Source organism: Poecilia reticulata, chromosome 10 (genome assembly GCF_904066995.2).
Source record: "Poecilia reticulata chromosome 10, P_reticulata-male-v2, whole genome shotgun sequence".
NCBI classification, from domain to species: domain Eukaryota; kingdom Metazoa; phylum Chordata; class Actinopteri; order Cyprinodontiformes; family Poeciliidae; genus Poecilia; species Poecilia reticulata.
Genome location: NC_088839.1, coordinates 1,052,977 through 1,164,705, shown reverse-complemented (window position 1 = coordinate 1,164,705; position 111,729 = coordinate 1,052,977). Strand labels below are relative to the sequence as shown.

At 40.8% G+C, this 111,729-nt stretch overlaps 5 protein-coding genes across 14 annotated transcripts; 1 reads left to right on the top strand and 4 right to left on the bottom strand.

The window, feature by feature from the left end:
- Nucleotides 1–1,895: 1,895 nt before the first annotated feature.
- Nucleotides 1,896–13,738, bottom strand: igbp1 (immunoglobulin (CD79A) binding protein 1). Its single transcript, XM_008419879.3, has 3 exons — nucleotides 13,228–13,738; nucleotides 11,428–11,763; nucleotides 1,896–5,702 (listed from the first exon to the last, which is right to left on the bottom strand). The coding sequence occupies exons 1-3, from the start codon at nucleotides 13,696–13,698 to the stop codon at nucleotides 5,433–5,435; spliced, it is 1,077 nt and encodes a 358-aa protein (XP_008418101.2). The 5' UTR covers nucleotides 13,699–13,738; the 3' UTR covers nucleotides 1,896–5,432.
- Nucleotides 13,739–20,271: 6,533 nt separating this feature from the next.
- On the top strand, nucleotides 20,272–39,678 carry abhd18 (abhydrolase domain containing 18). 2 transcript variants are annotated; one of them, XM_081611876.1, is made up of 14 exons: nucleotides 20,272–20,430; nucleotides 23,127–23,235; nucleotides 24,995–25,079; nucleotides 25,161–25,261; nucleotides 27,124–27,199; nucleotides 28,598–28,684; nucleotides 29,285–29,310; nucleotides 29,456–29,594; nucleotides 30,850–30,939; nucleotides 31,902–32,003; nucleotides 32,228–32,400; nucleotides 32,763–32,896; nucleotides 34,383–34,545; nucleotides 36,770–39,678. In XM_081611876.1, exons 2-14 carry the CDS (start codon nucleotides 23,144–23,146, stop codon nucleotides 36,825–36,827), a joined length of 1,326 nt encoding a protein of 441 aa, XP_081468002.1. In that variant the 5' UTR covers nucleotides 20,272–20,430; nucleotides 23,127–23,143; the 3' UTR covers nucleotides 36,828–39,678. The 2 variants fall into 2 exon arrangements, with proteins under 2 accessions (XP_081468002.1, XP_081468003.1); XM_081611877.1 differs by having other exon boundaries at nucleotides 20,272–20,500.
- A 370-nt stretch (nucleotides 39,679–40,048) lies between these two features.
- On the bottom strand, nucleotides 40,049–68,020 carry LOC108166651 (coiled-coil domain-containing protein 142-like). Of its 4 annotated transcripts, XM_081611659.1 has the most exons (12): nucleotides 67,706–68,020; nucleotides 66,203–66,289; nucleotides 64,863–64,946; nucleotides 64,548–64,736; nucleotides 61,746–61,912; nucleotides 60,485–60,637; nucleotides 52,507–52,621; nucleotides 51,818–51,995; nucleotides 50,917–51,027; nucleotides 47,041–47,141; nucleotides 46,782–46,941; nucleotides 44,861–45,572 (listed from the first exon to the last, which is right to left on the bottom strand). In XM_081611659.1, exons 4-12 carry the CDS (start codon nucleotides 64,621–64,623, stop codon nucleotides 45,395–45,397), a joined length of 1,239 nt encoding a protein of 412 aa, XP_081467785.1. In that variant the 5' UTR covers nucleotides 64,624–64,736; nucleotides 64,863–64,946; nucleotides 66,203–66,289; nucleotides 67,706–68,020; the 3' UTR covers nucleotides 44,861–45,394. The 4 variants fall into 4 exon arrangements, with proteins under 4 accessions (XP_081467786.1, XP_081467785.1, XP_081467784.1 ...); XM_081611660.1 differs by lacking the exons at nucleotides 44,861–45,572; nucleotides 64,863–64,946 and adding an exon at nucleotides 40,049–41,198 and having other exon boundaries at nucleotides 67,706–68,017; XM_081611658.1 differs by lacking the exon at nucleotides 64,863–64,946.
- An 8,892-nt stretch (nucleotides 68,021–76,912) lies between these two features.
- immt (inner membrane protein, mitochondrial (mitofilin)) lies at nucleotides 76,913–99,491 on the bottom strand. Of its 5 annotated transcripts, none has more exons than XM_081611621.1 (14): nucleotides 99,306–99,491; nucleotides 97,859–97,923; nucleotides 97,165–97,354; nucleotides 95,649–95,772; nucleotides 93,117–93,212; nucleotides 90,589–90,753; nucleotides 90,115–90,248; nucleotides 83,625–83,728; nucleotides 83,283–83,418; nucleotides 81,514–81,643; nucleotides 81,135–81,358; nucleotides 80,925–81,056; nucleotides 78,451–78,580; nucleotides 76,913–77,814 (listed from the first exon to the last, which is right to left on the bottom strand). In XM_081611621.1, exons 1-14 carry the CDS (start codon nucleotides 99,345–99,347, stop codon nucleotides 77,207–77,209), a joined length of 2,280 nt encoding a protein of 759 aa, XP_081467747.1. In that variant the 5' UTR covers nucleotides 99,348–99,491; the 3' UTR covers nucleotides 76,913–77,206. The 5 variants fall into 5 exon arrangements, with proteins under 5 accessions (XP_081467747.1, XP_081467745.1, XP_081467748.1 ...); XM_081611619.1 differs by having other exon boundaries at nucleotides 97,859–97,926; nucleotides 99,306–99,490; XM_081611622.1 differs by having other exon boundaries at nucleotides 90,589–90,708; nucleotides 97,859–97,926; nucleotides 99,306–99,490.
- A 317-nt stretch (nucleotides 99,492–99,808) lies between these two features.
- Nucleotides 99,809–107,859, bottom strand: LOC145553085 (histone RNA hairpin-binding protein-like). Of its 2 annotated transcripts, none has more exons than XM_081611625.1 (8): nucleotides 107,661–107,859; nucleotides 106,852–106,965; nucleotides 106,487–106,600; nucleotides 106,325–106,390; nucleotides 104,758–104,880; nucleotides 104,487–104,645; nucleotides 103,057–103,165; nucleotides 99,809–100,336 (listed from the first exon to the last, which is right to left on the bottom strand). In XM_081611625.1, exons 1-8 carry the CDS (start codon nucleotides 107,717–107,719, stop codon nucleotides 100,274–100,276), a joined length of 807 nt encoding a protein of 268 aa, XP_081467751.1. In that variant the 5' UTR covers nucleotides 107,720–107,859; the 3' UTR covers nucleotides 99,809–100,273. The 2 variants fall into 2 exon arrangements, with proteins under 2 accessions (XP_081467751.1, XP_081467750.1); XM_081611624.1 differs by having other exon boundaries at nucleotides 106,325–106,396; nucleotides 107,661–107,858.
- Nucleotides 107,860–111,729: the final 3,870 nt, after the last annotated feature.

The window sequence follows — 111,729 nt, the reverse complement described above, 5'->3', positions numbered from 1 at the left end:
GCAGGCGTTGCCACAAAATTCCGTGACAAAGTACAGACTGCAAATGGAGGACAAGAGTTTTGGATATTTCATTGTATTTTACATCAGGAGGCGTTATGTTGTAAAACACTGCAAATGGACCATGTTATGAGTGTGGTTGTGAAAACTGTCAATTTCATCAGAGCGCGCCGCTAAATCACCGTCAGTTTGACACATTTCTCAGTGATAATGACATTCATGCTGGCCTACCATACCACACTGACGTGCGATGGTTAAGCAGAGGTGCAGTACTTAAGCGCTTCTTTGAGCTACGAGGGAAATTGGACAGTTCATGGAGAAGAAGGGATGCCCAGTAAAGGAACTTAAATGCAAGGAATGGGTGCAGGATCTTGCGTTCATGGTTGATATTACACAACACTTGAATACACTTAACACTAAATTGCAGGGCCGTAACAGAGTTGTCACTCAATATTACGACAGAATAAGTGCGTTCAAGATGAAACTGTCACTGTGGGAGACGCAGCTATCCAACGGTGACACCGCGCATTTCTCTTGTCTCACAGCTGTGCGTCCGAAGGCACCGGACCGTCCCGATAATGATTTGGATAAATATAAAGATAACATAACAGATTTACTGCGAGAGTTTGAGCAGAGGTTTCAGGTATTCGGTGAACTTCAGAACAAATTTGGCTTTTTCGCTTGCCATTTACCGCGAAGCCTTCTGATATGCCAGCTGACATTCAGCTCGAGCTTATTGACTTGCAATGCGATTCCGCTATGAAGGATAAATTTAGGACAGTGGGATTGGATACGTTTTATCAATATCTCGTGCCAGGTTACCCCAAATTAACAGCCATGGCTGCAAAGGTTCTATCCATGTTTGGGACTACTTATCTTTGTGAACAGGTGTTTTCGGTAATGAATAATAATAAAACAAAGCAGCGCTCAAAGTTAACAAATAAACACTTGAATGACATTGTTAAATGTGCTGCTACTCAGGATTTGACACCTAATGTCGATGCACTTGTGAAGGCAAAAGATGCCAAGTTTCAGGAGCCAGCAGCAGCAAGTAGACTGCAGGAGTGCATTGAGAGAGAGAAAAAAGTGGGATGACACGATTTTGTTTGCACTTGTGAATGCAGATAATTAAAAATAAGATTCATCTGGTTTCATATTAAAGACAATTGATATTGTGCAGTATGTTCTCAGCTTCAGTAGGCCCAGCCTAGTAGTTTGATCTGGCGTAGCCTAATCTTATTGCCCATGCACTGCACTTTTTTTTATTTATTTCAAAGCAGTATGACAATTAAGGCGAAAATATTTTGTTCATAGCTCCCACTTGAGTTTGTTAATGTGGTGAGTTGGTTCAGGTGTAAAACTGCATTCAATCAACTGTTAAAATAAACCAGTTGTTAACACATTCATACCCAAACATGAAAATATTTTTTTTCCCCTGTTTGTTGAATAAATGTGTTGTGCTCAGAAAAGATCCCTTGTCATCTATAATTATGATATGTAGGGTAGGCCACAAATGTAGGCTGAATGATAAAGCATAGTACTGAAAAACAAAGCTAAATATTTGGAGGTGACATTCTTTTACTGATCCGGCCCACCTGAGAACAGAAAGTCTGGATCCGGCCCCAGAGCCAAACTGAGTTTGACATCCCTGCTCTAAACAGTCGAGACAGAGGTGTTTTTGGTTTCACCATAATTTACCTACTTTTTCCTGCTATTCCAAGTATTGATTGTCTCTTAGTCTCCGGACAATTGACCTTACCACAGGGTCCGCCTTTCATTGGCTAATACCCATTTGACGTCACAGCGCAGCTACCACATGCCTGACCATCTCACTAACTCATGCTAATGTACATCGTGTATTACGGAGTGAAGCTTCTTCAAACAAAACGGAGGCTGTATGTCTTTTACTGAACCTTTCTGTTCAGTTCTTTATTGAAGAGAGAAAACGGCGACAGCTGTTCGTAACCAAGACAACCAAAATATCAACAAAGCAAGATAGTGACGAAACAGAACCAGATACTTAAGCATTCTTCAAAATAAAAGACTTCTTCTATTCAAATAAATCATGTCTTGCACTTAAATATATTTCACTTCATCCTTGTAATTATATACAATCATGTTCAATTCAATTAATAATAATCATGTAATCTATGCTTAACATTGTGGACTAGCAGACCTGCATTAAGTTTTTGCGTCAGGACTCGATAAAGAATGGTTCTCCACTGTCAGTGGGGTTTCTGTACAGGTGATGTCAGGTATCCTGATCGTGTTTGTGGAACTAAAATTCACAGATTTCCAAAATCTGAAACGGAAAGCCTTGCTTGAATCAAAGCTTGTGCACGACTGCATTAGCAGCTCAACCGTCGTAGGATCAATAAGAACAAAGTGTCTGCTGGGGTAAGTATTATTGCTTTGCTTTCTTTGTGTTTAGTGAATGAAAAAAATAAAGTCAATAATAAATACATCCATTATGAAAACCTTTTAGCCAAGTACAGCATAATGGAAGTACCGATACAACTTCTACATCCTGAAGCCTGTCTGTTACAGCCTTACGTTAGCTGAACAGATCAATAGGCAATGTGTACCATATCTGACATACATTAAAGATTTTATTTCACCTGAAAAGGCTTTTTACTAAACTGTAATCGTGTTAGCCATGCTAGCTTTTACTAAACTGTAATGTTAGCCATGCTAGCACCGAGTACCGTGTATCAGGCCTAGGCACATTCAAACCCTCTAAACCATGAATGCCCGACTTACCCAGCCTTGCAAGAACAACAGGCATCAGTGATCTTGTCCACGGCTATATTTATGCTGAGGGTGTGAGGATCTGCTCTTTTCCTCATTGACCGGTAGCATTTAGCTGCAACTCGCACAATGTTGGAGGCATCGCGTGGCTCAAACACCTTGCTGTCATCCAAAAAAGATGATATGAACTTGTTGGTTCCGCTGTCCATTGTCGTGGCTGATATTTTGTGAAAATCCGGCAGAAATGTTGCATCTTTTCGGGCCTGCTACTGCCTCTAGTGGTGTGGGGGTGGTAACACAATATAATTACATTACTAAATCAGAATACCGCAAAGTCTTATTCATTTTTCATTATCTTAGGAATGTAGAGCTAATTAAATGATCTAAAAAAGACCTTAAAGTGGTTCCAGTTTCTCTCTATGGTCAACCTTTTGAAACTGTGGCAAATATTAAATATCTTGGGTCGTTCCTGGACAGTCAGCTCCACTTTGCTGAAAACACTGACTATAAAGAAAATGGATGGATGGACAGACGGATGGACGGACAACCCGCTGTAGTTTTCTGTTTGTAAACATGACGGTAGGAGTTTTGGACACATAGCACTGACACAGATAGACTTAGCTATCTATCCGTGCTGTGGTAGGAAAATCTGATAAGCTAGCACTGATAGTCAGAACAGGTGGCCTCAAGGACCGACTTTGGACACCCCTGCAGTTGGCTATTCTGTTTGAGGTTTTCATTCTTTCAAGTCACTTCAGAGCGTTATGATCCACTTCTAGGACAAACCGTATTTGTCGCCGTCGAGCTAGCACAGTAAAGCTGCTCGAACCAGCTCTTCGTTTAAAGAGTCTGAAGCTTTTGAGCCTGATGGCCTGGTCCCAAGCAGGTCAACTAGAAGTCTTTTTAAGCTAGTGTTGAGGAGAATACGTCAGCCTCTAACTGCTTAGCATCTGAACGTCAAACTTCAGCTTCAGCTTGTGGCCCAATCAGACTGAATAGCCTGCAGCAACCTAACCTCCCAGTCACACCTGTTAACGATGCCACCTGAAAGGTTTCTAAGTACATCTTAGTGATTTTATTTTTTAATGAACTCATTTGTGTTCAACATCAGCAAGAATAAATTGGTACCGATATGTCTAAGGTCATCATTTTATTGGCAGAAATGTTCTATAATCTGAATTATGCTGTCAATCGTAGCCTAAATATCTTTTTTCATTCCTTTTTTTTTTTTTACCTCAGAATGTGTCATTTAGTGAAGGTGGTTTCCTCCCACGCCGTCATGTTTATATGTGGTTGCCATAGGCTACGTAATGGTAGCCCAGGATGAAAAACTCAAAATCTGCATTCTAAAGTTTATGCAAGTGTACATTTCTACTATTGATTAACATTTTTATAACTAACTAGGCATGAGTAATACCGTAAAAATCCAAAACACCATCCCCCCATATGAAAGCCAAGAGTGCCCCCTTTAAGATGATACCAAACACTATATTATATACCTTTGACAAATGCTCATATCATGAGCCTAAACCAGACATACATCAATCTCAAAAAACAGAATTTGTCTAAAGGGGTTAACTTAATGAGCTATGACTCGGCTACCATTTGGAAGGGCTATCATACCAAAAATGTTATTCTAGAGACATGCATCTTTTTAAAAAAAATATGGATAGACTGTGCAATCCTGAAATGGACCAAAATGTGAAATTTTGGCCTCTGGCCCACGGACTATAAAGGTGCAAAACATAGCATACAAGGTAGACCTATCAATCTTTGACCAACATGGGCTGATGGGAAGATCTGGACTGATGGTTTGTGGCCTGCATTCACTGTGCTGCACCCTCTGCTCTGGGGCAAACACCTTCCCCCAGTTTATTATGAGCCTGGCAGCCACCATGCTTTCCTAGTCCTCCCCCAACTCCCCACCTCCGCCAGGCCCGTTGCTTGTTTTAGTTAGAAAAATGATTAATAATAATAATAATAATCACAATAATTATAAAAACTTTAAGAAAGACGCTTGCAATTTAGATGACAAGCGTCTTTGTTGCTATGAGCGTTTCACTGGCGGAGCAAATTTATTCCTAAAAGACAAGTTTATAGTTTATGCATTTAAAGCCGAGAGAGCGGACCAATCACAGCTCTGACTTGCCTCGCTGCAGATACTTGATCTTTTAAGTTTACCTCTTAACTCAAACTGGACACAGGCTGACCTGCATTGATATTTACATCAACCTCCTGTGTGGTTCGTTGCGTTCTGAGATGTTCAGGTCTGGTGACATCACACGGATCAGTTTATCAGTTTTAGGCAAGAACAAGAACCTTTATATTACAAATGCATTATGGTGCAGATACGTGCATCCTTTGGCTAACATAGGATTTTTGTATCTTGTAATTATACAAGATACAAAATAAGGAAAAGCTTAGTTGTACAACCATCATGTAGCTTTAAAACCATGGCATTAATGAAATATTTTCACAGCGCTTCTTTGAAAGAAGAAAACAGAGAGGATGTTTAAACTATTCGTCCTGATTCAGTTTCTTCAAACAGCTCTTTCTACAGAAGATAAATCAAAGAACATAAGGGCCATTCCAAATTTTGAGACATTCTTATATTTAAATTTTAAGGAGGAACATCCACTTTGTTGTTTACATTACAAACATGAAATTAAGAGTGCATTAAGAAAGGGTTAGCCCATGTTCTGGCGGTTTCCATATCCTCGGCGGTGATCATCTTTCCACTCATCCCAGTTTCTGGCTTTTAACAAAGAATCTTCATCATCATTCTCAGCCTTTTTCTCTTTTTCTTCATCTCTCGCCTGCACATCAGTGTTGTCCTCCACAGTAACTTTGCTCGGCATGCCCTGATCAGGCAGGACTCCATGTTTTCTGTGTTGCTCATACCAGTCATCCACCGTCATGGTGGGGAGGCTAGGATACCCAGCGCCGAGTACTTGAGCCTGTGGACAAGAGAAATGAAATCCATCGCACAGTGACTTAGCATATTTTGAAAATGACAACCTGTACTGCAGCTGATCACTGAGTGAGCCTGTCTGAATTAACCAGTGTCATTTTCCTTTCATCCGTCTAGCAGCATGTACAGTGAACAGACCTAGCTGAAACTGTTAAAGACACATTCAAGGTTCTTTTAAATGGTAGAAAAATATTTCCTGGGGTCAAACTGTGAATCTGTATTTGGTTTCCAATTTGCTAGTGAATAATTTAAAGTGTTGACTCAACAAAAAAGCTCTTCTAGAAAAAACGTGTGATTTGTGTGACATAACTGGAGGTGAACGGAGTCCAACGGCTGTGATGTGATTGCTGAGCTCAAGGAGGTTTTGTTTGCTTATATGTGGTTAAAACTTGTCTATGTGCAGCTGCTAAGGCTGCAATTGGTCTGGACATGGTGAGCTGAGGAAAAAATGATCAGCCTTGGGTGAGATTCATCCGGCTGGGAAGGTAAGATTTCGCCAATCACAGTATGTAAACCAACATGGCTATCTGCAGTGCGCACTGCTGCGAGGAGGCTTAAAACAAAAGGGACCCAAATGAATATTAGATGGGACAAAAAAGACATGAAAACATTGGGCTGAAATCCACTGCAGTAGCACCATAACACAGCAGAGGCAGTGAAGGAAAAGAACAATGCTTCATATATATACATATATATATTCTTGCCGAGTCCTTATCAGTTCTTTAAGTTCATCCATGTTGTCAGCTAACAATCTCACGTTCCCCGATGGACGGTAAAGATAGTTTAAATTTCCTCCTTTCTCTCTCTCCTCTGCATCCACGACACCTTCTTTTCAACTCCTCCGGGATTTATGGCTTCAACTGTGGTATTATTTCAGCTTTTCCAATGTTGACGTTTTGAAGCAAATGACTGGACCCTAACCCAACCACATGGAGATGACATCAGTGCCATCACTGAATATACGACTGACTATTAACCCTTTGCGACGTAAATTAATCATTCGAGGCGCCACGTCAGATGTCAGAAGTGTGGGACTGGAGTGTTAAACACAACGACTGAAATTGTTTTCCTAAGTAGTTTTTGCCAGTTTATTCATGGCTTCTATTTGTTCGAGTCAAGCTCATTTGTCTGTGAACGCAACACGCCTGATTGGGGCTTATAGACGGATGTATTTACAAAAGTTAGAAATAACTAGCTTAGAAAATGACCCATACTCATCAGGAGTTTGATCAACTCCTGATGAGTTGATCAAACTGCCAACTTTGCCTGAATCCAGAACACGATTTATATCTGTATGTTATAAACAGTGTTTCCCTTTACACCAGAGCAGCCTTAAAAACATATAAAAGACGAGATGCTAACCAATCTTTATCCATAAATGTTAGGTTTTGTGGGTTCACTCTGTGAGGCTGCGGGCCCACGATTGGTTCCCTGCCCGCATTTAGACACCTCAAAGGGTATGCACTCTCACACGAGATCAAGAACCACCTTGAGCAACAGGGACCATCTTTGGTTGGTGTTTGGCAGGGGTGTCAAACTCCAGTCCTCGAGGGCCGGTGTCCTGCAACTTTTAGAAGTGCCTCTGCTGCACCACACCTGAATAGAATAATTAGGTCATTAGCAAGGCTCTGGAGAACTGATCTACACAAAGAGGATGTAATTAAGTCATTTCATTCCAGTGTTTTGTACCTGTGGCACATCTAAACACTGCAGGACAGAAACACTTGAGGACTGGAGTTTGACACCCCTGGTGTATGGTGTATGCGGTGTGCTCCAAGGCGCCACCTCTTGATTTGTATGTGCTGAGTGTGCTGCATAGAATATGACTAGCATACTCCAGTGGGTGCAGTTGCTTCGTCTGAGCTGGGCCCAGATGGAGCTTGTGGTGTTCTGTTATGTTGGTGTTCATAATCATAGGAGGAGGAAATTTGGAAGTGTTAGTAACAGGAGGGGGGGAGGAGGGGGGGGGTTGCGTGTGTGGATGAGAAGGTTAGGGTTATGTCAGAAAAGGGGTATGGTTAGGTTAAGAGTTAAGAAATGGTTTAAGAATATGGGAGAGGGGGGGTGATAGTGGGGGGGGGAAAGAAATAGGGGGGTTGAGAATGTTAGGGTTAGGCAAGGAGGACGGTGTGGTTAAGAGTTGAGGATTGGTGAAGGGTTAGAATAGGGGATGGGGAGGAGAAGGGGAGAGAAAAGAGGGGGGGGTTGTTTTGAGAGAAAATTGTTGGGTTTAGGTTAATAGTTTGGGTTTCGTTAAGAGTTGGCAGGGGGAGAGGGAGGGAGTAGAAACATGGGGGGGTTGGTTCTAATTGGTTCTCAGTAAAGGTTTTAAGTTCTATCCTGGTTTACGGTTTTACTGGTTGGGGTTCTGTCTGTTAGGCTACATCAGAGGTTCCCAAACTGTGGGGCGCGCGCCCAAGGGCGGGCGTCGTGCCATTGCAGGGGGGGTGCGGGAAGCCGTATGGATGAAAAAAAAACAAAAAACAAAACATGAACACTGTATGCGCTGGGTTTTTGCCTTAGAATGGCCAACTCTGTTATTCCTCAGTCAGTTTGATACAGTAGGGGCTTCCACACTTCCCATATCTGTGTCCTCTGTCACTTTTATCAGCAGTTAAAACTGCTTCATCCGTTGTTAACATGTGGTAACCCGTTTTTCCGAGCCGCCTCTCAACGCAACATGAGCGCTACAACGCTAGCTTTACACCAGTGCAGCAGTGAAGGAGAGCTGCTGCTGCTGTGTGGAGCTACGCAGGTTTGTGTTAGAATCTTGGCAGCAAACCAGCAAAACGCAAAGAACTTCACAGTTTTTCCCCAAAACTAAACGACTGTTGAGTAAAGCTGCTGGATGAAGGTAAAGTTTAGCTAAAAGATGACTAGCTAATATCAATACAGCACCTTAAGCTTAACAAGTAGCCTGTAGGCTACCGATGTTGTCTATATTCAGCTACGTACATTCATTTTGCTCCCAAAAAGGTCGATCAAAGAACAAAAATGTTCTTTGATTTCTCCATCTAACACAATTCAGCCTGATCTGCTCTGTGAGAAACTCCGAAGACACAGGTGGAGGCCTCAACAATCAACTGGATCCATGACTAGGTCTGTCGGAATAGGCAATAAATCAATTAATTGCATGATAACTGAAAATAGTCAACATTTTAATTTATCGGCTTTATCGTTTCTTCCTGCCTTTTTCTCTATTGGTGACACTGGATGAAAAAAGTCTCAACTTCGGTGCTTTCCACTGACCCTCCCTTCCTCATTTCCTTAGCGTAAGGGAGGAGTGAACTGGATCAGGTAGTGGGATGTGACCATCTTTATCTAAATCTAATGATTATTGAGGGGCGATATTATATACAGACTTCATAATCTGTACTCTTTTGGTTGAATGTAGTTTATTTCCCACTTTGGTTTTATGTTGCGTTTTTGTTAATGGAGACTGAGAGTCCATTTTATTTTTGTTTTTGGTTGTTTTGTTTATTTGACCAGTTCCAGTCTTTAGTGTTCTTTAGAAAATAAAGTATTTATTTTTGACAGGATGTGTTCGCATTATTATGTCATTATATCAGTTTAAAATGGTCTTCAAACAACATTATTGTTTATTGCAATAATTTTGGAGACAATTAATTTGTTATCGTGACAAACAGACCACAGTTTGAGAGACTGAAGGAGAACACGGGAACACCACAGGGGACTGTTCTCTCACCATTCCTTTTCACTCTCTACACTTCAAACTTCCAGCACAAGTCTGACTTCCGTCATCTACAGAAATGCTCAGATGACTCTGCAGTTGTCAGTTGTATTAGAAATGGCCAAGAACCCGAGTATAGAAATCTGATGGACCGCTTTGTCTCGTGGTGTGGAAACAATGATCTCATCTTAAATGTGAACAAGACAAAGGAGATGATTGTTGATTTGAGGAGGAACAGGGTTAGATTGAACCCTATTTCCATCATGGGAGAAGAGGTGGAGGTGGTTGAGGAATACAAATACCTCAGTGTTCACCTTGTCAGCAGACTGGACTGGAGGCACAACAGTGAAGCCGTTTAAAGAAGGGACAGAGCAGACTGGACTCCTTGAGGAAGCCAAGATCCTCCAAGATTTTCACCAAGATGTTGCATATCTGCCATCAGTCTGTTGTTGAGAGGGTCATCTCCTCTGCCGTCCTCCATCAGGGCAGCAGCATCAGAGCCAGGGACATAAAAAGGCTCAACAAACTGATGAAACAGGCTGGTTCTGTTTGGGGGATGACTGTGGAACCTCTGGAGATGATTATGCAAATAAGGATTCTTCATAGAATCAAGAAAATTATGGACAACCCTGACCATCCTCTTCACGAGACTATCTTGGGAATCCAGAGGATCTTCAATCAGAGGCTTCTTCAGATTCAGTGCAGTACAGACTGCTGCAGGACATTTTTCCTGCCAACAGCTTTCTCCATCTTCAATAACTCTTAGAAGAATCTAAATTAATGAGTTACAACATTACATTTCCCTTTGGGATTTATAAAGTATTTTTGAATTAAATTTGAATTTAATCAGCTGCTCCCAGTTGTAAATCACCCTTTTGCTATGGTTATGCATCATAACAAAAATATGAAAAATATTGGGAAAAAAAAAAGTTAAAAAACACAATGTCCAAAACAAGAAGGAACAGCTGTCAAAGATGAGCTTTTTTCCTCCAAAAAGGCAGGAATGAATGTTTGAAAAGGGGTTAGACCACAAGTGTCAAACTCCAGTCCTCAAGTGTTTCTGTCCTGCAGTGTTTAGATGTGCCACAGGTACAAAACGCTGGAATGAAATGACTTAATTACATCCTCTTTGTGTAGATCAGTTCTCCAGAGCCTTGCTAATGACCTAATTATTCTATTCAGGTGTGGTGCAGCAGAGGCACATCTAAACGTTGCAGGTCATCGGCCCTCCAGGACTGGAGTTTGACACCCCTGGGTTAGACAAACTGGACATACTGGAATTCGCACAAAGATAAACATCTAAGGTGTAAAGTTTATCTTTACACCTTAGATGGGCAACAACACCAGTTTAGACGTTGAGCTACTTGCTAAAAACTGAGGTTTGTAACATTAAAACATGCTGTATCGATGTTAGCTCTTCTCTCTAGTGTCTGTTAGCTTCTTAATGGTTGTCAATTTGGAACAAACTTCCAGAAAACTGTAAAACAGCTGAAACACTGGGTGCCTTTAAATCTCAACTTAAAACCCACCTGTTTAGATTTGCTTATGGATAAATTAGGATTAGAGTGTGGGGTTTTGATGTCTTTGATGTTTTTCTATTTATTAATGTTTTTTTATTTCTCTCTCATTTTCTTTGTTTAATCTTTTCCAAAATCTCTTTCTCTTTACCGTCACATGTCGTTTTTATTTGAATTATGTAAAGCATTTGAAATGCCTTGCTGCTGAAATGTGCTATACAAATAAAATTTGATTGATTGATTGATTGATTGATTGATTGATTGATTGATTGATTGATTGATTGATTAGGGGCGGAGCAGAGTAGGCTTGGAGGAGGAGGTACTGGTACCTTTTACTTTGACCATTAATGCAATGAGAATGTGAATTTCAGACCCGTTACGAAACAAAGGCTTCAACATGTGTTTAAGTGAAAGATGCACTTTAAGAATGCCGACTTTTCATAAAGTTCACATGAACTGACTTACAAACCAGTTCATCTGTTGCCATCACCACACAAACTCACCTGTAAAGCATTTCTAGTGAGGATGAAGGGTTTCATGGGATTTCTGGGTGGCTGAGCTGGGTGGTTAGCAGGACTCTGCTTCAGAACATCCATGTTTTTAAGTATCTCCACCTCCTGGTCAATGGCCTCCATCTCCTCCAGACAAACAGTGATCCATCTCTGGACATTCAGAAGGTAAAATTCTCTGCTGACCTCGTCATCGGCCTGTCCACTCTCCATTACTTTGTGAACATCTGACAGTCTAGTCTCCAGTTCCTTTCTCTGTCGATACCGTTCAATCTTCGCTTGTCTCTTTGCTGCCATGGCAACCAAATTTGATGGACCTGCAGAAAAAGACTGAGATCACAGGCACATAAGTAAATCAAAGTCCATGAATTTATGTCCAACAGTATCAAGCAACAGGTCAGTTGACAAATAAACTGGATAATATGCTGGTAGTTTAGTTATATTTCCACAGCTGCAGTCTTGAAATAAAGCAGGGTCCTCAATTTCTGACACCGAGACGAGAACCACAGAAACACAAGCACCATAGAAAAAGATGGCATTTTTTGCCCTTATTTGCAAATTCCATGAAGCTGCTGCCCCCGCGACCCGACCCCCGGATAAGCGGAAGAAAATGGATGGATGGATGTCAGACAATTCTTTCATCAGTGAAATCTTCAGAGCCTTGTCCACTGCAACTTCCAAGCTTAGATAATAATTTCCCGGTACTTTGTGGTAGGTTGTATTGTGGTTGGTTGAAGTCAAAGTCAAACCTTTGGGACACATTTCTTGGGATATCTAGTCCAAAAATCACACTACACATGATCAAACCTACACAAAAGCCACAGTACAACCTGGAGACCATAACATCTGGGCTCAGTTCTGTCCACATAAGTGGAAAAATGATCAGTTCTAAATAGCAGTCAGAGTCCAGATCTCAATCTGTAGAAGGCGTACAAAAAGATCAGCCACGGTTTCCCCCAGTGGCGGCCACCCTGGTCTAATTGGACTCTTCCCCTTATTCTGATAATAACATCAGCACCACTAACAGCGTTTGGATTTAGTGAAATCTGGGAGAGGAGGGTGATCAGTCAATTACAATAGTAGTTTACTAAGATGTATGAACACATACATCTTTATGCATGTGTGAATAAACAGCTAAAACTCAAAGATTAAGCTGACAGCATCAGTTTTGTTGCTATGGTAACGAAATATCTAACTATGAAGGTTGTTCCTTAAACTTTTAAAAAGTAAACTTGCCAGCTGCTTAAAATCTTAAATTTAGATGTTAAACCATTTAAAATATTTTAATTTATGTATGCTGAAACCATGAAATAAAACTGACCAGCACTATGTTCTTAGTTCATTTATGTCCTAAATGTGATCAGCATTAACTGGTGTTTTTAGATCCACTAACCAATTACTTCATTTGGATTTAACAGAAGTGCAAATAATTGATATTTATTTTAATTTAATTTCTTTTTATTTGTGGGGAAACTGTCACCTCATTATCTAAAACGCATATTTTCAGGAACATTTGATAATTAATAATAATGTTGATTTCACAGCCTTCTGTCTGCTTCAATACGGGTTTATGTGCGAATCTGCAACTAAAAGAACTAAATTACATTCGCGTACAAAAGGTGATGTGTAAAATTAAAGGTCGAAAACTATGTTAAATTTAAATCTCATTTTTATATCAAAACCTTGCGTTTTGAGAAATAAACTTCTCAAAACCATACCTCGAAGATTTTTGCGAATGTTAGCATTTATATTATGAGTAGTACACATGTATATAAAGCTCAGGGTAGTTTTTACCTTGGCTTTGGAAAATACGCCCTCCGACGTTTCCTCTGAAGCTCCGCTTTCATTTGAAGACTTCGGCAGCTCAAACTGGGAGATGTTGTAGCCATGACACGTCTTTAAGAAATCCAGGAAGTAAACCCGAGCTGCCTGCACCGTCTCCAGCCGCCTGTGCTGGCCGCTCTGCTTCATGTGAAGGGCCCCCAGCAGGGCGGGCAGCAGCAGGTACTTCAGGTCCGCAGTGGCGACTTCTTCCACCTCTTCGTTACGGCTGAACAGGTCGAGCTGAGCGACCATCCTGGACGCGTCTTCCAACATGTTAATGCCGCGTTTAATGCGATGCACGGTGTTGGGGCCAAACGGTTCGTTTGAACTGTCCAGTTCCTCAAGTATCTTCCAACCACGCTCCAGTAAGTCAGACAGTCTTAATTGTTCAGTGTCTGAGGCGGATGACTGTTCAGCCGCAACGGCCATACTGTCAGCCATCTTTTTCTTCTTGTTCTTGTTCTTGTTCTTCTTGTTTTTTATGGCAGTTGGCAAGCAACGTTTAGATGTGCATTACTGCCATCTACTGGAATGGAGTGTGGATCGGGATGCCAAATACATGACGCTTTAAAATCCATGTCTATGTTTGGTTTTCTTGGGGTTAGGGTGAGTGGAAGAGCGAGAGAGTGTTTGTATATTTTCTACCTTTGGCTATTTTTCTACTGTTTTTCACTGTATGTTTATGTTTGCTTAGTTGTGATTTTTTTTGTTAGTTTGTCACGTTTTAAGAAATGTTTGTTAGTTCGGGTGTGGACGTCAGGTGCTGGGGCTTTCTCTACGCTGACACGGAAGAATGGCATCAAGGTGGCAGCTGGCTCTCCGTGCAGCGTGGAGGAGGTTTTGTTTGTTGAAAAAGTTGCCAGAGTCTGACATTTCTGTGAATGCCTTGTATTTTATGAAGGACCAAAACTTAGGTAATAAGAAATAAAAGCATAAATATATATTTGGTTTTTCCTTGTTCTTACACACGAGTTTCCGTCAAGAAATGTATATATTTTCTTTTTTAATTACCCTAAACATGCGTTTTTGTTAAGAAAAGTAGATATTTTGTTTGGTCTTTTCCTTATACAAACCCTCCTTTTGTCATTGAATCCTGTATCGTTATGTTAATGAGGAGAGCTGCCTTCTATGTCCAGCTCTTCTACTATTGGCCAATATCCATCCATCCATCCATCCATCCATCCATCCATCCATCCATCCATCCATCAATTTTCTGCCGCTTATCCGGGGTCGGGTCGCGGGGGCAGCAGCTTCAGAAGGGAGGCCTAGACTTCCTTTTCCCCAGCCACTTCTTCCAGCTCCTCCGGTCCGAGAGACAGTCCCTCCAGCGTGTCCTGGGTCTTCCCCTCCTCCCAGTGGGACGTGCCCGGAACACCTCACCAGGGAGGCGTCCAGGAGGCATCCTGACTAGATGCCCGAGCCTCAACTGGCTCCTCTCGACGTGGAGGAGCAGCGGCTCTACTCTGAGTCCCTCCCGGATGACCGAGCTTCTCTCTCTAAGGGAGAGCCCAGCCACCCTGCGGAGGAAACCCATTTTGGCCGCTTGTACCCGTGATCTCGTTCTTTCGGTCATGACCCAAAGCTCATGACCATAGATGAGGGTGGGAACGTAGATGGACCGGTAAATTGAGAGCTTCACTTTTTAGCTCAGCTCTCTCTTCGCCACGACGGACCAGTACAGCGCCCGCTTCACAGCAGATGCTAATCCTTCTTCCCTCATTCGTGAACAAGATCCCCAGATACTTAAACTCCTCCACTTGAGGCAGGACGACCCCCCTGACCCGGAGAAGGCACTCTACCCTTTTCCGGCTCAAGACCATGGCCTCAGATTTGGAGGCACTGAGCCTCATCCCGGCTGCTTCACACTCGGCAGCGAACTGCTCCAGCGAGAGCTGCAGATCACGATCTGATGAAGCCAACAGGACCACATCATCCGCAAAAAGCAGAGATGCGATCCTAAGGCAACCAAAACGGATCCACTCAACACCTCGGCTGGTCAGAAATTCTGTCCATGAAAGTAATGAACAGAATCGGTGGCAAAGGGCAGCCTTGGCGGAGTCCAACTCTTACCGGAAACGAGCCCGACTTACTGCCGGCAATGTGGACCAGACTCTGACACCGGTCATACAGGGACCTGACAACCCGTATCAAAGGGCCCGGTAGCCCATACTCGCGGAGAATCCCCCACAAGGCCCCCGTGGGGACACGGTCGAACGCCTTCTCCAAGTCCACAAAACACATGTAGACTGGTTGGGCGAACTCCCATGCACCCTCCAGGACCCTGCTGAGGGTGTAGAGCTGGTCCAGTGTTCCACGACCAGGACGAAACCCACTCTGCTCTTCCTGAATCCGAGGTTCGACTATCCGACGGACCCTCCTCTCCAGGACCCCTGAATAGACCTTACTAGGGAGGCTTAAGATTGTGACCCCTCTGTAATTGGAGCACACTCTCCGGTCCCCCTTTTTAAACAGGGGGACCATCACCCCAGCCTGCCAATCCAGGGGAACTGCCCCCGATGTCCATGCGATATTGCAGAGTCGCGTGGGCCAACACAACCCTACAACATCCAGAGCCTTAAGGAACTCCGGGCGGATCTCATCCACCCCCGGGGCCCTGCCACCGAAGAACTTTTTGACCACCTTGGCGACCTTGTCTCCAGAGATTGGACTGACACAGTCCAATCTCCTCCCACACCCAAGTTTTTGCCTCAGCGACCACCCGAGCCGCATGCCGCTTCGCCTGCCGGTACCCATCAGCTGTTTCTGGAGTCTCACAGGCCAAAAAGGCCCGATAGGACTCCTTCTTCAGCTTGACAGCATCCCTCACTGAAGGTGTCCACCAACGGGTTCGAGGGTTGCCGCCGCGACAGGCACCAACAACCTAACCTTGCAGCCGCAGCTCCGGAACGTGTTCAAAGTTCTGCCGGAGATGGGAGTTAAAGCTCCGTCTCACAGGGGACTCCGCCAGACGTTCCCAGCAGACCCTCACTACACGTTTGGGCCTGCCAGGTCTGACCGGCTTCCTCCCCCACCACCGGAGCCAACTCACCACCAGGTAGTGGTCAGTGAACAGCTCCGCACCTCTCTTCACCCGAGTGTCCAAGACATACAGCCACAGATCCGATGAAACAATGACAAAATTGATCATCAAACTGCGGCCTAGGGTGTCCTGGTGCCAAGTGCACATATGGACACCCTTATGCTTGAACATGGTGTTGGTGATGGACAATCCGTGACGAGCACAGAAGTCCAACAACAGAACACCACTCGAGTTCAGATCGGGGGGGCCGTTCCTCCCAACCATGCCTCTCCAGGTCTCACTGTCATTGCCCACGTGAGCGTTGAAGTCTCCCAGTAAAACAAGGGAGTTCCCAGGAGGGGCACTCTCCAGTACCCCCTCTAAGGACTCCAAGAAGGGTGGGTAATCTGAACTGCTGTTCGGCCCGTAAGTACAGACAACAGTCGGAACCCGTCCCCCCACCCGTAGGCGGAGGGAGGCTACCCTCTCGTTCACCGGGGTGAACCCCAACGTGCAGGTGCCGAAATAGAGGGCAACAAGTATGCCCACTCCTGCCCGGCGCCTCTCTCCGTGTGAAACTCCAGAGTGGAAGTACGTCCAGCCCCTCTCAAGGAGACTGGTTCCAGAACCAGAGCCATGTGTTGAGGTGAGGCCAACTATTTCTAGCCAGAACCTCTCAGCCTCGCACACTAGCTCCGGTTCCTTCCCCACCAGAGAGGTGACGTTCCACGTCCCAAGAGCTTCTGCAGCCGAGGATCAGACCGCCAGGGTTCCCTCCCTCGGCTGCCGCCTGTAACACACTGCACCCGACCCCTTTGGCCCCTCTGACAGGTGGCGAACCCATTGGAAAGGGGACCCACGTCTCCTCTTTGGGTTGAGCCCAGCCGGGCTCCGTGGGTAAAAGCCCGGCCACCAGGCGCTCGTCATCATGTCCCACCTCCAGGCCTGGCTCCAGAGTGGGGCCCCGGTGACCCGCGTCCGGGCGAGAGAAAACCAAGTCCAATGTTATTACTCATCATAGGGGTCTTCAGGCTGCGCTTCGTCTGGTTCCTCACCTAGGACCTGTCTGCCTTGGGTGACCCTACCAGGGGCATAAAGCCCCAGACAGCATAGCTCCTAGGATCATTGGGACAGTCAAACCCCTCCACCACGATAAGGTGGCAGCCCAAGGAGGGGTATTGGCCAATAGAGCTTTGGAACCAACGTCACTGCGTCAGACGTTGTGGGGCGTTTAGGTGCAGTCGCTCGGTGCCATCTTTACAGGTCACACAGATCAAAAAAAAATTTTATCCCCGTGGTTTTATTGTGTTACTGACTGCAGTGAATTTATTTTCGAGTTGGATATTGGAAGATCCAATATCCGCCGAGCAAGCAGCGGTTAGCTCAAGGTTTATCCTATTTATGAACGCTAATTTCGGCCAGCCGTTCTCTAGCTCCCTCCTCAGCGCTCGGAGGTTCACTTCAACTAGGGACCATCAACAAATCTCTGAACCAAACATTCCTGTTAAACAAATGTTAATAAATGCCTTGCCTTGTGACCAACTGATACAAAAAAGTGGTAATTCATGCGTGGTAATTACTTGAGACACACTAACCTCAATTAAAAGATCAAGTCATATTCAATATTTTCAATAATTTTAATATTAAATAATGTTTTCTTCAATAGCTTTCATATTGTGGGCCACATTGACTAGAAATCAGTGTGTAATTGTTGTACTAAACTGTATATATGAGGCACATGCATTTTTATTCCATTTTAACTAATTTTTTGTATTTTTTTTTACCAATTTTTTTAGTTTAAATTTAGTATTTCTCTTCAGTAGCTTCTAGGTTATGTGACCTATTGAGTCAAAATCAGTGATGGCTCCAGATGTTTAAAATTAACATATTTAACTACTTTCAGTTACTATCTCATTGAAAAACTGTAAGGTAATTAAAATAATAATACACATAGTGTATTATTTAACTTTAATTTATGTACAGCATGTTGTAATATTCCTGGCTAGAATAGAATAGAGTATAATTTATTGTTTGTCACTGTACATATGTACAATGAGATTAGATTTTGGCTTCTAATTACGTCTTCTATGTTTCCCTATTGTAACTAAGGAAATATTTCATCCTGTGTTCAAATCTAAGACATGATTGTTATGGAGTGAAAGCTTCTTCAATCTCCACGGAGGCTCAGATATTTTTTGCTGAACATGTGTGTTCAGTTTTTATTGAGGAGAAAACCTCGACAGCTGATAATGGCAATAGCTGTTCGTAACCTAGCAACTGAAATTAACATTAGGCAAAACAGAACTAGGTCCTGTTAGCAATCTTCAAAATAAAATACTTCCTCTCTCCAAATAAATCATGCCTCACACTTAAATATGTTCACTTCACCTTTTGTAATTATATACAATCATGTTAAATTATGTAAATTATGCTTAACATACAATTGTAAATAAGTCACTAATAACATCACTTAACAACATATAAGTGTAAAGAAGTCATAACAATGAGTTATTGTCACTGTACATATGTTCCCTAACCCTCTTCCTTCATGTTCCTTTCAAAATTCATCATCATTCTGACACTGAATCCTTCCCATTTCAATCTTTCCCTCATTTTCTTCTTTATGATGCATTTCTCTTCTGTTCAACTTACTTTAACATCTATCTAAAATGTGTTTTGAAGTTTCCTTTGCAACTGTATATGCCATTTCTTTTCCTACACCAACATTAGCTGGTATCCATACAAATATAACAATAAATGTTTGTTTTATTTCTATCAAGATGTCTGGTCTTCTTTCTGAACAACTGTTTTTAAGTAAAGATGAGCTGGAGTCTGAATACCCTATGAACTGCTCTCACCTAGCCAATCTTATAAGACTATTCAGATAAAAAAACAGAAGAAAAAAGAAGTGGCCAGGAGCACATTATAACATTTTCCATTAGCCTCTTGAAATTGCCCTTAGGTGTGTGTATTTGCCCGGTTGGTTGTCCTGTGCTTCTGCTGCATATGACAACCTGTCCAGGCCGAACCTTGCCTTGCAAATAAATCCCCCCATGGCCCTGCATGGACAAGACGGTGTAGATAATGGATGGATGACTGCATCCAACAATGCAGTTTGATTGCATTGTTTGATAATGACAGCAGTTGGAATGTATTTACTTGACTTGAAATCTGTCTGTGAGACTGAATTGTCTTTTTTTTTGTAAAGTGCCATGAGATGGTAAATGGCCTGTATAGAGCTTTGTCTAGTCCAGATGACCCCAAAACGCTTCACACTACATTCACTCATTCACTTATGCAAGTAGTGTTTAAGTAGTAAGCTGCTGGATTGTCTAACAGGTGAGGCAACCAGCAGGCAAGGGGGGGAGTGTCCACCAAAAGGAAACCACAACAGAGATGGACAGAGTGGGTCTCCTACCTCCGTTATCACTAATTCACAGTTATTGCATATAAATAAACTGAACTGAATTGGATTAAAAGTAATTTGAAATGATAGTAGAATCAACTTTGTACAATTCATGGCCAATCAACATGTGCACTATTAACATTACAGTGGTAGAAAATACAATTATCAGTTTTAAAATGACGGACAAAACGACTTGGTTTCTGTTTGGTGTGACCGCTGACTGAACAGAAAAGGCCTCAGGCTTATCTAAGCCTGTCAGTTAGAAGCAGGCTCGCCTGCACACAATCACCATGGTAATGTAGGTGTCACCTCTTTTGTGAAACCGAATTGAGGCTTAATTAAACCAAGATGTCCGGAAAATCCGGACTTAATCCGCTATCCTGGTTTTGTGAAAAAGCCCTAATGTGTGAGTTTAAGGGAAGCTCAAACTGCAAACCAGGACAGTGGTTTGATTTCATAGTTTTGAAAGAAAAGGAAAGAATACAAAATAAAGCCAAAGAAAGTTAAACAAAAGAAAAGAAAAAGAATCACAATCTAGATGCTTTTTTTCTGTTTCATACTCCAGTCCAGTTGGTGGCGGCCGCGGTCTTATTTGTCGATTACCGACAATCAAAAGAAAAACGAAAATCCATTTGGACGGAGCTTGAATTTACTCGGTTGTCTTCCTTCCACCCAGAGCTTCAGCCGCAGAGTTTTCTTAAAAACCTTAAAAACAGCCTAACCTTCCACACCGTCAGAATGCTGTGAGGTAGGATGACCGTCCTCTGCTCACCATTTGACTATAATGGATCCTGCAGGCTTCCGTCATGCTTCTAACAGTGAGCTGAACTTTGACCAGCTTTCTAACAAGTGTTTTATTATTTGTCATTGGCACAAGAGGGGCAGTGTGTGTGTGTGTGTGTGTGTGTGTGTGTGTGTGTGTGTGTGTGTGTGTGTGTGTGTGTGTGTGTGTGTGATAAGCCACACGAGTGTCAGGTTTTCTATATGTGTCGTTGCGTGCTCGCTGACCTTCATTACCATATCTGCATTGTGATCTCCATTTCTCCGATTGTTCTGGTTTTCTTGTCTCGTCTCGTCTCTGGACCATACTGTCACAGCGCTGTCCTAAAATCCTTTTCTACTGTGTTGTTATCTGGAGCTAGAGTTAAAGATTTGTTGAGGGCTGCTTCACAAAAATGTATGAAAGAAAAAGGTGTTATGCCGAGAAATGCATGCCTACTCAGAATTGCAGGTCCTTTCGCGGGAACGCGCATCACTCTAAACTCTTGCATATTGATGAGAAAACAGACTAAAATATGACCGAAGAGGCAACTTTTAAAGATATTCATAACATTATCATGTTAACCACGCAAGTCCTAAAATGGTGGGTTTTATGTCGCAGATGAATTGAAATAAATACGGTTTTGACACCTTTATTGAGACATATGAGTCGAACTTTTTACAATCAGTGTCTGATGAATATGTTCTCCTTCATGGTTTGCAATCAGGTCTTGGGCCCCATGACAAAAAATGAAATTGGGTCCCCTCCTGCTCACCTGCTGTTATAATTCTTGAGTCTATTTGACCCATCAAAAGTGCCACAATTTTAAAGGCTTGCAACTGCCTTTCTTTTTTTGGTTCAATACTGATACTAGCACAATATTTACTGCTAATGAATTTTACATGCAACAGTCTGCATACACTATGCAAATAGGTTGCTTACATTTTTTTATTACTGAAATGTCTCTCCCCACCAGCAAAATTGCAAACCATACATGAAGCAATCCAGACTTCTCAAAAAATGCCACATAGTTGCATTTTCTTCAAGCTGCAGGATAGAACTTTAATAAAAAATATGTTTTCTCCATATTTGTTAAAGCTGTTACCATGTCATGATAGTTTGCTATGAGACAGATAATTGTGAAAAGATCAATCTCCTCCACCTCCTCCCTGAGATGCTATTGCTAGCTAAAGAACCAGGAGGAGGGTCTTAACGCTGTCAATCAACCTCATTTGCTTACTGCTAAATATGCTAATGGCAGAGAAACAACTTGTAATTTCAGATAACCGTTTAGCTGCCTAACTAGACTTAGTCTTCACACAGGCTGTGCTAAGCTCCAGCATAGCACAGCCTGTTGGCTCATCCTCTCACAGAGTGAGAGGATGAGCAGCCATATGAGATTCTGATTTGCAGCGCTAAAACCCGCCTACTGCTTCTGATTGGTTGGTTGTTTCTAGAGAGCACTGGGAGAGGGCAGAGGACTTTTCTTCTCACATGATCTCTCATACCATACAGTCACAACATATTGACAGTTGTAACAGATCTGTAAAAAAAATAAAAAAATTAAAACAAGACGGACAAAATAGTGATGGCGAACCAACCGGACATTGTGGTGGTGGATAAACAACAGAGGAAAGCCGTTGTGGTGGATGTAGCAATACCAAGTGACTACAACATCAGGAAAAAGGAGCATGAGAAATTGGAGAAATACCAGGGCCTCAGGGAGGAACTGGAAAAGACCTGGAAGGTGAAGACCACAGTGGTGCCTGTGGTCATCGGGGCCCTCGGGGCAGTCACCCCCAAACTGGAGCAGTGGCTCAAACAGATCCCAGGAACAACATCAGACATCTCAGTCCAGAAATATGCAGTTCTAGGCACAGCCAAGATACTGGAGGAGAACCGTCAAGTTCCCAGGCCTCTGGTAGAGAGAGAGAGGACTGGCCCGGGGTCTTTCTGCATGGAGTTTGCATGTTCTCCCTGTGCGTGTGTGGGTTCTCTCCGGGTACTCCGGCTTCCTCTCACAGACTGTCAGGTTAATTGGTCTCTCTAAATTCTCCCTACGTGTGTGTGGGCATGGTTGTGTGACCTGTCCAGGGTGAACCCTGCCTCTCGCCCAGAATGTTAACTTGAGACGGGCACCAGTCTCCAGTTAACCCTCCCAACCACACCCCAACCATATATTGCTTTTGTTGTGTAATTGCAAAAAGGGCAGAGAGGAAAAATCCACATAGACTCTGGAATGATGCTAACTAGCTTGTCACTGAACACAGTATTGCTCACCATTCTCACTGGGACATGCATTTCTCTGCATAACATCTGTTGTGGACACTGTATCACACAAGTGAATGAAGCAGACAATTAGCACATTCCCATTGCTGTCTGTCTTCATATTGCCAATATACTTGTTTAGTTCCTTTTTTTTTTTTTTTTTACATATGTTGACATTCCACAGACTGTTTGCTATATTTAATAATCGGCCATGTCTCTGGTTTATGGCCGACCAGAGACATATTTAGTCTCTGGTCGGCCATAAATAAAATGTTGAACATTTGTCCTGAACTTGCACACAACCCCCCTCTGTTTCTCACTTTTGCACCATTTTTGACTTCAATTTGTAGTAATTTGTGTACCATAAAGTTCTGGTTGATCTACTTTGTGAAGACGGCTCCTGTCCCTCTGTGTAGATGCCCAGGTCTAGTCCATGGGTTTGAGTCGGCTGGATGTATTTTACAGAAGGCTTCTCCTCACCAAACTTTTCATTGGGGGATGGGGGAAGCCCGAAGACCTTAAAAGGTAACAAAATCTTAAATAAACCTAGAAGTTTCTTTACTAGTTGTCTGTTGTATGTCGGAGCTTACATTCTTAGAATAATCCAAAACTCCAAAAATAACTTAGGTTGAATATTCCAATCCACTTATTATTACAGTATGTTAAAAGTGAATGTCTATTTCAGGCTCTTCATCATACAGTTATATAATCCAAAAGAGAAAAAGCCATGCTTCTTTTCCTTCCACCTGAGACGGATACCTGGCTACCTGCATGAAACATGACTGTGACACAACACCAACTAATGAGAATTAAAATGAAAAGGATGATTTTTCTTCCTTGATAGGCGAGTGGATCAGAAAGGGAGTGAGCTGAAATGCAGAAGGTTTGAATTTATGGATTGATTTATGTGTACAATTTGTAAGCATTATTAAGTTAAAAGCTGAGTGTGGATATTTCCAGAGGAGAAGTGAGGAGAAACGTTAGAACTGAGATACTGGTGAATTCCCAGTGAGTTGGATCTGGTGGCAGACGAGGACTGCAAGGCAGCAGGGGGGACTAGAGCCCTAGTAGGCTCTTTATCATTTTTAGCTTGCGGTATTAAGAACAATTATGGATGGCCCAAGCAGCTTCTTGCGACTCGGGTTGCAGACTCAGAACCTGATGGATGACTGTCTCCCTGCCTCCTGACCAGCCCTGGCTCCAGACAAGTTTAACAGGGGGGGCATTGGCTCATTTGGGGGTTGGGGGGTCAAAATCAATCTACGCAGCAATAATAATATTACTCAAGTAAAAGAAAAAGCTACTACTGAGCCCTCTAGGGACATGGGGGAAAAATGTTCTTTTGCTTTCCCTCGCAATATGTTTTGCGTTCACTTGCAATATACTTACTTCATTATTTGCTGGTCTATTTTGTAGTCACGGATGTCCATTTAACATTTCAAATATATAAATATTTAAAGAGCTTAAGTGTGCGGCAAACTAATGGTGGTAGAGGACCACACTGGGTTAACTTGGGGATTCTATTATGTCCAAATCGTGTTTCTATCACCTCCAGGCCACTTCTTTGTTCTGTCACAATTATCGATCTATTTCATTTTGATTATCATGCTTCAAACTTTACAAGGACTGCGACACAGACTGACCAGGCCAAACAATGCACAAGTGCCAACGATCAACGGTACAACAAGGTCAACAGAAACTACTCAACTTGGTTGGTTGGTTTGGGGAAAAAAACTGCAAAGTTATTTGTGTTTTGCTAGTTTGCTGCCATGATTCCAACAACACCTGAGCAGCTCTGCACAGCATTAGCAGGTCTCTGTCACTGCTGCACAGGTTGTAATCCCAGCGCGAGCGTCTAAGCGCTCATGTTGCGTTTAAAGGCCACTCAGAAAAACACGGTACGAATTGTTAACAACAAAATTAAACAATTTTAACTGCTGAAGCAAGTGAAAGAACACAGATATGGGAAGTGCGGAAGCCCCTACTGAATCAAATCGATGTAGGAATACCAGAGAGTCGACCACTCTGAGGTAAAAACGACAAACATCTTCCAGTCCAGGGGGGGTCCGGCCCACAGCGGGCGAGCAATGCCCGCCCATGCCGCCAGACCTGCTCCTGACCCCCCGTCTCGGTACCAGGACCGCTCTCACCTTTTAGAAGAAGTGGTTGATCTTTGATAAGCAGACAATATTATTGAATGGATATTTATGACCTCCATTATTCCTCCCAACACTAAATATACACAGATTTCAAACATTCATTCTTTGTTTTTTGTGTTTTGCAGAATCTTTGAGTTTCGAAAGATCATTGGAGACAGAGAGAAGTGCAGGACTCTTGTGCCTGTGGACTATCCTGTTTACGTAAACAAGGTTTGTTGTAGATTTTTATTAAAAAATATTTGGTACTAAGTTTTTGTGTTCTCAGCATCTTTTCTTCTGCATTTTGCCTAGACAGAGGAGCTCACTGACTGCCACATCCATGATGGTTTCTTCATTTCTCCACTGGAGCATTTGGTGCCAGGCATCCTGCCACAAGAGGCCGTCAAAGCCAGGTACCCAACATGGCGGTGTGGTGATGCTTTCAATCTGGGATGGAAACATTTGCATCTAGTATAAAAAGAACTTTGAGTTTTTAGATAATCTCAAACCATTTTTAATTCATATTTACAAAATATCAATTAAATAAGTCGTGGTTTAATTTTGTTACGATTTTTTAGTTTAAATATAATACCATATAATCGTAGAAGAATAAAGTTTGTCCTCCAGCAGCCTAACACAGCAGAATATCTTCACAGATAACCTAAACCCTTAGGATGAGAGAAGTGGAGCCATACAGAGGCAGCATTCTTCCCCACTACACACAACTGGGTAGCTGAATTTAGATTTTTGCTGAGAAACACAGGAGTTGTTGTCTGGTTGCCACAATGTCAAACTAGTGAACTATAGCTGTATCATTTCACTAAATGGTGAAACTGCCTCACTAGCATGCAGTGAAGTTTTATAAAGCTTTGCTATGAAGTTCATATTGGAGCCAGAGGTGCTGAAGGAGAACGACATCTAAAAGTTACAGAACTCATCATTGACATCAATGCTTTAGTCTAAGAAACATTACCTTGTGTTTAAATATGAGCTTTACCAAAAAGGAAAGTTTTAAGCCTAGACCTAAAGTAGATGTGGGGTTTACCTCACAGACTATGCTGGTTCCACAGGAGAGGAGCCTGATAAAGGATCTGCCTCCCATTCTAGTGTTAGAATCTCTAGAAACCAGCAGTGAAGTCAGTCTGAGAGCAAAGTTCTCTGTTAGGAACTTTGCTCTCAGACTGCAGTGTTGAAGAACGTATTCAAACTTTCTGCTTAAGTTAAAACTAGTACACTAACATTTTTACTTGTGTAAAAGTAAGTACCTTCTTTTAAAAATACATTAAAGTATTGAAAGTAAAAGTACTTGTTGAATATATTCCTCAGGTTCTAGAAAGGCCTAGAACCTGAGTGAAGTTGACCCCCCACTTTCTTCAAAAAGTGGAGTCAAAATTAGTGTCAAACATTTGTGATCAACATAGCACAAACGTTTCACACTTATTTTGTTTGATTTTGTAAAAGTGGGGATGCTGGTTGACCTTTTGACCTTTAAACTTTCATTAATATATTCAAAGCCAAAGCAGCACAAGCTGCACAAATGTAGTCGAGTTGATTGACACCAATTTTGTTTGATCTGAAGAATGAGCGGCGGCTGATGGACCCCTTTCATGACTTCTGGAAACATTTCTTAATATCTTTAAAATGATAGTGGTTCCAGTGATCATTCTGAGATCAGTGGAACCAATGAAGCTCCAGCTTCATTGGAATTAACCGGTGGGAACCTCTTTGAACACAGTCGTGTCGACATCTGGCCCTTTTTGCTAATTATTTTCACTCCTTGGTCTGAAATCTTGCGAAGACATTTGGTCCGTTTCTAATGTAATGATGTTCTTTTGACTTCTGGAGTTTGGTCCAAACTGCTCACTGGAAAGTACAACTGGACAAACGGTTTATCCAGACATGTTTTCCAACAACTATTTGAAGAGCATCATAAACGTAGAATAAACTCTAGAGCTACAGGAATGCTGCGCTTCTGTAGCTTGTCATACACATTGTCATATGATGATGATTAATAATGACTTATGGAATGTAATATATAAGAATGAGACTGAGAAATATTCTTGGAAAATACTTCTAGATGTACATGCATCTAGAAGTTATTAAAGAAAGTATTAAACTTTTCTCCATGCTGTAGCAGATTATTTTCGTCTAATGTAATGTTTTAAACTAGAAAACAATAAACAAGAAAAATCTATTTTGTCACTTTAACTCTTATTTTAGCTTACATATAACAATGTGTTTTTCTAATGTGTAAGCAGTGTGTGTGTTGTTTCAGGTTCCAATTTATTGTACCAAAGAGGTGGCAGAGGAACAGACCAGTATGTATTCAGTTAGCTGGGACTGGAGATCATGTAAGCTCTCTGCATTTTCATCTCCATATTATTAAATGTCTGAGTTTTCTTGTTTCAGGTCATAAAACAAAATCATTTGATATTCACTGGGTTTCATAATTATACAGATTCAGTTCAGTTTAGTTCACAGCAAATGTTGTTTCAAGGCACTTTACCAAAAATACGTTCCAACTGATCCTAGTTGTCAAACAATGCAGTATCTCTATGTAGCGTCTAAGGCTGGGGTGTCAAACTCCAGTCCTCTGCTGTCCTGCAACTTTTAGAAGTGCCTCTGCTGCACCACACCTGAATAGAATAATTAGGTCATTAGCAAGGCTCTGGAGAACTGAGGAGGTAATTAAGCCATTTGATTCAGGTGTTTTGTACCTGTGGCACATCTAAAAACTGCAGGACAGCGGCCCTTCAGGACTGGAGTTTGACACCCCTGGTCTAAGGAAACCCAGTACGTTGCATCAAGTCACTGACTTGTAGCAATCAGCCCTCCTGGACCAGCAGGGGGCAACAATCACTTGTTTTGTGTCGTTAACTTTACCTCATTGCATGTTGCAGTGTGTCATCATTTTAGCACATTTATAACAAACTCTAGCAAAAATTATGAAACAATTATTATTCTGGAAAAATGAGAGCCTGTAGATTTACATCAAGATTGGAGTCACATATTAAACCCTTGAGTATTTAGTCAGAAACCCTGGTAGCAGTTTTTTGGACAACTTGGAACCACTGTATGGAGGTTTTGCTGAGACTTGCTTAAAATTAATTTCAATAATCCAAACATGATGAAACACAAGCATGCATCATTATTTCCAGCTATGGATGTGACACAATGGATCTTAATTTGACAATATTTCTCAGATGACAGAAAAAGGAATGAACCAGAGGCTTAGCATGTCTGTCCAAAGTTAAACTAAAGTTCCTAACATGGGAGCAGTCAAAGCACCGAGAGGCTCATGTGTCTGGATGATGTTGTTCTTTTAATTTGAAGCATTCCAAAGAAAACAATACTTGGAAGAATAAAATTACTTGGAACTAAATTAAAGAGTTTAAATATAATTTATGTATGCATACGTGTGTGTGTGTGTGTGTGTGCGCAGTCGGCTTTGGGTGGCGCAGTGGTAAGGCGTGTGTACAGAAGCCTCAGTTAGCGAATCAGTTGTTGCGGGTTAGAGTCCCGACCCATTACTGACCTTTGGCGCATGGGTAACCCTAACCCTCTCCCTCTTTCGTAAACCGCCATCTTGTCAGTTCATTATCAAATTAAAGGCACTAGAGCCAAAAATATCCTATAAAAAAACAGTGCAGTCAGCTTTGCAGCAGTAATCTTTCTCACACGTCTCCAGTGACAGTCCAAGCAGAACTACACATCAGATGAGATTTTCTCATTCTGTTCTATGTTTGTAGTTTTTTTGGCGTCGTCGGACCTTGATGGCCAGGCCCATGGTCAAGGAGGCAGGAATGGCTTCTCTGCTTCTGGAAAATCCATATTATATCCTTTATATGTCTTTGAGCCTAAACAGGCATTGTGTCCATATACACAAGTAAATACATTTATTTAAGTTTTTCTTTGTTAAACTGCTTTAGTAGTGTATATATGTATATATATATATCCAATGCTCATGTTAGATGATTGAACTACTCTTATTGTTTGATACTCATGAGCCAGTTTTGGTTGTGTAGAGAAGTTTTACCCTCTAACAAGCTGAAGGTATTTGGTTGGAAAAACTGTCCCTAATTTATTCAACTTCGTACCTAATAAACCAAAAGTAATTATTTACCTGAAGATCACGAAAACATTCTCAGCTTATTATTATTTGTGCATAAATTCTTTCATTTGTAAAGAATAAACTTTATTTCAACAAAACTTTGTGTTTAATTGCCCTTGCATTGTATTTTTAAGCTTGTTTACTTTATACTTTGCTTGAAAGAATGAATGAGCTCTTGTTCTTGTTCAGTCTTCTTGCTTTATTTTGATTTGATAACAAGCCATTTCTCTCCCAGCTCAGGTTGTTCCTGGAGGACCAGGATGAAGAACTGATGCAGTTTGGAGTAACATGCAATCTTTTATGTTCCTTGACCAACAGATCACATGGCTATCGCAAACCCAAAGATCAACTGTGAGTGAACTCTCCTAACATGTGGTGGCTTGTTTTGTAGAAGCAGATAATAATCTGAGATTTCCCAACATGGCAGTAGCACATGAGATGGTATTTGACAGCTGTAAGACCTGCCGGTTAACATCAAGTTATTTTTATATCTCAGGAGGTCGTGTCTAAAGAATGTGTCGGACCTGTTTGTGATGGGAGGGGCTTTGATCTTGGAGTCAACTGTGCTGCTGCGCTGGCTGGAGAGAGAAGGATACTGGCCCTTAGGAATGACTGGCATCTCTATGGGAGGATATGTGAGTAGATGGAATATGCTCACACACCTCAGCCTGGCCCTCAGTAACCTGCCAACTGCTAATGTGTTCCTTATTTCACCTGAAAGATGTTCTTCTGGAGAAACTGTTTGTGGCAAACGCTAGGAAAACATGTGAATTATAGTCATTTAGCAGGTGTGGACATAAGAAAACGGCAACATCCTTTTGTCCTGTGTCTTAACATGTTAAAATAAGTTTCAATGTTGGTATTTCTATGTCAAAAGCAATATTTGAGAAGACGAGACCATCTATGTCGTCAATAGGTGTATCTCTTGATCACGTGGTGATGCTAGTGAGCGGGTGATGGGGGAAGTCTACTTTTGCTGTTTAATAAAACGTTTTTATGACTGCACACAGCTGCAGCTGAAAAGGCTGTAGGATGCGACTGCTTCTGCTCTGCCTTTTGGATTTTCTGTCTTTTTGTTTTTACATTTGTAAGATTTTTTGGGGGGGTTTCACTGTTTTAACCTGCGGATCCGTTTTTATGCTGCTTTTGGAGATGGTTGTTTGTTATCCACTGATGTTCTGCCTTGGATTTTGGAAGATATCGGATAAAAATAATTGATAAACAGATTGTGTTGGGTACCTGTGGACATTAACACACAGAAACAAAGTTTTTCTGTCCATTTCCTGCCTTGATCTGCAGTGCTGATAATTCCAAGATGCCATTGAACATCGATGTTTACGTATGTTCCTTGAATGTGCCTCTTTGAATCCGTCTACTGCTTTGTTTTGCTGTGGCGCGTTTGGCACTGAGTGTGAGACAAGCTGGGTTATTACAAGATAAATAAAACCTTTTTTGCACAAAAACAACTCCAGACGTCTTCTGTACCTGATCCCAGCAACATGTTCACTGTGTTTTCGATGCTCAGCAGGAGGTCAACTTGTTGCTGATTTCCACAGTGAACTTCATTTTGTCCTCATCTTACATGTACAAATTTGGGATTTAGTTTCGGAACTGATGGAGTAATTGCTCTGTTTCCAATCAGTCAGCCAGTCAGTAAAGCTTGAAGCTCCATGGACAGACATGTTTGATAAAATGATGCCAGCCAGTTTCCTCACATTATGTCCTAGGGAGTTTTTTTCCCACTCTAATCGCCCAGAAAGTCATCTTTCACCATCTTTCCATAAAGTTACTAAGATCTTTTTGAATAATGAAAATAAAAGAAGGCTATGTTATGATGCGATGCTTTCTATGTACCTATCATTTGTGTCATGGACCCTGTTTTGTGTCTAGATGGCATCTCTGGCAGTGACTAACTGGCCCAAACCAATTCCTCTGGTTCCCTGTCTGTCGTGGTCCACGGCCTCCAGTGTGTTCACCACGGTGAGGCATTGTTTCTAAAATCCTGCAGATAAACGGGACAAAAGCAAGGAAATACACATCTGGTTGATTATTTGTTACAATATTCTATAAATCTTTTGCCCCTAGAAAGCATCTTTCACATTCATAAGGAAAATGCATTTATGAGTTGAGTATTTGTGTTACGCTCATAAAAACCTTCCAAAATACAATTTTTCCAGTACCAAAAGGCTTTGGGTGGAGGCAAAGCAATGCTTGTAATCATTGGGGATGTTGAGATGAGTCTCTGCTACATATCTGCACTCGATGGAGTCAAACTGACCTCCACAGTTTGGGATTTATTAGACTTCCTCCAATCCAGACCCAACTCTATTGAAAATTGTGCAAATTTTTCAAGTTGCAGAAATGCAATTGTTTAATTTGAGTGGCTTTGTGTATTTTTTTATTTTATTATTATTTTTTTATGTATGTATAATGTAATTATATGGTATAATTGAGTGTTTTTAACTGAATGCTGCCATTCTTAACCAACTCTCTGCCAGATCTTTTGGTCTTAGTGGGACAAACCTAGTAAAAATAAAAATGATTATTATTATTATTATTGTTTATTAGTGCCAGAGTGACTGAAATTTTAAACTTTTCTTGATTGAAGAAAATATTGTCATCCCTCAGCAGTTTGTGAAAAACTTCTAATGTCCATTGCTGAAAAATCTAAATGGCATCAAATCAAAATTTTGGCTCAAATTTCGGAAAAAACACAGACCAGGTTTAATTCCATGGCTACGAGTTTCCTATTCACTATATGGCTGTACAGTGTCGCCCGCGATGGTCAGATACAAAAATCAAATGACATAAAGAAAAGCTCTGGAAGATGGTTAGAACTTGTGCTTTAATGGATGGTTGAAGTCCTGCCAAGTAGAGTTTCTGTTTTCTTTCAGTTGTTCCATCAAACTAAGCGTGAGCTGCTGTCATGTCTGTGAGTCCAGGGTGTCCTCAGCAGAGCAGTGAACTGGGCCGAGCTGGAGAAGCAGTACGCAGTTAATTCAGTGTATGAGACGGAGATCATCAAGCTGCTGGAGTACTGTGGGGTAAACTTCTCATCGTTCCTTCAGCATCACTGAATTACTGCAAAACAATTCCATTTATTCACAACCTTCATGGATTGAATAGTAATAGTCTCATAATTCCATAAGGTTTATGAAATTTGAATTTAAAAAGAATCTGTTAATTAGTGAGGTGAGCAAATACAAATATACATACCTCAACCACAGCACAAGTCTTATGCTTATCGTTTCCTCTTTATGCCTGTCAGGCTGATTCTTTTAAGATGGGAGCAGAACTGCAGAGGAATCTGGACCCTTTAGGGAATCTGCTGGACCTGGCAGGAGCTCTGCCAATCCAAGATGGTCGTTTCGTTAAAGTGGAGCCGCAGTCTGAAGTCGGCTCATCACTATTCAGCAGCAGCAGCAGCAGAACTGTTACCGGGTAATTGTTGTTTGAGACCATAGTACATCTGTTTAGTCAATAATAACAGTTCAGTGAATGAAGCCAGCAGATAAATGTTACATTTCCTAAAATAATCCTTATAGTTAAATAAAAGACTTTTTTTTCAGACAGGAAGCCAAAATCCTCCGTTCATCTAAAACAAGATGTAGAAACACAGGATAAAGAAATGAACCTGCCAGTTTACTGATCCACATAAAAATACCCTCATACTCACAGCTGTCCACTTCTCAAGAACTTAATGCATGTCACCATTTTGAACTAATCCTTATTATTCAGTTTAAAATCATTACTTCTTCTTACAAAGTGTTGGCACCTAGATTTGGTTCCTCTTTGTGTTTCAGAACCATCACTGCTCACAGTTTGGGCCATAAGAAGATGAACTCCCACAAATGCTGTCGGCCGTCGCTGCACACAGAGTCAATCAGCTTCATGAAAGGAGTGATGGATGAATGCACACACATGGCCAACTTTTCTGGTAAGTTGTTCTGCCTGAGTGCTCAGTTCCTCCCTGCCAGGTGTCTGGAAAACGATCCTCTCCATGATGAAAGGTTTTTCATCTTACACTCCTTTTTCCATGTCGGTGCCTCAAGACAAGCCAGGTGTCCTGGGTTTGACATTTTTTGCAAGTTCAAGTAAAATTTCATGTTGCAATTTGCAACTAGCACTTTGGACTCAGGAATATTGGCAAATTTAGAAACATCTAGGACTGATGATGAACACCTAGTTCATACATATGTTACATCAAGGCTGAACTACTTACTGTCAGGAAGTCCACAAAATAAAAGCCTCTGATCCAAAATGCTGCAGCAAGAGTTTGAATCAAAATGAAAAAGAGATCATATTTCTCCCAATTTAGCTTCTCACTCTGCTGCATTCTTCTACTAGTCTGCAATTTAGCATTATCTCCTATTTTTTGTGATTTTAACTATATTTTAAATCTTTTTTTTATTATTGTTGTACAAAATTGTGAATACTCAAAACCAGAAAATCAAACATCAGAGGACGGGTTATACATTGCTGCACCAAACTGAGGCACATATTTGTACTGAAACAATTCAAGGGTTGACATGTGGAGTAAAAATCTCTCAGAAACTAAACTTTTTCTTTCTTGGTGCATTTGAATGAATATTTATTTTCCCCACGTTTTAAATGTCCCAGCGTGTGTGTGTGTGTGTGTGTGTGTGTGTGTGTGTGTGTGTGTGTGTGTGTGTGTGTGTGTGTGTGTGTGTGTGTGCGTGCGTGCGCGTGTGTGCGTGTGTGTGTGTGTGTGTGTGTGTGTGTGTGTGTGTGTGTGTGTGTGTGTGTGTGTGTGTGTTCTGTTTCCAACCTCACAAAATGGTGCCATTAAAATCACTACACAAATCATTTTGTCCTGTCGGTCAGCAGCTGACCTCACACCAAATGGCCTCATTAGTTGTGGCTAAAGGAGGGTCAATAGAGGGAAACATCTCTGAACACTCGAGTTTAGATAAATACAATCTATGAATTAGATCTACGTGTAGATCTAATTCATACAGAATAAGAATAAACATGTTTGGTTTATTATGTGTAAAAATCAGTCCTCGTCCTCCTGCCAAGTATTTTTACTTGAAGTGTTTCATCTGACCAGACCTGTGTTTGAATCCGTCCCTCCAGGACAGATTCATCTGATCACTGACTCAGTTTAATCTGCTGGCTTTCATTTTATAGAAAACATTTTAACCAGTTTGAATAAGAAACGGAACTTGACATTTTTAATAACTTGGATCAACCGACCTCTGAATTAATAACATTTTCTTGTTGCGTGCCTCGAGAGAATATTTGATTGAATTGACTTTATTAAGTCTTGCCTGTAAATAAACAAAAGCTACAACTTTATCCTGGCAACTTGCCATGAAAATCATGTAACTGAATATGTTTTTGTAAAAGATCTTTAAATACCAACAATGTAAAGTAAAAAACCGTTTTTCTGACTCTTCCAGTACCCGTAGACACTGGTCTCATAATTGTGGTGCAGGCCAGAGAGGACGCCTACATCCCTCGGACAGGAGTCCTGAGCCTTCAGGAGATTTGGCCTGGATGTGAAATCAGATATCTGAATGGAGGACACATCAGCGCGTACCTGTTCAAACAGAACTTCTTTAGGTAAGCTAAAGACGTTTTGACAGAATTCCTCAGAAACCAGTATTATGGTCAAGACCACCTGCTACATGACATAATCAAATGTGAGGCACCATCCAAACCTCAAACTGATGTGAAAGATCCACATTAAAATGAAAAACTCCCGGATATTAAACACTGAAATGAATCTAACCCCATCAATTCAAACTTTTCTTTGTTTTGCTTCGTTTCCACCTCTGTGCAAAAATCTGCAGTTTGGATGTGGTGCAATAAACTGTGATAGAAACCAATAGAAATACAGGTAAGGAAAGCTGTTTCCATGGAAACAGATTTAAATACCAAATTATTCTGCTCCCACCAGTCACCTACAAACTGAAACAACTACTGTAGTAGTGATGAGACTTATGGTGATTTGATGCAGAGCAAACCCTGAACCTAAAGTGATTTTTGAAAACACGTTTGTGAGAACATGCCGTTTTGTTCCATGGCATCAAATGGCAGTTTTCTAGTTTTTGTGGTTGAACTTCACACAATAGTTGAATCATTTCAACTTTTTTGAAAAAGTTTAACACATGATGTGTTGTGAAAAAAACACATCATGTTCTTGCAGATAAAAATATGGATGTATCCTTATAAAAGATAACATTTCAAGATATCAATGTAAAATATATATATGTGAGTGGATTGATAACATTTTTTTTCCATTTGTAATATAGAAACAAAATAAAAGGAAAATGTGACAGGACAAAAAGTGGACTTGAGTTACTTTGGCAGAGACAAAATTGATCTCATGCATCATTAAATATAACAATTAAGGCAAAACAATAACGGTAAAAAAAACACTCAACTGTGAACATTAACTTAGGAGCAACAAGCAAGAAGAGTGAAGCACATCATCATCATCATCATCATCCTCATCCTGCAGATGAACAGAGCAGTGAGCATCTCTGATGTTCTATTTCATTTATTCATTGCAGATTCCATATTTTCAATTAAAAAGAATAATAACTTCTGCAATGTGTGCAAAACTTTACAAAATAAAGTTTTGCACGGCTCTCACTGAGACTTGAGTCCTGCCATTGATGAAGAGTTGTTCAAAGAATCGGACCGTTTGTGAATCATTGAAACAGGCAGCAGCTCTGAGCCAACAGGTCAGTGACAGAGCAGAGGTTTGGTTGTGACCATCACAGGATGGAGATGTTGTGTGAACCAGGTGCTGATGTGTCAGACTGAGTTCTGAGTGAAGGACTTGGGCAAAACTCCAGTTAACTGTGGTGAGAAGCTTGTGAAAGGATTTCTTAGATGTTTGACCCAAATCATATATTTTATACTCTTAAAGTTTTAGTGCCTCCAGGACACGGAGCTGAACAAGGTGAGCCAGCATGTAGTTACTACACTCCTCAGAAACCTGATGTACAGAAACTGCTGGGCAGTATTATGCAAAATTGACTTTTTTCAGCTTTACATCATGTCATAATGTTATCCCCAAAAATATACCTGGAGTGTTGCTTTCATGCAAGTTTGAGAAATTCTTCAAACAAGTATTTTTGTATCTAGTGCAAAACACTTGATTTCAGCGTCAGCAGCAGTTAGCAAACACCTGGTGGCTCAAACGTCTTGACATCTGCTAAGAAAACCTTCATGTCTGAGAAGCAGCTCTTTATACCAGCTGCTTCTCAGAGCATCTGGTAAAATAAAGTTTAAGTGGTCAGTAGAGGAGTCATGTGATAAAAACCTGAAGACGGAATTTCAGAAAGAGCAGAACTTTCCTAACGGGACAGAGGCCCAGTTTCAAGGCATTAAGTTACAATGTCACATTTCTTTTATGTCATATTTGATATATATAGCATTTTATAACAGCTGAATTAACATAGGGTGAGGGTTACTGTAACCCCACAAAATGGTATCATGTGCCTCGAAAATACTGTACATGATAATTCCCCTTTAATGACTGAAAGCAACTTTTATTGCAACTTTCCACAAATGTAGAGGTTATTTTATTATTTAATGTCCCTTTGGGATTAATAAAGAATTTTTGAATTTCATTAATCTGCCATGATTGTCATTTGTTTTGAATATGCATTTTTACATTTATTTTTTTACTGTTTTACATTGCAAAGACCTGGTTTCCTCAACAGAGTTTTGGCTTTTATGTATTTTTTCACTTAATGTAATTTTCTTTCATCCTTGGTTTTAGGCATCATTATGTCAGCCAAATACTTAGATGATGTTTCTCTTTTTCCTCCAGACAGGCCATTTATGATGCATTTAACAGGTTTTGCCTGAAGTATCCAAGCTCCCAGTAGCTGTGGGAGGCTGAGGCCCCGTTAACGCTGGGTCAGGCGCCACAGCCTGAAGAAAGGACAAGAGCTTCATGGACAGCAGCAACGATCAGAAACGCGTCGAATCTTTAGTTCATCTAGCAGTGGCAGCTTCTGGTTTGCCTCCTCCTGATTTTCCTGACTTGCCTGGCGTGTGTCTCTGGAAAACTAAAACTAATGTGGATGACTGAAGATTTGTGACTAAGGACAGACTTAGACTTTATTTTGATAGGACCCTGTAGGAATCATGGAACATTGGAGGTGATCTCCTGTTTTTATTATTCTGACATCTCTGGACTTGGAAATCTCTGGATTTCACAAGTAGGCAAATCTACAATAAGCTACAGAAATCATGAATGTGGGAGCATAATTACGGAAACTAAGTATTCATTTAAAGCTGTAAAAAATATCAGCCTGAGAATTTCTTGCTGTATTTGGAACACTATGCAAATTTCATAAATTAAAATGTAGTTTTGTGAATATTTTAATGACTTTTTGTATCTTCTTTTCTTAAATGAGTCTGAATGCTGTTGACTTGTGTGTTCTTTGTTGTGTCGATGGTTCAGTCTTTGACCAGCTAGACCTGATTTAAACTAATGTTTTTTAAAATGCAGCTGTCATGTCAGCAATCATTGTGTATCTGTAGGGTGGGTCCAAATCTGCAAGACGCTGTTTAAATTTTATAAGAGAACATAGATCAATTTTTATATGTTTGTTACCATGATGTAAATATTGTCTCCTTAACAACTGATACTCATTTAATTTGGGGACATTTTAAATTTGGAGACAGTTTTGGTGATTTCTGATGACTATGCACCATTTAGAACTGGAGTATCTGACCCAGTTATTCAGTGGGCCAACATTAAAGACTTGAAGAGAGTCAGCCTTGAAAACGTGCCTACTATATTTTTTATACTATATTTTTCATTTCCATGTGAAAATGAGCAAAACTTTACTGTAAACTCCTGTGACATCAAATAAGTCAATCAATAATTTGCGTCTTACCCTCACTAGCCTTCTGAGTAAAATGTCTATGTAGTAATTTTTTCTAAACTAACAATAATGATAATCCATCCATCCATTGTCTAATTGTTACTCTACTTTATTCTTTAGATTTTTTTTAACTACTTTCCTTGAAACAGTTTTGCTCTATGTAGATTCTTCCATTTTGACCTTGAAACCCTAGAAGACATTCAAATTGAGAAGTACTTTATTGATCCAAAGAGAAATTAAATATTGTAAAGCATTTAATTGAAGAGTCATCATGTTGCTTTGAATGTTGACAATAAAATACTTTATAACTTCACTGCATGATCTTAATGTATGGAAGCTGGTTTCTGCCACTAATTAAAATAATAATTATCTTTTATGGAGATGACTATCTCCATCAGGCATTGCATTTTCTAACATAACGTTAAGATAAAAGTACATTATAATGAGATACTATCATTAAAATATAAAATATACCACTATATATACAAATGTATTCTATTTCATAATTATGTTTTAATCATGACTGGAATCCAAAAAGATTTCTAAAGAAAAAAGCCTCCACACCATAATTGATATAGGAAATGGCTCCACTTGCAAATAAGGTGTGGGACTGACGTCTGGTCTGTCCAACACCTTGGTCTGCTGGTTCTTCTCCATACATTTTAACTGAGTTTATAAAATGTATAAATAAAATGTATTTTATTATCAACCCTCCAGAGGCAAATTGTATGTTTATGATGTAAATAAGTACTTGTTTTTAATATTGTGTGATTTCAACTGCATTTGTCTAATTATATTCAAAAAATAGTTAATTTATGTTGTGAACGTTAGGTTAAAATTCATCAGTAAAGTATTTTACAAATAATTTGGCTTGACTTGATTGCAATAATACCTTTAACAATCATTTCTCTAACCCTCTTAACTCTGCAATGGTCTGTTAAGGCCTTTGTGTCAAACGTAGAACAGAGGGCCATATGGGTCCTTTTTAAACTGATAATTCTATTTTCTAACATAATGTTATAATAATAGTACTTGACTGAATATGAATTCATGGTATTTTAATGCAGGGTGATTAAAAAAAAGGACCAAAGCAGATAAGAAAATTGAATAATGGACAAGACTTAATGGTTTCTGAACAGATGAGGCTTCAGGCCTAAGACTGGTGGTTAGCCTGGCAGGCTAGCTTCACAGAATTACCGCTTTTGTAAAGTTGAATGAAGGTTTAATTACGCCAGGATATCTGGAAGATCCCATCTTAGTCTGGTATTCTGGTTTTGTGGAACAGCCCTTTGGACTTTGTTGTCATTAACCCTCTCTGGTCTTCCAAATGGACAATAACCCTAAGAATACTGTCAGTCTGTGTCCAGACTTTAACTTCCTGGCTGATGTCTTTAGATGTTGCTTCAGTATTTCTACATAAGGTTCTTTCCTTATGATATGTAGCAGTTTCTCGTGCAGCAAAACACTCCCACAGCATGATGCTGCCACCCCTATTCTTCAGTTAGGATTGTACAAGCAACAGGACATAACACTGTTATGAAAACTTTGTACTTTGGCTTATTTTCTGAAAAAGGGAACTCAGGAGAAATCAGGGTATTTTGAGGGTTATTTTCATTTTAGAAAGGTCGGAGGATGTAGAACCTAACAGTGTGAGACTTGCATCTTTTTTGTGTATGTTGATGTTGAAATGGGAAGTTCTGTAAAAGGAAGTATGAACTGCATATGTAACGAGCTCTGCAGGATATACTGATTATAAACTGACTATAAGGATGTCAGTTTGTCTGAGAATCTTCAACGGCCTTTTTGTTGGACTTTGAATAAAAGATCCTGAAAGACAAATGAACCTTTCTTGGGTTGATTTATAGTGTTTTCACTTTTTAATGGAGAACTTCCATAACAACTGGCACTTCCAAGAGTCCAAGGACTGTAAGGGTGGGGTTCTAAACTTGTCCAAAAAGTAGTACATAGAAAATATGTTTCAGAAGTCACACCTGTCTACTGATGGAGAATGTTTACAGAACCAGTGGGTTGTAGAGGCTGCTAACTGCACCGCTAACACATGCCATTAATCTACATGTGCCATGTGGACCGGTGCACTGATTACATGGCAAAATAATCCTGCAGAAAACTAAATACAGATTGAAGATAATGAGGAGCTTTTTAAGAGATGAAAGCAGTAACTACATTTCCAAAGTTCAGAAAACACAGCAAGAGACTTTATACACAAAATAGTTTATTTCAGAAATTCCAATTTCCAGCAGACCATTTGTAAACAATATTTATTAAAAGGCAGAAATAAAAAAAGACATTACTCAAGTCTCCCACTGTACATGTCTTAGAAATCCATCGGCAGATACTGCTGAGACCTGCATCTTCTCACTAAACAATTATGTTACCAAATAGCCCTTGAAGTTAGCACATTTCAACAGTTCAATTGATGTTCAAATTTCCACACACAGAGCCAATAACTAACACAGAGCTGGAATGATCAAAGTTACCCAAGAGCCAAAACAAGATGGCTGCCAATTCTTTCTGAGAACAGGAGATCTGCCACCCTTCAACTTGTAGATGCATCCTGGCTCCAAAACACCTGAATCAAATTAACTGCTCGTTAGCCTGATGGCTGCTGGTGTAGCAACTCAGTTCAGGTGTGTTGGAGCAGAAATACGTCTACAAGTGCAAAGCAGCTCCAGCGTGTGCTTGAGGCCATGAGCGGAAGACAGAACAGAACCAACAGAACCACATCGGCAAAGAAAACAGCCCCCAGCAGAAATAGACACCAGAAACAAGAGTCAGTCCATCAGCTGCATTAAAGCTACTGCCACGTCTATTCTCATCTCCAGAGGAGTTCTGACTTTGTCTCCAATTTTTAGCAACTTTTTAAGCTAGATAACAGTTGTATAAGTGAGGAGTCCCACAAGATTAGTTCTTAACATTTTTTCCTCCCCAATCAAATGTCAGAGCTTTCCTTTCAAATCCCAGTTACTCAGATGGCAGCGTGAGTAACGGGACTCCATCTGCTGGAGCGAGAGCTTCAAACTAACTCCAGTAAAACCACTTACTGGTTGGGCTTACTGAGCTACATCAGATTGAAAGCTACTGTCACCAAACACATGCAGTTAGTGTGAGAATAGAAAATCTATTTACAAATACATTTTCGATGATATAAATAGGTGAACACTTTGTAAATATTGAGCAAAGAGAAACCAAACCATGGTTTTTCTGCCGGTCTGTAGAGCCAGACTAAGTTCTGTTCAGGGCTCCATCTTGGACAGACACTGTAGTCCAGGCAGTCGCCAGCGACGAGTACTGCTGTGGACCCGGAGGTCCAACCACTCCTGGTGGGTCGCACCCAACACCGTACTGGAAGCACAGAAGAAGATTACACCTCCAGCAACCATTCAAGTAGGATGAGTACAGTGGCACATGGCCTTTCTTTACACTGTGCTTTATCCAGTCCAGAGAACCTTGCATGCTGGTGGTAAGGTACCCAGTGGGTTAGGACAATCATTCTGTCTTTACCCAAGGACAGAATGATTGAGATGGACAGATTGGGGTTTCAAACTAGCAACCCACTGGTTACAGTATGAACTCTTACCTGAACCACTGTCACCAAATAGTATTGCTTTTTCTACACACAACAAAGGTGTGTTGAAACACACCACAGAATATAATGCCTCAAAAGGTATTCAGCCCTTTGGATGCTTTGCCATTTTATGCCTTTTCCAGATCAAGCATGATCAAAAAAATGTAACTTTTTTGACAAAAAATAACTAAAAATAAGAAAAATGTAATGTCAGAGTGAGAACTAATTTTAACAAAATAACGACAAAATATATGTAACAATGATTATGTCAATATTCATTTTAGTAGATGCTCCTTTGGCTGCCGTCCCCGTTCCAGGTAAACAGACTGAACCGAACACTTTATAGTTTTTGCAATGCTAATCTGCTGCTCCTGGTTGAAAGCCTCCTTGTTGCTGAGGGTAACCATTATACATAAGTGTTATTGTATCAGCACAAACCCATCCGCTGACTTATACATTTCTGATCGCTTGAGTGTTCTTCAGCCTTCATGCTGTAATGGCAGGAAATCTGCCTGCCATTGTGACAACAACCAGATGTCTTTATATCATCACTGGAGACGCACTCAAATTCAGATTAAAATTCAAAAATACTTTATTGATCCCAAAGGGAAATTAGTGTTGTTGTAACTCATTAATTCAAATTCTTCAGAGTTATTGTAGTTAGTGATGGCTGTTGGTACAAAAGAGCTTTTGTAGCAGTCTGTATCATAGTGAATTTAAAGAAGCCTCTGACTGAAGACACAGTCGTCCCCAGAACAGAACCAGCCTTCTTCATCAGATTGTTGAGCCTTTTTAGGTCCCTGGTTCTGATGCTGCGGCCCCAACAAATGACGGTAGAAGAAATGACTCTCTCAACAGACTTAGACTTATAGACCTTAAAGGATCTTGGCTTCCTAAAGGAGTACAGTCTGCTCTGTCCTTCTTACAGACGGCTTCACTGTTGCATCTCCAGTCCAGTCTGTTGACCCAACAAACTTCTGAGGTATTTATATTCCTCAACCACCTCCACTTCTCCCATAATGGAAATAGGGTTGGATCTAATCCTGTTTCACTTGAAATCAACAAGTGAAACCTTTGTTTTGTCTGTACTCAGCCTCTTGTCCATCTCTGATACACCGAACAACTGCAAAGTCATCCAAGTATTTCTGTAGATGACAGGAGTCGGACGAATGTTACAGGAATCTGAAGTGTAGAGTGGAAAGGAGTGGTGAGAGTACAGTCCCTTGTGGCACTTATGTTGATGACCATCTGGTTAGATCAGGGGCGTGGTACAGGGGGGGGGGAGTGATGACACTTCTAGGGGCCCTGACCAACAGGGGGCCCTCCACTATAGAAAAACTCTATAAGAAAAACGTTATAGAAATAGTTTCTATAAAAACTTTATTTTTTGTAATTGACAGGGCCCCGAGTAATTGACTCGGGGCCCTGTCAATTACAAAATGAATCATATTGTATTTTCATAGATTGTTTTTAGCAGTAAAAAATTAATGTTCCCACTCCCAGATCAAAAAACACACATCCATATTTGCCCTGAATGTGCGTTAAATGGTTCGTTCCTGCTTGGACCTGACGTCAGTGGAAGACACGAACGATTGTGGCAGTTACTATGATGCTAAGAAAAGTTATAAAATCAGGTTTTCAAAAAAAAAAAAGAGAGAGGGAGGGAGAGAGAAAAAGGCAAGAGTGTTAATTTATAACCCAGTTTTTCTCCAAGAGAGGTGGGTAGACTGTGTGAGATTATCAACCATTTAGCATAGTTAGCTTAGCTACAAAACTACTGTTTGCCTCCTTTTCACTAGCATTTAATGAATTAAGGAAACAAATTACTAACATATTCATATATTTAACTTGTCCCTTGTACTTTTTACCACTTAACAGATGAGTCAGTCAGCAGCAGCTCTAACCCACGTCCCTCCTGACCAGTCCTCTCCTGAGTGGAGTTAAAGCTGCAGTATGTCACTTTTATATAAATATTTTTTTCACATATTTTTTAAAACTGTCATTATGTTGTGACATTATGGTATGAGAGGTAATCTGTGAAAAATCTATTTCCTCTACTTTCTCCCAGTGCTAGAAACAACCAGTCAGTGGCAGGAGAGTTTTAGTGCTGTTAATCACCATCTCATGTGGTGCTGCTCATCCTTCCTCCCTCTTGTTTTGTTCTATGATGCAGCTAGCATAGCACAGAGCTGTGCAGATTCAAACTGTGAATGCTCAGTCTAGTTAGCATAGCTACCAATGATGGCAGATAAACAGTTTCTTGTAATGATGAGTTGTTTCTCCACCATTAGCACATTTAGCAGTGAGTGAATGAGGATGATTGACAGCACTAAGACCCTCCTCCTGGTTCTGATTGGTTGTTTTGGTCAGAACGGTGCATTACTTTAACCAGTAATAGTAATTCAGGAAGGAGGTGGAGGAGATTGATTGTTTCCAGATTATCTGTCTCATAACAAACTGCTATGACATCGTGACAACTTTAACAAATATGGAGAAAACATATTTTATTAAAGTTATGTACTGCAGCTTGAATAAAATGCAACTACATAAGTTTTTAGAAGTCTGGATTGCTTTATGTGTAGCTGCATGTTGCTTTTGACTGTTGCTTGTGGGGAGACATTTCAGTATCTAAAACTACGAAAAAATGTAAGCAGCCTACTTGTATACTGGATGTGGACAGTTGGATGTTAAATTCATGAGCAGTAAATATTGTGCTAATTATCAGTATTGAACCAAAGAAAGCAAGGCAGATGCAGCCTTTAAAATTGTGATGCTTTTTATGGATCAAATAGACTCAAAAAATTGTAACAGCAGCTGCACGAGGGGCCCAAACTAATTTTTTGTCAGGGGGCCCAAGATTCCTGGCGGCGCCCCTGTGTTAGATATACAGTTTTTCAGTCTCACAAACTGGTCTGTGGGTGAGGTAGTCATAGATACAGGTGATTGTTGAGGCCTCCATCTGCGTCTTCTTGAGTTTCTCACAGAGCAGATCTGGCTGAATTGTGTTAAATGCACTCATGAAATCAAAGAACATGATCCTCACAGTGCTGCCTGCTTTGTCCAGATGACATTGGGTTTGTTGAAGCAGATGCATGAAGGCATCTTCAACTTCAACTCCCAATTCTACAGCAATAAGCAAACTGCATTGGGTCCAGATATGCGTTTGTCTGCTTACTCGGGTTGGCCAGAAGGAGTGTCTTCCAGAACCTTCATGATGTGGAAGGATCTGGAACCAGACAGGATGTCTTCCACAACAGTGGAATCTTCTCTTGGGTCAGGCAAATTGTCATGAATATTTGTCTAAAAACTCAAAATCTAAAAATCAAAAAACTTAAAGGTGATCAAAGCAAAAAGCTTTGATCACCTTTAATCAAAGCCACTTGATGCACCATGAGTTTCTGACTTATGCAGTTCCAAAAAGTCAAACAAAAGCCAAAAATGCAGTTCTTTCTTTGTTTATTCCATGTTACAGGTTTCACAGGATTCTGCTGCTTCTCTTGCTCTAATTATCTCACCTGTTCACTGACTGAGTGGCTGACAGCTTGACTGATAGACCGAATGGGTGAAGTGACTGACAGTCACCCAGTCTACCCAGCTAGTCAAAGTAACTTTTAGACTGGTAAAAAAAAACATGTGACCACCTACATGCATAATGAGCTACCTAAAGCTTATGTATTTATACTGTGAAAGACTCATGTCCCAAACTAAAATTAATTAACCAATTAAGTGAATTACTAGAGAAAAAACTTATTCTAAATAACTAAAATTAAACCAAAATTCAAATTATAAATCAATCAGAAAATAGGCAAATAAAAATAAACTAAATAATCTATATTCTAAGATTTAATTGAAAATAAAGAACTAGGCTCTACAGAATCCCACAGAAATGTTCTGCGCGTGACTTCAGGACTCAGGGGGCTGAAACCATCTGGACCTGCAGCTTTGTTCTGGTTCAGTCTCTCCAGCTGCCTCTTCACCTGATGTCTAGATACAGAAAAGTGGGAGGAGGAGGCAAAGGGAGCAGCAGCATCTCCTGACTTGCTTGAAGACAACTTGTGGAAGTAGAGGAGTCCATGACTGAGGTGGAAGATGAAACATCTGAGGTTTGACAGGAAAGCTGTGGGTCACAGGCAGGTGGGATGTTTGTATGACTGGGGACAGGAGAAGATGATAATGAACTTGTTCATGAACTGAACATGTTGAAGAATGTGTTCATCTCATTTGCTCTGTCCAGGCTCTCATCGATCAGATCCTCCTCCTTTTGCTTGAAGCCTATAATCTTCTTCATTCCCAACCAAACATCTCTGACATTCAGTGATCCAGGGTGTGTTTTTCGGGAAGCATCTCACTGTTCTGGTTGGGATGGTGCTGTCCACACACTCAGTCATGGCACTGATGTCATCTCCATGTGGCTGGCAGAGAGTAGAGAGTCCACAAGGCACTCAGGTGATCTCTGTTCCCCTCACTGTGAGACTACTGGCCTGAATTGACTGACCTCTGTTACATTAGGTCAGTCCCTTTAGAGGGGGTGAATATACCATACCAACTTTATTTATAAAGCACTTTAAAACAACCACAGCTGATACAAAGTGCTGTACAGTAAAACACAACATAACAATAAAAAAGAAAAAAAAACTCTTACAGTTTAAAAACAAAAACATACAATTTAAAACTAGATCCCACTGGTGTTGAAAGCCAAGTAAAATAAATAGGTTTTAAGACAAACTTTAAAAGTGGACAGTGGAGGGGCCTCTCTGACCTGCAAAGGCAAGTCGTTCCATAATTTAGGGCCCATGACAGAGAAGCCCTGTCCCCTCTGAGTTTCCTTCTGGATCTCGGTACCTCCAAGAGCAGCTGATCTGAGTGACCGATACGGTACGTAGGGGTGAAGAAGCTCAGAGAGGTCAGCCGGGACAAGATTATGCAGTGATTTAAAAACAAACATAAGAATTTTAAAATGAATCCTAAAATATACAGGCAGCCAGTGAAGTGAGGCCAGGTCAGGGGTCACATGCTCCCTCTTTCCAGTTCCTGTCAAAAGTCGTGCAGCAGCATCTGAACCAGCTGCAGACGTGAGAGCAGCGACTGACTGACTCCCAGGTAAATTGAGTTACAGTAATCCAGTGATTGCATATTTATGCAATCATTTATTTTATCATAAATACCTTACTTAAATGTTTATTTTGTAGAAATAAATGTTCACTTTGACACTAAAAGGTTTTTTGCTTGCTCATTGTCGATTTGTAAAAGCAATAAAAATGGTAAAGCGTCCAGAGGTGTGAATACTTTTTCTAGGCAGGGTATGTTTTTAATGTGTTTTTAATGTAAAGAACATTTCCTCTACATTCCAACTAACTGACCTTAAAGCCAGGTAAGGCTCTGCAGGGCGAGACGTGTCCACTGGAGAGTGGACGACCTGATCAGACTGAGTCAGCTCTTCACCTTCCACTAAGCCCAGGTTGGTTATGTTACTACCCACAGCAGCAGTATCCAAGCTGTCTCTGCTGCCTTTAACCGGACCTGGGGGGTGTGTGTGGGGGGTGTGTGTCAGGGGGAAACTTGACATAGACACAACTGCAAAGCAAAGAGGTTTACAGGACTGAAAGGTGGGGAACTTACAGCAGCATGTGAACGACTCCCAGGCTGGGCGCTGCAGGTACGGCTTGGCCTGTGGCTGCTGCAGCAAACAAAGGAGCGCCGAGTCTACCTGCTGAAAAACACTTCACACACAGGCAACAGTCCAGTCAATATCAAGTGTTGCAGAAAATATTTTCAGTGGCTATAATTTTCCAGTTTCCATTTTTCTATCAAGTTGTTGTTGTTCTCTATCGCGTCCTGCCACTGGTCTGACCCTGGTGGTGCTGCTGGGTTCTGTAACATCCATCGTTTCTTCTTTTCTTAGCAGCTTCATCTGACGAGACGTTTGTTTTCAATCTTTCTGACTGGAAATGTCAGCTCAGCGTCTCAAACGCTGCAGATAGTCACACAAACTGAACTGGGTTTTTTCCTGTTAATAAGAATAAAATAAATACTACTTTAACCGCACAAAAAACTATTTAATGTTTACTGAACATAAAATCTTTATAAAGGATATTTAAAGACTTGAATGACTGTGACAATCAGACTGATGTAATTTGTCTGACAGAAACCTGGCAGCGGCAGGAAGATTATGTTGGTGTACATAACTCAATAAAATTATTTTTATTATGCAAATGCCAACCCCCTAAAATATCCATAATATATTGGCTAAGGAGTAGGATCCATCTTTGAACCAAATTTATTCATTTAGTGCTTGAGCACCTGCCCCTTTTGCTCCTTGCCCCCAAATACCCTTTTGGTCCAATTGTTTTTGTTTTTTTTATTTCCTAAGCTCTCTTCTGACACATAACATGTACTAAAATTATAATTTTTTTTTTGTTGTGGTTTTTTTGTACAACATAATAAGCCCCCCGGTCACCTTGTTACCTTTGACCTTTTGCCCGTGACGCATGACCCAGATGCCTCTCTCAAAGTGAGATAAAGCGGCTAACTGGAGCTCAACGTAGCGAACGTTCCAGATTACAGAACAGTTTTTGGTGAATAAATAAAAACGTTTTTGGTGAATAAAGTGGAGACTTGCTGCTTGTCAGATGACGGAAAACGTTGAAGTATCGTTTCTGCTTCAGCTCGGAGTCGCGGTTTAAGCAGAGAGGTAATGAAATACAACAGACACTGACAGGCCTCTGCGTCTGCCTTTCTCTGAAGAACTACTGAGGGGAGAAGACAGACTGGTGAGGAGAAACTGTTCTTATCTATCGATTCACTATTTTTATCAGACAGACATTTAGGCTGTTGTTGTTGTGCTATAAGCTAGCTGATAGCTAACGACTTTGCTAGCAAAGCTAGATAACTTAAAGCTTCTTCTCTGTATCGTTAATGATATCAGTCATTCTTCAGTATCGCTAATCCAAATCCGATCATCTCCATAATGGATATATGTCAGATCTTCTAATTTCCTTTGCTGCATAATGTACATTTCATTTATTCTGGCGTTAGGTAAATGTATCTTGAAGGACAATAACACTTAAATAAAAGTCCAACAAGGATATTCATTTAGAATTAAAAATAACTCACCCTGAATTACCATGATAGATATAATGAATGTAATAAAAGTGACATTAATGAAGGGGAAAAAACTCAACCCAGACTTTAAGTTTAGTTTCTGGTTCACAGAGTATGAAGTGTTGAGGAAAAATGATTACTTTTAGTGTTTAATACAGTTTAAATTTTTTTTAAACAAATTTCTTAGTTTTGAACAAGTTTCTGTTAGTGATTTGAAACGAAATTATTGATGGGTAAGTATTAAAATAATGGAAAAGTTAAAATAGACATCTGCTCGGACCCCTGGGGTCTTATCAATCAATCAAACTTTATTTGTATAGCACATTTCAGCAGCAAGGCATTTCAAAGTGATTTACATAATTAAAATAAAAACAGCATGTGACACTGAATAAACAGTGAGAAAGAGATTTAAAAAAAGAAAGAGAAATAAAATGAAATTCAAAAGTAAAGATAAAAACATTAAAAACTTTTTGCTCCTGTCTTTATAATTAAAGACAAGAGGTCATAAAATTAACATATGCAGGAAGGTGGAGGACAGTATCATTTGAATCACTGTGAGAAACAAGAATTTACCCAGTTCACGAGATCAGAACCCTTCTGTGAACATCTGGGATCATGTAAAATGTTTTAAACCACTAACATTTAATTTGTAAGACATTTTTCTTAGTTATTAATAACATGCTTTGACTGAAAATTGTATTATCTAGTTTTAGAACCATTAATTTAGTTGATGATGAATGTATTTGAAATTGTATTATTGTAACTATATCAGAATCAAATGGAAATTGTGTGTTATGAAAATGTTTTGTTTAGCATTAGAAAATTGCTTAGGCATATGGTGAATGATTGTCTTCATTTTATTTGAACATTATATTAGGTTAGAAAAAGGAATTTTACTCTATTCTATTCTGTTGATTGTATGTATTACTTTTTGGTTTATTGCAGGAGATCTTTGAATTTTGCTGAGTGCAGAAGAACTAATTGAGTTCCTGGAAGATAAAACTTTTTCTTGAATTCAATACAGGATTAAAGGGTTAGTTCCCGAGAATCTATCTGCGGGAAGAGAAAGCGGAAGGGATGTTAGAATTTCACAGCTCCCTGTCAAACGACCTTCCTCTGTTTCTCTTTGCCCAGATGGCTGCAGAACCGCAGGAGGCCGGATAGTGTTAAGAAAATAAATGTAAAATATGCTAGCTTTAAAATTTAACATGACTTGATTGAAAATAGCCTAATTATAGTTTTAAAATGTATAACTTATTCTGGCCTCTTGACCTTTATTTTACCTGTAGTTAAGGCAGATTGTCTGCCAAGATCTTTGATCTGCCCTCAGTAGGAAGCTCCAGCTTTTCACCCTGATCTGTTAAAGCCATGAAGCAGCAGGACTTCAGGAGTCCCTGTTTTCACTTATTTAGACAACTGGTGTTTGATGTTGTGAACAAATTGCAGGGAGTTTCTAACTTTTAAAAGGGTCAGAGACAGGACCTGGTTGGATGAGAAAAGATACGCCTTATTTGAATAAATTAAACACAAGAAGATAAAACTTTGAGTCACAAACAAAAACTTAGAATATCAAGAAAAGATTTATGACAAGCACAAATAAATTTGTTTTGCAAATAATTTTTTCACTTCATGAGACAAAAATGTGTGATTTTAATTTTTTTAAAGTTTTTTTAAGCAAAACTCAGTAGCTTTTCTCATTGTTGCATGCAATAACAATTCAATTTTTGCTTTTGTTTTTTTTCTGCAGTTCCACCTTAAAGTTTGCTGCAGCTCTGCTGTCCTGAATGGACCATCTTCATCTCCACTGCAGCAAACAGGCAGATCTTTTATAGATTACAGTCACTAAAAGGTTGCATTGTGTCCTTGTTTATATTTTAATAGTGTAATTATGTAAAGACTAAATATGTCTGGTGGTCCAGCTCTGCTTTACATATCTTACTAAATTGCGGGTTTGAATATTGCAAAACTTTCCTATAACAAAATAGACCTGCAGAAAGAAATTACTAATAAATTATCTTACATAGGCATAGTGTTATGCTCTATATGGAGATGTTTGTTAGCTTTGATAGTATATGTCACAATTTTGTAATTTATCATTGTTTATTAAAGTCTGAAAGCTGAGAGGCTTAATATTAATATTCTGTCCTATAATGAGGTTTATAATGAGGCCCCTTTAGTGCTCTCTGCACGGCCCTTATGTTTTTGTGTCTCATATGCTCTCATTTCTCATTCTGTCACCATTTTCTTTCAACATTTTGGATTTGGATGCTTGGACTCCATCTTGCTTTAGCACAAGAGCATGCTCAGATTGTGGCTCACCTTGGCAGTTCAACAATATGGAAATGCAGCAGATAAGCCAATAAGTCAGATCAGTGTGAACCGTGGTAGTGTTACCTCAGGCTGAGGAGTCTCTGGTGAAGTTCGGCTGACAGACCGTACTTGTCAGACTTGATCATCTCCCTGACAGAATCAAAGTCTTCCTTCAGCTGCAGCGCCCCCTGCAGACTGAGGACAAACAATCACAGCACACTGTTCAGACAGGCCACTGCAGGATGTGTCAGCACACGCACACAAAAAAGTTTCCCTGAATCAAATGTTCATTTCAGAACCTGACGTCCCAAAAGAACATGGAGGTTGCCATGGCAGCATGTCTGTTTTACAGCAGCTTTCAGACATCTTTAAGATCGTCTTGTTATATTACTAAGTTATAATAATATTTTGTTATATTACACAAAATGTTTTCTGTCAACTAAATAGTTCACATATCAGACTGTAAACAGCCAGTGTCCATTCAGAACATGTGACTAAGTTCAGGTCCTTCCTCTTCATTTCTTCTTCTATGGTAGGTAAATTATTTTTCTTTTCTTCCCTTTTGTAATATTCACCTGGGCTGATAAGGGAGTGAGTGTAATGTGGCTTCCATCATATTTGTTTCAAGCCATTAACATGGATGTCTGGTTAGATTTATTCCAAGATGCATTTATGAACCAAGCATAAACAGTTCAGGTAGTAACAGACTTTAGCTAAACATCAGCATGAAGAAACAAAACTTAAGGCTTTTAGTGGGCAGCACATAATGTGGTTGTTGGTTTTGTTCACTGGTATTCAGAATGAAAAAAAAGAACAAAACAGGGAATGCCTCTCTCCAAAAGACAATACAGATTCACAGCAAATTCAAAAACCAGCAACCCAGTTCTGGTTCCTCCGACAGAACACACAGGAAGTAAAACCTCTATATGTCATAAAGTCAGTTGACTGTGATATGTTGTTACAGTGAAAAATGCTAAAGCCAAACCTGAATTTGATCTTCTGCTTTAATATGTGCTCCATCCATGCCTCCATGAAAGCCGTCATCGTGACAGTTAGTGCTTGGACGTGAGCATCTTCTGACAATGGCACAACAGCCTCTAGAACTTGGCCAATCACAGTCTGAGCTGCCACAGATGCATATTCACTGGGACTGCTGGGAAAACCTGCAATGCATAAGAAACATTCACTTTTACCTTGCATAGTGACTACTGTTGTATTTTGTATTTGAAACTATAGACCCCAGATTTTTTACAAATTGAAGGAAAGAAATTCCTTTTCCTCCATCTTATGCTGATGAAGCAAAACCATTAAATCAACCTGATGTCCACAGTTGGTTCCACCAACTTCATCGCTTTTTACAATGAATTTATTTATTTTTAAATAGTCAATTGACAGAGAAGGGGTGAATTGCAAAAAATATAGTTAAATAAAAGATCAGAGCATCAGCATAAAGACTAAATGAAGAACAGTTTTAAAGGGAATCAAAGATTGGAAGAGCAGCAACCTCCACTCACTCGTCTAAAGAAATGAAGACAAGCACTGTAGCAACTGTTTACTATGGTGATGACTCAATAATGCCCAAACACAAATAGCAACCAGTTGCTCTAGACATGTGGAACTGATCCAGCCTGCTGAGCCCGTCTCGGTCCATCAGTACCACTCTGGCATGCATACCCGTCCTCTGGCTCGGCCTCCAATATCCTGCAGACGGCATGGTGCGTTCAAAGATCTCCCCGGATATCCGCTTGCAGTCAGTAGAGAAGTTGCTCAGCACCATAGAAGAGAACGCCTTGTGGAGTAGAATGTTGAGATCAGACCCATCAAAATTATTTGCTTTGCATAACCTCATTTCTAACATGCAAAGAAAACAGTTTTAACATTTATCTTTGGAAAAAATGTTAATGGGCTTTTACACTGATCATAATATTTTGCAAGGTTTCTACACATTTATTATAACAGTTCCATCTTACTTAAAAACCTAGAATAATAAAATGTATAACCCTTGAACCTGCTGAATAGTAGGAAAGTCTTTTTTTCCCTATAGGCTATTGGACTATTGGAAACTAGAAAAACTTAATGATCTATTTTAATTATTAAAAATATCAGTCTAACTTTTAGATCGACAGGCGGATTGGTGCAGCGTCTGCCGTGAAACGGGCGTTGTACCGGTCCGTCGTGGTGAAGAGAGAGTCGAGTCAAAAAGCGAAGCTCTCGATTTACCGGTCGATCTACGTTCCCACCCTCATCTATGGTCATGAGCTTTGGGTCATGACCGAAAGAACGAGATCACGGATACAAGCGGCCGAAATGGGTTTCCTCCGCAGGGTGGCTGGGCTCTCCCTTAGAGAGAGAAGCTCGGTCATCTGGGAGGGACTCAGAGTAGAGCCGCTGCTCCTCCACGTCGAGAGGAGCCAGTTGAGGCTCGGGCATCTGGTCAGGATGCCTCCTGGACGCCTCCCTGGTGAGGAGTTCAGGTCCCACCGGGAGGAGGGGAGACCCAGGACACGCTGGAGGGACTATGTCTCTCTATGGCCTGGGAACGCCTTGGGATTCCTGGAGCAGCTGGAAGAGGCTGGGGAGGGAAGTCTGGGCCTCCCTTCTGAAGCTGCTGCCCCCACGACCCGACCCCGGATAAGCGGAAGAAAATGGATGGATGGATGGATGGAGTCTAACTTTTGAAAAGAAAGTTTGTAAGGCTTTTATTAAATTTTTAAAACATTAAAAGATAGTAAAGGGACAAGAACACATTTATAAAATAATAAATACACCATAAGATGCTTCAGTCCATGAAGTAATTGAGTTACAACATTGTAGACATAAGAATGAAGACTGTCCCACTGTTCCGTCACAACCTCATTTCTGCCATTTAATATTCCAAGCATCATCTCACATGCTGAATTTTCAGTCAGTTTTTCTCTCCACATTTTGAGGTTCTTTCAATAGCATTAAAATAAGGTGAACACAAGTCCAGTATTTTATACCCTGAAAACTGTGGCATCTTGTTTCTGTCCCCAATAAAAAGTCTTGGTGATTCAGGTAATTTAACCCCCAGCCCCCTGTGAATGATAACACACTGCTCCATATTGGAGCTGTGTGTCCCTGATGAAGGGAGGCCAAAGATGGCCAATTATTTCTGGCTATAAAAAGCCAGAAATAATTGAGACCCAAGTTCCTTCGTTAAATGTACAATCAAGATCTCTACTATTTTGAAGCCATGGACAAGCTTTATACCATCTTTATGCCTTGCCAAGTAAGGGTGGTAATCCCAAAAACACTATCAGGCTTTTCACCTGAGGAAACTTCATTTAGACTTTTATACAATCTCTAATTTGTAAGTATCTCCAAAAATGACTGCTTCCCTCCAGATCAAACTTTAAAATGAAAACGTTGCATGATGTAAATATGTCCTCTTCATATAGATCAGGGGTCCCCAAACTTTTTCCTGTGAGGGCCACATAACTTTTCCCTTCTCTACTGGGGATCGGAGTCAGTTTGTAACAGAAGTCTGCAGTCGTCTGTAGCAGGAGAGTCTAAATGTAAAAATGTATTGTTTTCCAGAAAGCACAATCAAATAACCCTCTCTGGGTTCTTCACAGAAAAAAAATACAGGAAGGATTATAGTCCGTATTTTCCGAAGTATGAGCCGTACCGGTGTTCTGTCAGATAGCCGTACATGTCAGATAGCATACATACATATAGTAAGTGCGCATGCGCACTCTGCAGGAGGTTCGCGATATTGAGAGGAGCCGTCAGCTCGTCATACGTGAGAAGAGAAAACCAGACCCAATAAAAAGTAAGTAAATAAATCAAATTTAATGCTGCTGCAGTAAACTACAAAACAAGCCCCGTTTAAATTCACGTCCCCCAGTTCATTGATATTTTTGGGTTGGATACTGCTAGCGTGGATACAGTGATGGCTTTTCAGGTAGGACTTTGACACATAGGTTTACTTATTATGATTACTTCTAATTCTTAAATGTTGAATTTGAATGATTTATTTATTTTTTTAACTTTCCTTATCCTTTTTTCCCCCACACTATCAGACTGTACAGGCAGAAACCGTATTGGTATGAAAACGCATTTCTTTACCCACTGAAACTGGGGCAAAACCAGTCTTTCACTTTTGAAACCAATCTTTATCTTTATTAATGTATATGAAAAGCATTCATGTTAAGTTTTTTTTATATGTGCTTTACATTTACATATATTAAGATTATGCAAATTGAGGTTGCTTTTGGAACATGAAGGCTTTTCTGGTTAACAGATCACATACCCGAGTACAGCCCCTGGGTTATGTAGCCAACAGTCACTATCTGTGTGACTTTTGCCTCAATGAATAAAAGACAGGAGATGTTCTTGAGTCACTTGAAGTCCCTGTGTCCACCATGCGTTGTCAGGAAGGACATGGCGTCCACCAGTGTTGTCAATAAAAATTGGGATCCGTCAATTGCACTTAAACTCGAAGAATTGCATTGTTGGATGCACATTCATAAACATGTAGATTAGAAGGCTTTTTGTATTAAATTGGAATTAAAAAGGATGGATATGAAGAAGCTTTCACTACAAACTTTATCTTGTTTAGCTTAGTTTTGTATTTCTTGTCCTAACAGCCAATATTTTACAGAAATGTCATAATATTGCAGCACCAGTTGGTGTGTTTAGCAGCAGGAGTGGGTGTGTTTTGTTGTGTACATGGCTGCAGCAGGGTATTATTATATATTTGAACAATTTGCAGTGTCTAATGAATTGTCTTGTTTAAATATCTGTTGATGCAATTTACATGTTTTTCTTGTGTCATTTATAGCAAACTTGGAGTTCAAATGGGGTGAGGTCTTCAGCTTTATTTCTGAAGGCTCTTACCCATTGATGCTCAACAGGACAGAGGCAAACTTTGAGGAAATATGCCGTAAAATTTAGCATCCATGGTAAGTTTTTTATATCTTTAACAAAAGCAACATTTTTGACTACAATACTGACATAATATGGTCATTGTTTTAATACAGCTGGGGACCTATTGTACGGATCCTTACCCGAAAGAAGGGCTTACGGTCCAAAGAGGAGGCCTGGAACCTCTTCAAGGAGTTTCATGCATCCCCCATGGGAGGACACACTGGCTTTGTCAAAACCCGCAGTGCCATGTGTTCCCGATTCTATTGGCCCGGTACGACAGCAGACATTGAGAAATGGGTATGTAACAACATAGTTAGCAAAATCTTTAAGTAAGTAAGTACTTAAGTGTTGTAAAACCAATAAACTGTTATGTTGTAAAGGTGTCTCAATGTGACCGGTGCCAAAGAGTTGGACCTCCCCTCCAAGTTGTCAGGGAACTTAAGTGCATAAAGGTAACCATCCACAGTGATTCCTGAAGTTTATCACCTCTAGGACATTGTTGCTCATAACATTGTAATCATCCCCAACAGATGTCAGGGGTGTGAGAGCTGATTGGAATTGATCTGACCGGTCCCATGCCCCTGACATCTTGTGGCAATCAGTATATCCTGACAGCTACAGACTATTTCTCTAAATGGGTGGAGGCTTTCCCTCTCAAGACTAAGACCACTGAGGAAGTCTGCCAAAAATTATGTTCTATATTTTACGGGCACGGCTGTCCTCAGCGTATTCTCACTGACCAGGGGCGAGAATTTGTGAACACAGTAAGCCACATTTAATACTATATATATTTCTGTGAAGCCTCATACATTTCCATTTATTTACTATTTACCATTTATTAAATAGGGTTAGGGTTAACCCATTTATTAAATAAATGGTAAATAAATAAATTTGTTTAAATGTTGTTTTAGATGAACAGTAGACTCTGATCTACTTTCAATTCAGAGAAGCTTCACTGCAGCCCATCATCCTCAAACCAACGGCTTGGATGAAAAGACAAATGACAACATTAAGCGGTAAGAAAGTTATTAGAAAACTTACATGTTTTTTTGTTTTGTTTTATATTTTTTAATAGCAGCTTTTCATTGTAACATGTTTCTGTAGGTTTATATCAATGTACAGCTTGTTATAGCTATGTCATACCACAACAAATGCAACACATAAGCAACTTTTACAAATTGGAGTATGTTCTGTGAAACTGTTCTTCTAGGGCACTGAGAAAATTATCAACGACAAGCAGGATGACTGGGACATGTTCCTTGAGGCCACTTTGTTTTCCTTAAGGTCGAAAACCCACACCACCACGAAATACTCACCATTTTTTCTGATGTATGGCAGAGAGGCAAGGTTTCCTTCTGAAGTTCCTGTTGACATGCCGGTACGATTCTGTTACATTATATGAGTTTACAAACTCATGTACTGTTTTTGCATGGAAATTCATGTGTATTAAGGTTTTAAGTTTTTACATCATGTTAAAATATCAGTACACTACAGTCTTCCAGATTAGTAGGAATGAGTAATTGGAAAATAACAGGTGAGACTGAGTTATCCCACAGTCTACCTCTCAGTGACACATAGTTATAAAGGCTGAAGTGAAAAATGTTTTTTGGAAAGACTTGCTTAAGGGGTTGTGTCTGAAGGAAATGGAGCTTGGTATATACATAGAATCCAACTTCAAAGTTATCCCATGCAACTGTGATTTCAAGTCTAGTTTCTTTTAATTTCAGTTTTTTAACTTAACACCATTTTTATAACTACTGAGGTATTGGTGATTTTGGCTGGTAATTGCACTATGTACCTGGAAAATACTTAATTCCTCCCCTACATCAGACATTGTAAAGTTTCTCATACAAAGTTTGATGTAATGTTAGTTATGATTTGAATGTAAATGTGTTTGTGTTTTTACAATACAGTTGTCTTCTATAGTCCTACCAGAGGACTACAGCCAATTTGTGAAAGACAGAGACAACAGACAGCAGGACACAAAGATCCAGGTTGAAGAGAATGTCGAATTGGCTAAAAAAAAAGGGAAAAAAGCTTTTGCGAACCGGGCACAAAAAAAATTAAAAAATTTCAATTTCACAGAAGGGGAGGAAGTTCTTCTATTCAACATAAGAAAACGGGGTAGGAAAGGTGCCAGGATGGAGGCGGACTACTCTGGACCTTATTTTATCCATGAAGTGATAGGGAGCACTGTGATGTTGAAAACAATGACCAGAAAAGTCCTCAAGACAACGAGGGACAAAATGCAAGTGAGGGTTTCATCTCAGGTGAGAAGTTGAATGGAAGGGAGACAGTGATTAGGTACGTGGGCAAAGCAGAAACCCCACTGCAGACCAAGACAGAAGGTCAGAACCATGGCAAGGTTATCCAGTCCTTTTCCCTGTTGTCTCCCCCTCCTTTGATCTCTTTGTTAAATAAAAGAAACAACTAGTTTCTTTACTCAGTAGTTGCGCCCCTACCCATGGCACTTCAACAATATTATTTTACCTTTTATCTGGAAATAGTGTCTGTTTATTCTTGCCATACAGTCTCTGTATTAATTATTGCTCTAAAGGTCTTGCCATACCAGCTTATTTCTCTGTTTACTTTAGTTTCTTAGTTTATTCTTGCATTTTGTTCTTCATTCATTTCCATTTAGTTTCCTTTGATTAGTTTTATCCTCTCTTGGTTTATTGCCATGTCCACTTTAGTTTCTTCCTGTTGCTACATTTATTTTATTGTTTATTAACCATCAGTAATCTTCACTCATCACCTGCTGCGCCGCCTAATCGTCATGTGTTTCACATCATGTGTTGATTTTTCACTGTTCGGATTCTCTGTTTTTATGCCATATTTCACATCTAGTTCTTCGCTCCGTTTTGCCCGCTTCTCATGTTTCAGAGTTTTGCGCAATGTGCGAGGCGTTTTTTTTTAACCCCCTAAGGTGCAGGGCGGTCGGGAAACATCGATGGGGGAAAGGCAGACTGACATAAACCTTTTAAAACAACGGAAACAATTTCGGTATTCTGATTATTGAAATTTAAAAGTGCTGTGTTGTTAAATCACCCCGTTCATGTCGGACCACTTACAGCTCCGTGTTAACGCTATAAAATGAACGATCTTTATTGTGGTATCACCCATGGAGGGATTTCTTTATTTAAACGGGTTCATTTTTCAGAGGGATACAAAGTCGTGATTTTAGTAATTACATGTTTGTAAGAGCGATTTTCTGTTGTCATTTCATGGTAGTGGGCAGCTTTCAAACGGAAATAAAACACTTTTTAATATAAATTGCTGCTTTGACATGATCACAGAACTGCCCAAACATATGTAGCTACATAAATACCAGACAAAGTGAATCACAGCAGCGTCATCAGCCGGTGTAACGCTGAACTGATGCGGAGCTGCGCCATGAAGCTACAAACACTGAATAGAAGAAGAGCTGCCATCGATACAGTTGCAGCCAAGCATGATTTAATGTTACACAATACAGTTTTACCAAGTTGCTCAAAGTCTAAACTGGTATTGTTGTGGATTTAAGGTGTAAAGTTTACCTTCCACCAAACGCCCCCCAAAGGAATCCCAGCGCCCCCCTTTTGTAAAAATGTCCACCGGCGCCCCATGCCGTCCTCTGAACGCCCCCTGGGGGGCGGTACCGCCCACGTTGAGAACCGCTTTGCTAAAAGAAAATGGGTATTTTCTTCTTCTTCTTCTTTAGATTTCAACAGCAGCTTGCATCCATTATTGTTGCACTACTGCCATCTACTGGATCCTAATATCTATACCTCAAATTCTCATAATGATCCCAGTATTATAAAAAAACCCCCCGAAAAATCTTCTTTTTCCCCTCAATGCTATTTAACTGATCAACAACATTCTCAAATTTCAATTCCCTATTAAAACCTAATTCCATTTTAATGGGCACGTTCTTCTTTTATGTCCAATTTTGACTTCCAATGATTCACTTCCTGCTAAAGAGCCCCCTGGTGGTTGAAGAAAAATCCACATATAAACAGCTTATAGTCCGGAAAATATGGTATATGAAAAAAATCTGAATGCTCTCTGGTATTGTTCAGGGGGCCGGACCAAATGTGGAGGAGGGCTGTAGTTTGGGGACCACTGATATAGATCAACAATTATTCTTATATCTTTGGCACTATGGGAAGATATTCTATTTCTTGTGTACCTCTTGCCATGTCTTCTTTGAGAACATCAAAATATTGTTATCCAGCTTATTCCTATTGTTTTCTAGTTTTTGGGTTAATACCTTAATAGGGAGGTAGGTTTGTGCTTGGTTAAAACCCAGTCTATGTCTGTTTACATACCTTAGACATTTAAAATGAAATACTACAATGTTCTGCTGGGTGGGACCAGTCCTTTCTTTTTTGGTTGAGGCAACCTACTAAGGCTAACACTTGTTTAGTATTTTGACCCAGTTTAGGAACCACAGGTCCAGCTCAACTCGAATTGAAAGCATTTTAGGGACCACTGTCATTTGAAACAAGTATGCATTCAGTGGGAGTCAAAATTATATAAAATGCTGATGTGTGAACATGAAAAAAATAATTTTATTTATAAGTTCAAAGATAAAGCATGTCAGATTACTTTCAATCTCAGCATGTACTGGACACAGCCACAAAAGTGAGAAAATGGTCCAATAATCAGCTATGAAAGGAACATTTTAGAAAAAAAACAGATGTTCACACATGAACAAAGGAAAGACGGCAATAACACTGGACCAAGCATCACCAATGAAACAAACTGTCCTACACAGACTCACCTGCAGTTCACATGCAGCCCGATCAAGAGCTTCCAGTTGGTGCCTCTGTAGATGCTGACTGTGGCTCTGCAGAGTGGGACGATGGTCACAATCTGAACTCAGGAGTAGGGACTTCGTCTGACCAATTGTCTTATCCAAGCTCTCCATCAACATCTAAAACAAAACAATAGCCATTTTACACTACCTAAACAAACTGATAGTTTTTGGATTACATACACCTTATATAGCTGATTCCTGATTCGACAAACTAATTCCAGGACAGAAAGGTAGGGCAGTATCTTGTGAATGAATACAAGAAAAGTTTTTAGGTGCCAACAGTTTGATCTGGATTTTGTTTAGTAGTTGATGTTTATGCACACATTGCTTGGCATAACATTTTCAACTGAACATTGTCTCCTGCATAACATTATTGATGCTGCTGTAGCAGCTGTGACAATAATGGCTTTCTGATGATTTGTTGTCAGAAGATGTGAGGCTACCTTTAGTAGTCTTCATATTCCACTTCTGTGGGTCTGCTCAATGTTCCATAAATGTACTTGTGATCTGAAGATGGGAACATGTGTCTCAGTCAATGTTGAAAGTCCAAAGCGACCTACTCATGGAGCTGGTTAGTAAAGACTAGGTTGGTATCTGAGCAGAGATCAGTGTAGTTCTGCTTAGGTTAACAGTGGCTGACTTCTTTGGCGGAGTTAGGAAAGTGTTGGTGTCAGGTTAGTGGACGACTGAGCAAATATTTCCCTCATCTCTGTCTATAGATATAGAATGCTATGGTGTACATTTCCTTTAGTCCAAAACTAAAGGATGTTCAGAGTGGTTTGAATCTGTCTTTGAATAGTTTGGAGTGAATAAAGCCAAACATTAAACTCCACTCTCTTTGGCAGTAGTCCAGTTGTGATGGAAACTTTTGTAAATGAATTATACTGTAAATGTGAACCATTATTGTGCTCAGATGTGTTGGCTGTATACAGGCAAGGCAGATAAAGATGACAGTGAGAAAGTGCATCTGACATCATAAAACAGAGCACAGCTGGTGACTACTGACCAGGATTTTATCTTTACGTGGCATGATTTTCTTTTCAGATTTAATAATTATTTGAGTACAAAGTTTACTAAACTTTGGTAAACAAAAAAAACAAAAAACATACAAATTATTCTCAACAAACTGCACTCATAGGGTAAAGTGTGCAACTGAATTCTATGATTGTCTAATTATTGAAAACATTTGTGGAAACAAGGTCTTTGAAATCAATGAGCAGCTCACTCTGAGATCTCCCTGGGTGACGAGAAGGAACTTATTAGGACTCCACGAAGAAAGGAACTGGTGTGCTTTGGACATGATCCAGACTGTAGAGATTTGGATCGAAGCTAGCAGCAAACCAACAGTCCATCTCTGCAGTACACAGCTGGGCAGGAGAAGGCCAAAAAATTCTGGAGGGAGAAGGATACAGTAAATACCCTCAAAGAGACAGTATTTGAAGTTGCTTTGGTTTTATTTAACTTGAGTTGGAAAAATGCTTCTTTCTAGCAGGGGTCTAAACAAAATGGTACAGAATAGCAAGAATAAAAAAGTTAAACCCTTAAAAAATAAAATCATTAACCATAAATAACTGATGTTAGAAGAATTACCAATTTCTTCAAAAGCCACAGGCTGTTTTATTGTCACAGATAAATTAAAGTTCATCCCTTTAGATTAACTGCCAACGTCTCTAGAAGGTTTCTGTTATTTCCAATGAAAAACTGAAGGGTCAATATTATGCGTTTCATTGTGTGCTTACAGCACCACTTTGATCTCGGGGCTTCCAGTCCATACAGATGTTCCTGTACACTATGCCCACCACTTGGTTATGTCGTTCCATGTATGCTTTCCCTGCCAGCATCTTGCACCCTGCTGTTATGTGCTGGACTGTCTCAGGGGCCTCCTTGCACAACCTACACAGTGGGTCTTGTCTGGTGTGGTAGATCTGAGCCTCTATTGCTCTGGTGTTTAGGGCCTGTTCCTGGGCAGCCAGGATGAGAGCCTCTGTGCTGTCCTCGAGTCCAGCTTTCTCCAGCCATTGGTAGGATTTCCTGATATCAGCCACTTCAGTTATTTGTCGGTGGTACCTCCCACGTAGGGGCTTGTCCTCTCATGATGGTACTTCCAGCACCTTGTCTTCTGTTCCCCATTGTCTGACACATTCGCTGAGCACATCGTCTGTTGAGGCTTTGTCCTTGATGTATTTATGGATCTTGGATGTTTCATCCTGGACAGTGGCTCTCACACTCACTAGTCCTCTGCCTCCTTCCTTATGGCTCGTGTTCAGTCTCAGGGTGCTGGATTTGGGGTGGAACCCTCCATGCATGGTTAGTAGCTTCCTAGTCTTAACATCCGTGGCCTTCATCTCTTCCATTGGCCAGCTAATTATTCCTGCAGGGTATCTGATTACCTGTAAGGCATAGCTGTTTATTGCATGGATCTTGTTCTTGCCATTGAGCTGGCTTCTTAGGACTTGCCTTATTCGTTGGAGGTATTTGGCTGTGGCTCCTTTCCTTGTGACCTCATCGAGGTTGCCATTTGCTTGTGGTATTCCCAGGTACTTGTAGCTGTGCTCTATGTCTGCTATTGTTCCTCCTGGGACTGAGACCCCTTCTGTGTGGGCGACCTTCCCTCTCTTTGTAACCATCCGACCACACTTCTCTAGTCCGAATGACATCCCAATGTCAGTGCTGTAGATCCTGGTGGTGTGGACCAATGAGTTGATGTCTCGGTCGCTCTTGGCGTACAGCTTGATGTCATCCATGTAGAGGAGGTGACTGATCGTGGCCCCATTCTTGAGTCGGTATCCGTAGCAAGTCTTGATGATGATTTGGCTGAGGGGGTTCAGATGCAGAACAGCAGTGGGGACAGAGCATCTCCTTGGTATATGCCACATTTGATGGACACTTGTGCAAGTGGCTTGCAGTTGGCTTCAAGGGTGGTTTTCCACAGCCTCATCGAGTTTGCAATGAAGGTTCTTAGAGTCCTGTTGATGTTGTACATCTCTAAGCATTCAATGATCCAAGTGTGTGGCATTGAGTCATAGGCTTTCTTGTAATCAATCCAAGCGGTACACAGGTTGGTGTGTTGGGTTTTGCAGTCTCAGGCAACTGGGTGGTCCACCAGGAGTTGGTGTTTGGCTCCTCTGCTATTTATGCCTATGCCCTTCTGCCCCGTGCTCATGTATTCATCTATGTGCCCACTTATCTTAGCCGCTATGATGCCTGACATGAGCTTCCATGTTGTAGAGAGACAGGTTATTAGCCGATAGTTGGATGGGACTGAACCCTTTGAGGGATCCTTCTGGATCAGGATTGTGGGCCCTTCAGTTAACCATTCAGGGTGAGTCCCATTTTGTAGCAGCTGGTTCAGTTGAGCTGCCAGTTGCTCATGGAGGGCAGTGAGTTTCTTCAGCCAGTAGGCATGGATCATGTCAGGTCCAGGTGCTGTTCGGTGTTTGTGTGTGTTTGTGTGTGAAATAAAAACTTAAAAGAAATTTGACTTCACAAATTAATGCCTTGAAATTGGGCCTGTTTCTTTAAGAAGCTCCCACACGCCACCTTCAGGAAGATAACACAGTAATGCTCCTATGCTCCAACATTGTTTTTTGTAGCATTTCACTGAAAAGTACTTTTTATAATGAGCTAAGCAGATGCACAGTTCCACCAGGTGTTTATTGCTGCTGCCGCTAGTCTGAAGGAGCAGAGTTGGGAAGTGGTGGAGGAGGATTACTCTGTGAGGCGGAAGCTCTGCTGGATACTGCAGCTCTGAAGAGAAGCTTCAAGCTGGTGCTCAGTGAGAGCAAGCATTTCTAAACCCAAATGGTTGCCAAAGGAGATTCAAGGATTTCTCAAACATGCATGAAGGAGTCAAAGCAACTCTCAGGTATGTTTTTGATGTGGGAATACATTATGTAAAGATCAAAAAAGTCTGTTTTACGTAACATGGCCCCTTTAAAAGCTAAAACATGAAAGAAATTCTACTAATAAAAGAATAACGTTTGTGAACATGCAGGGGAGCAAACTTTTTCCTTCCTGATTGTCTTACCACACATTGAGCTGTTGGACTGGCAACAACACAGAGATGACAGCAGTGGAGGGAGGAGCTGGAGGAAGTGTGCCATTGTCTGTGATATCAGGACACTTCCCTCTTCGTTTGAAGTTGCTGCTGCAGAGCTGCTGCTCTCATTTCTGACACATTTATCCTTCAGGGCTGAACCCAAACCTCTGCATGCCACTGATGAGACACACACACACACACACACCAATGTAGCACATCATCATAGCAGGACTCACATGCATCTATCCACATGGCAGCTTCCATCAGATTCATCAAGCAGCAAAATGTTTGGTTTAACCTCACCTCAGTACAAGCCTCAACCCCGAAAGAAAATCTGACTTTTTCTACAGGCAGGTCTGCTGCAGATTTTCTACAGGTCCAAAACACCTGAGACAACAACTGTAATGTTGTGAAAGCTTTCTAATGTATTTGATGAGATTTATTGTGAGTGAAATGATCCAGCAGTATTATAAGACTTTACAAGGTGAGGAGATTCTCTCCTGGGACCCCTCAGCCTGACAAGATAACACCGATACATAACATGAATTTAAACACTAATACAGATGACGCACATTTGATATTACAGCTCAGCTAGGACAAAACACAACTGCTGGTCGACAGTCATAAGGCACATCAATGTCTCATTACAAGAGAGACCTCTTAAAGCCAATCATGTCTATTTACCACTAATGCCTGGTGAGGCAAGTCAACAAATACCAAGGGTCAATATGGAATCACTTTGCTGCCATCTAGAGTTATTGCAAATACCCAGGCTAGGTATACATCTTAGAATATTGACAGCAATATATTTTTTATGTAGCCATATATAAATTCAGACAGTAAGACATTAAACACACATTGAAAAAGTATACCCTTTATCTCCCAAGTCAATGCAAGAACTCTGATCCATGCATTATTAATAGCAAAACAGATTATCATAACAGTCTTGTATTACATGATAAAGTACATTTATCACAGCAAATAATGAAAAAATCAGCAGCATGCTTTCTGACCAGAGACAGCTGACATTGTGATTTATGTCTCTTTATTGGCTTCCCACTTTAAGGCCTGAATTTAATAAAGTGTCAGTGTTTTGTTAATGCTTTAAGTGATCAAACTTCAGGTGTTTAGCTGCTTCGTCAAACTCCTCAGATCAGGGAGCATGCTGAAGGCAGCATTCAACATTTTAAAGGCAGACTCAAGACATTTCTTTTGAGCAAAACTTTAATCTTATTTTTAACATAAATGTATATTTTTATTGAATCTTTTTGGGTTTATGCTGTGCCTGTTTTTAACTGCTGTTTATTTCCAAGAGGTCTCCAAAAATTATTTTTCCATTTATTCTCACCTGATCTCAACTTTTCATTAACCATCTAATTGGTATCAATTTTAATGTTTAGTTTATATGTTTAACAGCAAAACACAAATATATTTTTTTGTAGAATTGCCAGTAAGGCCTGCTTCATTAGTTGCCATAGTGAATCTACAGTGAATGCAATATCTATCCATCTTATGAGCGTATGAGGTGAAGGAAGTTTGTTGCTTCTTCCCTGTACATTGATTCATGTAAAGCACTTTGCAGTTGATGTTTGAGACGTGCTAACTGACTGGTTGGGACATTAGATTGTGAGTGCAGCACTAACCAGAGTCCCAGTGGGCGTGTGCTGACTGGACAAACAAATACAGCCTGAAGTGCTCCAGTATGGTTCGGAATGCCTTTGGAAACAGACCTAAAATACACAGAACAAAATAAATCCAGTTTGTAAATACTCACTGTTCACAGGAACAGAACAGAACACAAGCCTGAAACCCTAACAGACAATATAAACTCTACTGCAGACTTGATCTTCCAGCAGCAGTTTGATTCCCTAAAGTCATCAAGGAATTCACAGTTAGGAAAGTGGTAAAGCTTTATTTGACAGGCTGTGAATAAGACTGACATAACTCCTGTCATAAACATGAATAAGTCTTCATGAATATTCATGACTGTTGTCATAAAGTGTCATTCGATAAATCATGAGACATTAAATACAAATTGACATTATTGTTATGACAACTTGACATTAACCAAGAAATCATGATCTGACACAAATCTGTTATAAAAGTATTACTGATTACACTTTAAAAATTATGTAGCTTTATGTTAAGTTTAATCAGTAATATTTTATAACAAATTTATGTCAGATACCAAATGGCTTCAGAAAGGAGGGCGACATGAGGACTTCCCTCTTCCAAAATCGGAGCCTCAAATCTATTAAGAAATGTTATTAGCTACATTTCCCATAGTTTCTTTTTTTTTTTTACTTCTAAAATGTATTACGTAATTCAGAATTCTGACTAACAATAAATGTTCAGTGAACTAGTTCTGCAAGTATCTATAGATCCATCAGATTCATTCTGGCCTAGTCCAACCAAACAGTTCCACTAGCATGTTTACATGGCTGAAATGTGACTGTTTTCTTTGTTCTTACAGATTTCTAGATTGGCTCCTTTATCAGCAGGTATTCAAGCTTATATTAATTAACTGAGTGATCTGCTATATAATATGTAATATATATAATAATATGCTGTGGCGCTTGTGGAATATTATGCGCACATTTCTGTCCTGGTCAGGTAGATCCAACCAGGCTGGGCCTGCACCTGGAGCTACAAAATCTAGGAAACAACAATTCCTTATTAGGAAGTAGGACTGATAAACTGACACTGTTGAAAGTAACACAAATCATTGGTTATGCGAGCAGACAGTGCTGCAATATCCAGAAGCGTTTGTTGTGCAGCTTAAGGTGTGGGTTAAATATTTAAGGCTGTGGGCAGAATGGATACCAGATCTAACTGAGTCTTTGGATGCATTTTTCTGTCTGATCTCCAAAATCATTTGCATTTATTAAAGTTTGGTTAATTTTAACTTGCTGACCTGACTTGATCTCTCATATGACAAGCCTGGGGTAAGACGTTTGAATGTCTTTAACACCACATGCCACATCATCTATTCAGAAAACTAGCCTGAGATGACCTGCATTTTGCAGAAAACAGATACTCTGACCAATATCATAAGAGGACAGTAGTGCAGGCTTCTTAAAACGCCAAAAATACACAACAGTGTGATGTGTGCAACACAGTGGGCAGAGAGGAAATGTGCAGGTTACCTGTTTCTAAAGCATGAGTAACATTGTGCAGGGTCTGAAAGCTCCTGCGATCATCTTGAAGGTTAATGCTGCCTGAAGAGTTCCTGCTGCTGCTGTGTGGAGTTTAAGCCGCAGAGCATTAGAGCAGAAGACCAACAGCTGAGACTGATAGTGTTGGAGCAGATCAGCAAGGAGAACTGATCGACCCATGTCCATCCACTGCACAGAGTGAGGCCCACCAACACACTCTGGCTCCACAGTGCTTAACCTTGTTCCATCTCTGCCTCTTCTCCTCAAGTCCTCATCCTTCAGATCACCAGAACTGAAAAGCATAAACAGTCTCTTCATCATTAACCCATGAGAAGTCGGGAAAAATATCATGACCCGAATGCTGATGAAACAGGATCAGGCGCCTTTCAGTCATTAACTTTAGTCATTGCCAGTGGAAATGACAAACGTCCACAAAAAAGGACTGTTTTCTAAAACTGCCAAACAATGGCACCAAGCAGCAATCATTTCCTGCTCAGCTGCCCCTACCTTCGGAGCATCTGCTCCGATGTGGTTTTGACCCGGTCCAGTCCTGTGTGTTGGTCCCAATGACGCTCTGCTGTCTGAACATCTCCAACTGAGCGCTGCAGTAACACCGGACTGATCCAGCCTTCCTAGCGGCCACACCAGGAGCTGAGACCGAGATGAGCTGAGCAGCTGCTTCTTCTGATGTTGGCCTTTGAAGTGCCAGTGGAGCCAGCAGGTCAGTGGAGGTCATGAGGACCTGAAGCAGTGGATCTACAGAAGACTGGTCCACCTGAGGAGGAGGCAGGGCTGAGGCATGATGGGAGGTGGCTACAGAGGGTGAAGGACAGTCACAATTTTCTAAACCTTCCAGGTTAGACTGAGCTGCCTCTGCACTGAACTGAGTGAGTCCAGAATGAGTTATGCATGTTTGGCTCTGGCTGGTTCTGGTTTTTCTTGAGCTTTCTTCTTTATTTTGGAAAGAAGACAGTTTCACCAAAACAGGGAGTTGAATTTCTAAAGCAGAACTCTGCAAGGAGCGATTAGGGCTGTAAATAGGGGAGCATTTATCAGATATTTGCTGTGACAACATCTGCACAGAAGGCTGAATACTAACGAGAAGAGGAGAGGAATTCAGATATGTCTGCCACATCTGTTCCCAGGTCCACTTGGGAAAGCTACAGCTGCATTCAGACTCTGGACTCCTGAAGTTATCACAGAATATTTGGTGAGTGCAATGAACCTTGCAAACATGACAGCTCTCCTCAGAAATCCAGAGGTCCAGTAGTCTGGCAATCATTTCTGCCCGATGGACAGCCAAGACACTCATCAGACCTCTGACTGACACAGCAGAAGCACGATGTCTTATAATCTTTGGAAGACTGCTAAAGAATATGAATTATGTGCCTCCTGCAAACCAACATCCTCAGCTGGACTTTATGCTCCTCCACAGCCTGACTGTACAGTCTGTTCCTGATAAATGTCCTCCAGAACATCTCTGGTACCAAGTCCAATTCAGTCTCCCAATCACAGACAGAATACCATATACACATTGCTCCATTAGGAACAAAAGTTGTAGACCAAGTAGGTTTAGAGTCCGTTTCATCTCCTCCAGCATTTGGTGTGGAAACTAGTGCCCGTCTCAGATAGTGGTCAGAATGGACTCGGCTGGTGAAGAAACTCCTGTGGTTCAGATGAAGTCGAAACTCCTGATTAGAGAGACAAGGCTGATTCTGGATGAAGGTGAGCCGGGCAGGACCTGAAAAGGAAAGCGACAATGGTGAGAGTAGCTCTGACACACTAAAGGTTGTAGTCAGACGTCCCACAAAGGTCAGGAAATGCACACATAGTCTATTACTAATAGTTTTTTACTTCCATATCTTTCTTAAAAAACAACAGAACAGTAATTTGCACTGTGAATACTTCATGTAAAGCAGCTTTAACACCATTCACAGCTAATGAAATCCTATAGGATGCAGCCTACAGGTCTGTCCAGCTCTGGCAGACCTGATACTGTACTTCCCTTACAGTCATACTGATCAGTGGAGTGTCAATCTGCCAAGGTTCATAAAATAATTTTTTTCCCCTCAATGAAATCATGATATAAAGTTCATCAAAAGAACAAAGAAAATGTCTTAAAACAGATTAAAATCAGTAATCACCAATGCTGCCATTTCTGTCAGTTACCACCAACTTTTAAAATGCAAGTTAGTGCATATGGGATTGTACAATGTGTCATTTCACTAGGTTCAATCTGAGAGACTGAGACCATTTTGCCTCACTCAGAAAACAGAGAAAGAAAATAGAAAGAGAGAACTGCCTTATGTAAAACAAAAAACTATAATTCCAACAGAGCAAACAATCCATCCTCCACCACAGCTAAAAGAGAAGAGTGTTTTAAGGGTTCTGCTTTCCTGTGACCTTAGTTTGCATTAAGTGAATTTCCATGAGCTGATGCTGCACAAGTGTTTCAGTCTGGATATGAAGCTGTGACAGATGAAGCTTCTGATGTATTCATGTATGAAGAGCAGCAGAGATCGCTGCTCAAGAGCCTCCACAGAGCTCTGTACTGCCCCTAGAGGAGAGAGGAGGACAGGACAAAAAACCACCTTCAATTGGAACAGCCCACCCTACTTTCAATGTGACTCGATCATAGTTAAAACAGAAAGTGACAGATATTTGCTTGAACTCACTGGTAGGGATCCATCTGGCCCCTCCCACCGGTGGTCCTGCAACACCACTGTCAGAAGATGCTGCTGCATTCGCTGCAGACGTGCAGAGGAGCGCGACACAAGTTGTGAGCCACAACGAGGTTTTCTCCTCTTCATCTTGACTCGGAACATGGAACAGACACTTCAAACTGGGAAAACTGGGATTAAAAAGTACTTCTGAACAGAATCTCAGCTCGCTGCAGGGACCGGACATGACCATGACCTGAACAGATGGAAAAAAAAATTACCAGAAAGGAGCAAAAATCCTAACACCAAAGACAACCATATCAAAGTATTTAAAATTATTCATATTAGAGTCTCTAACTTGTACTTAGCACTGGTTCTTGTGATTTTATGCCACCTGCAACCATTTAGTTAAATAGAATTTAAGATCCCCATTCTTTGCCTCACAGCACATCTGGGTTGCAAGACACTGCAACCATGCAGTGTCTTGCATGGTTGCAGACACTGCATGGTGTCTGCAACCATGGTTGCAGACTGCTGGTTGCAGTGTCTTGCATGGTTGCAAGACACTGCAACCATGCAACTGCAACTTGGAAACTAGGCGAGTGCCTCAGACTGTTCCTGCTATAAAAGATTACGCTACCGAAAGCTGAACACCAACAAGGATAACTATTAGTTCATGAAAACCAGCATGAATGTTTGCAGGTTTACTCTGTACTTTTGCTTCAGTCTGTGTTTAAAAATACTCAGAATAATTGTTATAGATAAAATAACTTCATTTTACTGGCAAACAGACAATGCTGCTTGTGACTGAAATAAAAGGAATTTGTTATGTTTCCGTTTTAAATTCCACATCATAAAACCAGGATATTTTTACTCACACCAGCTCCTGTCTACATGCTCTATATGTCACTGGCAGGTCATGTACCTCAGCTAAAGATTCAGATTAACAGCATTTGCACAAAATCGATGTTTCTGGACAGAGATATTATTCCTCCAAAAAAAGTGTTGAACTTTGTGTTGAACTGATCGTCCGTCACTGTGCATGAAGGAATCTTTGCTCTCCAAGATAAACAAAAAAAGAAACATATGAAATGAATGGAATTTAGTTTTTCCATGGGTCATGTTAGCTCTGTTTCTGAAAATGGATGGTGTGTACTAATTTTGTTAGAAAGACAAATCTATGGTCTAGAGTGGTAATCTGGATTAGAAAACAATAGGACACCAACATTACACCTCTTATGCTTCTCAGGAAGTTCCAGACCTGTAACCCGTCAACAGTTATATGGGATTGTACAATGTGTCATTTCACTATGTCACACTTAAAGTGAAGACTGCAGCAACAGCAGAGTCTGTAAAATATGTTCATCAGCAGAATCTGATGTAGATAACATTTCAAAGATGGTGAACAACGTTGGTTGAATTTAAAGCACTGAATGCATGAAAGCAACCTGCATGAGGATCAAATCCCCGACCTGAGTCCAGTGACTTATGGCTATTTTACTCAAGACTATCAATGAATGTTGCAACCTGCAAGACGGGTCTCTTTAGTTCCACAACTCCAGCTGCATACTATGAAAGTATGCAGAACACACAGGTGACCTATGATGTGAAAGACCAAACCAAACTAAACGGCCTTCTGGAGGTGAATATTTACTCTGGAACTATTATCTGAAAGGGACTCGAGTCTCATCAGATCAAACTACACAATTCTAGTTCCACCACTGAATTCTGTAATTGTTACCAACTGGTTAGCATCTAGTTAGTCTAATTATTGTTATGGAGACCTGGTGACTGTGATATAACTCTGTTGCCATTATCTAACAACATGTTTTGGCAAATTCCCTTGATTGGAGATGAAAATCCTCATTAAATCATTAGGTGAGAGCTAACCTGCCCCTTTTCTGGGTTTAACCCCAACCCTAACCCTAACAGAACCTTAAAGGTTCCCAATCTGAAAGAAAAAGCTGAATAAAACTCAAATCAATTTAAAAAAATCCAATAAAACCAAATACTGTAAAAATGAGTTTTAAACTAAGTTTTCAACTAGTATTGAGCTCTTAAACATTTCTCCAAAGCCTGTCTTCTAAAGCCAACTGGAACCTTTCTTGTACTGTAAATGTGTTCCGTTCAAACCCCACGCAGAAGACAATTATTAGCAAAACAAAGAAACTAGCAGCTATCTGCAAACAAATCAAACACTTTCAACACATAAACAGCTAATACTGCAAGTGGTTTCTCCAGATAAAACCCACTTCCTGAATACCTTCATGAAAAGCATCATTAGGGCACATTTTGCTATCATGTTCTGATTTGGTATCATGTCTGGAAGGTGCAGCTCTTCCTGTTCGTATCCAGGTGATGGTGAACAACTTTGGTTGGATTTAAAGCAGTGAGTGCATGAAAGCAACCCTCATGCTTTCATGCACTCAGTAGCCAGCAGTCACCAGCTGAAGCACAAATCAAACCTTAAAGTTCAACAGTTTAGTTAAAGAATGTCAATAATGACAGAACTTTACTTTTTACCAACATCTCGTTACTTCTCCCACCAACGGTGCCTCTTGGACGGGAACAGCTTATTCCAGCTAGCTTTTAGCCTCAGATCTTCTAAGGCGTTGAAAGTTCGACAGAAATGTTCCGAACAGACGCAGCATTGTCCGGATCTGCGCCTGTCTGTCACCACAATCTGCACAGAACAGGGGCGCTTTTTAATCCCGCGTTCATGCTACGTTCAATTTCAAGAAAAAAATCAGGTTAAACGAAAATCCTTTGGGATAAAGAGCATCAACAGATCTGTCGGTAGGCGGAAGGAGCGCTGTTGCCAAGCGGAAACACGTGTGCTCTTTAGCGGAAATCGCCTGTTGTCGCTGACGAGATTTAGGGCGGCCATCTTGGAGCGGTCCACCACTCCACTCAGCGTTATGTGTTTAGTAGCACAATGACGTATCAGCCCCTGGGAAAATAAATAAAAATAACATTCTTTGCAAATTTGATAAAATAACAATTGAAAGGTTGAGAACTCTTTATTTAAAACTCCCCATTCAACCAAAAGCTAAAGAAACGCATTTTAAAATTGTAAATGCAATTTACCCCTCAAAAGAGCTACTAAGAATTTGCTTTAATATTGATGACAATAAATGCTCATTTTGTGAAAGTGATGTTGAAACAATAGACCACGTCTTCTATGACTGCAATCACACCAAAATATTTTGGAATTGTTTAGAAAAGTGGATCAAATCAAAAATTGCACTTCCTGAATCTATTTTGAGAGATATGGTAACCTTTGGAGTATTATTGGAAAACAAAAAAATGGAAATATGTCTCTCGGCTGGCCTGGGAACGCCTTGGGATTCCCCCGGAGGAGCTGGAAGAAGTGGCTGGGGAGGGAAGTCTGGGCCTCCCTTCTGAAGCTGCTGCCCCCGCGACCCGACCCTGGATAAGCGAAAGAAGATGGATGGATGGATGGATGGATGGATGGATGGATGGATGGATGGATGGATGGATGGATGGATGGATGGATGGATGGATGGATGGAAATGTATTGTAACCTAATATTTTGTTTGGCAAAATTTTTTATTCATAAACAAAGAATGCTGAGATCATCTCCAATTTTTAAACTTTTTTTAAATCTGAATTTCAGTTATATTTGAAATCTCTCAAATGTATTGGATCATTTGAATACCTGACTGAATTATTAATGGAATTGCCTGTCAATCTATGTCAATCCTAACATATAAATCCCCTTGTTGCTATTTCAGTTATTGTTTCATTATTTTTATTATTATTATTGTCATAATGATGTTATTTTTTTCCTTAGCAATCTCTGTATTTTCACTCTGAAATCTGCCTCTATTATTCCTTCTACATAGTTCCACTGTTGTATTTGCCTTTCTTGTTTGTACTTATCTTGTTTCAATAAAGTTTAAAAAAACAAAAAAAACAAAAAAACAATGACGTATCAGCGCATTTAATCGATCATAACATGCTTTTTGTTACTGTAAACCATATTCAAACATCTATCAAAGCTACATTTATAAACAATTGTATTATTTAAGTATGTTTTTAATACATAGTTCAGAATATTTAAATATGCTTAGTGGCTATAACAATAGAATAGGAATGGAATATTCTGATATTGATGTATGATGAGCATATTACAAAGCACACAGCCGTTCATAATTCATTTCATAATTTATTTAGTAAGATCAATACATATTTATATAACTATACAAACACAAATAAATAATGATTAATGATGACAAATAATGGCTGCATAGTGGCGCAGCTGGTAGAGCTGTTGCCTTGCAGAAAGAAGGCTCTGGGTTCGATTCCCGGCCCCGGTCTCTCTGCATGGAGCTTGCATGTTCTCCCTGTGCATGGTGGGTTTTCTCCAGGTACCCTGGTTTCCTCCCACAGTCCAAAAACATGACTGTCAGGTTAATTGGCCTCTCTAAATTCTCCCTAGGTTGTGTGTCTCTAAGTTGCCCTGCGACAGACTGGTGACCTGTCCAGGGTGACCCCGCCTCTCACCCGGAACGTTAACTGGAGAGGCACCAGCAACCATCCCGACCCCACTGAGGGACAAGGGTGTCAAGAAAATGGATGGATGGAATGACAAATAATGATTAATACTGAATAATATATATTGGATACATGTTAGATATATATGTTTTCCAGGCGATGAGTTCTAGCTTCAGAGATTCAGCAGCTGAGATTGAGTCCAAAATCCGATGTGAGATTCATCAGTGAATCCGTCTCTCTTTATAGATTCTCCCTCTTCTTCCTCACATCGTGTCTTTATGAAAACAATAACGGAAGATTTGGGATGTATCTTACTTTTGACAGAGTGAAAGAATTACATATAAATAATAGTCTTTACCACCTGTGTAAACTTTGCTGGTGAATGTTATAATACGTAAGTTTTATAATGTATGTTACATTGTTTAATTTCAAATATAGGCTCTTGTGTCAGATAATCTAAGTCAATGTTAGAGAATATTTTTTTTAATTTACAGAATCTCAGTTATCCTTCATAGCGGCTGAACCCGTATTACACCAAGCACTGTAGCTAATATTAGCTGGTATCTCGCTGGTGGACATAAATACAGTAAAGTAATATTCTAATCCCAAAATATACACAATAATATGTCCATCTTACTTGTGAAATGTTGTCTGTGGAGCCTCACATCAATAATCCGTCGATCAGAACAACAATATCCCTCAGTGCTGAGGCATCTTCTGCTGTTTTGATTGAGCAAAGTAGGAGGGACGACCTCTCCAAGATGGCCGCCGTATTTCCTGCGCCAGAGCAGCCAATGCGGGGTCTACTCTTATACTATGTCTATGATTCACAGCATAGATTCACAGCTCCCTCTTTATTACCAACGCACTGACGGAGAAAATATAATGTATTACTTTGTATTTGATTCTGAAAACTGCGTGACGGACCATCGCACTGAATGCCTATATGCTGTCGTTAAAATATGTAAACCAACTGTGGCCGTTTAATAAATTGTTAAATGATTAAGAAATTATTCTAAGTACTCTGGTAGTGTTTTAACACAGTTTTTAATGTTTCTGCCACCACTTCATTAAAGTCATATCTCATTTAAAATATTTAACCCTCAAATAGCCAGGATCTCACTGGTCACAAATTATGATGGCCTAAATAATTTGTGACTTTACTGTACAGGCCTGTAAATTATGTCAGAGTTTAAAACTTTTCAGAGTTCTACCACTTCATTACTATTTGGGTGTATTCATATTAATATTTATAGCCAAAATCACACTGGTCACAAATTATGATGGCCAGAGTAATAATGAAGATGTGGCAGAAATATTAAAAACATTTTCTCTGTCAATGTGATGGTAAAAAAGGAGCCGTGAAGTTTACAATTCCAGCTGTATCAGTAAAAGGGCAGACAATATGGGTCCCACATGGGTTTGTCTGCAGTTTGCATAGTGGTCACACATGGGTTTGCCCATGTAGGGCCAACGCCATGTAGCGCCCATGTAGGCGGTGACCCTACATGGGCAAACCCACCATGGAAACTGGGGACAAACCCACGTGTGACCCATATTGTCTGCTCTCCTTTTCCCCATATGGGACCCACCTAGGTATGCTGGCTGGGATACGTAGTTTTCTTCTTGCGCTCCATTGCCCAGATTTTGCTATAACAACTATTGTGCGTTTGCCGTCAGAGCGCAGCACACAGCGCTCCTCCTGCGGCTCCACAACTCAGATGGAATTTGAAGTCTAACAACTTCAAATGTTTGACATCTGAAAACAGTTGTTCTCTTGTTGATGGATCATACTCACCTGTTTACATGTAGACTTGAGGTGGTAAACAGTGAGGACAGTTCATCAGTCCTTCACAGAAACAGCACAGTCTCAGAGATCAAAGTCTCATTTGAGAGAGATTAGTGTCTCCTGCCAGTGCAGGTTACTGGGCTGGAAGGAGACCAGAGGACCAGCAGGAAGTGAAACCTGGAAGGACTAAACTAAAACTCCACAGAGGACAAAAGCAGTAAATAGACGACATTCCTTCTTAATGATTTATTTAATGTGCAATATTCACAACAGTGCAGCATAACTTATTTATTGTTAAGATGACCATGGCATGTTGCCAAACAAGGTAAAGAAAACAAAGCTGAGACCTAAACTGAGACTACATCTTATCTTAGTGATTTGAAACTAATCTGTGGGTTAACGTTAATAGATGGTTCACTGCAATAATATCGCGCTTTCGTTTGCTGTTGTAGATCCGACCACATTCCAGCTGGCTTCCTCTACCAACATACATGCTACCTTTGGGTTGCCTGGTCAAGGAGGCAGCTATGGAGCCTGGGTGGTGCCTAAACCTACTGCATTGGCATAGGCTGAAAGCAAACTGATAACCTGCCTGGTTTCCAGTGTGAGTCTGGCTTCAGTCAGCCAGTCCTCCACCACTCTCCTGGCCTCCCCTCGCAGCTGGTTCACCAGTTTGGCTGCCAGCTCCAGATCCCCGTGCTCTAGGCAGTAGCTGGCATATGAGAGCAGCTTGAAGGGATCCAAATCCTCGCTGCGTAGCTGGGTGGGCGGGACTTCCTGTTGCTTCTCAAAAAGCAGTGCAGCTTGGACATACGATAAAAAGTACTGGTACAGGGTGTTGTGGGATTCATCGATGAGAGCGACTTTGCGAGCGAGCGATCGCAGAGAGTTGAAACGAGCACGAAGGGAAGCCTCGCTGTACACACCGCGCTTCAGGGATTCTTCAGGCAAAGCTGACGCCAGAGCCAGGGCAAAATCATTGTCAACGCAGCTGGCACGCACAGCCTCAGCAGCGTCCTCCAGGGGCATGCTGGGAGACTCAGAGCTGGCTGTTTTTAAGGTGTAGGTAAGCGCTTCCACAGACAGCCACAGCCGATGAGCTTTCCGGGCCTCCCCCTCTGCTTCCACATGGCCTGCAGGCAGAAACACTCAGTATTCACTTTCCGTCCTGAAGAATAGTTCAGGAATCAAGTATTCTTCAGGAATACTTCTGTCAGAGCTCTCCACCTAGCATGTCGCTAGCTGGAGAGCTAGCATTCAGCATTCAGGAATTTACTGTTTGGGATGATATTTCAGGCTGCAGGGTCAATGTCTCCCATTGTCTTCACACAAACATTCGATAATTTGATTTCATGTCCAATCCAATGACCTTCCTCTCAGAGAATTGTTTCTATACAGTACAGATATTACTGAAGAAAACAAGTCGCAATCACACAAGTGTTTAAAACAATGCTGACACTCTTGTAGCAGATACATTACTTGGTGTCCCACAATTCTCGAATTCTGGAAATGACCACATTTTGCTATTCAGGTTGGAGTTGAGGACTGGAATTGAGAAGCACTGATCTAAACACATCTGTTTGTTTTTCAGTTCAATAGTTCAGAAAAAAAATGTCAGCTAAAGGAAAAGGGAAATTATTTATCATGGTCTCATTTTGTAACATAACAGAAACCTGGGATGTGCATGCTGGTGACATCCACTGTAGTTCTAGTTTATCCTGAAGTCAGACTGGAATGGAAGATTCTGAGGAGACGTGTGTTGATCTTACTGTCTATGGCCTCCTCCACTCCCTTCAGTCTTGCGTAGGCAGCATTCATATCCAGAGTGAAGTCATCGAGCTGTTCCTGAGTGAGCTGACGGTACCGGGTTTCCTGCTCCAGCAGCTTACTGCTCAGTTCCTGAAAACGCACAGTACTCATTACTACGTCCAGTCACCTCACTAGAGAGGTGAGAAACAGATATTTTGTTAAAATTACAGGCAATACAAAACATTTTAAAATGAAATGATGCACTAGAATTCAACATTTAAAAATAACTATTATATAGACTGACAAGCAGTAAGCAAACCCTAGAAAACTATAACCTCTAGTTCTTTCTTCATGCAGTTCCAGTCCAACCTGTTGCCCAACACTTGTATTGTACCAGTAGTCCTCCACCATCTCCTCTCAGAAAACTGAATAAAAGTTGATCTTATTCTTGTTTCTCCTGAAACTCTTTACTTCTTGCTCAGATTTCAGATGGGATGCCAGTTAGAGTAAGAAGTAAAGAGAACCAAGGCTACAGTCTCCAGTTTGTCCCTCACAAACTCTGCTCTGCTCTGTTTAGTGGACAGCAGCAGTACAAGAAAATTAAGGCATAATCCACACATGTCAACACTTAGTAACAAGTAATGAAGCAATTTAACATTCTAAAATGTGCTGAGCTTGGTCAGAGTTGACAATGGGACAAAAAAAACTTTGTACTGACCGCATCTTATATAACTTGTCTCAACCCGAGTCTGAAAAGACAGTTCTTATTGAGTTGCTATACCAAGTAATAAAACCGAATGTTAAAAGAGATTAGGGTTTTTAAATATTTTTTATCAATGCCAGAAAAGTCAACCATCTTAGCAATCTCTTCTCAGACCTTTTCTGCAAACTGCGGAAGTCCGTTTGTCACAATCGTTCCAGACGCCTGCCAGTCAAACACACCAGAGATCCCTCCATCATTGTTGGCACAGCTGGGTGGGGAGTTCGATTAATCATAAGAATAATCAATAGAATACTTGATTACTAAATATTTGTTTATTGCAGCCCTAGACAGAACTGTTTTTTAAATTTAGAGGTCTCGTGTTGCCTTCTCTTAATCTCTTTGTGTTTTCTTGACCATATAAAGTATGCCTGGCCCTGGCCTTCTGTGTGCTGACAGCACCGCGGAGGCTGAGGACTCTTCTCTGGCCCTGAATGAGGCTCTGACCCTCAGCTTTCTATGCAAGGAAAGCTGAAGGTTTCCTTGCATAGATATTTTGATCTCCAGTAGCTTTTAGAATCTACCTATGTAATGACACAGGCCAGCCCATGTGATTACAAAATAGCTCAAGTTCTAGTCTAAACATCAATTTTGAACTAAGATTTAGGTTAGGACTTTGATTGGACCATTCCATCACATGAATGTGCGTCGATCTAACCCATCCCATAATATGTCTGTCTGTGTGTTTGTTGCTGTGCTGCTGGAAGATGTCAGGCCTCCTTCAGCCTCAGACATGTTTTCCTCCAAGATGTCCTACATGCTCAGTGACGTCTAATGGGAACTCTGTTTACCAGCAGTAAACAGAGTTAAGGGATTTTTCAAAAATAATTAGCTGCAGTGGATTTCAGGTTTCCGCTGAGAGAATTGGAATACAACTGTAAGGTGCTGTATGATTCAAAACAGAACTACTACATCTACTATTCACAGTAGATGGACAGAGCTGCAACTAAAAGTGAAAAAAAAATGACAAAAGGAAGTGTTTTTCTTCAGTAAAACCAATAAACATACAACTGGTATGTCTTTTGTGTAAAGAAGAGGACATGAGCAATATTTACAGGTTCTTAATATTTTTTACTTAGTTTATTTAATAACATTTTTATTTGATGTCCCTTTGGGATTGATAAAGTGTTTTTGAATTGAATTTGAACTGAACTGTATACAATTTATTTTATTCAATGATACTTTACTATTCTTGGTGGGAAATTCCAAACCATTTGCTGTAAGAATAAGAGATTATGAGAGATGGCTAAAGCTGCTGGCAGGAAAGATCTGTAGTGGCCTGTGTTGCAGCAGATCTGAAAGAGCCTCTGACTCAAGGCATTCTTACTGAGTTACTGTGCATCAAGAGGATGGTCAGGCTGGCAGATCCTCCTTTGTCCAATCAGCTGTTGGGACTCTGCATGATGGGACAGAGCAGACCTCTACAGACAGACAACCCTCCCTCCCCACCTTCTAAAGGAATAGAGTCTAGTCCAGGGGTACTCAAAGTCGGTCCTGGAGGCCCGGCATCCTGCATGTTTTAGTTCTCTCCCTGGTTTAATGCACCTGGATCAAATCATGGCTCGTTAGAAGGCCTAAGAGGAACATTGAAAAGCTGAACAGGTTGTTACTACTACCAGGGAGAGACCTAAAACGTGCAGGATGCCGGCCCTCCAGGACCGACTTTGGGTGCCCCTGGACTAGTCCATCTACGATAAGTGCGCATAGTGTGTATTTGTTGTGTGTGGTAGAGACCTGCTCGGCTTCAGCTCTCAGCTCCTGCTCCTGGACTTTGAGGACATCTCGGACGTGGTCGGTGTGAGCAGCCGCCTGCCGCCGCAGCTGAGTTCTCATCTCTGCCTCGATCACTTCTCTCAGGTCAGCCAGCTGCAAGCACAACACGCCTCACATCAGCACGGATCTGCAGGATGCCTGCCGCCTCCCTCAGGCATCAATCCACTGTACCTTCCTCTCCTGCTCCAGTCGGGCCTCCTCTTTAACGTGCTGCGTTGCTGTGCCGATGGCTTTGTCCAGAGCTTTCTGGTCCTCGGCTCTCTGCTGCTCCAGCGCTGCTTCCATGTGGATCTGCCCTCGGACTCGCTGCTCAGCCAGTTCTCGATTCAGCTGGTCAATGCGCCGATGTGCGTGGGCAATCAAAGCGTTCAGGTCATCTGTTGACAGTTTACCAGCTACACACACACACACACACACACACACACACACACACACACACACACACACACACACACAACTGGAACTAACTTAGGATTCACTAAACATTTAAACTCTCCTGCTGGAGCCTGCATGAACAATAATGGTTGATGTGTATAATACTTGTACTTACTAAGGCCTTTCCAGTTGGCCTGGATTTCTGGAGTTAGGCTACTCACTTCCCTCTGAAACTGCTGCTTGGCTTCATTAACCAGTTCAGTGTACTGGGCCACAATCTTTGCTTCCGACTCTGCTGATTGGACCTACAATCCAGGAGACAGGGTGAGGGTTAAAGGGTGTTCTGGATGTGGAACCATGAGCAGATCTCAGGAAGTCTATGTACATATAAACAAAACCTAAAGTACTGCACACCGTCACTGATTTACATTATTAGAACATGTAAGCAAATAGAGAAGAGGAAAAATATGATAGAGTGCCCAGTTAAAATGATTTTAAACATTTAAAATTGAAAACAAAGTCCAGGAATATGTGGAACAAAACAATAAAGTTAACTAATGATCAGCTCCAAGGTGATCTCATAGTCAGATGGGAAGATCAGGACAAGAAAACGGTTTGTTGTCACCAAGTTCTCCCAACATGAGAAAGCTCTGTCCCTGAAACTGTTCCATGCCCTGAGAAAAGCTAGCAGTGTGTGAGCAGCATCTCTTGCTCCTCCCAGATTACCTCTGACTGGAACAGACAAAACTTGTCAGAAATTTATCAGCAGAACTGAAATAGTTGTGCATTTTAAAACAAATCAGTCTGAAGGTAGGAAGCTAATAATTTGTTCCCCTTTTCTTCACACTGCGGAGGCGCACGGCAGCCAATCATAAGTAATGTCTTGTAGAACTTTAACGCTACACAAGACATTACTGTGAGAGTGAATGGGTAAGTTTGCCTCTTATGAGTGAAAAATACCTCAGAGATGAAGCACGTCAAAATGCATCAACACAAAGCTTTAATTTAATATGACATTTAAAAAAAACAAGCACTTGAAGAAGTATGTTGAGTTTTTGAGGGTAAAAAAAGACATCTGGAGCAGCCAGGCAGCAGATAAAGCAGCGCACACCTGGATGAGTATGACGGCCAGAAAACTAAGCATACAACCTGAAAAATAACTTAAGTCATGGGGCTGGGGATGTAACATGCTGGGTATTGCTTTAGCTGTTGAACCATACGTTCTGAGACGTAACATTTCAGAGATGTGGCACAGTTCGTGCTCCACCAGAACATGGACTTTCACATCCAGTGTCTCCGTAAAGCTGCAGCACGCAATTTAAAAAAAGATGTTATTACATATGTATGAAAACTTTTGTGGTCCCAACATGGCACAGATAAGCTGTGTGTGAGGGGGGGTGATCAAGCTCATCTGTCCTCCTCCTGTATTCTGCAGTATTACGCTGCTCAATCAAAAACAACCAACCAGAGCCAGCAGAAAACAGCTAGCAATGCTCTCAAGCAGTTTTGATTTAGTAATTTAGGGTTGTTTATGTTGACGCAATCTGCATTTGACTTTGAATGAATGTTTTATATTTTGCTTGACATTATTTGATATAGGCAGTGTTGTGAGACTTATTTCACTTTATAAAGCTCAATTAAGCTGTTGAGCTGTATAATTAAGCTCAACAGCTTAATTATGCATAATTAAGCTGTTGAGAGCCTTGTTGTTAAATATTGTACTGATTACAGGTTTTACATTTGTCTTTTTGACTGAATACCTGCTGCATTGTGCCTGCAAGAATTTTGCATACTTTTGTCTAAATTAGGCAATTCTTTTGATCTATTTTGCCAGATCACATAGTAGCATTTATACCTAAAGTGAAAAATTAACAGCCAATCGTGATCAGTATCGGAATCGGCAGAAAAAACCTGATCACAGCAACCCTTACAACCAGGTCTTACCTTGGAGACTACTTTGTCCAAGTCTACCACCATTTTATGGAGATTCTCTTCTGCTGCCAAGATCAGTGGCTGTGCAGCTGTAATCTTCAACCCTCTGGATTTGTCAATCACTGATTTTAGACTGTCCAGAGCTTCACTGCAATAGTGGAAAGAAGTCAATGTGAAGATTTACCTCAACTGTCTGAACTCCAAGACAAAATAAACATGCCTCCAAGACAGCAAAAACATTATTTTAAAGATATTTTCGTTTACCTAGTAATACATAACATATAAACAAAATGGTGCATGTAAAGACAAGTTGAATTCATCGCAGCAAGCTCTGAATGTGTGTACATGTCTTACTTGGCTTTGACAAGAGCAGTTTTGGCAGCATTCACAGAAGTTGTTCTGTCTGCCAGGGCAGCTTCTAGATCTTTCCAGTGGGTTGACTTTTCCTCTGTGGGACCCTGCATTCATTAAAACATTAAATTCAACATCAAAAAATGAATCATTAACAAAGGATATGTGCTAAAATCCTTTTATTAGAACTTTCAGCTTTGGTAACAGTTCTTGTATGTTTTTTGATTGTCATGGTAGAACTTCCTCTAAATTGTACAGCTCTGATTTTATTTTCATAAACTGCTCAGAAGTTCTGGATGAATATAAACTGAGCAAAGAGGATTTAGAACTTTGTATTTCTATGCTATGTTGCCATTAGAAACCACTCCATAAACAAGACCCACCCTGTTTCTACTCCAGTGCTTATTCCTGGATGGAGACGCTTCTTGAAGCCATGCAGCACTGTGAGAACATCTGCTCTGCTCTGCCTTGTGTCTCCTAACTTTACACTCACATTTGAGTGTGACATACATTTGGGCTATTTTTCTGATTTTGCTACATTTACCACCTTCAAGCATTTTATAGACTTTTATTTGACCATAAACAGGGTTAATGGTTTTAAAATTTATAAAATTCACAACATAAAGAAAAGCCCTCAAAATAATTTTCATTAATCAATAACACTGTGGCTATTTGAACCATTTCTCATCTTTTCTGTCTAGATTTCCCTGTTGTCACACTCTGAAGACGACTTGAGAACAAATGAGGCTCAGAGGAACCCCTGATGCTTCCAGCTGTTTAAAAAAAAAATCTGAGTATATAAAAGTGCATAGCCTAATATATATATATATATATATATATATATTAGAGATGTGCCGATCAGGTTTTTTCCTGCCTATTCCGATCACCCATGAGGGCCGATCACCGATACCGATCACATAATTATTATTTTTTTAATCATAAGCACTACCGGTTACATTATGTGGAAAAAGGAACCATGAATTCACCTTAATTTAGACAAAAACTTGTTTTTAATAACTTTTTCCAAGAAAAAAACAAAACAGGCATTGTGTAAATTGTACTACAATCAATAATACTATCTTTAACAGACTGATAACATATGGAGGCTCTGAAGAGGCTAAATAATGCAAAGAGCCAAAATAAAACCTCTCAACATTGCCAAAAAAAATTCAAGTATAAAACTTACATTCAAAGGGAAATACGAGATCCATTACAATAAACAATCCTGAGTTACTGAATGAAAACTTCCTGATAGCATGGCGGCTAGCTGATTACTGCTAGTTCTGAGTGGCTGTTTCTGACTGAGCGGAGTAATTATGCAGAGCAGGGAGGAGATCAATTATTTTTTCAGAGATTATCTGTCTCATGTTAGGACAGCGAAAGTTTTAATACGTATGTAAAATAAAAAAATTTTAGGTTAGATGCTGCAGCTTTAAACAGAGGTTCGGTGTGAGAGTCACTACCAGTGGAGCAGAAGCGGCGCTCCGTCTGTGAAATATTACTACCTGTAGCGTAGCAGCGGTTCAACAGCGAGAACAGAACCAGCGTCTTACATCGCAGCTCGAAGACTTAAATTACTTAGCGGGTTATTTGTTTAGCTTTCTGACCGTAATGCTACTCCAGGTGAGTGTTTGTAGCTGTGCGCTGCTTTACCTGCTATCTGATCCTCCATATGTCGTTTTTTTTTTTTTTACTGCAGTGAGCCTCGATGTAGCCAAACTCCGTCAAGTATAACATTGTTTTTATATCGTATTAGATTCGTTGTGTTGATGCATTTTGACATGCTTCAATTTTCCGCTCAACACGTAAACGTCCTCAATCACTCAGTGCAGTTATAGTTTCACGTCGCTTAGGATTTGTTGCTGTGCGTTTGCGCAGTGTGAAGGAAAGAGGAGACCAGCTGCACAGACAGGCTGCGAAATGAGATGCAGGTGATCGGTTGGTATGATCAGCAACAAGAGACCGTGATCGGCGATCACCGATCATACACTTTTTCATTTAAATCGGCCGATTATGATCGGTGGCCGATCGATCGGCACACCTCTTATATATGTATCATTCAGTATTAATCATTTTTAATAATCTGTGTTCCTCTACATTATATTTGTACCATTTTGTGCTTGTATACTTATAAATATGTATTGATATTACTAAATAAATATAACATTATGAGTGGCTGTGTGTTTTGTAAAATGATCATACATAAAATCAAAATATTCCAATCCTATTCTGTTAACCTCACTAAGAATATTCAAATATCCTGAACCATGTATCAATCCAATTCAAAAACACTTAATTCAAAAACGCCCTTGTACATGTAGCTATGATAGCCATTTTAATAATGTTTTCAGCAAAACGGTGTGAAAATTTGTTTAGTACTTATCGAGATATGATTGATTAAATGCGGTGATACTGCACTTCGCCTGCCAAGCATATAGCACCTACAGTCCTGCACACCATTATTGGCACCCCTTCATGATTTACATAGCTGAGTGAATATCTTCAGAAATAAATGGAAATGTTCAAAACTTATATCAGCAGGATCTTTCAATTTGAGGTCCAAAGTAATTTAACAAAGATAATTACCATTTCAACATAAATATTTTAATTCCAAAGGACAAAACGGAAAACCAGCATGTGCACTAATATTGACACCCCTCTTTAATATTTGGTTGCGTAGCCTTCGACAGCAATGACAGCCTCCAAACGTTTCTTATATTCATCTATAAGCTTCTTACACGTCTCGGGTGGCATTTTCTCCCACACTTCTTTTGCAATATTCTCAAGCTCTCGTACATTTGCAGGGTTCCTTTCTTCAATGGTAGATTTCAGCTCCACCCAAAGATTTTCAATTGGATTGAGATCAGGAGTCATTGTTGGCCATTTTAAAAGTCCTTTTTCCCTTTCAACCAGGCCTGTGTGCTTTTGGAGGTGTGCTTTGGGTCGTCTTGCTGGAGGACCCAGGATCTTCGCCACAAACCAAGTTTCCTTACACTGGGCAAGACATTTCGCTCTAGAATTGCTTGATAATCTTCTGATTTCATGATGCCTGGGATACGGTCAAGGCCTTCAGTACCGGATGCCGCAAAGCAGCCCCACAGTATTACGGATCCTCCACCATGCTTGACTGTTGGTATGGTGTTCTTTTCTTTAAAGGCTTCATTGCGCCATCTGTAAACATATTGTTTGTGTGAATTACCGAAAAGTTCCACTTTTGTTTCATTCGTCCATAAAACGTCCCAGAAGGATTGAGGTTTGTCCAGGTTCTCTTTTGCGAAGATCAAACGTTCTTTTTTATGTCTTTTCTTCAGCAATGGGGTCTTCCTTGGCCTCCACCCATAAAGCCCCACTTTGTTTAGTGTGCGGCGTGTGATACTTGTTGAAACAATCACACCAGACGGCTCCAGGTTGGTCTTTAGATGTTAGACATAGTGTTTTTTCCACCATTCGCACCAACCGTCGAAGACTTCTGTCATCAATTTTTCTTTTCCCCCCACGTCCAGGGAGGTTCCATGCCTGGAAAACTTCTCAATAACATTATGCACCATTGAAACAGAGATACCAAGGTCTTTGGAGATGGCTTTATACCCTTTGGAGGTCTTGTGCTTGCAAATAATAGCATTTCTGATGTCCTCAGACAGCTCCTTCACATGTGGAGATGAACTAATAGGTGGCTTTTAAAGCACCAACATGATTAGTCATTGGTTAATTCATGTCACATGTGTGGAGGCAGTCCATCACAAGTGATCTTTATGTGTGATTTGCAACAGGAGAGCCAAATTGGGTTTTTATATTGATTTGCAGCAAAGGGTGCCAATACCATTGGCATGGTAAAAATGTTTTTCTTTGTTTCCTCATAATGTTTGTCTTTTTAAATGTTTTTTTATCATTTGCTGTTTTGCATCAAGCACAAGCTGTCAGCAGTAAAATGTTGTTTCACTTGATGAATTTCCTTCAGTAAATATTCCATTATATGTACTTAAACTTCATGGGTGCCAATAATGGTGAGCAGGACTGTAGTAGAGGGGGCAACCGCTCCAAGATGGCCGCCTTATGTCAAGTCAATAAAAATAGGCAAGAGTGGTCCATGAGGCGTCTATGTTAACGGAGCCGACGATACGAGCGCGGATGTTTAGAAACATATCTACCAAAATAGAGAAGAGATAGAGAAATTTGTGACAATAAAATTTCACAAATTTTATTGAATCATGAGTGTTACAAGTACGACGAATAAAGTCATATTAAGTGAATAGTTACACTAAAGTCTTTAAAAGACAAGAAAAAAAAAACGCTACTTTAATAAGAAAAAAAGCTTCTATAGTTATCAAGACCTGACGTGAATAGCTCAGCAAGTTCTTAGAACTAAACAGTTCTTTAAATAATCGTTTCAAAGTCCTGTGACCGATGTTTGATTCTGATGTGTTAAAAGATTAAGTATTTTCTTATTTGTAAAACCAATACCAACAATAACTTTATAAGACCCTCAGTATTCCTCATTTTAGCAGTGTGGTCCAGAGTTCTCACAAAATGCTAATTTTATTCTTGTATCATCACAGCTTTAGTAACATATTTCAAACAAGTAAAAAAAAACTAAGTCTGGCCTTACTTCATCATAACCAAGTAGTGGTAGCTCTCAGAAAAAGGCCAGGATATAGATAAAGCCCCCCTAGTTACTATGATCATATAATGCACTTTTCATATCTCTGACAAGCTAGAATACAAGCAATATTGTTGCAAATTTTGCACAAAAAATGTTTAAAAACACAGTGAGGGTGTCAGGATAGGAACTGATTCCCTGGGGGGGTAACAGAAAATAAACCACTGCACTAGCAGGGTGCACTGTGTTATGGGCGGCAGCCGAGGGAGGAGTGGACCATGTTCCGTACCTCCATTGCCGAGGCGGTTTATTGGAGCTGCAGCTGCAAGGTTGTTGGTGCCTGTCACAGCGGCAACCCTCGAACCCGTTGGTGGACACCTTCGGTGAGGGATGCTGTCAAGCTGAAGAAGGAGTGTTATGGGGCCTTTTTGGCCTATGGGACTCCAGAAGCAGCTGATGGGTACCGGCGGGTGAAGCAGCATGCGGCTCGGGTGGTCGCTGAGGCAAAAACTCGGGCGTGGGAGGAGTTTGGAGAGGCCATGGAGACAGACTTCCGTACGGCTTCGAGGCGATTCTGGTCCACCATCCGGCGTCTCAGGAGGGGGAAGCAGTGCAGCACCAACACCGTTTATAGTGGGGATGGTGCGCTGCTGACCTCAACTCGGGACGTTGTGGGCCGGTGGGCGGAATACTTCGAAGACCTCTTCAATCCCACCAACATGCCTTCTATTGAGGAAGCTGAGCATGGGGACTCTGGGTTGGGCTCTCCAATCTCTGGGGATGAGGTCACCGAGGTGGTCAAAAAGCTCCTCGGTGGCAGGGCCCCAGGGGTGGATGAGATCCGCCTGGAGTTCCTTAAGGCTCTGGATGTTGTAGGGTTGTGTTGGCTCATGCGACTCTGCAATATCGCATGGACATCGGGGGCAGTTCCCCTGGATTGGCAGACTGGGGTGGTGGTCCACCTGTTTAAAAAGGGGGACCGGAGGGTGTGCTCCAATTACAGGGGGGTCACAATCTTAAGCCTCCCTGGTAAGGACTATTCAGGGGTCCTGGAGAGGAGGGTCCGTCGGATAGTCGAACCTCGGATTCAGGAAGAGCAGTGTGGTTTTCGTCCTGGTCGTGGAACACTGGACCAGCTCTACACCCTCAGCAGGGTCCTGGAGGGTGCATGGGAGTTCGCCCAACCAGACTACATGTGTTTTGTGGACTTGGAGAAGGCGTTCGACAGTGTCCCTAGGGGGGCCATGTGGGGGATTCTCCGGGAGTATGGGGTACCGGGCCCTTTGATACGGGCTGCCAGGTCCCTGTATGACCGGTGTCAGAGTCTGGTCCGCATTGCCGGCAGTAAGTCGGGCTCGTTTCCGGTGAGAGTTGGACTCCGCCAAGGTTGCCTTTTGTCACCGATTCTGTTCATCACTTTCATGGACAGAATTTATAGGTGCAGCCGAGGTGTTGAGGGGATCCGTTTTGGTTGCCTTAGGATCGCATCTCTGCTTTTTGCGGATGATGTGGTTCTGGTGGCTTCATCAGATCGTGATCTGCAGCTCTTGCTGGAGAGGTTCGCGGCCGAGTGTGAAGCTATCAGGATGAGGCCCCAGGGAAGACCCAGGACACGCTGTGGAGGGACTATGTCTCTCAGCTGGCCTGGGAACACCTTGGGGGAAACTCCTTGGGGTTCCCCCAAGGTGTTCCCAGGCCAGCTGGGCCAGCTGGGCCACTTCTTTCGGAGTAGCTGAAAGAAGTGGCTGGGGAGAGGGAAGTCTGGGCCTCCCTTCTGAAGCTGCTGCCCCCACAACGCAACCCCGGATAAGTGGCAGAAAATGGATGGATGGATGGATGCACTAGCAGCAACAGTGCAGTAGTTAGTGTGTATAGTTGGCTCAGAAGACTCCGTACCTCTGCCTCCATTGCCTCCTTTAGCTTGTGTGTGTGCTGAGTGATAGCCTGCAGAGCCGCCTCCTGAGCTCCAATAGCCTGCAGCGTTGCCTTGGCAGAACTGGCCAGGGAGTCGTCCAGCCGGGCCGACAGCACTGCAACACACCCACACAAGATGCTGAAGTTTACAGCTCACATGGTATTTCACAGTTTTACTTGGTCGTCTAAAGTACAGACAACTATTATATTCACCCATTAACCTTGTCAGGTCATATTATGGCAAAATAAACAAGTTTATGAAGAAAGTTTTCCATAATTATTGATTTTATACTTTATCAAAAAATTAAACCACAGAGGTGAGGTAACACAACCTGAGAGTAACAATGTTATTCTAGGCAACATATCAGTCCCACTGAACAGAACACTCATAAGTATGTAAAAGTTGAGATGAGTAATATTGTGTGTATGTGTGTGTGTGTGTTGCTGAAAACTCACATGCGATAAAGTCTTTTTCGTCCTGATTCTGTTGGGCCAGCCTAGCTGCCACTTCTTCTGCTGACCGCTCTCTCAGAGGCTCTGCTGTTCCAGACGACTCTGTCTCCTGAAGGACAGCCGCTGTTTCCAAGGCAATATTATGATCACTGCATTCTTTACAGTCCTCTAAGGAAAACCAACACATATCACTTTAACAAAGGGTACTTTTAGACATGTTAGTTTCCAGTAACAGCAGCCTGCTCTGCTTGGGTTTTCAGCCTTTTCATTCTAGACTGCACTGTTAACATGTGTAAAAGAATTTTACACATTTTAACATGTTTAAAATGTCAAAAGTGCAAAAACTTTTACTTTTTTCACTTCTAACATTAATTAAAACATTAATCTTTTTTGAAGTCAGTTGAAGTGACTGGTGTGTGTGTTACATTCTAACAGCAGCAGGTGAAGAACATTCAGGTACTGGAAAACCTGAGATGTTCTCTGGAGACATCAGTAGTATCTTCCGTCAGTCTAACCCAGTGCTTCTCAATTCCAGTCCTCAAGCCCTCCTGCTCTGCATGTTTTAGATGTGCCTCTGTTCCAGAACAGCTGATTCAAATGACTGCATGACCATCAAGTACTGCAGAAGCCTGTTAATCACCCACAGATTCAATCCAGATGTGTGGTAGAAGGGAAACACCTAAAACATGCAGGGTGGGGGGGCCTGAGGACTGGAATTGAGAAGCACTGGTCTAACCATTTATTGCACTGAGCCAAGATAAAGGTGCTCCAATTCACTGCGTTAGGATGTGTCCTGCTGGATTTTCCTCAAATAATCACTGGGTGTTTGAAGTCTCAATGCTACAGATTGTTTAAATCAGACTGAATGTGACTGCAAAATTTAGCTTCAAATATTACAGCCAACATTTAAAAGAATTCATGTGTTGTCATGACACCACTTATATCTGATCCACTTCACCCTTAGTGCAGGCTGGACCCTCACACCAACTGGCCCTTTGCTCCAAAGACCCTCATATCCAGATCTGACAGAACTTTCTCTGAGCCACTAAAACTTCTAATCTTTTTAGTCTCTGCACATTTATTTTATTTATCTTCAGCAACCTTCTGCTCTAGTTAGTTCAGCAGAATGGCTGGGTGTCATTTGTGCTACTTTTGGTTATTTTTGACTTTCTGTTGCATAGTTGCTGAAGTTTTGTTATGTACAGAACACCGGTAAACTGTGGCTGTTTTCAGATGTCGAGACATTAGATTTTTTGCCACTAGAACTACACAGAAACCATCTTCCCATCCTGACACCCTCACTGTGGAGTTCCTTCTCTTTTGTTATGTGGTGGAACAACATACAGTATAGAACAGGTTTATTTGTCCACACAGAAGTTTGTCCTAAAATCTAAAGTTTCTAGACAAGTTTCAGCTTGACTGATGGGTGTTACTACACACCCATCAGTCCTTGGACAGAAGTTTAGGAAGACTATAAATGATTCATCAAGCAGGTAATTAAATAAGAAGCTTGCTTTCAAAAAAATGTATGGACCGTAAGTGTTTTGACAGTTGTCAGACAGGAAGGTGGGTTGTGAGAGTGGGACTCAAACATGTGATGACCGAGTCAAGGACTAAGATAGGAGTCACGCTTTACACCTACACCACCACTGCACCCCAGAAACTAATGTTGGCAGGAAATGTAAAAAGTGCCGAATAATAAGGTTGTTCTTAGGACCAGCTGCATATACACTTCAGTCAGAAAATGTCTCAGTGCATTATTATGGACAGTGTGTGTAACATGTTAACACTTCTAGAAAGTTTACACATGTGTGATGCATCTCATTTATATGCAGGTATTGTCCTCATTTCCTGGACTATAAAGTGTTTGAACAATAAATATTGAACCACTACTGACAGGTGAAACATTGTTGGGTGAGGCGGCCTCATGCTTGCCGACTAGCAGCGAGGGAAAGTGATCAGTTTCTCTTAAAGTCACAAAGCATCAACGCAAACACTGCCCATTGAACCAATGATGCTCATGTTGCATCATTCAGTGGGATTAAAGCACACGACTGCCACCTAGCGCACCCAGCTAGCAACTGCTAGAACGATTTAAAAACCTACAAGCACCTGAGTAATGCAGCATTCTTATAAGTGTAGCAGACTTCTTTTTTCTTCACCACTTTTTGACAAAAATGTTTTAATTTCTCCCATCTTGAATGAAATATTTAAACACAGTTCTCCCCCCAGATACAACAACTTGCAAAGTGTGTGTTCAAGCTGGAATTTACCTATTTGTTCCAATAACTATAATTTTGAACCTAAAGCCTGCTTTAGTATTTGTTGTTTTCAACAACAGTTACAGAATGGCCTTTCTAGCATAAATCAAATAGTCCAGTCTGTAGGTGGATGAGGTTTTGGGGAGGTTGCTGTGGTAACCTATTTTTACAGCTGCTTCACAGGACTTCAAAGTGTTCCATCAGAACCTGTGAAAACGTTAGAAGGATGAGGAAGCTCAATGTTGGCGCAGCAAGAGTGAAACATGCTACCTGCAGCTGCTGCGGGCTCGGTGTCGCATGGAGCTGGAATGGACTGGACTTCACTGATGGCTGAGATGATCTGAGTCGCCTCTGCTGAAGCCTCTGCTTGGAAACCCAATGCACAAGGAAAACACTCATACAATGCTTTGACTGGTTTGTTACAAATGTTACAAAAATGTCACAATGAAGAGTAAATTATAAAATGAGCCAAAACTAAAACAAATTAGCTTTAAAGTGACAATTAGAAAACCTGAGTCAAATCTCAGTGTCCCAGTTAAAAAGCAAGAGAAAATTATTTGTTTATTTAGAACAGGGACAATGTGAGAAAAAAACATTAATATAAAGATGCTTAAACTAGTTTCCATCAGTAGTCCCACTACCAGAGTTGACATTACAGTCTAATATCATAAAATATACATTGAAAGTCCCCATATATATTATATATATATATATATATATATATATACACACTGCTCAAAAAAATTAAGGGAACACTTAAACAACACAATATAACTCCAAGTAAATCAAACTTCTGTGAAATCAAACTGTCCACTTAGGAAGCAACACTGATTGACAATCAATTTCTCCTGCTGTTGTGCAAATGGAATAGACAACAGATGGAAATTATTGGCAATTAGCAAGACACTCAATAAGGAGAGGTTCTGCAGGTGGGGACCACAGACCACTTCTCAGTACCTATGCTGTCTGGCTGATGTTTTGAATGTTGGTGGTGCTTTCACACTTGTGGTAGCATGAGACGGACTCTACAACCCACACAAGTGGCTCAGGTAGTGCAGCTCATCCAGGATGGCACATCAATGCGAGCTGTGGCAAGAAGGTTTGCTGTGTCTGTCAGCGTAGTGTCCAGAGGCTGGAGGTGCTACCAGGAGACAGGCCAGTACACCAGGAGACGTGGAGGAGGCCGTAGGAGGGCAACAACCCAGCAGCAGGACCGCTACACCTCCGCCTTTGTGCAAGAAGGAACAGGAGGAGCACTGCCAGAGCCCTGCAAAATGACCTCCAGCAGGCCACAAATGTGCATGTGTCTGCACAAACGGTTAGAAACCGACTCCATGAGGATGGTATGAGGGACCGACGTCCATAGATGGGGGTTGTGCTCACAGCCCAACACCGTGCAGGACGCTTGGCATTTGCCAGAGAACACCAAGATTGGCAAATTCGCCACTGGCACCTTGTGCTCTTCACAGATGAAAGCAGGTTCACACTGAGCACATGTGACAGACGTGACAGAGTCTGGAGACGCCGTGGAGAGCAGTCTGCTGCCTGCAACATCCTTCAGCATGACCGGTTTGGCAGTGGGTCAGTAATGGTGTGGGGTGGCATTTCTTTGGAGGGCCGCACAGCCCTCCATGTGCTCACCAGAGGTAGCCTGACTGCCATTAGGTACTGAGATGAGATCCTCAGACCCCTTGTGAGACCATATGCTGGTGTGGTTGGCCCTGGGTTCCTCCTAATGCAGGACAATGCTAGACCTCATGTGGCTGGAGTGTGTCAGCAGCTCCTGCAAGATGAAGGCATTGAAGCTATGGACCGGCCCGCCCGTTCCCCAGACCTGAATCCGATTGAACACATCTGGGACATCATGTCTCGCTCCATCCACCAACGTCGCGTTGCACCACAGACTGTCCAGGAGTCGGCGGATGCTTTAGTCCAGGTCTGGGAGGAGATCCCTCAGGAGACCATCCGCCATCTCATCAGGAGCATGTCCAGGAGTTGTAGGGAGGTCATACAGGCACGTGGAGGCCACATACAATACTGAGCCTCATTTTGACTTGTTTTAAGGACATTACATTAAAGTTGGATCAGCCTGTAGTGTGTTTTTTCACTTTAATTTTGTGTGTGGCTCCAAATCCAGGCCTCCATTGGTTAATAAATTTGATTTCCATTGATGATTTTTGTGTGATTTTGTTGTCAGCACATTCAACTTTGTACAGAACCCCCATACAATAAAAAGAGGATCGTGTTGACAAGTCAGGGTTCCAGGTTGTGGTGGCTCAATGAGTTTCCTCTGTAGAGTCTAGAATGAGTTTGTGGGATGCGTTTCCTGTCTGGTCCAGGCTCCTCATGTCCCTCCTGACAGATTCTTCCTTCTCTCTTTAAACAATGCTGCCACACCATCTTTTACCTTTTATGTGAGCCACCACTAATTTGGCATAATTTGCTAAATAAATAATAAACTGATGTTTGGTAACAATACAAGATTCGAGAGCTTATTTCAAAATGTTGCACATGGATTTATTAATTTTTTTTCCAGGTCATTTGTAATTGTTTGGAGATTTTGCCAGTGTTTCTTCCCTGTTCTCTTTTGTCTTCTAGTTTGCTCCTTTGGGAAGAAACAAGTCAATCAAGCAGATGCAGTTTGACTTCAGAGTAAAAGTATGGAAGGAGAGATTTCTCCAGACATTGCTATGAAGAAAGAAGTTGTTTTGCAAATTTGTTGGAAATGGTTTGTTAAACAATTCTTTTTATAAATACAGCAACAAGTTTTGAGAAAAGCATGCCAACGCAGTGAGGTTTTACCCTGGATGTTTTGTGTCGGCTGTGATGATGTGGGCTCTGTTGTCTCTTTTAGTTTCTTTTCGGACTTCGCTTTGGACGTTCTCATCTGTTTTTCCATCAGAGAAGGAGGCTGGATGGACTCTATCTAAACAGCAAACAGAAGAGCAGACTCAGTCCGCATTTGAAACACCAAAGGATTTTAGTTGAGTTTCTCAAACCAACATGAAGAAACAACCAGAACTGAAACTTGCAAGCACCTGCAGGTAGAATTACTTCTGCTGGTTTTCAGGCATATCTGAAGTTAAGATGCTTTCACACACAAGCACACACAGCATCAGACTGTCACCGCCTTGCTTCACTGTAGAATCTCTGTATATTCTGAATGATAGAAGGGGTAAGGCTTTGCCCCCTTCTCTTAGAACGGAAAGAGTCAAATCTCAATCAATGAGACGTGACAGATCAGGGAGCTCTCTCTTTCTTTCCAATATAATCCAACTGTCTATATTTAGAGAATTTAGAGTTGAGTACGATGGCAGAAATCTTTTTCATACATCAAAGCATGTTTAAATGTAAAACGATTCATTCAGACATTCCAACCCCAGAACTAACAGAGGCTGACATGGTTTTATTAGGTGCACCGATGGCAGGTCGTTAAAAAGCCTCACCTGCTGATTCTAATTTTGGCCGATAGCTTTTTTTTTTGTCTGAAATGTTGCTAAATATAGCAAGTAAGTTGCTGAATTGTTAACTGTGGGGTGACTATTGTTAACTGCAAACGTGCAGACATGACCTGATGGGCCGGTCTGTCAGTCAAGCATCTCTCACAGGAGAGCAGAAGAGGAGAGTGGTTAATCTTTGTACCTTGGCAGAAGTAGATAAGATCGGTGGATAAGATCAGATTCATATGCAAGTATGAGCTGATCACCAATCTCCCAAAATTAAAGAAATTCGCTGGGCAATTTCCTTAATTTTACCATGTTTTACCTAGTTTTATCATAATTATCTAATAGTAGAAGGCTTTTTGGGCATGAGTGGTAGAATAAGTAGAGGTGTGTGATGCTCTCTTTTAAATTCACTTCCCTAAATTCACTTCCACCCTCTTCAGGGTTTTCTGTTCTAAAGTCATGAGAATAGCAGGGGATAGCTCTGTCATGGGCCAATCTGAAGGCTGGGAGCAACACACAGTGCCTCAGGAAAAAACCCCAAAGAAAATCACACCTTCAACCAAACAGTGATGGAATTAAAACAGTAAAGATTTGACCCACATAAAAGAAACGTCTGCATCGGACACAGTCTGTCATGCTGATGCTGCAGTCACTGACTTCATGCAATCTGCTGGGTTTCCTTTGACAGAAAACTTTTAAACAGTTTAATGATTGAACAGAACTTGACTGCATTGGTTGACAACTAGGATCAGTTAGGAATGGATGTAACAGGCTTTGATATTATCTGTAATATTGGTGTGAACTAAATTTTTAATAAAGTACTTAGAGACAATATCTGGAGGGAACTGGTGCTGTGGTGGGGTTGAACTAACCTGTTTCCTGATGGGAAGACCTGCATCTTGTGAAGCAGGTCCCAAAGCCAGACCTAACAGCCATTCTGAATATGGAACATTTTTCTCCACTGCTGCCCGAAACTTGTGGTCCCACTTGGCGTAGATGATTGTGCCTCCAATGCCCCCAGTTACTGTCAACAAGCCAGCTGCTACCACTCTGGAAGCACCACTGAGGTGGAAGAGGGGAGCACACACAAGGAATGTTAGAATGCAACTTAGTAATTACCCATCCATCCATCCATCCATTTCTTGCACCCTTGTCCCTCAGTGGGGTTGGGAGGGGTGCTGGTGCCCATCTCCAGCTAACGTTTCGGGCGAGAGGCGGGGTAGTCTGTCTGCGCCAGTCTGTCGCAGGGCAACACAGAGACACACAACCATGCACACACACACTCACACCTAGGGGCAATTTGGAGAGGCCAATTAACCTGACAGTCATGTTTTTGGACTGTGGGAGGAAACCAGAGTACCCGGAGAAAACCCACCATGCACAGGGAGAACATGCAAACTCCATGCAGAAAGACCCCCGGCTGGGAATTGAACCCAGAACCTTCTTGCTGCAAGGCAACAGCTCTACCAGCTGCACCACTGTGCAGCCCACTTAGTAATTACAATAAGCAATAAAAAGTTGACTGTATTATTTGCCCTAAATTCAGCTCAGATATGACAGCATTACCTGCTTTCTCCTGAGGTGTATTCCCTGCACTGCTGCACATTAGTCAGACGGATTCTCCCAGAGCTCTTCTAGAAGGTAATAGGACACACAAAAAGAAACAAGCCACATTGATCTTCACTTCAGTTCTAACATCAGAACCAAAAACCTTCTGTTGATATGTTCTGTCCTGAATTCTCTTTAGAATGACTACAAGACATCCAGACATATTCCTTCACATTTTTTATTTCAACATGTAAATGAATAAAAGCTTTGTAGCTTCCTGACAGAGCTGAAAATTAATTCAAGCTGCTATTCCCCATTTATTAAACCCAGTTAAGGAAAATAAATGTTGTAACTCAAGCTGTTCAAGAGTTATTATTGATCCTCAGTTCTAAAGTCCTTCCACTGGCTCCCAGGAGCTCATAACTTTAAAATACTGTTGTTAGTTTATAAATCGCTGTACAGCTAAACACCACAATATATTAAAGATCTGTTGTTATTGTATCAACCTTCCAGACCTCTGAAGTCTTCTGGTTCTGATCTGTTGAAGGTTCTGGTCCAGAATCAATCATGGAGAAGCAGCATTCAGCTTCTATGCATCACAAATCTGGAACAAATTAATCTAACCCGGTTTCTCCTAAAATAATTTCCTTTGTTTTGTTTACATTCAAAATGAGATGATTGTTCCCACACCATGCCACCAGCTCTCTGTACTTAGCCTCTTGTCCACCATGATACACCTGACAACTGCACAGTCACCTGAGTATTTCTGTAGATGACAGAAGTCGGACTTTTACAGGAAGTTTGAAGTGTAAGAGTGGAAAAGAATGGTGAGAGTACAGTCCCCTGTGGCCCATCAGCCTCATAAACTGTGGTCTGTTTGTCAGTTAGTCATAGATCCAGGCGATTGTGGAGGCCTCCACCTGTGTCTTGGAGTTTCTGACAAAGCCGATCAGGCTAAATTCAAGTCAAGCTCTACAAAGCTTTGCTAATAAGTTCATATGAGAGCCACATATGCTGAGGCAGAGATGTCTAAAGGTTGCAGGAGTCTGGCCTTTGAGGACTGGATTTTGAGACCACTGCACTAAAGGGACTGCTGTTCCTCACAGAGCCAACAACTCACTGCGTCACAATCCCGCCATGACATTTCACCAATAATGTCTCGCATCGAATGGTTCCAAACTTTTCCTACGCTTTTCCTTTTCCTCAGTGTGAGACCTTCAGTCCTGACCAGACCTTCGGTCCTGACCAAGAAGGTAAACAGACCACAGATTCGTTTAAAGTGAAAATATATTTCACACTACGGACCAGCGTGCTGGAACCGCTGTCGCCAGAAAGATCCGAACAACCACACAATTGCAGGTTAGCAGTGAGCTCTCTGAGGCACCTTGAGCCAAGCTGCGGGTCATTGAATGACAAGCTAACACCAACATGGCAGCTAACATCTGCAGTGTAATTTCAGTCCTACCTGAGCTGTGGCCTTGACTCCACGCAGACAAACCCTCAGCATGGTCCTCGGTTCCTTTTTCTGAATTCCGACCTAGAACTACCCACTCAGCACCACTTCGCTCACTTTTTCCTACTGGCTTTAGTCTAACTGACGTACATTAGCGTCTGACAGGTTCTTCTTCTCGGCGCTTATGGATAATTTCCGGTGGAATACTCAGCCTATACGAGCTTTACTGCCACGCAGTGGCGCGAAGAGATAAAGTACCTGGGAATGCCTTATCCAAAAACAGACCCAGAACCTCATTTTAAAACTGTACTAACTTCTCTGTTTAATTACCATTAGAATACAACCATTAAAGTATCCACTTAGATTATAAATAACATAACTTTTAATGTTTATAATTTAACTGCATAAATATGCGAGTTAAAATATGCACACCTAATTGTCCAAGTAATTCCGAGTCTTTGCATTTCAACATCAAGTCTCAACACTTTCTATTGATATAAACTTCATTAACAAAATAAAGTTTTCAGTGTGCTTTTTTATTTTAAACTCTTCAATATGAAACAGGAATAAAAACAAAACAGTTATAACTGTATACAAAAAAATTCAACAATTGACTTAAAACATTTTGGTGCTTCAATTTTCCACCCCCCTCCCATCCCAAAAGGGCTTATTTAAGACAAAACTATTTGTCCTCACTGAAATGGAATCTTCCAAAAGCAACATGCATCAGAGACATTAATTTCCCAATATTTGATTCATTGAAATGAGTCCAACTTGGTTAAAACAGGAGGTATAAAATCCTGTAAATAAGACTCCCTGAGCAGATGAATCTGTAAGAAATTTCAGCCTACAGACCAGGAACAAGCAAACTTTAAACAAGAAAACCAAAAGCATCCCCAACTTGCGAAGCAGTCACAGACACTGTCCATGTTAACTTTGAGAGACGTCAGTGTTAGGTGAAATCCTTGCGCATGTTGTCATCAGGCCACGTCAGGATCCTCTGTCTTCTTGACTTTAACTGGAGTAGCTGAACAGTCTTCATTCTAGACAAAACAGAGCACAACAGGTCAGGCTTGATAACATGTTCAGGGGAGGCACACAGCTACATTGGCTTTCAAAAAGTATTTAAGTGTTTGGTTTGGAAATTTGTTAACAGTGCATAAGTGAACCACCGAGTGTTTGAGGATCTGAATGAGATGAGGGCTGGTCTGTAATGAGACAGAAAGTATGATGCAGCTGTGACCTTTTATGCAGATATTAGTGAATCTTGATGTTTTATGGCGAATGGTCAGATTTGGAGGGTTGGCCACACCAATGTGCTTTGATGTACAAAAGTCTTTTATAACTTTTCATCATCTATGCTTCAAGACTTTGCTGAGTGATTCTGAAGTCTGTCTCAAAAGCTGTAGGAGGAGTTCACTCAGAAATGTCTATTTCAAAAACACAATGGTGGTTTTGACCCAAAATGGTCGCCGTCCTGTTGGATTTAGGCCACGGCTCCAAGAGACTTATGTATACTGAGTTTCATGATTCTGGGTTAACCCTCCTATTATGTTTGTTTCTGAGGTACAGCAATAATGTTCGTGGGTCAATTTGACCCGGAGAGTGTTTAGTCATGCAATAGTGTCAGAAACCAAAAAAATCCTCCAAAACTTTTTTGTGTCTGATTATTAACTCCAATACTAACCATTTCAATCAATATTTGTGCAATGATGTTTTTTTATTTCTCACAAATAAAGGATCAATAACGACAATTTACTCATTTGGACATAAAAAATATGATTTTAAATTTTTTATGCCCACTGAAAAAACCTAAACACAAAATGACCCTAACTATCCTTGAAAGTGATTTTTTGTAAAAAAAAAAAAAAATAATAAATAAATAAAAATTATATTACATTTAGATTTTGTTTTGAAGGGGTGATCTTTATAATTGAACTTGAGACACTTTTCTGCTCTGGGTCAAATTGACCCGCTGACTAAAATCATGACAAATGAGTCCTAAAGATGATCCTCCAGCTGGATGTCCAGTTTAAACCTGCATGTTCAAAACATAACTAGGTTTTTCATCACATGCTGCCCAGATTTTTATGCCATATTTAGCTGTGTGGAAGGCATATATTGCCTAAATGAGTAGGGTCGCTACTCATTTAGGCAATATATGCCTTCTGAATGCCAGGGTGATCTTTATGAATGCCACAAGCCTTTCATCCACTGTGACATGAGGGCCTGGGTTATAGAACAGGGGAAGTTACAACCCACATGTTCCACATTGTTCCATTGGCTGCTAGTTTGTCTTGTCCATTGATTGTCAAATTGGATTACTCTGGAGAAAAGTCTCCAGAAACATTATGGCCTGAAATATTACCCTGCCTGTCTCTGCATCCCTTAGACTGGCTGTTGATTCATTCTTTGACTTATAAACTCTGGTCAGAATGAGGACCTCCCCCCCCCCAAATATGCATGTAAATGCATTTGATCCAGCTCCTTCCAGTTCTCTCCAAAAACTCGCCTTCCTTTTAGATTTGTCATTTCAACAATGATTTTCTGTATTGCACTAGGCATGAGTAGCTCAAAGACTGACTGTGGGTCTGTGAGGGTTAGTGATGTGAGTTTCTGCCATCCTAGTCGGCCCTGGAATGATCAACAAGAAGTTCCAGAGCTTCCAGGGTTTTCATCTTTTTATTTCCCTGCGGCTCATTTCCTGATCTCTGACAGTGACGATATCACATGTACCTTCAGTGTGTAATGTGTTTAGGACTCCCTTGCAGAGAGTATTTCAGGGGGGGCTGCAAATGTGTAAAATGAACCATTTTCATTTTATACATAGAGTGCACCTATTAAGACAAATAGAAAAAGTTTCATGCTGAAAAAATACTTCTATTTTTTAAAAAAATTTTAAACTTTTAAATGGGTCAAATTGACCCGCAACATAACAGGGGGGTTAAAGCATGACTTGTGGATGGTTATTAACCTATGCAGACGCTGCCCGCCATGCGGCGTACAAGCATGAGACGCATTTATAAGGCTTCGTAATAACAGACAGCATACCGAGTTTTCATTTCAACTCTGTTGGACAGCACGGACTTCAAACTTTATAAAAGTGGTGTTTTTATATTGGTTTTGTGGTTATTTACTTCAAAATAAAGCCAGAAATATGATCGATCATTTCCGCCTTATTTTGTGGGGTCTAAATGTACCACATTTCGTAACAACCAATGAAAATGTGTTGACGGTCTGTTGCTAGGTAGAACGGAGACACACGCGGAGAGAGAGGAGGGGGAGGGGGGAATAGGATACGGCAAGAGACTAGGGCGCAGTGATGCTGTGGATTTTACCAAGAGTGCTTCGATGGGTTTTTTAGACTATAAGTGTGTTAGAGTTCGTGGTGTGTGCAGTGTTAGTAGAAGTTTTGCTTGCTATCGCTACATGGCTTTATAGCGAGTGCTGACACACTGAGAAGAGAAAGAATGCGCACCGGGATGGCCATTTAGACCTCGACTCCAAAGGGTTAAGTGTTCTAGGGGGCAATGTAGAGGAATTAAACTACACCCACCAGAGATTGTTATAGATTCCTGTTGGGGAGCGGATAAGGACTGATCCTACTGAGTTTGATGCAGCTCCGACAGAATTTGTGGAATTTAGAACCAAATGTGTGGCAACGGCATTAGAGGTGACTTCACCATGCTGCTACACCCACCTCCCAAACTGAAACCAGTCAGTGTTGGAAACCAAGTCAGTAGCAGCCTGTAGAGCAGCTCACCTCGGCTGTAGAGCTGTGGACCAGCAGGGAAGACGGTGCGTTCTGGGAATCAGCCAAGGCAGGAAAGTCCAACTCAATGTCCACAATATCATCAAGGTCCAGCTCCTCTCTGCAGAAACCAAGCAGTGACTCATCATGGTCATGCAGGTCATCAAGGCGTTACCACTTGTTGACCATGTGCCACAAGGACACTCAGGGTGCCAACACATTAATCATTTCACACTCAGATTTCAACTTTTTTTTTTTTAAGTTGCTGTTATTTTGTTTTTAACTTTGTTCCTTCCTCATATCCTGACAACACAATTCTGAAGGACTTTTTATTGTCCTTCAGAACAACATTTTGGATCTTTATTTAAAAAGATCCAAAATGCAGAATTGTCACAACTGGATTTAATGTTTTTTCACTAACAGATGATTCTTTAATGCATACTTTGTGAAACCTTGGTGATAAATCAGCTGTGAGTAAATTTGTTTAACAACCAGGTACAGTATTTGGACCCATCTCTGTCTATGGGCTGCGTTCACACAGTAGGCAAATGCTCCACTAAATGATGTTATTGGCTGTGGGTTTTTTTTGTCAGCTTTGACATGTTATGACCTTATGATTATATTATTGTCTCCCATTGCTGGATAAATTTTAAAATTCATAATTACTGCCTTAAGCAGAGCGCTGCTGTGTGATGTCAATGTTCTTCTCCACATGCGGATTGCTTTGGGGACATAAACACTTCACACAGAAGTCTCATTGCTGTCGGGTTTAATTAATATGAATGACCAGGCAAAAAAAAAAAAAAAAAAAGTGGATTTCAATTTCAATAACTCACTAAATAAAATGATCAATGAGCTTGCCAATTTCTCAAGATGTGTTGATGCAAATCTTTACAAAATTGATATTGAAAAAAACAAGAAATTGGGGGGGTGACATGAAACTAGCTGACTAAAATATTTAGCCTTACTATACATATCCTGTGAAATTCTGCTTTCACCGAATAAAAATAAAGTCTGGAAACTGTTCTCCAGATTATTCAAATGTGCAAAATAATTTTTAAAAAATGCAACTATTTTCCAGGCTCCGTAGGAATTCTGGAGATTGTGGGACTTTCTAGACCATTGGTTTTTAACCCTGGTCTTCAAGGGACAATCCCCTGAATATTTGAGGCATTTACCTGTTTTCAACACATCTGATTTCAATTGATGGCTGATTTACAAGCTTTTGTTGATCTGCAATCACCCGACAGGGTGTGTAAAAGCAGGGAAACATCTAAAACATGCAGGGCGGTATGTCTTGAGAACCAGGATGGGAAACACTGTGTTTCAGTGTTTATTGCTCTGCTCATTTTGTTTTCCTTCTCTTTCAGCTTCATGACCCGGCCTGCCAGAGTAATGATGAAGTAGTTACTGGAAACCTGAGGGAGCCAGTGTTTTCTTACATATTGTCACTGAGGGTGTGTTCCTGGCTGCAGCCTGCAGGGGGGTCCCAGGCATGCAGCTTAACTCTCCACAGTTTGATCTGCTGATCCCAGGAACGCCGACTGTACTTCCTGAACTTGTTGGGAGTCTTTGGGTGAACGCCCGGCTGTCGCATGTGCCTGAAAACAGAAAGGGTTCATGTTTGTACATTTAGCATTTAAACACTCAAGACCTGCTGTCTATGTTCAATGTTGCTTTAAGATGCGGACACTGTAACATGCACCATCTTACTTTGGCACCTCCTTGATGTAACGGTCATAGGCCAGGGTGTTCTTGCCGTAGCTGATCTGCTTTTGTCTTCGCATCAATACAGCTTCGTCAGTCTCCATGTTTTCACCCTCTCTGGAGTCACAGCTGCAGTACACAGATATGTTATTGTCCTTTAACTAAAAACCTGACAGAACTGATTCCACAATCCAAAGATGAAGTGACAACAGCTTTTTGCAAAACCAATTTCTGTCCTTAAGAGCAAGTTCCAATCAAAAAAAATTCTAACGAGAACTTGGAGCAAGCTCAGAGGAGGTGTGAACATGGCATACATGATCTGAAGGTTGATTGGCTTAAAGAAGAACCCCAACCTGTCATAGGACGAGCAGATGATGATGATATATTTGCTTGGTGCAGTGCTAATGAGACATCTGCGAAATAACTTGAGATATGGAGCTGAGCAGTCAGTTTTCACGGGCCAACAGGTTCTCATCCCATCAGTGAAAGGTTTAGTGTTGCAGGGTTATGGAACAGATTTTCACTGAAGAGAGTAGTTTTCTTGAGGAAAGCCAGTAAAGTATGCTGACCCATGAGAGGCTGATGGGCCAAAAGCTGCTTCTCCACTAGAGAATCTTAAGCAGTGTCCAGACCACATGTGTAAACTGAATGACCGTTCTGTCTGGATGTGGCCTTGCTGCTACTCTCATTTTAGACAGCAGCAGTTTCTGCAGAGTAGAGGAACTCAATGATGCCTGATCCCTGCTGAGCCACAGCAGATCACATGCCCGTCAGCTGAAAAGCCAGCCAGACTGTGCTACCTATCAATCCATCTTACCTTGTGGTAATGTGCATGCGCACATCGATGCTACGTCACTTTCTGCTTACTCATCAGATTTCTTACAAATACATCCTACCTGTGGAAGTTTTATTTCGTCCGTTTTATTTTATCAAAGATTAAGGTAAGCTTTATTTGATTTATTTCATACCTGGCTTTTCTTAAGTTGTTGTATTACTTTATGTTTTAAGTTTACATGACAGGCAGCTTGTAACTATATTTGTAAATGGCTTTAGTTTGCCATTTATGGGTAGGATATTTTAATGAGAGAAATGATAATCTTGTGGTTTCGTCATGCACATAAATTGTTCCAATGCTAAGCTAAGCATAACTCCTAAGCTTCCATTTCAGTCCTGTCACTCAAAGAATGTTATCCGATGATAATATTTTACATTAACACAACCTGCTAGTTTTTGGTTTGTGAACATGACGGTAGCAGTTTAGATGCATAGCATCAACACAAAGACATGACTATCTAGCCATCCTATGGTAGGAAAATCTGACGAGGTAGCACCGATAGAACACTGGCCACAACATTAGCACCCCAAATACTATCGGACTGTTCTGCTGGATTTAAAGTCGACTCATTCACCCATTAGTTACTTTTACCAGCTAATTAAACTCTTCCTTCCAAACCAACGTGATGCTTTCACATTCCTAATTATGTATGTCACTGCATCTGTAATGCTTCCTGCTTTAAACTTTTGTTTAACGTTTGAGTCATCGAATAGATATTCTTGATGATGCCATGTTTACCTGCCAGAGGAGCCAGATGAAGTTTTTCTCTCCCTCTGATTGACCTCTGAACCTAGTATCCTCCTCCTGTATCTGAACAGGGGGCACATAACATCAACAAACAAGTAATAATGACAGCATTCAAGAAGACTACTGAAATTAAAATGAAAAACATTCTTTTACCGTTGCATATCTCTGTGAACATCTCGCCTCATCTCTTCGTCCTCCACCTGGCTCCCCCAGTCAGACTGCCGGCCACATCGAGACACAGGCGCTGCGCTCTCTGGCGTGGTGAAACTGGGGGGCAAAGAAGAGTTCAGGCCTCCTTAAAATCAAACTCAATTCAATAACAGAAGCAGCAGGCGGAGCAGCTAGCTGAAGCCGTCTGACTGCAACTGGCAGTGAGCATTACATCTCTTAGAGAAGCTGCTAACAATTATAAAGGCTTTCTTCAATAAATATTTGAATGATAACATTCCAGATATGCAGTTTCTGATTCAAGAAAACAGTTCAATAAGTAGGCATGCCTGTTTCAAACAAACTCATACCTGGAATTTCTGCTGTCAGAGTGTCCATCATCACCGTCCTCGTCACTGTGGCTCCTCAGACTTCCATCTATTCCTCTCTTCCGGCAGTGGGACCACCGAGACGGGCCACTGCTCCTGTATCCCAACAAAACATCGAGGATCTTAGTTTGGACCTGTAGTTAAACATCTCAGTCCTAGCACAGTAAAAGAAAGCCTCTGTGTGGATACACTCTGTGGCAACACTGACGGTACAGCTGGCCATAGCTTTTCCTGCAGAACAAATGAGCAACACAAAGCAAAAGGCTCCATTCAAGAAAATACACAACATGCTGATATGGCTGAAAAAGCCTTTGTGAAGGTCAACAGAACAGGCCGGACATTCATTTACAACAGCCGATGAATTGACTGATAATTAGCAGAAGCTGATGAACGAGTTTTAAAACTTCTCCCGCCATTTGCTTCTTTCTTCGAATCCTCCATAGATCCATTTAGTTGAGTGGCAGGGATCCACAGCTTTCAGTCGATTGATCTTTGATGCCAATGTTAGTCATGTATCCGTTCAACCAGATCCGTTTTCGACAATTGTTTTCACAGAAAAAAAATCGTTTTCATTCACATGTTGTTTTTCTTCACATAAGACAAAGCGAACATAAAAAGCTAACGGAGCAACAAAATAGCAGATACGCTACGTTCTGTCATTTACTTTCTGAAACTGATAGAGGCCTTTTACCGAGCTAAAATGAACCATAATAGTAACAACATAGTAAGATTTCTAACATACTGGTAACAAAACAAAGCTAACTCAAGTAGCTAACTGCATTCAAACATACCTGTGTTTAAAGTCACTATCGTGAGCGTCGCTGCGCGTGGCTCTGTATCTGTGAGACATTTTTAATATAATATGCTAAATTAGAGTGAATTCGCTGAGCTAAAGGACAGCAGTCTGATCTAGACAGACCCGCCAAATGAACAAGAAGCGCGGCCACAAACGACACAACCAGTCACGTGAACGGAAAAGGCGGATCCTTTACTTCGTCTTTGTTTTCTTTCTGGGTGAATCTGAATCCAAAGGTTGTAATACTGCCACCTTCTGGACTCACTTTATAACTACAAACCAAAGCAATCTCAGTTACTTACCACACGAGGCACGTCACTTTTTTTGAAATGTAATAAAGTTTTTGATTTGTTTTTCTTGGTTAAGATTGTGAGTGAAACATGTGAAGCCCTGTATCATTCATTGGTTGAGGATTATCTCAAGGTAACCAATACGATTTTTGACTAATATATTCCATTCCATGTATGAAATTGACACTTTGCAAACACCAAAATTTCATTAAAATATAGCTGAATTATGACTTCTTGTGGCATTCAAATTTCAAAGTAATGTTCTACTCACAGCCAATGAGATCTGTTGTTGAACTTGTGAACATTAATTAACTGAAATGAAATATTTAATAAAAGTATATTTTGCCATATGTCTTCTTTGTGCATAATTGTATTGAAATTTAATCCAATCTTATGTTTAAAATTAAGCAGTCATTCATATTATGAAATAATTATTCTTTGAAATAAAAGCTAAAGTGTTTAAGATCTTTCAACTGTTTTATAAAATGAACATTTCAGACCCCTAATATAGAGAAGTGGCTGGAAATTGCTAGAAATTTTCTTCTTCTTCTTCTTCTTCTTCTTCTTCTTCTTCTTCTTCTTCTTCTTCTATTGTGGCGAATTGCAAGCAACTTTGAGGTGCATACCGCCACCTACTGTACACGAGTGTGTAACAACATTTCTTTACATCTATTAAATTCTATTTATTAATCTTGTATTTTTAAGAAAAATAAATAAAGCTTTCCTTAATCTATAAGTATCCATTATGTTTCCTTCATTTCCTAATATTTTTTTAAGACTCCATTCTTGCCCTGTCCTTCCTTTTTCATTTCCTTTAACCCCTTCATGAGCTGGTACCCAGCAGTACCAAACATCAATGCCACCTCTATATATTCTAAATAATCTATGCAGAGTTTCTAATACTAAATCTTTCCTATTATTTCCTTCTCCCTGAATACTTTCTAATACTGCTTTAGAATCTGTACATATCACCACCTTATCTGGTCGAACCTCCTCTACCCACTGTAAGCTTAATATAACTGCCATCATTTCTGCTGTGAAAACAGATAGGTGATCTGATAGTCTTTTGGAGAAGTGAATTTCAAACTCTGGTATATTTATTCTTATTCACACACATCCTTTGAGATTTTTAGAACCATCTGAATAAATTTTGAGGTAGTTGTAGTATGATTTTCTTAAATATACATCAGTCTTTACCCCTATTTCATTTAAATTCCAGTCGTTTTTCATTTTAAGAAGTTTCATGTCTACATTTACCTCAGGAAATACATAAAATCGGACCACACAAGTAAAGTCATTGCAAGATTAAATAGAACCAATAAAAGTGGACTTGTTAATTTTTTAAATAGTAAACGAATTTCCCTTTTACAAAATATATTATGAATAACCTCAAGTTTAAGAAAAGTATCATAAAATTCGACAATACTTTTACTCGGTTAAACATTTAAGTGCATTATACATAAGAACTGATCACAGTGATTGTACAATGTTGCAGATGTAACCCAAAATTAGTCAATTAGTCAAGACTTTTATTCTTGCGGGCTCACTTCTTGTTTCACCCCAAACTTGCCAACTTATTTAAAGCCCCGCCTCCAGCACAGTTTGAACTTCATCACCTGTTCCACTGTGATTGTGGCTGGCTGTTTGGCGTCTTCCTGACAATTCATCAAAATCTTTGCATCCACTGATTTGATCTATTGAACTGTTGCCGTTTGTTACCTGGGCCGTCACCAAGATTGTCACAGCTGATTGTGGTTTAGTACGCCCCACTCTCTTCACAAAGGTCGGGTTTTTATTCATGATGGATCAGATCCTCATCTGAATCCAAGGATGGCGAGCTAGGAAAAAGGACTTGGAATTGATTTATTTTGAGTTAATTTGTCTCTCATTGTGCATTTGTAATTGTCTGTTGTTTTCTTCCCAAATCACTAATATATACACCAAAACTAAAACCATTGCTTTGTGTCTTCATTCACACCTCAGGCTCCGTAAAGAACCATCATCTGATGCTGCTCTTGTAGACGCGGTTAGCTGCATAGCCCATAACTGTTACACAGAATATTTATTCACTGTTTTTGGAACTTAAAAACTGTCCTGCATCACAAAATACATCAAACGGATAAAAATTAAGAAATTGTTTAAAATCAATTTTCCACATCTGGGAAGCAATTTGAACAAATTATCTGGCTTCACACATTCGAAATCTGAAGTGTCAACTGTTTTAAAAAGACATTTGATTAAGTACATTTGTTGATGCATAAAATGTATACATATATAAAAACTTAAATAACATGTATATAAGTCACCATGCACGAGAAATATGAGGTTGCCAGGGTCAAAATAACTGGTAAAGCGATAGATTCAAACTTTACAGAACCTGAAGCTCAGTGCTGCCATCTGCTGTTAGTTCTGATGCAGTGTTGCATCATGTTGTCTGCTCTGAATAAAACAGCGCCCCTCGTGGACAGTATATGAACTGCAGATTTTCAATTAAACGAAGTATATGTTTTTGTCATGAACAATGACAATGCATTTAGCCCCCGGGCTAAATGCCGGGCTAAATCGTTCGGCGGGTCGGTTCCGGCTCGCGGGCCGTACGTTTGACACCCCTGCAATAGACCCTCAGCGGCTGGTTTCAACTAGCAGGAATCTGAAGATCTTGACTCCAGGCTGAAGTAATGATTTGATTCCCGTAAGTTGGAATAGGTAACATATTAAAGATTTTATGCATATTTTAAAGTAAATAAATAAAGCTTACCTTCTAGGAACTCTAATGACACAAACCCGGTCCTCAAATGAATCACGGAAACAGAAAAATGACCAAATCATTTATCAAGGATGTAACACAAAGCTTGAATCCCTTTTTCATAAGAAGCTGATACTTTATGAGTTCTCTCCAATTTTCCCATTTGACTTATAGTTTCCACGAGTGTACTGTAAACACATATCAGTCCCACACAAGAACACATACAGTATTATCTATGCATCAAAAGAAAAACCAAAGAGAACACTATTAAAAATAACAAAGTAAAAAGGTAAACAGTTGTTCAAATAAACCAGATTGGCTATGCTAACACACTTTTACATTTACAGTGGTACATTTACATTTTTGGAAATTTAATATACCTTGTAAATATTTTTTACATTGGGAATCAAACTACAATACACTAGGCTAGAGGCCTTGAGGACACCGGTACTCAAGGGCCGGTGTCCTGCAACTCTTAGATGTCTCCCTGGTCCAGAATCTTGTTAGAAATTAAGCTTTGAGAACAAATGAAGGAGAAAGGGTGAAAAGGGATTCAGTCAGACAGCTTTTACTCCAATAACAGGATAAGGTCTAAAAAGACATGGGAACTTCAACACTCCAACTTACAGTACATGAATCAGTTTCACCAGGACCACCCCATCCTTTAAATCACCGACCTGTATCTCGCTGTTCAATGCAGTGATACTATTGACCTGTTCAACAATAATGTGAAATAAAATTAGAACATAAAAAATGTATTCCATCATCATATGGATACCCAATAACAGCTTAAACTTACCCAGCTGAGAAGAGCCTTAGCACCCACGTTTGTCATCTTGGTTGATCCTTTATCCCAAAAGGGATTCTAAATAATGAGGGGGGAAAAATAATAGCTCGCTACTAAGAATTTGAGCAAACAAACATGACAAACCTTTCAGTCCATATGAGTGCTTGTGAAGTTATCGGACTTAACATCACATTTTTTCTGCAGCATTTCTTAGTTTTTAAATGGCAACAATGCTATCATC

Coding starts and splice junctions, on each gene's coding strand:
- immt (XM_081611619.1), bottom strand. CDS start 99,347: ATGCTGAGGGTTTGTCTGCGTGGAGTCAAGGCCACAGCTCAG. Junction 97,355..97,858: donor TACACCTCAGGAGAAAGCAG/GTAATGCTGTCA, acceptor CTTCCACCTCAG/TGGTGCTTCCAGAGTGGTAG. Junction 90,249..90,588: donor CGAAAAAGACTTTATCGCAT/GTGAGTTTTCAG, acceptor GGTGTGTTGCAG/TGCTGTCGGCCCGGCTGGAC.
- igbp1 (XM_008419879.3), bottom strand. CDS start 13,698: ATGGCTGACAGTATGGCCGTTGCGGCTGAACAGTCATCCGCCTCAGAC. Junction 11,764..13,227: donor GCGTATTTTCCAAAGCCAAG/GTAAAAACTACC, acceptor CTGTGATCTCAG/TCTTTTTCTGCAGGTCCATC. Junction 5,703..11,427: donor TCACTAGAAATGCTTTACAG/GTGAGTTTGTGT, acceptor TCTTGTCCACAG/GCTCAAGTACTCGGCGCTGG.
- LOC108166651 (XM_081611659.1), bottom strand. CDS start 64,623: ATGGCACACTTCCTCCAGCTCCTCCCTCCACTGCTGTCATCTCTGTGT. Junction 60,638..61,745: donor TCACCCAGGGAGATCTCAGA/GTGAGCTGCTCA, acceptor GTTTTGTTTTAG/ATGTTGATGGAGAGCTTGGA. Junction 51,996..52,506: donor GAGGCCGAGCCAGAGGACGG/GTATGCATGCCA, acceptor TATGCATTGCAG/GTTTTCCCAGCAGTCCCAGT.
- abhd18 (XM_081611876.1), top strand. CDS start 23,144: ATGGGTTTGAGTCGGCTGGATGTATTTTACAGAAGGCTTCTCCTCACC. Junction 23,236..24,994: donor AAGCCCGAAGACCTTAAAAG/GTAACAAAATCT, acceptor TGTGTTTTGCAG/AATCTTTGAGTTTCGAAAGA. Junction 25,262..27,123: donor CAAGAGGCCGTCAAAGCCAG/GTACCCAACATG, acceptor GTGTTGTTTCAG/GTTCCAATTTATTGTACCAA.
- LOC145553085 (XM_081611624.1), bottom strand. CDS start 107,719: ATGTCTCACAGATACAGAGCCACGCGCAGCGACGCTCACGATAGTGAC. Junction 106,397..106,486: donor GTTCACAGAGATATGCAACG/GTAAAAGAATGT, acceptor CCCCCTGTTCAG/ATACAGGAGGAGGATACTAG. Junction 104,646..104,757: donor TACATCAAGGAGGTGCCAAA/GTAAGATGGTGC, acceptor TTCTGTTTTCAG/GCACATGCGACAGCCGGGCG.